Here is a 133,219-nt window from a genome sequence, read left to right on the forward strand (position 1 = left end):
CAGCCCTTCCAGCTGAGTCTGTTCCTCCTCGTCATGGCCCCTGCCCCAGTGGAAGGCTCAGGGTGATGGGGGCGAGGCTGTATCACCCTGTGTCCCCACTGCTGCAGTCCTGAGAGTGGAGCTAGCCAGTAGCCTAGGACAGGGTCCCCTTTTGGGTAGCCAGCCTGGGGGAAACAAGCTGTACTCAGGAACAGTCCCTGCCCTGGGCACCAGGGGTCCATGGTCTGGCCTGCACCCAGCCAAATCCCTGTGGAAGAGGCAGACTTCCTGTTGACTCTGGCCTCGAATAGCACCCTAAGATCCCTGAGAGAGTTTAGGACCCCTCCAGGCTAGGGTACAGGTGTCTGTAGCAAGAGCACTGATTGTTGGGGGTGCTCTCACGGGGGCAGCTGCAGCAAGGACTGGAGAAAATGAATTGTCAGGGTGGGAGCTGAGAGGGGTTGGGGGTGTCTTTCAGGGTCTCAGAGGCAGGCTGGGCCATTGCCACCCTCTAGAAGGCAGACACCGAGTAGGGGAGCCAGCAGAAAGGAGAGGGTATGCCCTGGTTCCAGCTCCCACTGGGCCTCCTTTGGGTGGGGGGAAGGCAGCCTCAGGACTGTGGGTGTAGGAAGACTGTGCAAGGGGCGGGTTGGAGAGAAGTTGAGGTGACGTGAACTAGAGAAGGAATGGGGGGACACGGGGAGAGAAGAGTGGGAGGAACTGCCCCTCTGTGGTGTCAGGACGGGTCCAAGACTTGGCCACCCATGGGTGGTGCGGCCATGGCAGGGGGACAGGGGCACAGCAGGTGCTCGGGCTGGGGACAGAGGAGCGCGTTCTGGGTGTCAAGGACAAGGTCTGCCCAGCTTAGCATGGAGCCAGCAGAGCAGGCGGGGTGTGGGCCGCCCGGCCCCTCCTTCCTCCCTCACCCCCCCTTATCCTTCCATCTAGGCCAGTCCCTGCTCCTTCCGGCAGCAAACATGAGCTTTGCAGAAACTTGTCCTGGGATTAAAGCTTAAACCATCTTCTCGGGATAGGGGGGCAGGGAGGCCAGTCAGTCAAACCACATGTGGAGGGAACAGGCCTCTCTCTTCACCCCAAGTGAGAGCTCCTGGGGGGGCTGAGGGGTCCCCAGCCAAGTTTGAGGGTACCAAGCAGCACCCCAGTCATCTGATCAGGCTCCTATCCTCTCTCCTCGGTGCCCACTGCCAACTTTCTGCTCTCTGAGGAGTCAGGGGGGGCCTTTAATTTTTTTTTTTTGTTTGGAGGGGCCGTTATGGCACACCCAGCAGTGCTCAGGGGCTATTCCTGGGTTTATGTTCAGGGGCCATGTGGGGCCAGGGATCAAACTAGGATCAGTCACATGCAGGGCAAATGCCTTAACCTCTGTATCATTTCTCTGGTTCTTCTTTAAAACCTTAAATCACGGGTTCGATTCCCAGCATCCCATATGGTCCCCCGAGCACCGCCAGGAGTAACTCCTGAGTGCAGAGCCAGGAGTAAACCCTGAGCATCACCGGGTGACCCAAAAAGAAAACCAAACCAAACAAAACAAAAACCTTAAATCATACTATGCCATGTCTTACTGTCCTTAGGTCAGTTCTAGTTTTTCCTCAATCAGAGGCTGTGCCCCAATGTTCAAGGGGGCCATAATCCAGAATCTCCTGACAAGGCTGCCTAGGCCTATTCTCCTTAAGTTCTCAGTATTCCCTTCTATTAAATGGGTCCATGAGGGATGGTAAGGCAGCTGTATGTAGCGAGTACCATGCCCTTAGTTTTGCTTTTGAACCACACCTAGTGGTGTCCAGGGCCTTCTCCTAGGTCTGGTTAGGGGGTGACTTGTGGCAGTGCTCAGGAGACCATGTGAAGCTAGAGCTTGAACCTGGTACTGCTACGTGTAAAGTCTGTGCTCAGTTGGCTAAATCATCTCTCTGAGTTTATTTGTTGGTGGGCCACATCTGGTGGTGCTCAGGGCTTACTCCTGTCTCTGCACTCAGAGATCACTGCTGGCAGTGCTCAGGAGACCATATATGATGGAACCCAGGTTGGGCATGTGCAAGGCAAGCGCCCTACCCGTTCATTGTATTATCATCCCAGCCCCCAAGGCACAGAGTCTGAACTCTGGCAGAATACGCCTGCTGAGGGTCAGCAGGCATTTACCCTGCACAGCTGGGGGGTGGCCCTAGAGACACTCAAAGAAAGTCCTGGGTTTGAGGACAACTAGGGCCAAGGCAGCTGCTCTGTCCAATGACTTACGGAGGTCAAATCCGGGCAAGAGTGTGCCTAGATTAGGTCCCACAGCCCTGCCCACCCCAGCTCCCAGAGAAAAGCGGCTCACACCCTGTATGAAATTGCCTCAAGAGCACCAGATTGCCAGGGCAGACCCCCTGCCTGCATCAGTTCCACTACCTGATGCTCTAAGGGTCGTGGGTGCCTGGAAGGTGCTTTTGTCCCTGGCCAGGGAAGCCGCTGCCCAAGCCCCAGAGGCCTCGCACCCACTCAGTGCATCCAGGCCCCTCTCTGCCTCACAGAGGACGCAGACCCAGGCCTTAGCTCTCTGCTGTGCAGTTAGAGAAAGTCCTCCTCCAGCCTTTCCTCGGGGCCGACCTGGAGCCACGCAGGGAAGCAGGCCAGGACACGGGGTGCCCGCTCTGCCTGGGCCGTCCTGCTTCCGGCAGGGGACTGCCTTCATCTGGGCTCACTTCCCTGCCTGGAGTGAGGGGCCCGGGAGGCCATGGCGAGGTTGTCACGGAAGGGACATTCCCCAGTCATTTGGAACTAAGTAAGTCCAGATCCCAGCTTGCTGCCTGGCTCCACGACCCTCCTCGGGCCCCCGCCCCCAGGACTGCGGCCACACCACATGGAGGGAGTGTGTGCAGCAGATGTGGGCCTGGGAGGCCGCCAGCAGCCTCGCCGGCCGGAGCCGGCACAGTCAGCTCTGTCGGCGCTGCCCAGGTCGCCCCAGTTCTGAGGTACTCCCCTGACTGAGGGGGCCTGGGACTGACTCCCACGGGTGACGGCTTGGCTGGAGTCTCACAGCCTTTCCAGACAAGGCTCAGCCGACCGTGGGTCCCTCTGCTCCATCCAGGTCACTGCCTCCGTCCAGCTCTCAAGTAGAGGGAGCCACCAGATGGGTCTCCATCACTGCTCTCACCTCAGCTCCAGGGGCATGTGAGCAGATGCCCCTGGTGGGGAGTGGAAAGCAGCTCCTGGGCCCCCATCAGAGGACAGAGAAGTCCAGGGACCGAGACTTCCTCCTGTTCAGTCTGTCAGTCCTAGAATGTGCCAGTCCCACAGACAAGATGCACATTCCTGGGCTAGAGTGATAGCGCAGCAGGCAGGGAGCTTGCCTTGCAATGGCCAATCCAGGTTCAATCTCCGACATCCCATGTGGTCCTCCAAGCTCCGCCGGGGGTAATTCCTGAGTACAGAGCCAGGAGGAACCTCTGAGCACCGCTGGGCATGCCCCTCACGCCTCTGCTGCTGCTGCCGCTACTGCTGCAAAAAAATGAATGTTCCTGCCCTCTCGGAGTTGATGATCAAGCAAGGTGGGAAATGAACAATAAACAAGCATAAAAATAAGCAAGGAGGGGGGAAGGCTGGAGTGATAGCACAGCGGGTAGGGTGTTTGCCAGGAGTAACCCCTGTGCATCGCTGGGTGTGACCCAAAAAGCAAAAAAAATAAAGAAAGAAAGAAAAAAGAAAAAAAGCAACGGGCCAGAGATAGTACAAAGGATAAAGTACTTGCTTTGCACATGGCCAAGCTGGGTTCAAGTCTCAGCACCACATATGTTCCCCTGTGCCCTGCCAGGAGTGATCCCTGATCTCAGAGCCAGAAATAAAACCTGAGCACATCTGAACGTGACCCAAAAACCAAAATAATAATAATAATAGTAATGGCCAGGGAGATAGTTCAAGGGCTAGTGCATATGCTTTGCATGGTGGAGGCCAGATCTGCCCCACTGAACCCTATTGGACATGACCCCCAGTGCCTAGCTGGGAATAGTCTGCCCTCCAGCTAACAGGTGTCCCCAGAAAAAATAAGCCAAAAAAAAAATGAATGATGTAGTATGTTGGGAGAATAAGACATAACTGGAGGGACCAGGGAGATGGCTAATAGGGCTGGAGCACATACATGTTTGTATGTAGAATCCCCAGGCTCAGTCCTTGGCATTACATGGTCCCTTAAACACTACCAGGGAATGACCTCTTCAGCAGTGCCGGGTACCTCCCAAGAGCAGGGGGAAAGAGGGCAGAGGGGAAGTTTGGAATGCTGGGTGGTCAGCTATTACTGAGAAGGTCATACCTAGGCAATGGCCTGAAGGAGGGGAGAGAGAAGCTATGTAGGTATTTAGGGGAAGGGTATCCAGGCAAAGGGAATGGTCATTGCAAAGGCCCTGAGGCGATATGTCTGGCGTGGGAGCGAGGTTGAGGAGGATATGGGAGGATGTGCAAGCAAATGGACAGGAGTCAGAGACATGGAAGGAGACTGGGGGAGCAATGGCCACGAAAGTCATGGCTTTGACTGAATAGGGGCCTCAGAGACCGAGCAAGAAAGAGACATTACCTGGCTCCCCTTTCATTTATTTTTTTGTTTTGTTTTTGGGTCACACTTGGCGATGCTCAGGGATCACTCCTAGTGGTGCTCGGGATGCTGGGGACCGAACCGGGGAGGCCACATGCAAGGCAAAAGCCCTGCCTGCTATACTATCACTCTGGCTTCTGGCTTCCCTTTTACAGTGTATCCCAATCCTGGTTGATTATTAGCAAGAACAGAAGATGGAAGCACCTGTGCTTGTCAGGGGTGAACAGGGTCACCTATAGAGATGGGGGCTGGGTGATGGCTGCAGACCCTCTAACCAGAAATTTGAAAGGGTCACCTGCTCTTTTGCCCATTGTGACCACAAAGCTGTAAGCAGTACTGGTGACCAGACAGAGTTGGGTGAGAGAACAGCCCGACTCTAAGACTTTTCGACCCAAGAAACTGGAAGGATGGAGCTGCTCCAATTGAGTAGGTCAAGGCCAAGGAGTTGCTGGGGTCAGGGTGAGGGGATCCCAGAGAGGGCTTAAGACTAAGAATCATTTCCACACAGATCCTGTCTTCACCCATTGTTAGGCTTGGCTCCCCACCCCTACCTCGGTGGCAGGGGTGGCCCAAGCATGGCTGAGCTGGCATGGACCCCTGACGAAACTCAGAAACTTGGGAGGCCTCTTGGGAAGAGATTTGAGCCAGCTCTCGGGCTAAGACCTGGGCTCCCCTGCAAGACCTGGGCAGGCATAAGTGGCTGAAGAATGGCTTTCTGGCCTCTTGTCTAAACAGGATATGCTCAGGCTGGCCGACGGTCATGGGTCACTTGGAAGTCAGCCAAACTAGGGCCCACTCGACCCTTACCTCCCTCACACTACCACCACCACTACCCCCACCCACACACACTAAACACAGGGGATGAGGTGGTGTGATGGTGTGAAACAACACAAGGATCTCAGAGCCCCCTGTCCCCTCTCTGTTCACCCTAACATGAGAAACACTTGCCAATGGGCCTCGGTGGGACCCAGTAGGAAAAGAAACTAAAGGGCCTGGTCCCAGACAGGATCTAGTGTCTGGATGAAGAGCAGAACCCGTAGGGGCTCATGGAAACTTCTCCTCTAGCCATTAGGATTGGCTCACTGGGAGGTACTATTCCCTAGAGGCTCAAAAGATCTAGAAGGAAATAGAAAGGGCATCAGGCACCAGGGAAGAGCCTGTGCACAGAGGCAGAGATGAATGAGGACCGAGCTCCTGCAAAGCTTGGGGAGGTGGCGGGGTGTGCGGCTGCCCCGTGCTGGGAGAGGGACAGAGCTGCTGGGTGAGGGCGCTGCAAAGGAACGGCAGGGCTCACGCTGGTGTTGGATTCTGGGAAGAGCATTCCTGGTCTAGGGGACAACAGGCCTGGAGGCAGTTTTGGGGATCTGCCAGGGAGGTGGGCTGTTCCAGCTTTTGATCGGCTCAGAGCCAGACCCTGAGGCTGGTCGGGCAGGAAGAGGTTGAGCTAAACCCCATCCTAAGCTTGGGCTTTGGGGTAACTGCTCACTTTTGCCCACCCCTACTTGGTGCTGCCTGAGCTGTCACCCTCCCAGCCCACCTCCTCGCCCCCCTTGCCAAGCTCCCCCCTCTCTGGGATCCAGTTCCGGGTGGGTGGGGGCTGGGCTGGAGAGCAGGCAGCGCCTGGGGCAGGGGAGATGAGAAAACCAGAAAGTGGGGAAACCTGAGCCAGCAACGCTGAGGCTGGGCTGGCCCAGGCTTGCTCTGCCTGTGAGGCCCGGGAAACCGGTCCCCCAGGAGACTGCCTGAGCCCCGCGGCTTGCTGCCTTAGTCCCCACCTTCATCAGGGGGCATGGCGGGGCTCGGCTCTCAAAATCCCATAGGATGCAGAGGTCAGAAGAGCAGTGTCTCAAAGTTATCTTTTGAGCTGGCATCCCTCTCTCAGCCTGATCACTGGACAGAGGTGAAGCGGTGGACAGCTAGAGAGTGACAGAGAGCAGGGTTTTGGGGCCACACTGCTGTCCCTCACACCCCCCACGCACAGCCTGCAAGAGCCAGAGGGAAAGAAACATCAAGAGCACTGCCAGAGACAGGCTGGCCCGGTGTGGGGCTGGGGCTGCTTCCAGCATATTCATCCAGGGTCTTGGCCAGGACACAGGGGGCCCCTCCTTCCTGACTATCACCGTATGTTGGACTTTGGGGTCTCTCTGAAGCTCTGAAAGATGGAGCCACGCACCCAGGCACCAGCCCAAGATTTCACTGTCAGGATGTCACTCAAGGGCTTGTCTTTTAGGTGCTCAGAACCCCTCTGGGAACGGAGATGAGGCTGCCTGGGGAGGGCACCCAGAGGCAGGGTCTGTGGGGGAAACAGACCTGGGTCTGACCATTCTTTCCCCAGGGTGCTTTGCACCAAGGAGGCAGCAGGCCATCTGGAGCAGAGGCTGCCTGAGACCCAGCAGGGATGGAGCCCCATGGCATTTTGGGGACAGGGAGGGCACACCAGCTGAGCTCACACAGGGCTTCCTCCTGGCTCTGCGCTCAGGGAGTACTTCTGGCAAGGCTTGGGTGGGCAGGTGTTGGGGTAACCATACTTGGTGCTGGGAGTCGACAGCCATACAATGTGCAAGGCAAGCCCCCTACCTATTGCTCCAGCCCCGGACTTCGTGTCTTTGCAGGGGAAGATGGAAGACTCAGGGCCGCCAGGAGTACTGGGGGCTGGTAGACAGGCCAGAGGAGCCTGGAAATAGAGTAGGCCTGGGAGCCAGCTCTCTGGGCTCTTGGCTGCGTTCCCTGTTGCATCTAGCACTATGGGGATTTACTCTCTTATTCATTCAATAAAGATTTACTGAGCTCCGTAAGCATCCCGTGAGCCTCCTGCACTTCTAGCCAGTGCCCAGCACCCCCTGTCTGGGGTGCCCACTCTCAGCTCCACGTGGACACTGTGGCCTGGCCCTTCCCTCTGACTCTTCTACAGAAGGGATGCTGGTCTGGACGTGACAGTTCTCAGCTCACCGCTCACTCTCCTCTTCCCCCTCCGTGCAATGGGGACAGAGGGTGTGCGTCTTTGCACGATTGTGAAATGCCTGGTAGTGACTAATCATCAATCCTGCGGCTATGCCAGGCACCCGACCCAGCATCCAGGACATCTAGGAATGACCCTAGTTTCAAGGGGGTTAGTTATTTTTGTTTGGTTTTGGTTTCTTCAAATTTGATGGGGGAGACATAGTGGTGCTCATGGACTACTCCTGACTCAGTGCTCAGCGGTCTCTCATGTACTGAGAATTGTAACTGGCAGTAGCTGGGGACCTTACACAGTAGCAGGGATGGGTCTAGGACTCGTGCATGAAAAGTATGTGCTCCTCACCAAATTAGATGGAAACATAACATAGGAGCTAAGTGAGAGCAGTAAACACAACATTAACATAGAAGGCTCAACTAGCAACAACAATTTAGGAACCCTCAGACAAGGACTTCATGAATTCATAGTGAGATATAACAATTTTCACAAATTTTCTTTTACTGAAGTACTTTTCAATACCTTCATTAGCCATTTAGCTGTAACAAGCAATATAAAATAAATTATTTTGTGCCTACTAAGAGGGAAAGATTGAGGGGTGGCTGGGGCAGGAGCAATAGCACAGCAGGTAGGGCATTTGCCTTGCATGCAGCCAACCCGGGTTCGAATCCCAACATCTCATATAGTCCCCTGAGCACTGCTAGGAGTAATTCCTGAGCGCAGAGCCAGGAGTAACCCCTGTGCATCACCGTATGTGACCCAAAAAGCAAAAAAATAAAAGTGGGGATGGTTGGGAAAATGGAGACAATGGTGGAAGGTAGGTTACACTGGTGTTGGGATTGGTGTTGGTATATTGAATGCCTGTAACAAATGCATCATAAACAACCTTGTAAACTATGGTTTTTAAGTAAAGAATAAAAAAATGACAAAAAAATTAGGTCTATAGGATTTTATAAACTAAGAAAGAAAGAATGTGCTTCTGCCCTTTGAGTCATCTCCCTGGTCATCAAAGGGTCTTTGGACTCCTGAAATTGAACGCAAAATTGAGGGAAGTCAGGCATTATTTTTCTCAGTAATTATACCTAATAACATGTATGATGCCTCGAAATTCTCAGCCCAAGGCTGGAGAGATGGTACAGGTGCTAAGTGCTTTGCCTACATCTCACCTCAATACAATTCCAAGCAATGACCCCCAAACACAGAACCAAGAGTAGCTCCTAGACTCCAACACTTCTTGTTGTAATCCCCTGACCCTGTCTAACCCCCAAATCTACAAAATTCTCAGTTTTCTGAGATCTAGGCTTGGGTGCACTATGAATTATTGCTGTGATGACAATAGCTTTAATTCTATTGATTATTCAGCCTCCTCAAATTGTTTAGAACAGAACTGGCATTTTGCTGGGTGTAGTCAGGCTCTGCTCTGATTCTCTTCCCCTTCCCTGTCTCCTTCCCCCATCCTCTGACAGGGAAGAAAAGACAGAGGGCCTCTGGGGGCTGGGCCTATTCCATGTGTCTTCGTGGAGCTCTATGGGCAAATCGATGGAGCGTCTTTCCTACCCAACCCAGCACCCAGGCAAGCCCTGAAAGTTCTGCTTTAGTGACCGTCTGGGTTATGGGGTTTGAGGTAGTGACAGAGGCGGCTGAGTTATGAGGAGACTGTAGGTCTCGGGTAGAGTGGTGGAAAGGCAGATACTGGAGCCTTCGTGATATTGGTCTACCATGCGCTGGTGATGACAGGAAGCTCAGGAGTGATGTAGTACAGAGGAGGGGGGTGGAGAGGGAGGATTTTCCCTATTTCAAGTGAGTTGTGATGGAGAGGAGCTGTCACTCCAGGCTGATGGCTCTTCACTGCAAATGCCTAGTTTTTGCTTGGCCACTGTGCTCCACATGAGTCAGGACACAGGATCCCCAACATGCTTACATCGAAGAAACCACCCACTAGTTGGCCAGCCCACTGACAGATGACTGGGGAGGTGCAATTCTGTTAGCCAGGAAGAGGGGAGGGAGAGAAGGAAGAAAGGAAAGAGGAGGGGGCTGGAGAGATAGTACAGCAAACAGGGTGTTTGCCTTGCCCACAGCTGACCTGGGTTTGATCCCGGCACCCCATATGGTCCCTGAGCACTGCCAGGAGTACTTTCTAAGTGCAGAGCCAGGAGTAACACATGGGGTGTGGCTGAAACCACTCCTCACCCCCCAAAAAAAGAAGGGAGAGAGAAAGGAAGAGGAAGAAAAGGAGGAGAGGGGGTTGGGAAAGAGTGGTGGAAAAAGGAGGAAGAAAGGAAGATAGGGAGACAGAGGAGTAAGAGAGGGAGGACAGGAAGGGAGAGGGGAAAGAGAGAGAGGGAAGAGGGAGATGAGATAGGAGAGAAGAGCAGGAAGGGGAGGGGTTGGTGGGGGGAGAGAAAAGAGCCAAGTCCTTTGGGACCTCAGAGGAATGCTGGAGTGGGGGGCAGGGCCAAGAGATCCTGACTGGCCAGCGGGGGCCTTGGGGATTGGGTTGAGTGGCAGGTGCCTTCGTGGGGTCAAGGTGGACGTTTAACTCAGTTGCTTTGCTCTGGGCTCATAAGAGGCCATTTAGTAAATGTCTCTTTTAGAAGCAGAGGCCAGCCTATTGGTTTCTCTGAGGTATGGAGCTACAGTCGGTGGCTCTCTGGGGATGCTGGCTTGAAATAAGGCTGGCGGTTGAGGAGATCACGGGAAGTTGATTGGCTGGACAGAATGGTGAGGCTGGGCTGCGGAGACCTGGCTTGGGTTGGAGGCAGCGGACAGGTCCAGCGGTGCCGGCCGTCCCAGGGGCTGCACCGCCACCTGCTGAGCGGCTAGGGCAGTCCTGGATCCCGCGCTGCGGGGTTCACGCGCGGGGCCAGGCGCCTCCAGCAGCGCGTGAAAGGAGGGACACGACAGGGGGTGCGCAGGTGAGCGCAGGCTCGTTGCTCCCCGGCGCGCCTGCCCTTCCCGCCAGGGAGTTGAGTGCCCGGGTAAACACCAGGCGCGGTGTGCGCGGTGTATCCACGGAGAGACAAAGCCGGGGCGGGGCGGGGGCGCCGCCCGCAACGCCGGGCGGGGGCGCAGGGTGCAGAGTAGCCTCCCCCGGCGCGGGCTGTCCCACAGCCCGGGAGCCCCGCGCCCCGCGCCGTGGACAGGTGGAGCGAGGGCGGGGCGGTGGCCGAGCGGGTCCCGCCCCGGGGGTGGGGCCGGGCGGGGCGGGCGGGGCGGGGCCGCGCTATGCAAATGTCGCCCACGGGCGGCCAATTGCGGGCGCTCCCCGCGCGGCTCCCAGCGCCCCGTCCCGCCGGCGGCCGCGAGACCCGAGCGATCGAGCGAGCGGGCGGCCGCGGTCCGGCGAGTCCGAGCGCAGCGCCGCGCCGCGCAGGGCCAGGGCGCGCCTGGAGGAGCGGCACAGCCCCGCGCGGCCGCCCGGCCCGCTCCAGCAGGCAGCCGAGCTCCGCGCCATCGGGCCGAGGCGAGCGCAGCTCTCGGGAGCCGAGCGCGCGCCGTCGCCCGCACCGCGCGCCGGGGAATGCGCCCTCGGCGCGCCGGCCAGGGGGCGCCCGCAGCCCACCCGGGGGGAGGCGGCCCCAAGCGCCCCTGAACCTTCCCATGGCCCGGGCGAGGGCCCGGGGCCTCGGCTGCTAACGCGCTCGAAGCCCGCGGAACCGGGGAAGCCGGGGCCGCGGCGCCCACCCCGGCTCAGGCGCAGCGGCGAGAGGGCGCGGGCAGGGCCATGGCCCCGGGGGGCCGCTAGCGCGGGTCGGCCCGACCCGGAGCCGCCGTGCAGTCGCCGCCGCCCGGGCGCCCAGGCCCCGTCGCCGCGGAAGAGGTGAGTGCGGCGGGAACCGGGCGCGAGCGGGCCGGCGGCCGGGCCACCCCGCGATCCCTCGGGGAAGACCCGCGGCACTGCAACTCTGCGGAAGTGTCGGGGGCGCGGGGAGCCGGGGGGCTGCTCGCGGACGCAGAGGCCAGCGCACCGGAGTGGGCACTGTACCTGTTCCAGCGGCTCCGGGGCGACACGCGGGCTTGACTGTCTGATGTGACCTGCGTGGTCAGCAGTGTGCAAAGCAACTTTTTCCCTTAAGGGTTTGAGTGGGTGTTTCCAGACACCCCCCACCCCACGTTCCGAAGCTGGAGCTCCGGTCCGTCTTCTCACGCAGCGCTCTCTCCCACTAACGCCTCGGGCAGCACTCTTCCCAGGGGTAGGTGCGCCTGCTCTGCCTCAGTGTCCCTCCACGTGGAGGCTCTCCTAGATCAACAGGGCTGGAAGATTGCAATGTTGCAGTCCCCCCCGCCCCCCTGCTCCCCACTCTGTGCTAGCCCCCCTGGCTCCAGGGCCAGCTTAGGACTGCTTCTCCAGCAGGGTGCCTTGTTTGGGTTAGGGGCCCAGCCTACGTGGGGTGGACCGTGAGCTGGCACCGACCTGGGGCAGGCTGGGGCTCCGTGGGTGGTGCTGGCAGGGATCCTCAGGGCTTGATGAGCTCCCCTAGAGCAGGAAGGACCCAGGAGTGTCAAGGTGGCTCAGGAATGAGGCCGGGCTGGCAGGAGGGGTCAGCCCGAGCTCCGGAGGAGCCACAGAGGGCTGGCTGGCTGAATAACTTCTCTAATTCTTGACATAACTGTGCTGCTCATACCAGTCCAGGAACACCAGGGAGAGGGAGGTGAGCTGAGCTGAGGCACTCCTGAGTCCTCCAGGAGCTGAGCCAGGGATTGGGGGGGGGGAGCTCCCTCCTCCCGAATTAACCCTGCTGGTCTCCGCAGCCCCTCTCCTGTGCACAGAGGGAAAACTGCACAGGGGAGGTGGAGCAGCGGGCCCTGCTGGGGGCTCTGACCCCTGCAGGGAGGTGGGATGGAGTGGGACCTTTCCCCAGTCTGCACAGGGAGTGTGCCTGGAGCAGTGTGCTGTGAGGGGTGTGGGGGAACGAAGGGGGGTGCACGGGGGGGGGGGCCCACCGCCCACCCTGTGCTTCCTTCTGTACCTTCCTTCCCCTTCCTTCCGAGGAGCCAGGCCCAGCAGTGCGGGGTGCTGGTGGTGGGAGAGAGGGCCCCAGCCCTGCCCTAGTGGGCAGACCTTGAAGGGGAGAATGGAGCCAAGCCCAAGTGACCTTGACTGGGAAACCCCCACCACAAAAGGGAGGTTTTCAATCCCAGCTCTGCGTCCTGGTCCATGGGGTGTTCGGGGAGGGGGGCAGCCAGGAGCGAGGAAGGAGCGGGTGGGGGGGTACGGAGTTGGGGGCATCAGTGGGGGGTCTGGGTAGGGACTGAATGCCTCTCCATCATCTCTTTCTCATCCCTTTCCGGGCTCCCCCAGCGCCTGCCCCTGCCTCGCAGCCTTCCTCCTAGCCTTGCAGGCTGTCCTCCCGCCACCCCAGCCCCCCACTCCAAGCCTAAAAGGTCTGGATCAGGCTGGACAATCGGACCACCTAGCCCCCTGCTCCGTGCCCAGGTGCCGCCAGACCCCCTCCGCTGGCCGCCCCTTCCCTGTACCCCTTGCCAGCCCCAGCTCCTCGTTTCTTTGTTCCAGCGACTCTCCTCCGTCCCTCCCTTTCTCCTCCCTCTCTCCTCCCTCCCGCCTGCCTCCCTCCCTTGCTCCCTCCCGGCAGCCTTCTTTCCTCCTCCTCTCCTTCCTGGTGGGCTCCCAGGTGGCGGTGGCAGTAGCAGAGGCTGTTCCTTCTCTGTCCACCCACCGGGACTCTGCTCCACTGGGGGTTTCTTTGGGACTGGGGCTGAGTAGAAGGCATTTAGGGCCTGGCAGAGGGGAAGTGAGTTTAGAAACATCTTTCTCTCCCCCTTTCCTCCTCTTCCTTATCCCTCTCTCCATCCACCTCCTTGCTGCTAAAGAGGGGGGCTGAACTTGGGCATGAGGCTCCAACTGACTTGAACATCATCCCCCCCATCACCCCTCCAGAGGGCCAGAGCATAGTGGGCGGTCTCTGCAGGGGACTGTGGGACAAAGCCCTGCTACTCTCCTGGACACCTTGGAATACTCGGGTGTTGTGGCTGGTGACTCCGACCGGTCACCCTGCAGATGGATGCAGGAGAAATGAGGTCACAGGGAGGAGAAATGGGGAGGTGAGTCAGTCTGAGCCCCCTGACACGCAGCATCACGGCTCTCCAGGGGACCTACCTGGGTGGCGTCTTACCCTCCCCAAGCCAGGACCCTGTCACCCTACTTCCTGGAGCCCCACCCCACACACACATGCAGGTCAAGTTCTTGAGCAAACACATGCTCTGAGGGTGTGTGTGCGGGCCTGCGAGTGTGGACGTGTGTGGAGTCACCACTGTCAGTGGGGCCTTCCTGGTGCACCTCAGGGTGCCGAGGGTGCGGGGAGCATTAATCAGCCAGCATTAGCTTTGTGCCCCACCAGACTGAGGGGAGCGCTGGTTCTGTGTGTCCCCTCCCCCTGCCAGGCTCCCCAGGAGGGAGCGTCTTCGGCGGGGGATCTTGAAGGAACCAGAGATGGATCAGGCACAGAGAGTGTTCCCAGCATGGGGAGCTGCACCCCATCAGGAACCCCTGGGTGGGGGTGTGGCCTCAGGGGGTGAGGGGACCCGGGCTTGGCCTCGGCGTGTGTCAGCCACAGCAAGGGACTAGCCCCAAACAGTACCCCTCACCCCCTCCCGAGGAGGCTCCTCAGCTGGCCTGCCTCTCCATCCTGGGGAAAAGGGGGTGATTAGGGGATATCATCGTTCCTGAGGCCCCCACCCTCCTGATGTTGTTGGGGGGGGAGTTGGCGCCAGGTTTTGCCGGGAGGGAGCAATATGTTCTGACAACTGGTGCTGGGCTGCGTTTACCCAACAGCCAGCCTGCCTGGGGAGACAATATTTGAAAAACATAGCACTGAAAGTTGGACCTGCCGTGGAGGTGCGTGGGATTTCTGCTGGGGCCACTGCGGCTGCCTCAGCCCCTGCCCGTGCCCCCTGGCCCTCCTCACTCCCCTTCTTCGCCCTCTAGAGGCGGAGAATGGCAGCTTGTCCGGGCAGGAAGTCCTGCCATTTGTCTTACTTGGATCCTTCCTGCTTTGATTTCCGGAAAAGCTTTCCTTTACACTCCTTTCTTTGCTGTCTCTAGTCTGCCCTGGGCTGTCTGTGCATGTCGTACTCATCCACTACTCTCTTCCATGCCCTGCACCCCAGTCTGACGACTGGGGTTCCCCTGTTTGTGGAGGGGAAGTTTGACGAAAGCAGACAGGCTTGGGCCCATCTCTCCCTCCCTTGTCATGAGGGAAGGAAGGAACAGTCCCCAGACCGTGCGGGGAGGTGCAGAGGGACGTGCCTGCTGAGGCCTGGAGGAGGGCACTAGTTCACCTGCTTGCGCTGCGCTCCCGAGACTCAGGGTGCTGCGGACAGAGAAGGAGTGAGCCTCCAGGGCTCCTGCGAGCTGCGGGAACCTCTGGCTGCTGGCTCTTCAGGCCCATGGATTGCACCTCCCAGCCCCAGGCAGGCATGGGAAAGTGTATGAGGCCCGTCCATGGGGCATTCTTAACCCCAGGCTGAGGATGGGAGCAAGAGATACCCAGCCTGCCTTCAGCACCGGGGGTCCAGAGCAGGGGCGGCAGGAAGGCAGGATGGCCTCTTCCGCTTCACACTGGAATCTTGGTTTCCTCTCCCAGGTGTCCAGACAGCGGATCCTGCCCTCTGGGCCCCAGGCCCCTGCCACAATGCCTGCTGCTGGCCTCCTCCTCTGGGCTTCCCTGCTGACCGGAGCCTGGCCAGCCACCTCCCTCCAGGATCACCTCCTGGCCACACCTCGTGTACGGCTCTCATTCAAAGGTAAGTGACTGCTTTCTTGCCTGCTTTCTTTTTTTTTGCTTTCTGGGTCACACCCGGTGATGCACAGGGGTTACTCCTAGCTCTGCACTCAGGAATTACTCCTGGCAGTGCTCAGAGGACCATATGGGATGCTGGGAATCAAACCTGGGTTGGCTGCGTGCAAGGCAAACACCCTACCCACTGTGCTATCACTCCAGCCTCTCCCCCTCCCCCCGCGTCATTTTCTGTTCACAGCATTTGGGCCTGTAGTCCAGGAGAGAGAAGAGAGGTCAGGCAGAGAGCGGGACAGATAACTCTTGCAGGCACTTGGACAGGCTTGGCTGTTGGGCGAGGAGGGAGGGACAAGAGAGGCTGGGAAAGGCTGAAGTTGAGACTGACGAGCTCCACGGCACACCCCCGACTCTGGGCCTTCTAGAGTTCGAGCAGGGGTCTGGGCCTGGGAATCTCGGGACCTAAGTGCTTTGTGTGGCCTCTGGGAGACTGAGGGGTGTGAAGGCCCTTCCTGCTCTGGGTCTGCTCCTGCCACAGTGCCAGGGTGCAGGTACAGGGCAGGCACAGGTGCCACAGGAAGCTGCAGGAGTAAGGTCTGCTTTGGGGGTAAATCGTAGGGAGGGGTTAGTATCTCTTGATGTGAGGGGCTGGGGGGATTGGGGAGTGAGCTGCTGGTTTTGAGTGGGGGGAGAGTGAGAGTATGTGTGTGTGTCTCTGTCTGTGTCCCACTTTAATATGAGAACTTTGCAAGCTTTGTGAGAGGCCTGAACTCACCAGTGAGCTTACTGCCTTGGAAGTCACCAGAGGGTGTTAGTAATGGGTTGGGGACCTGAACACTGAGGAACTAGCCCCCTCATACTGTCATCTTGACCCTAACCCACACAGGACACACCCAGGTATATGGGTGGCTAGAGAGAGAGAGAGAGAGAGAGAGAGAGAGAGAGAGAGAGCAGGCGTGTGCCCTTGCATAAGGAAGAGTCGACCCCCTGGCTGGGGTGAGGCACAGCTGTGGGTCCTGTGCCGTGGGGAAGGAGGGGGGAGGCGGGAGGTGCAGGGCTGCTGCGTGCTCAGCCTAACCTCTGCTGGCCAGAGTTTACTTTGTCCAGCCGCCTGCCTTGGGTGGAGTGGGCTCTGCCCTGACTGGCCAGATTTCCGGGCACACACATTGGGGTGGAAGACTGTGCTGACCTTCCTTTCCTCAGGCTTGGCTGAGGCCCAGACTCCCCCCCAGCCCCTGTTCTCATGACCCCTGGCAGAGCCCCTCTCCTGGCCTCATCTCACCTCCGAGCTTGATGGAAGTCAGGGCTGGGTTTCTGAGCCTGTGTCTGGAAGGAGTCCTGGACAGGGCCTGCTATGGCCAGTTTGTGTTGTAAAAGCTCACCCTGCCCTTTAGCTGGAGTTATTTATTGTGCCGATGCCCCTGCCCTTCGCTGCTGGGACTCCTCAGAGGAGCCAATTAAATCTTGAAGGGGCTGGTCCTTCCTCTTACACTGTCCACGGTGCCCCCCGCCTGCCCCAGACCTGGAGCCCAGTCATTCCCTCTGGGAGTTATTTTTGTCAGCGCCCTGGGTATCCATGAGGGGAAGTGGGAGGGATGAGGTGTGAGTGCGGAGGTCCTTTGAAGCCTCAGACCTCCAGGGCTTTGTTCCCTTTTCCAGAGTGAGAAACCGAGGCTGGGGCCCACGCAGAGCCAAGGTCAGGTAGGAGGCAGAGGAGAGGCCAGAAATAGAGCCCAGAGTCCCGGGCCGGTGTGTGCCCGACGCCCACGGCAGTCAGGTTGATTCCTCTTGAGCTCAGAAGCCGACACCCACCGTGACTAAAAACCCAGCTTGCTGGCAGGCAGCCCGTGGCGCTAATGGGTGCGGCCACCAAGCTCTGCCTGTGCCCGCACCCCAGCGGGTCACCCTGTTCGCACTGACCTTTTCTGTTTCCCACTTGATCTCATCGCCTCATTTTTACACTGCAATTTCCCTTTAGTTTAGCAGGTTCTTGAGAACCTGTGGGGCCCTCCCGTGGGGGCTCTGCACCAAGTAGGATGGACTGAGTGTTCCTAGTCACACTGGCTAAAAGACTGACAACCCTGGAGCCAGGGAGATGCTCTAAAAGGCAGCTGACCCGGGTTTGGTCCCCAGCATCCCATATGGTCCTCCGAGGAAGACTGCCAGGAGTGATCTCTGAGTGCAGCCAGGAAGAACTCTGAGCATTGCCAGGTATGGCCCCAAAACACACAAACAAAACCCCAAACCACCCGAGATAGCTCAGTAGTCTGGAGTCGGAGGCCCACGTTCAATCCTCGGCACCAGTGTTTCCTGGGGTACTGCCAGGAGTGACCACCAAGCCACCAAGTGCCAGGTATGCTCCCCTTCAAAAGAAACAACAAAAAACAACCAATGGACTCCCAGCTGACCAGTGCCAGCACTTAGTACTATGTCCCAGGCCCTGAGTGTGTTCCTCTGCTGGGTGGTCTCAGTCAGGTCGGTGGAAGTGACCCTGGGTGAGGAGTGGACATGAGACCAGACTAGGTCCCACAGCCCAGGGACTGAAGGAAGGGGCATCTCCGTTGGTGCACACGAGGGCCTCCCTGAAGATTGCTTTCTGCTAATACTGGGGTCCCTGGGCGCGTGCCTTAATTTCTTCGTCTGTGCCGTGGATGACTGTAGCAGCTGACCCTTCAGTTCTCAGAACTTAGCCTCCCCTGCCCCAGGTCAAGCTGCTGTTGGGAGGTGCTAGTTCCTGTCTGATTGGGCTAGAGGGTCTGGCCTGAGGGGCCACGCTGCCCAGGGCAGATAAAGGAACAAAGGCAGGAACTGGGCCAGGCCTGGGCTTGCTGCCTGCCCATCCGCCTGGGCACCCCAGCCAGGCATAAAGCCAACAGGGGTAAGGGAAAAGGTGCCAGGGGTTCCTCGGACCCTTCCCTGAGCTTCTATCAGCAGCTCACCAGGATTAAGCAGAGGTGAGGGGCCAGGTGAGGAAGCTTTTCTGGAGTGGTGGCATGGAGTGGTGGGGCATTTTTTCAGGGCTGGCTCCAGAGCCCATAGATTCTTCTTTCTGTTTTCTTTTTTTTTTTTTTTTTTGGTGGGGGCATACTTGGCAGTGTCCTGGGGTTACTCCTGTCTCCGCACTCAGGAATTACTCCTGGTGGTGCTTGGGTGACCATATGGGATTGAACCTGGGTCGGCCTCATGCAAGACGAGCCCCTGACCGGCTGTACTATCACTTCAGCCCCATGAGCCTTGAGGCTAGATTCTTGAGGTAGGGAGCCTGTGCCCTTTCCTTACCTGACCTGGAGCTGCCTCAGCCCCAGGCACTGGCCAGGTCTGGAAGGAAAACTTTGCCCCACCCCCAGAAGCCCTAAGCTCTGGGGCATCCCCTCTGGCTGCAGCAGGCAGGGTCTGAGGACCTCGCCAAGTCCTTTGTTCTGTTCGCTGGGGGAATGTTTACTTTTTCCCAGGAAGCCGCCCCCACTATATACACTGCTGCCTGGACCGACTCTGGCCGTGACCTGGGGGACGGAGGCCTTGAGAGGTGTAGGGTGAGAGAACGGATCTTGTGATGACATGAGGTGACTGGGCTCCTGGGGAGATGGGGCAGGTCACCTTGCCAGGAGAGACCAGTGAAGATGAAGTGGCAGATGTTGGGGCCAGAGAGCTAGCTAGTATAGCAGTTTGGGCATTTGCCTTGCAGGCGACTGACCCAGGTTCCATCCTCCGCGTCCTATGTGATGCCCCCGAGGAGTGATTCCCAGATGCAGAACCCTGAGCATCGCCGCATGTGGCCCAAAAATGAAAATGGCAGACGTGCCTGTGAGGAAGCCAAGCAGTGGCCCCTCTGGGTCCTGAGATGGGTTCTCCCTTAGATTCCTAGGGAGGCGGGGGCGGGGGGAGGGCAGACCTGAGGGCCCCGGACACCCAGGAGCAGCCTGGTCCAAGACTTGGAAATGCGGGCATGGGGCTGGGCGAGGCTTCCAGAACACTGTGTGCCAGCCTTCCCGGACTCATGGCCCAGGGGATGCCTGGCCGGCGCCGGGCTGCCTGCTTGGGCCCTCCTGTCTGCTGAAGCAGAAGCTCTAGGGATGGGTGTCCATGTAGCCCCTGGCCAGTGCCCCCGCCCTGCCACTGCGCAGGCTCCAGAGAGGAAAGGGCTGCCTGCTTGTTTCCCCCTCTCTGACTTCAGCCTCTTGCTCAGTGGGGACCTTGCTCTGCAGGACCAGGGTGAATGGGCCAGTGCTGGTCACTGCTCCCCACCCACACTCGGCCCAGCCTCTGAGCATCGGACCTAGTGGCCAGCATTCCCGCTGGCAGGTAGCGCCGAAGAACCCAAGTCCTGGGTCTCTGGGTTAGGAACTCATAAGATTGGAGGTTTAGGGGGGCCTCAGTCTGAGTCCCCTGAAGGGGGACTGCGGGTAAATGTGGGTGGGGGTGGGAATGTCACTGGCAGGCTCCACTTCTCGGAGTCAGGGTGGGGGAGGTAGAGGGCCCCCTGGCCCCCCGATGTACTGGCCCGCTTGGAGCTTCAGACTGCAGAGGAGGGAGGAGGGGAGCAAGTGGGTGGGTCCCTGGAGCTTAGAGACAGGGTGGGCAGGGTCAGGTGGGGTTGGAAGCAAACCGAGGAGGGTGGGGTATTCCAGGCCAAGGCAGGAAGACCTAAGTGTGAACTTGAGCCCAGATGCCTACATTTGGGAGCTCGGTTTTCCTGGAAATGGGGAACTACCTCCCTCCTGACAGGGACTTGGATGTGGCCAGTGGGAGGGCCTGGGACAGGGTGTCCCTTCATCCGCTCACCAGGAAGCAGTTCCGCTGAGAACCTGCCTGAGGCCCAGCCAGGTCCAGCTGAGCTGTGAAGGGGACCGCCACCGACGGCCTCAGCAGCGCAGGCCTTGTCTCGGCTCCCTGGCACCATGCCCGCCCCTCCCTCCCTGGCTCCAGCTTCCCTTGGCACTGAGCGAGGAGCTGGTGCATGCTCAAGGAGTAAATCATGTTCCTTGGCAGCCCCCGCTGCTTCGTAATCGTAAAGAATTTAAAGAGAAACCGCCAGATAAAAACCTTACCCCAGCCCTTACGGGCATCTCACCCCATGGCCAGGGGGTAGGGTCCTGGGAGTGGGCCCCTGGCTGTCTACCCGTGTGGAACACTGGAGGGTGGGGGCAGAGGGGTATGCAGAGCTGTGGGTACCTGGCTCCTGCTGGGAAGAGACCTCCTGCTCCTCCCTAGGGCGGTGAGGGGCTTGCCATTTGGCAAAGGCAGGGGTGGCAAGGCTGGTCCTGTGGGCCGACAAAGTCCTGGGTATCTTCCCTTTGCAGGTGAGCCTTGTTGGCCCCAGGTTCCTGCCACCGTACGGGGGTAGCAGCATCTTCCCCCACCCGCCCCCGGCCTTGCTTGCAATCTGACCAGGGTCAGTCTTGGGCAGTGAGCCCCTGTCCGCCTGGGCTGTAAAACGGGTCAGAGGGGCGCTGACCTTATTGGGCAGTGGGAGGGTTCACTTTGTGGCCTGGCCCCTGTGAAGGACATCTGGACAGGGGGTCAAGGGGCTGGACAGGTGAGGTAAACTCTGGGCAAAGGGTTTGGTTTGTGTTGTTTTGGGGAGGTCCACACCAGCTGTTGCCAGAGGCTACTCCTCGGTCAGTGCTCGGAGATATGTGTGGTGCTCTGGGGACCATCTGTGGTTCCAGCGATCAAACCCGATTTGTTCCTGGACAAAGTGTTTGAAAAGGACTGGAGGAGGGACCCTGAGCCCCACAGGTAGAGTTGAGTCAGGAGGAGGATTTGACCATAGGCATCCAGTTGGCCTCTTGGAGGAGGCTGCGTTTCAAGTGATGGAGGGGAGAGGCAGGCCAGAGGAGGTGTACAGTGAGAGGGCAGGAGGGATTCGGACAGTACAGTGGGTAAGGTGTGTGTGCCCGGCATGCAGCTGACCCTGGTTCAAACCTGACCCCACCAGGAGTGAGGTTTGAGCACTGCTGGTGGAGCCCCAAACCAGATAAAGCAAGCAAGGGAGGATCCAGAGAGATGACTGTACAGTGGACAGGGCACTTGCCTTGCACACAGCTGACCTGGGCTTGATCCCTAGCGTCCGTGTGGTCCCCTGAGCACCGCTAGTAGTGATTTCTGAGTGCAGAGCCAGGTGTAAACTCTGAGCACTGCCAGGCGTGACTCCAAAACAAAAGAAGAGGGCATGAGTTTTCTGCTAGCGTGTGGCATTTGTATTTTCTTTTTGTAGTTTGAACTGTTTGGTAGGGGGCACACCTGGAGGTGCAAGCGGGGGCTACTCCTGGCTTGCTCCTGGTGGTGCTTAGCGGGGAATCCCATGATGCTAAGGATCAAGTCCAGCTTGCCTTCCCCAAGCATGCACTCCAGCCCTTGGAGCCATCTCCCTGGCCTTTATGTGCTTTTCCTCACAGCCAAAGTACCAAATACATTATTGTAGTTGTCAGCGATAGAGGTGCATTGGGGGAGGGGGCCTTGAGGAGAGCTCTCTGTGCACCCCAGAAGAGCTCCCCAGTCTGGCCTGGCCCTGGTTAGCACAGTGGCCTTTCCTCCAGCATTGGTCTGACGTCCTCGAGTAGTGCCCAGCCCAGGGCTGCTCACTTGGGCATCTCCATGACTGGGCCGAGAGCATATGCTTGCCAGGCCTGGCCCAGTGCTGGCCTGGGAATCCGAGCCCTGCCTCTAGGGAGCCCTTGGAGCTTTGGAAAAGCAGAAAAGATTCCTGCTGCATTTTTCTTAGAAATAGCAAGGGGGCCCTTGCCAGAGGCCTGGACGCCAGAAGGCTCCAGTCTAAATCCCCAGCTCTGCTCACGTGGGTGCCGTGGAGCTTGGCAGCCCTGCAGCCCCCTTGTCCCCGCACCCACCGGGGTGGCTGAGCAGCCCTGGGGAGAGGGTGGAGGCCTCTGGAGCTCCAGCCTCTGACCCCGGGCCCCCACACAGCCGGGCGCAGGGCCTGGGAGGGCTGGTGCAGAAGAGGCGGAGAGGTTCTTGAGCCTGCAGCTTCTTACCCGGGCTGCAGGCGCATGCATGCCCGCTCTCTGGAACCTCTCTCAGGGTAGGGGACGGCCCACAGTGGGGACCAGGAAGGCCTATGAGGTGTGAGGCCCAGGTCCCCCTCCCCCATTTTTTTTCCTTCCTTCCTTCCTTCCCCCTTGCCTCCACCCCGCCCATCACCTCCTTCCTACTGGGATGTGTTCTTTCCTTTGCGGCCCACATGCCCAGCCAAGAGTCCTGCTTCTTCCCCCTGGGGGCTGGCGCTGGCCCTTCAGCCCCTCCCTGCAAAGGGCAGGTCCCTGTACTGCCCGTGAGTCAGCTCCTTGGTGATCTGGTTCATCCTGGGGGCACACACCTCAGTTTCCAGAGCAATGGCCAGGACCAGGGGGCCTCATGCTGGGGGAGCAGCCCCCCATGTCATGTGGATGGCACCCTGGGGGCCCTAACCCGTCTTGTCCCCACTCCTGGCTACTGAATCCTGACTCGGCCTTACCACATCCCCTAGGCTGCTGACCCAGAGCACACCTGTGTGCAGAGTGCCTCAGTTTCCCCACCAGAATATAGGAGGGAGCTATAAGATTCTACACCTCCCAAAATCTTTGGGTGGGTACGTGCGGGGCCTGCAGGGACTCTGGGGGTCTGAGGAGCATTGCAGAGGTGGGGGCTGGGCCCAGGGCAGGGGGAGGGTCCCGACACCCACCGGCCTGTCGGTCTCCTCCTGGCCTGTCTGTCTGGGTGATTTATCGGAGTAAATGAGCCGTGGAGAGTTTGTTGTCTTTTGCAGTCACAGGGAGGAGGAGGTGGTGGAGGAAGGAGTGAGGGGTTTCCGGGCCATGTCTGGAATGTGGGAGGAGGGGGCCCCCAGCCTGCGGAGCCAGAGGCCTTGGATGGCCATTTCACTCTCCCCACCTGAGAAACGGAGCTGGGCTGCCTGTGCCGCCGGCCAGTCCTCGCGCATTCCTGCTGAGCCGCCGCCTCCTGACCCGACTGCCCTTCCTCCCTCGTCCGGACAGGCTGGAGTCCGCCGAGGCCCGGCTGCTCAGTGCCCGAAGAGGCTGGGGGACCGGCTGGGCCCCTGAGCCTCCACCCCAGACCAAAAATGATCCTGCCCCATGGGTAGTGGAGGGAGCCCCCTTTCTGCAGGGGAAAAATGGTCAAAAGTCACTGGACATCACCAGGGTGCCTGTGTGTGTTTTGGGGGGAGCTGGGCAGTGACCTCCCTGCCTGGCTTTTGGCTTTTCCTGGGTCCAGGATGAACTGTGGCCCCAGCCTGTCCTCTCCTGGGCGGAGCAGGTGGGCACTGGGGCGGAACGGGCGTGGGAACAGATGCAGGGCCCGAGGGCCCCAGCCCCCAGCCCTCAACCCCCAACCCCCGAAATGGGAGGGAGGCCCACAGCCGAGCCCTGGCCCAGCTGGCGGCTCAGACCCTGCCCGGCCTGGTGTTTACTGAACAGCTGGGATGTTTACAGTAGCCCTTAAGAAGAGGCCCTTGTTTCAGAGGATTTCCCATCGTGAGGGTCCCCTGGGGACTCTCCTGACCTCACCACCTCCCTGTGCTCTCAGCGTAGGCATATTGGGGTGCGGCTGTCCTCTCCCTCATGGGCCCGGGCCAGCATCACCGCTCCTGCCCCTCCACCCTCCTCTGGCCCTGGGTCTCTGTTCCCTGGAGGAGCAGGCACCCTCAGGAAGTCGCTGCTCTCTGTGGTGAAATACGGTAACTGGGACCCCAGTTCAGACATTTAAATTAAATTCAATCAGAGCAGTTATTGAATATAAACACGCAGAGTCATTTACATGTTAATTATGTTGAATGGACTAGGAGGCCATAATTAGTTGCTAATTGGGTGAGAGCTGCTGTAATTGGTTTTGTTGGCAAGACCTGGCTCACCTGCCGAGGGGAGTCGGGGGATAGCTCCTGGGGAGGCTCTGGAGTCCCCCATCTAGAGGGCCTGACCCAGGGCTGTGATTGGAGGAGACAGATTGAGGGGTTCACAGCCAGAGGAACCTGGCCCCGACCTCCAGGGCTGAGGCAGCTTCAGCCCAAGGCTGAGGCAGCTTCAGCCCAAGGCTGAGCCCTGGGTCTGGCTTCCAGGGCTTCCCGCCAGCCTAGGAGAGCCAGGGGGAAAGGACTGGGAGAGTCGGGCGGATCGGCAGTGACTGCGCCCCTGCCCAACCCCAGGGAGGGTTGGTGGCAGCACAAGGTCGGCAGCATCCTGGCCTGTCTCTGCAGACCACGGCGAGGGATGTGGGTTTTGGCACTGAGGTGCATGTGAGGTTGGGTGCTGCAGGAGGAAAGGTGTCTGCAGAGGCCGGGGGCTACCCTGCCCCCAGCTCAGTCCAGTTGGGGCTTCAGGGCTGTGGCCAGGGCCTGCGGCCTTCCGGCTGGCCGCTCATTAAAAGAGGATTAGGCCAGGAGCCAGGGGGCCAGCCCAGTCCCCGGGCCTGCCTCTGGGGCCTCTTGCAGCTTTGGGGGAGAGAAGGGTCTGGAGCCACCCCTTCCCAAAGCACCTGGGAGTGCTGGAGGCTGCTGCTCCTGCTCTTGCCGCTGGCTGGTAGCCTTTTCCCTCAGTTTCCCTCTTAAAGGCAGGACCTTCATCTTCTTGGCAGATGAGTCTCTGACAAAGACCCTGGCCAGCAGCACATCCACTCTCCCCCAGCTTCATTTCTCTTCAGCTCAGGCATTAGGGCTGCACCAGCCTGCAGAGGTCAGGGATCGAGGGTCAGGGGGTCAGGGTTAGGCTATAGGAACCTGTCTGTCACAGTGCAGTACCAGCACAGAGAGGGGAGTGACACTGTCAGTCAGGGCCCACGGCTTTGTGGGGCTGTAACCAAGGGGGTGGGGTACCCACCTCTGCTCCATGACCCCCCCCCCCCCGTTAGCAGCAGCCTCTGCCTGTCTGCTCATAGACCTGCTGTCCCAGTGGTGGGCAGCTGGGGTCAGGCCCAGCCCCTTAGGGTCTGTGGGAGGACAGTCGCAGACACGCCTCCTTGGCGCTGTCTCCCAGCCCCTAAGGTGAAGCGTCCTCAGCTGCTCCTCAGGAAGGAGGAAGGGAGGCCCAGGGCTCTGGCTCAGCATACAGAAATGGTTCCTACCTCTGAATTGTTCTCTGGGCCATTCTGGGCCAGGACCGTGAGTGTCTGACGGCCTTGGGGATGCAGAACGCCGGGAACGCTGCGGAAATGAGGTGTCTGATGCCAGAAAAGGCTCTTCCTTCCCCCTGACGGGAAAAGCCTTCCCGGATGTCACTCCACCCGACCCGTGTGCCCAGCTGGGTGAGGGAATGGGGGTGGACAGGCCTTCCCAGGAGCCACCACCCCCACACACCACCCTCCCAGCCCAAGGTCAAACCCCAGCTTGATCTTGGCACCCATAGAGCCAGGGGTGTGTCCCCAACCCCCCTCAGTGGTGTCACAGGGACAGGAAGGAGGCACTCCTGTCAGAGCAGAGCCTAAGGAAGAGTAGGGCACAGTGGGGACAGAGGCACAAGGCCAGGCTGTCCCCGGGCCGCATGCAGCTGCCACTCGGTCCCTTGGTCCTGGTCCCTGCTCTCCGGTGAAAGCTTGGAGGAGCGGCTGGCCGCTCAGGCTCCCTGCTCTGCCCGGGTTTCTGGGAGGAATGGTGACCCCCGGTTCCACTGCCTTGGGGGGACAGGATCTGTCTCAGTCCATGCGGAGGCCTGTGTGGACACCGTCTTCTTGAGTGAGAGGACCCTCTGGTAAGGGTGGGGGCGTGATGAGGCCAGAGCCTTACTCCCCATTCACCCTGGGAGCAGGACTCCCCCACACACCTCAGTTTCCCTTTCTGGAGGCCAGGATTGAATGACAGGTTTGGGGTTGGGTTCTGCTCCTATGTGCTGGGAGGGGCTAGGGGAGGGTTGGGCTGAGACAGATAGGGAGCCCTCTACTGTCCCCTGCTCCCCATCCCAGCACGAGGGATTTGGGCAGTGGGCTTGTGACTGAGGCTGGACATCTCCAAGGTGGTTACATCTAGGTATTGCCTCCGTGGGGCCACCCCCATCCTCCTTTCCAGGCAGCCCCAGTCCCAGGGTCCTGTGGTCGCCCAAAATCCCTGATAGCAGAATAGGACCCCCAACCCCGGGACATTAAATAGGAGGCCCCAAGTGATGTTTATATAAAACAATGGGACTCAGGAGCCAGGGTGCCCTAACTGGTGTCTCACTGTCCTGTCAGAGCAGAGACTGTGTCCCCGGTCTCCCCCCACCACACATGCCTCCTAGGGCTTCCCCTCTCCCACCAGTTTCCACAGTGACTGAAACATCCCATCCTGTGACACGCCAGCCATTGACGCCATATCCCGTGGCCGCCGGGAGGGGTCCCAAGGGTCCTGAGTCATCTGCCCTGTCAAGGGAGGTGAGTCCCCTTCCGGCCCAGCGCCTCCCAGCTGGTGGCCCCGCCACCTGGACAGGCTCTCTGGCCTCCACCTCTCCCAGCTGAAGGCCATGGGCCCAGGTGGGACTTGCCCACCCCCTGTGGCCTGTTACTGCTCTCCTGTGATTGGGTTTCCATGGAGGCCCTGCTAGTAACTGAGTGAGAGATCCCCAGGGACAATTGGGACCCTCCAGCTTGGGTGCCTGGGGGCACCAGGGTGGCAGAGGGGCAGGTTGTCCGATCCAGCTGCTCTCTTGCTCTGCCTGGGCTCTCTCCCGCCTCTGGCTGGAGCTTTGCACTCGGGGGATCTTGGCTGGGGCCTCAGAAACAGGAGCTGTGAAGGGGCAGGACTCGGTCTACACTGGGGACCTGGGTTTGGGCAGATTCAAAGGCTGGCTCCTATGTAGGACCCCAAGAGACACACGGTGCCTTGGTCTGGGTCCCTCCCTCCTTTCTGGAGCTCCCCAGGTGCCCCCTAGCCTAGGCCAACAGGATGGGGAAGGGCACCACCAAGGCCATGCCCCCAGCCAGGGTATAAATAACCCCTGGCGGGCTGTGCCGGCCTGTGCCGGCCTGGGGGCGCTCTGCTGGCAGCCCCACTTCCTCTCTGGCCACTTCCTGACCCTGGCGGTGGGGGGTGTTTACTTTCCTGTTGTCACTGTGGCTGGGTGGCCAGGCGGGGGACTCCGAGTGGCTGAACAACAGGTGCAGGACAGGTGCCCGGGCTGCCCTGCCCAGGACTTCAGAGGCGCCGCTGGACAGGCGGGCGCGGCCACAGCCAGGCAGGGATCGGCCCTTTTGATCCCGTGGCGTCCCTGCGTCCCAGCGCCCGACAAGGTCATCACCTGTATTCTCTTGTCGCCACAGTCAGGCCGGGCAGGGCTGGGCCCTTGAGCAGGGGCTCTGGGTCAGCTGCGGGTGTCCCCCAGAGCTCCTGTCCTGGGCTGCTCCCTGGCACAGCCCCTCCAGCTGCACCCCAGCCCCCGGCACAACAGGGCCAGGTTAGCAGGGCCAGACAGCTGCCTGAGCACGGGTGACCTTGATGAATGGGCTGGGCCACCTGCTGGTCCCCCTGGGAGGCAGCAGGGGGCCTCGGGGCCCAGCTGTCCTCCTCTGCAGACCTTCCCCCACCTGTGAAATGGATTCCCCGCTGCCACCTGCACGCCCCATGGCAAACACATCTGCCATGGCTCGTGGACCGTGTGCCGCATGCATGGTTGCCGCCGGCTGCCCAACTTCCCGTGCTGGGGGATGTTCTGCACCCTCCCCTCAGGCCTCTCCTGCTACCACTCTAAAATAGCTAGGAGATGGGGCTCACGGGGACCCCTCAGCTCTCCCAGTCCCAGAAGAGGGGTCCCAGGTTTCCTGGCATCCTGGGTGTATCCTTGATATATCATTGGCTGAGCCCCTTCCCGCTCTGCTTCCCCAGGGAGAAGGATGCTAGCAGCCCCTGCACTGGGAGGGGGAGGATCCGGGGGCTCTGGCTCACCCCACAGAGAAGCGGGGCCTTCAAGATGATCCCCAGGCCCCAGCCGGGACACTGTAGCCCACAGGGGTGGATGGGCGAGGGGATCATCCCTGGGACTGAGTGAGCCTGTGTGTTCAGAGTGGTCTGAGGGAGGCCAGAGAAACAGACAGTACAGTGGGGAGGGCACTTGCCATGCACACAGGCGACCCAGTTTCAATCCCCTGAGCCCCACTAGGAGTGATCCTTGAGCACAGAGCCAGGAGTAAGCCCTGGGCACCACCAGGTATGCCCCAGAGAAAACAAAAAAAATGTGTTGCTGGGTGGCCGGGGCGAGAGTACCGTGGGTAGGGTGTTTGCCTTGCACTCGGCCGGCCCAGTTTCTATCCCCAGCATCCCATATGATAACCTGAGCCCCACTAGGAGTGATCCCTGAGCACAGAGCCAGGAGTATCCCCTGAGTGCCACTGGATGTGGCCCAAAGCAAAAGAAAACAAAGTACTCTGAGGTTGCTGGAGAGGATAGTACAGTGGTTAGGGCCCTTGCCTTGCAGGTGCTGACCCAGGTTCAGTCCCCCATCCCCACCCTACCCTGGCACCCCATATGGTCCCCTGAGCCCCTCAGGAGTGATGCCTGAGTTCAGAGCCTGGAGTAAGCACTGAGCTCAGCTGGTGTGCACCCCCCTGCTATCTCCAAAGTGGCCTGAGGTTCCAGCAGAACCAGAATCTGTGGGGTCTGAGGGGAGCGCTGTGGCCCCCAGAGTCCTGTCTGACCCGTGTTAGCCAGGTGGACATCCTGTTGCGTGCCAGCTTTGCTGTTTCACAGTGGGCAGGTGGGGTGAGCACAGGACAACTGGGCTCTGAACCAGCTTGTGCAGGCTACCCCCCCTGCCCCACCCCAGACACTGAGCCCCCACCTTCTCGCTCATTAACCCTTTAAAGGCCACACCCGAGGCGTGGGAGCATTAACCCCCATCAGAGCACAGACTCTTTGATGCCAGCCTGCACCCACACCCTTGTCATGGGGACCCAGAGTCTGGTTGGGCTGCTGATGAATCAGGCCTTTAGAGTGGTGGGTGTGGGCCCTTCCCTGGCATGCCCGCCTGCCCCACTTTCTCCCCTCAACTTGTTTTTTTGTTTGTTTTTGAGGCGCACTTGCTGGTTCTTAAGGTTTACTTATCTCTGTGCCCAGGGATCACTCCTGGCAGGGCTTGGGGGAACACACAGGATGTTGGGGATCAGACTCAGGCTTGCTGTGTGCAAGGCAAGCACTTGACCCGCTGTACTGTCTCTCCAGCCCCCTGCCCCCAATTTGTTGAGGCCAGAAGAGGGAGCTGGGGGTCTGGGACAAGTGTGCTGGGGTTCCCGCCCCGTTCCAGGGTTTGGCGGGCTGGTCTCCCGGGCCCTCATGCCTCCTGCTCTCTGCCCGCAGAGCTCAAGGCCACGGGCACTGCCCACTTCTTCAACTTCCTGCTCAACACAACTGACTACCGCATCCTGCTCAAGGACGAGGACCACGACCGCATGTATGTGGGCAGCAAGGACTATGTGCTGTCGCTGGACCTGCACGACATCAACCGGGAGCCCCTCATTGTAAGTGCCCCTCATTGTGGGTGATGGGGGCCAAGGGACAGGGACGCTGTCCAGCAGATGCCCCCCCTGACTCCCCCATCCCCGGCAGATCCACTGGGCAGCCTCCCCGCAGCGCATTGAGGAGTGTGTGCTCTCGGGCAAGGACGGCAACGTGAGTGGGGGGCCAGGGGGTGGGAGTGAGGGGCCCCAAGGGGCCCCGAGGCACCTCTGCAGCTTTCCCTCTGACCTCAGGGTGAGTGCGGGAACTTCGTCAGGCTTATTCAGCCCTGGAACCGAACACACCTGTATGTGTGTGGGACTGGCGCCTACAACCCCATGTGCACCTACGTGAACCGCGGCCGTCGCGCACAGGTGAGCCTGACCGTCCCCACTGGTGGCTGCAACCTCAGGGCCAGTGGGAGCGTGGACCTGAGCCCCAGCCCTGAGACCAGGGGTGAGTGATTCCTTGTACCTCAACTCTGTCCCCCCCAACACACAGGGCTGATAACTGCCTTTCGCACAGGCTCTTAGCACTGTGCCAGGCACATAGTGAGTGCTCGCTCCATACGTGGCAACAGTTCTCGTGGCCATGCCTGTGGACCGCGCCCCTGCAGCCCAACGAGAGGGCCTGGCAGGGCCTCAGCGTCAGGAGGTTGGAGATGCTGGGGCCAACGTGGGCTGCGTGGTCTGGGGAAAGAGCTGCCCCTTCCCCAGCTCTGCCCTGCCCCCGCCTGCTTCTGCCTGCTTCCATTTCCATGTGGGCATGTGTACGAGCTGGTATGGCCTTGGAGGGCATGCATGAGTGTGACTGGGCCTGTGGGGCACCTGAGTGTGCAGGCGTGTGGCAGACTGTAGCATGTGTGTGTGTGTGTGTGTGTGTGTGTGTGTGTGTGCGCGCGCGCGCACGCACCCTTCTCCGCTCAGGGGTCCCAGGTGCCTGCACCTGTGTTCCCAGCATGTGTGGTGTGAGTGACTGGCAGCCCGAGCCCGCTCCCCCAGCCCCGGCCACCCCTGGCTCTAACCCCTGTTCCTCATCTTCTCAGGCCACGCCCTGGACCCAGACGCAGGCGGTCAGAGGCCGCGGCAGCAGAGCCACGGATGGCGCCCTCCGCCCGACGCCCACAGCCCCGCGCCAGGTGGGCTCCTCCCTCCGGGCCTGAACTGAGCTCGCTCTGGAGCCGGCCTTCCCACCAGGAACGCCCCCAGGCCAGCCTCCCCAGGGTCTTCCCCTCTCTCCCCCCCTCCTCCCGTGCAGCGCCCTCGGTCTGGACACGCGTGAGCCGCAGTGTGACCACTGCAGGCAGGAAATCCTGAAGGTCCAGGTGGGGAAGACGGGAGCTATGGGCAGAGCTGTGCTCAGCCCTGGGGACACTTGCGTGGGCATGCCTGAGGACCTGACGTGGACGGGGCCACACATTGCACACTGTCACCCCACCCCTTCCCTAGCAGTCTGAGGGGGTATCCATGCCCCTGATTCCCAAGGGTCATGATATCAGGGTATCCTTCCGTGTGTGGGGTGGGGGGGCAAAGCCATCTGTCCACCCATCATGACCTAGAACTGGGCTGGGGGGCTGGGGCTGGGCTGGGGCGGGCCGGGTCAGGGGCTGCCAGTGGGTGAATGACTGAGCAAGTGGTCACTTGAGCTTGTGTGTCCGGCACAGAGTGGTGCAAGTCGGCCTGCCCAAGTGTGTGCGCGAGTGCGTGTGCATGTGCCGGCGTGAGAGCGGTGCGTGCCATGTGCTGTGTGTGGAGGTGTGACACATCATCCCTGCCGCCCGCTGCCCCTGCCTGCTGCTGCTCCCCCAGCACCCGCCTCTGTTCCTGCGCCCTCAGCAGCCAGCCTCTTGCCGCTTTGGGGGGGATCTGGGCTAAGACCCTGCAAATCCTAACTCCCATGCGTCAATGGGGACACAGTTGAAGGGCAGGGCAAAGGCCACGGCCTTTTAGTCTGGCCCAAGGATCACAACTAAGGCACCATGCTGGGGACAAGTAACCTCCTAACCAGCAGTGACAGAGGCCAGGCCAGCAGCCTCTGCCCTGGGCCAGCCGGTGGCAGAGTGTATCTGCCCGAGGGCCAGTCTTCCAAGCCTGCTGGTGTGGAGGGTCCCCAGAGCAGAGCCACTTGCCACGTGGCGTCAGGAAGGCCCTCCCCGGGGGCCCACTGCCTGGCTCTGACGGGGAGACCCAGGGTGTGCCCTCTGGGAGCCTCTGAGCCTGCATCCCTGACGGTGCTGCGGCTGCGTCTGCCCTGCAGGAGTACATCTTCTACCTGGAGCCAGAGAGACTCGAGTCTGGGAAGGGCAAGTGTCCGTACGACCCCAAGCTGGACACGGCCTCAGCTCTCATCAGTGAGTCCCCCCCTTCCACCACCAGAATGTGTCTAATGCCCATGAAGGGGGCGGGGGGTCAGTGGTATGTGCCCCGGGGGAAGACCCTAAACATGGTGTCAGTGACCGCCCCCAGGTCAGGGGTGCAGAGACAGAGTGCTCTGAGTCCCCTCTACAGCCCCTGTTTAGGGGCTATCCCAAGACCCACATAGCCATCCTGCCACAGGCCAGAGGCCTTCAGCCACAGGCTGCCTCATGATCCTACGCTAGGGTAACCCGTTGGGTGCCCATGGCATGTCCCAGTCATCTGCGAGGCTGGCAGAGCCCACACACAGGTGCCGGCTGCAGGGAATGTGGCAACTTGGCCAGCGTCTGGGAGAACTGGGGTCCTGAGACCCAGGATTTCAGGAGCAGCTACTGCCCCTCCCAAGGTTGGGGAAGTCTGTACCGTCCCTGGCCCCCATCCTCTGCCTCTTTCCTGGCTGCCCAGCGCAGCCCAGGCAGTCCAAACCAGGGCCTGCCCCGCGGGTGACTAAGGGCCACTCCCGGCAGCTGACAGTGAAGCTTTGAGGTTTTTTGTGAGCCAGGGGTGAAATGCAACTATTGATGAAAACGAAATCACACACACAAGGAAATGAATTACTTTCCAATGAAGGTGAAAACTCAGAATTCGCCACTTCCTGATGGTTCTGCTGTAGTTGACCGTGACCCGCCTTCTTTCAGTCACTCATGTCTTGTGAGTGTCGGGGTGTGGCGCCCCTCGGGGCTGTTGGCGGCTGTACTCCACAGCCCCTGCTTGTAGCTTGACATCAGCTGCAGTGGGAGGTCCTGCACTATAGGATCGGGCCTTGGTGCTCTCAGAGCCGGTGCTGCCCATTCCGGCCCTCCCAGAGCTGGGAGACACAGAACCCTATCGTGGAGGCCATCTGGGCTCTGCCCTGACCCCCTACTGAACCACTGACCCCCGGCAGATGAGGAGCTGTATGCTGGCGTGTACATCGACTTCATGGGCACTGATGCAGCCATCTTCCGCACGCTGGGGAAGCAGACAGCCATGCGCACTGACCAGTACAACTCTCGGTGGCTCAATGGTGAGCGCAGTCAAGGCCCCTGATGGGGACAGCATGTCTGGGGTGTAGCAGTGCAGGGGCTGGGAGAGGGCTCAAGGGGCTGGAGCCCTGGGTTTATTGCCGGTCCCCCAGCACCCCTGGGTGTTTCCTTGCTGGTTGGCATTGCTGGGGTTGCCCTAGTGATTGCATCACCATGAACTGTCCAGCCCGCACAGCCAAGCCACACATCACCAACAGGAGTGGCCCCCAGACCTGAACTCCACTGGGGAGGCCCAGAAAGAAGCATTTGGGGTGGGGCCTTCTCCCCTGGGACTGGCTGGCGGGGGGGGGGGGGGGGTGCTCTAGCCTGGGGGAATGTTGGCATCAGGATGTTCCTGCACCTCGTGGGGGCCGGCTGGGAGAGGGGCCTGGGAGAGGGTGTGCCCAGCTGCCCCCTGTCCTCCTGCAGACCCTTCCTTCATCCATGCCGAGCTCATCCCTGACAGTGCCGAGCGCAATGACGACAAACTCTACTTTTTCTTCCGGGAGCGCTCCGCTGAGGCGCCTCAGAGCCCCGCCGTGTACGCCCGCATTGGGCGAATCTGCCTGGTAGGTGCCGCTGCAGCTGCCTCCCGCCCCGCCACTCCCCTCCGGTCCTGTTTCTACTGGCTTGCTCCGGCAGGGCCCAGTGTGGTGTGCAGGGCCCGCTGCCCTGACTGCCCGCCGTCTGCCCCCCAGAACGACGATGGCGGCCACTGCTGCCTGGTCAACAAGTGGAGCACGTTCCTGAAGGCGCGGCTCGTGTGCTCAGTGCCCGGGGAGGACGGCATCGAGACCCATTTCGATGAACTCCGTGAGTGCCCGGCGGGCGGGCGGGCGGCATGGAGGCGGGGCCACTGTGGAGGACCCTGTGCCAGGGAGATATCCTGGCCCACCTGGGCTCTGGCCAGCATCTTCTCCCTCTGTCCCCAGAGGACGTGTTTGTCCAGCAGACGCAGGACGTGAGGAATCCAGTCATCTATGCGGTCTTCACCTCCTCAGGGTGAGGCTGGGGCCGGGTCGGGGTTGTGGGGGGGGCAGAAGGGCTCTTCCTGGCACCAGAGCCCAGTCCAGTGGCAAGCTGGGGGGCCGCTGGGGGAGGGGGCTGGCCTGGGTCTGCCTCCCCTGTCCCCTGCTGTAGCAGCTCTGTCCGGTTCGCAGCTCCGTGTTCCGAGGTTCCGCCGTATGTGTCTACTCCATGGCTGACATCCGCATGGTCTTCAATGGGCCTTTTGCCCACAAAGAGGGCCCCAACTACCAGTGGATGCCCTTTTCAGGGAAGATGCCCTACCCACGGCCTGGCACGGTGAGGACCCCCGCCCCAAGCCCTCCACGCCTGCTCCAGCTCAGGCCTCCATCATCCATCACGGAACACTCGGATGCAGGGAGCTGGGCCATGCTCATGCAAAAGCCCATCCTGTGTCCTCCATAATGTTGGAATCGTAGCGGTGGGGGGCCAGGACATGGCTCAGTGGGAGAGCACTGCACTGGCCTTGCAGGCGTGAAGGGGCATTCAGTTGCCAGCATCGCCCAGTAAGACCCCCAAACCAAAACCAGAAATGCAAATTTTAGAAAGAATAACAATGTGGGGGTCAGAGAAATGGTACAATGGGGAGGGCACTTGCCTGTAGCTTACCCCCGGTTTGATCCCCGGCACCCCATATGGCCCCCCAGGCACTGCCAGGATGATCAAGGAACACTGTGGCAAAAATAAAAAACAGAAAACAAAAGCAAAACAGATAAAAAGAATTAAAATGTAGAAAGCAGGAAACCCACTGTGTACACAGCATAAGACCGTGAAGGTGTCTAATCAGAACCCTGTGGGTGCCCTAGCCAGCAATGGGGGCCAGGAATCCTGTTCTGGAGGTTTAGTCAGAAGCCCAGTGGGAGGGGCAGGCAAGAAGGCGTGGCCAGGAGAGGGATGCCACCTGACCCAGCACAGCGGGCTGGCATGATGCCCTGTGGTCAACAGGAGTTTGGCCGCATGCAGCAGAGGTCAGGAAGCAGCCGGCTGCCCCGTGGAGGGACGGGCAGGTTGCAAGGCTGCAGGGTGGGGAGCCAGCAAGAGTCCCAGACAGCGTTGGAGGGGGAGAGTGGCTAGTGGGTCCCAGGAACTCAGGCCTGCTGACTGCTGAGCACCAGGGCAGGAGCTAGAGCAGCAGCCAGGAGGAGGAGCGGGCGGGCTGGGGAGGACGGCGTTAGGGGATGGGAGCAGCAGCTCCGCCAGGTGTACCACAGGGTCATGGCACATGAGGCCAGGGAGGTAGCCGTGGGGGTCCTGGGCTGGACAGAGCCTGAAGGGGCTGGTCGGGGCTTCCCGGGTGACGGGGAGCAGGTTGAAGGAGTGGGGGCCGGTGGGACGGGGAAGCTGGCTGCGGGGCCTGACCTGCCACCTGCCCACAGTGCCCCGGAGGGACCTTCACGCCGTCCATGAAGTCCACCAAGGACTACCCTGACGAGGTGATCAACTTTATGCGCAGCCACCCCCTCATGTACCAGGCCGTGTACCCCCTGCAGCGGCGGCCCCTGGTGGTCCGCACGGGCGCACCCTACCGCCTCACCACCGTCGCCGTGGACCAGGTGGACGCAGCCGACGGGCGCTATGAGGTGCTTTTCCTGGGCACAGGTACCCGCTGCTGTTCCCGGCCCCTGTCCCGCGGGGCCCGCTGGGGGGAGAGCACAGATCACGGGGCCGGGCCCTCCCCTGCTAGGGGCCTCCAGGTGGGCCAGGGGCATCCTGCCACCCTCAACCTTGGCCAGGTGGCCGTGGACCTGGTTCTCCTCCCCGTCCTGGAGAATCTGTGTCTGGGCAGGAAAGGGAGGGTGGTTGTAGGCAGCTCCTGGGCCCACGAGTCCCAACACTGACACCCAGCAGCCTCCCCCCCAGGGGACACCCCTGCCGCCCTCCTCTCCGCAGTGCTCATGGCGAGAGTCTGGGTGGGACGGGAAGACTCTAGTAGTGACCCCCCAGCGGGGAGACACCACCTTCGGCCCAGAGTTCGCGGTCCATTGCCCTGGGGGTTTGGGTCCTGGCGGGGGAAGGGGCTGAGGCCGGTGCCCTTCCCCCGCATCCTCAGCCCCACTGAGGCCCTGCCCGGCCCGTTCCAGACCGCGGGACAGTTCAGAAGGTCATCGTGCTGCCCAAGGATGACCAGGAGATGGAGGAGCTCATGCTGGAAGAGGTGGAGGTGTTCAAGGTGGGTGTGTGTCCCCGCCCCCCTCAGTGCCAGAGCTCCCCATGGAGCTCAGGGCATGGCTGGGCAGGCGGGCCTGGGGTCCCAAGCTGATCTGTCTCCTAGGAACCAGCGCCGGTGAAGACCATGACCATCTCTTCCAAGAGGGTGAGTTTGGGCAGGATGGGCCCGGGGCAGGAATGGAGTCGGCCTCCGCTTGGGGGTCACAACTTTGACACAGGGATGGGGAAACTGAGGCAGGAAGGAAGGAGCAGGAAGGCAGCAGCAGGAAGGAAGGAGCTAGCTCCTCATGGGAGCTGGAGGGGCCAGAGTGATAGTATAGTGGGCAAGGCACTTCCTTTACATGTGGCTGGCCCGGGTTTGATCCCCAGCACCCCATATATCCCCCAAGCCACCAGGAGTGATCCCTGAGCACCGGGCTAGGAGTAAATCCAGAGTACCGCCGGGTGTGGCCCTCAAACAAACAGCAACAATAACAAAAAGGCAGCTGTTGGGGGCTGGTGACGGGAAGGGACCTGACCGACCACCACCTCCTCCTGCCCCTAGCAACAACTGTACGTGGCCTCGGCAGTGGGGGTCACGCACCTCAGCCTGCACCGCTGCCAGGCGTACGGGGCAGCCTGTGCCGACTGCTGCCTCGCCCGGGACCCCTACTGCGCCTGGGATGGCCAGGCCTGCTCGCGCTACACCGCATCCTCCAAGAGGTACTGCCCCAGGACCGCCCCCAGGGGCTGGTGGTGGATGGGGTCCCATTCCTGGGCTCTGTGGGGGCTGGGTCTTATGTGCAGGGTGGGTTTCTGGGGAGTTTGCCTTTAGAGGTGCTGTCCCCCCAGGCGGAGCCGTCGGCAGGACATTCGACACGGAAACCCCATCAGGCAGTGCCGCGGGTTCAACTCCAATGGTGAGTGTCTGTCTGGTCCCCACTCCTGGGTATTGCAGGGACCCCTTCTGGAGAGCGTCACCGGATCCGAGGGGGTGAGGGGCCTGGGTGTATGGTGACGGGGCTGTCCCCCACCTCCTCATCCCTTAGACACAACAGATGCCCAGGGCCATGGCCCTGCCTTCAGGGACAGGCAGTAGTCTGGGGGTCCCTCTCTGTGCGGCTCAGCGTCTGCCCGGAAGACGAGCCGCGTTTACATAGCCTTGTTCCACAGCCAACAAGAATGCCGTAGAGGCCGTGCAGTACGGCGTGGCGGGCAGCGCTGCCTTCCTCGAGTGCCAGCCCCGCTCACCCCAGGCCACCGTGAAGTGGCTGTTCCAGCGAGATGCCAGCGACCGTCGCCGAGAGGTGAGTTCCTGTGCCCCGGGAGCTTTGCTGTGGACACGGGAGAGGAGCCCGTGGGTGTGGAGCCTGGGGCCGGAGCCGGTCTGGGGCACAGCGCTCGCTCTAAGAAAACCCTTCCGAGTTCCCTGCCCGGCACAGAAGTCATCGGGCACGTCCAGTTATGTGGAAACTAAAATCCATGTGGAAGTCATGCTTTTTCTTACATGAAAATTGCTTCAGCCCGCTCTGCTCTATGGAGCCATCATGCAGGCGAGCGCCTGGGCATGGAAAATTCCATGGAGTAGCCCCCTCTTAGGAAATGCCTTCACGCCTCCCGCCTTCCAGGGGAATTCTCTGTGGGGACCCTCCAGGCATTCCGGCTAAATAGTTCCGGGAGCCTGTGTGCTCCCACTCTCACGCCGCGCAGAATCCCCTCCGAGCGTCCCGCCTGGAGCGCAAACGCGTGTCAGATGTTCTGTGGGAAGTTCATGTGGGTTTCTCGGGGTGTCTGGAAATTCCACACAGCTACCCCTCCCAGCAGTGGCCACAAAGGTGACTCGAGCTGGGCGCTGGTGGGGGCGGCCGCGTGGCACCGCAGCCCCTGAGCAGCCCCTGCTCCCCAGATCCGCGCCGAGGACCGCTTCCTGCGCACAGAGCAGGGCTTGCTGCTACGCGCCCTGCAGCTCGGGGACCGAGGTCTCTACTCCTGCACAGCCACCGAGAACAACTTCAAGCACGTGGTCACGCGGGTCCAGCTGCACGTCCTGGGCCGGGAGGCCGTCCATGCCGCCCTCTTCCCACCGCCGGCTGTGAGCGCCCCACCACCTCCAGGCGCGGGCCCCCCCACGCCTCCCTACCAGGAGCTGGCCCAGTTGCTGGCCCAGCCGGAAGTGGGCCTCATCCACCAGTACTGCCAGGGCTACTGGCGCCATGTGCCCCCCAGTCCCAGGGAGGCGCCAGGGGCTCCCCGGCCTCCCGAACTCCAGGACCCGAAAAAGCCCCGGAACCGCCGCCACCACCCGCCGGACACTTGAGGCCCAGCTGTGGGCGCCCCGCCACAGGCCAGCTGGGCCCATCCCTTTAATATAAAGATCTATATATATATATATAAATATATAAATATAAAAAATATCTATATTCTATACACACCCACCCCTGCAAAGACAGTATTTATTGGTGGGTTGTACGTAGCCCACCTCAGCGGCGGCAGCACCCACAGCTCAGACCCTTGCTGGCCTGATGGCAGGCGACAGCGGGTGGGACCGGGCCGGACCGAGCAGTCCCCGCACTCAGCTGGGAGTCAGCTTCTGGATCACCCTCACCCACCGGGATCTCCGGGACCTCCACAGGATCTACACGGGAGGGACGCGCGCCACCAGAGCAAGGCACAGACTGTCCCCTGTACCGGCGGCACGTGCACCCTGGGGTGCAAGGACTGCTTTGGAGGCGGGGCGGGGTGGGGTGCAGATGCTTCTGGAGAAAGGGCGCCTCCAGGATGCCGGGCCCTGCTGGGTGGGGTGGCCTCAATTGGGGCCCTCTACTAGGGGCAGGAGAGGAGCCCTGGGTGGGGAGGCAGCACCTCCACCCCCTTCCCTCCCTGCCTGGGCCAACAGGGCTGCCCCCCTCTACCTCCTCTTAGCTTTTTCTGGGCCACTGGGACTCGGGGCCAGAATAGCAGGGGGGCTGGTGAGGCAGGCTGAGGGGGAAAGGGGTCATGGTGGAGGTGTGGCTCCCCTTGGCCCACCGCTTCAGGCCATGGGTGTAAATAGCTCTGGGCCAGTCGGTAGAGGCTCCTGGTGGCCCTCCGCTGCCCACCCCGCAGCCCCCCTTGGGTTCCATCTTGTTAATAAACAGCCTCTGGGAATGGACTGGCTCTTCTCCTTGGCAGAGGGCGGATGCAGCCAGATTCTCTTCTTCTGGTGCTCCTTCGGCGGCCGGGCTCCTCTGCTCCTTTTGTGGTTTGCTCATTTATTTGCTTGACACTGTCTCACCTGACTTTGTCCAGCCTTGTCCTCAGCACCAGCGACTGAGAATTGGCAAGAAGAAGCCACTGTCATCGTGGTCCAACTGACCACCTCCCACTGACAAAACTGCCATCCTGCTTTCCCTTCCAGTCAGCTTTTGGGGAGGAGGGGCCGCAGCATAAGCAGAGGTGGGGTCACTGCACAAAGAAGTAGGGTCAGCCCTGGCAGGGTAAGGCTAAGAGCCAGAGGCTTGTGGGTCCCACTGGACAAGGGGAGGCAAATGGGGGACTGGGAATGGAGCACACCCGAGTTTTTAAAATGAGGTTCTCAGGGGCCAGAGAGATAAGCATAACAGGAGTGAACCCTGAATGCGGAGCCAAGAGTAACCCCTCATCATCGCCAGGGATGGCTCAAAAACAAGAAATGGAGCTGGAGAGAGTATACAGGAGCTAAGGTGCTGCCTTGCATGCAGCTTCCTCTGCTGCAACCCTGGTTCGATCCCTGGCACCACATATAGCCTCCTGAGGGCTGCCAGGTGCAGAGGCCCAAAATCAAACAAACCCAAATTAGGACTCCGGCACCATCCTAAATCCAAATGGTTTATAAAGAGCGGCAGAGTCCTGAACCACTGGCAGTGTGGGGCAGAGGGAGGGTCCTGAGGGTTGGCATGGGCGTACATGAGGCTGAGGGTGGTACAAATGGTCCAAGGCCCCTGGAAGGATTCCCCCTTACCCCAGGGTGGATGTGCAAGCCCCCATGAGGGAAGTGTTCACTTCCCACACGTCCTACTTAGGGACAGGGACAGAGGCAACGTTCAGTATCTGGGGCCCCCTTGTGGTCACTTGCAGCTGTGACATTGAAGTTGAAGCCAGTTGCCCAATTCTCCAGGAATCTGATGCCCTGGGAAGTGGGGGTCTCTGAGCCAGGGTGCGCCACATGAGTGACTTCGAACCAGCAGTAGGCCCTGTATCTGCCGAGCCCTGCTGAGCCCACACACCAGATCCTGCCACTGAGGCCAGAGTACCCTACAGACACTTCTCAACGCCGCAGAACAGCCGCAGGGCCCAGTCTCACTTCCCATGCCCCTGGGAGCACCAGGCTTGTTCTGGGCTCAGTTTCCCGGTTTGTCCCATCCCTGAACACCAGAAGCCCTGGCTGCCTTTTGGGGTAAAAGGCAGCACCATGTCCCCGTGTATGGAGCAGAAGCGTGTGTACGTGGGGATCACTCCCCTCGGTGGGTACTCAGGCATACGTGTGCACAGACATGTGCTCACACACACAGGCACACGTGCTCACACATACATGCATCAGGACACCATGCCAGTGCTGCAGAGCATGCAGCTGCAAAGGAAGAGCCGCACGAGAGCCTTCGCACATGCATGTGTGTGACTGTCCGGGCACACGGGCACTCGTGGACAGATGAATCGGGGCATTGCCTTGCTTGGTGCCAGTGATAGACACAGGTGGAGGCCCTGTCCCGGTCACGGCCCCCCCACAATCCCACGGCGCCCTGCTCCCTTCCACTGCGGCGAGGGGCGGGACTGTTGGGGCTCTCCTGGAGGCGCCCAGTCAGCAGTTGAGGGATTGGGGCCACAGCAGCCTGATTAGAAGGGCAGGGGGCTGAGCGGGATTCGCCTGTCCTTGTCTCCAATTGGCTCTGGGGCACCCCAGTCTCCAAATCCCACTAAGCAGCCCACCAGGGCCCGCACAGGTCTGTGCAGAGCTGGTTGCTTACTACTCTGGGGGCCAGAAGAGTGTGCGGGGGGGCCGAGACAGGGTGAATCTGGCTTTGGGGATCCTCTCCATTCAGCAGAGCCCACTGACCACACACTTTCCTCACCTGCGGCTGGGACCATGGGGGCTGGGGCCAGCGCTGAGGAGAAGCACTCCAGGGAGCTGGAAAAGAAGCTGAAAGAAGATGCCGAGAAGGACGCTCGAACCGTGAAACTGCTGCTTCTGGGTAGGGGCCTGGGCTCAGGCATGGCCAATGCCACCAGTTTGGCAGCTTGGGCACAGGCAGACAGGTGACCTTCTGTAAAGCAGAAGTGCTTTGGGGAGCCAGTGAATCTATTATAGGGCAGGAAACGGAGCAGAAGACCTGGTAGTCCCGGCCGGCAGTGTCATAGCTCCCCAAAGCTGGGGGGTCCGGCTGCAGAGAGGGGGTGTGAAACCTCGCTTCTGGGCAAGTGTGTGCAACACACATTCGTCCTGGCTTAACTGCCTTAACTTATGACTTTCCACGTGATGGGTCTGTGAAGTAAGGAGAAGGAAGCAGGGGTCTCCTTGGGAGCCCCTCTATGGGGCTGCGCTCTTGTGAAGAAGGTCACTGTTGTTCTGGGAGTGGATAGCTGAAAGACTACTCAGATGCGCAGACACTGGCCCTCAGGTGCCAGAACTTTACTGCTGGCAGATCTACGTGACTCTTAGGGGAGTGGAGGGTACTGAGGCCCATCAGGGAATAGGCCAGGGTGTCGTGGGTGGGGAGAAATGTGGGAGTGATCCAGAGTCTCCAGGCTACTGCCTCCCCCAAAGTGGGGGAATGAGCTGCTTTACGAGGCAGTACAGGGGATAGAGTGATAGTACATCACTTGCCTTGCACACAGCCGACCTGGATTTGATCTGCAGCACCCTATATGGTCCCCCGAGTCTGCCAGGAATGACCCCTGGGTGCGCTCCGGCTCCAGAGAGAGCGGGGACTGTACAGAGCTGGCGAGAGCTCTGTAGGCTGAGAAAGGCTGTGCATGCAGGAGACCCTGATTTATTCCTACATATGCATGGTCCCCCAAGCACTGAGCCAGGAGTAACCCCAGCACTGCCAGTGTGGCCCCATCCCTGCAGAGAGCCGGGGCTGGGGGGAAGGTGCTCTCCAGGGTCAGGATGTTAGAAGTGGCAAAGGGACCAGAACAGAGTACCACCAGGCAAGACAGAAAATCTAAGCCAGAAATTTCATTCACTGTGCCCATTACCCGGGTAAGGGCAGGTCAGAGGAGCTGCCAGTTCTGTCTTTCCCTCACCTGAAGACACTGATTCCCTCTGACCCTCTCTGGGAGACGCTCAGCGGGGCTGAGTAATCCCCAGCATGCAGTACCATTATTACACACAAGGTGGCGCTCCAGGGTCTGCTAATTTTGTTCTCCCATTAGCTTGCCTGAGGACCAGGGCATTGATTTCCCTCTGCAACCCTTTGACCATTCTGAGCGTTTACAAACGTGACTTTCTGCCCGGGTGTGGCACATTTCTTTGGGGGTTAGGGGGACAGAGTTGTGCCTGGGGCTGACCTGGTGCCCTGAGCCCACCTTGTGTGTGTGTGTGTGTGTGTGTGTGTGTGTGTGTGTGTGTGGTGGTGGTGGGGTGTCTGTTGGGTCAGTCAGTGGCTCTGAGGAGGGTCATTCTTTCCAGGTGCCGGCGAGTCGGGGAAAAGCACCATTGTCAAGCAGATGAAGTGAGTGTCCTGTCCATTTGAAGATCCCTGGGGAGAGGGTGCGCAGGGGACCCCTCGGTCTCACCAACTGGCCCACGAGGCTCTGACCTGGCTTGCCCCGGGCCTACAGAATTATCCACCAGGACGGGTACTCGCTGGAAGAGTGTCTGGAGTTCATCGCCATCATCTACGGCAACACCCTGCAGTCCATCCTGTCCATCGTGCGCGCCATGACCACCCTCAATATCCAGTATGGAGACTCTGCGCGCCAGGTGCCCGGGGAGCGGGGTTGAGAGTGGGGGGAGAGGGTGAGGAGGTCCTCTGGGTGGATGGGGGCGCTCGGGTCCACGTCCAGGATCAACAGCAACCCAGTCCCACCCCGACCCCCAGGACGACGCGCGGAAGCTGATGCACATGGCGGACACCATCGAGGAGGGCACGATGCCCAAGGAGATGTCAGACATCATCCAGCGGCTGTGGAAGGACTCGGGGATTCAGGCCTGCTTCGAACGCGCCTCGGAGTACCAGCTCAACGACTCGGCGGGCTAGTGAGCGCGGGGCGCGGGCGGGCGCGGGTCCGCCGCCTCCGCCCGCCCCACCCTCACCGCCGCGTCTCCGCAGCTACCTCTCGGACCTGGAGCGCCTGGTCACCCCCGGCTACGTACCCACGGAGCAGGACGTGCTGCGCTCGCGGGTCAAGACCACCGGCATCATTGAGACGCAGTTCTCCTTCAAGGACCTTCACTTCCGGTAGGGCCCATGCCCCTGCCGCTCCCCGGGGTCTCCGGACGCCTTCTCCCATCCCAGAAAGGGCTGGCCCCTCCAGGAGAGACCCCCCACCGGCAGCAGTAGGACCCGCGCCCAGCTCAGCGCCCCACGGGGGCCCCTGGGCGCTAGGACACGCTGCGCCATCTCCCATCCCAGAAGGGGCTGGCCCCCCTGCAGCAGTGGGTGACTGAGGGGAGGGGACTGCTCTAGACATGGACACAAGCTGCAGGGGTTCCGCAGCATGTTCGACGTGGGCGGGCAGCGTTCGGAGCGGAAGAAATGGATCCACTGCTTCGAGGGCGTGACCTGCATCATCTTCATCGCGGCGCTCAGCGCCTACGACATGGTGCTGGTGGAGGACGACGAAGTGGTGCGTGTTTGAGAGCAGAGGTGGGGGTTCGGGAAGCAGGGGTTCCGGAAAAAAAGAGGCGTCAGGGTACAGTGGGTCAGGCACTGGCCCTGCACACGGCTGGTCCCGGGTTCAATCCCCTGCATTCCATATAGTCCCCCACCACCGCCAGGAGTGATTCCTGAATGCAGAGATAGGAGTAGTTCCTTAGCATCGCCAGGTGCGACCCCCCCCCGAAAACATGGGGTGTGCAGGTGAAGGTCCTTCACCTTCCCGATGGGAACAATGAGAGAGGCCCCGGGTAGGTGCGCCCAAATGCCCGAAAGGTGGGCTTAGCACGTGGTGCCCGGCCCGGGTGTGAGCGCCGCCGCCCTCCTCTAGAACCGCATGCACGAGAGCCTGCACCTGTTCAACAGCATCTGCAACCACCGCTACTTTGCCACCACGTCCATCGTTCTCTTCCTCAACAAGAAGGATGTTTTCACCGAGAAGATCAAGAAGGCGCACCTCAACATCTGCTTCCCAGACTACGACGGTCAGAGCCCTGTCCGGCCGCCAGGCGGCGCCCTCGCCCTACGCTCGCGGCCTGCGCTGCTTGCCGCGCTGTCTGCAGGCTGGGGCAGCTGAATGAGAGCAGCTCCCCCTTCAACAGGCCCCAACACGTATGAAGACGCCGGCAACTACATCAAGGTGCAGTTCCTCGAACTCAACATGCGCCGCGACGTGAAGGAGATCTACTCCCACATGACGTGCGCGACCGACACGCAGAACGTCAAGTTTGTCTTCGATGCCGTCACTGATATCATCATCAAAGAGAACCTCAAAGACTGCGGCCTCTTCTGAGGTGGGGTGCTCCGGGTGGTGTGTTCCGGGTGGTGTCCCTTGATTCAGTACTCCGAGCAGCAGCCGAAGCTCCCAGCCACACACGGTCATTTGCTCTAGCTCTCGGTGTGGTCCTGTTCCCGCCACACCCCTGGGATGCTCAGGGGTTACTCCTGGCTCTGCATTCAGAAATCACTCCTGGTGGGGCTCAAGGGACCATATGGGATGCTGAGGATTGAAGCCAGGTCTGCTCATGCAAGGCGAACACCTTACTCCCTCTCCCACCACTGCCAATCTGTTTCTGACACCTGCCCTGAGCCACCCATGCTGCTTCCCGGCCCCTCTGGTCCCCACCTTCCCGCTCAAACATGCACCACTTATAGCCCTGCTCCCAAACTCCAAACCCTTCTCCTTTCAGGCCCTGCCCTGTTTCTCCCAACTGCCACCCTTCCTCCACCCCACACTTTTCCCCAAACTTCCCAGCCCCACCCAGCAATGCTCAGGTCTTACTACTGGCTCCATACTCAGGAATCACTCGTGGTGCTGCTTTGAGGGACCATATGAGATGCTGGGCTTTCAACCCAGATGGGCTGTGTTTAAAGCAAGCAGCAAGCGCCCTGCCCTCTGTATTATCTCTCTGGGCTCCAAGCCCCACCCATTTTGTGTGTGTGTGTGTGTGTGTGTGTGTGTGTGTGTGTGTGTGTGCCACTCCCAATGGTGCTCCGGGATTCTGTGCCCAAGAGTGATATCTTGATACCCGTTCTGATGTCACTGCTGACTCGGTTCCCTTTTCTCTTCACAGGCACCTGAACTCCTGTGCGTCTCTCATCCTGAGGCCCTGTAGTCTTAGTTGACTTACAGCCCAGCCCCCATCAGCACCCCCAGACTCCTGGGCGCCAGCCTGTGGCCCCAGAAGCTACTGACCCACAGCCCTGAGCTCCGCTAGTGTTGAGGCCCTCTCCTTCTCCTCAGTGCCCCCCCCCACACACCCGGGTGCTGCCCTTCACGCCTTCACGGCCTGGCAGCACCGGCCTCCAGAAGCCACCCCAGCCAGCCCCGACCAGGAGCGGGCAGGACCCAGGGCAGTGAGCGCGGTGACTCAGCAGGCCACTGACCAGTCTCCTGTGGCTCCCCGCCCCAGGAGGCCGTGGCTCACCTGCGGGTCTGGGCTCAGCAAACAGCCCTCCCTCTCCGAGTCTCATGAAGGGCAGGGGGCAGGCTGCTGGCCGTCAGTCCATTCCAACCTTGCCACCTCCATGTGACAAGTCAGACACCTGCCAACCCAGTAGCAGTGACTGTCCCTCTCAGGACGTCAGGCGTCCAAAGTCCAAGCCAGCTCTGGCCTCCTAGCTCCTCCATAGACGAATTAATGAGGGGGCAGGCCCAGAAGCCCCGCTGCTGGGAGAGGACTCAGATTGGCCTCTTCCCCTCACACCAGGCTCAGAGTAGCCCCTGGGCCCATCCCCCACAAGCTCATCCTGGCGTCCTTGGACACCAGATCCCTGCCAGCTCCAGCCACCCACCCGTGGTGTGTCAGGCCGGCCAGCCAGGGGAACGGTGTGTGAGGGAGGGTGCTGTTGGCACCTGCCATGGCCAATGGTCAAACTATCCTGAGGGGTGGCTGGGGGCAGAGTCCGGCTCCATCGATCAGCCTCAGGCAGAATTTGGGACAGGATGGAAATCCAGGTTGTGCCCAGCGGGATGCAGCCCAGGTGAGGTCACATGTCAGCCCAGTGACACTCTGCTCCCGGCCATCAGCTTCTTCTCACCTTTACCACTCAGAGCCCATCCCCTGGCAGGACCTGAGGGCTCTCCCTGCAGCGCCAGGACAAAGGCCCCTGTCCCGCTATCGCTGCTCCTCCCTTTCTCATCAAGCACCGAGTCTCGGCTGATGCCAGCGGGCTGCCGCCTCTTCCACACCGAGGACGAGGAGCTTCCGCCGGCCGGGCTGGGCCGGGCATGGCTCACACTCCCTCAGCTAGAGGCACAGACTCAGCAATAAAACTCTGCGTCAAGCCCAAGCTGACCTTTCTTGGGGGCTCGGGGAAGCTTTAATTAGCACGAGTCATGGGCATTTAGTGCCCAGCGTTGTGTTGGATATGAGTGATGAGATGGTTCCTTCCCAGAAGAAGCATCTGTGCCCGTCCCATGGCGGGGGGCTCTCTTGGGGGCATGGAACTCACATGTGTCTCAGAAGGTAGTTTGCAGTGGAAGGTCGACATTTGCAGGGATGGCCAAGGATCAAGACAGAGGTTTGAGATGCAGTGTCTTTCTGGCAGGGACAGGAGGTGCTTAAGGCCCAGGAACGTGGGTTTGGAGGCCACAGGTGGGCCAAAGGGCAAGGAAGGCACACAGTGGGTGGGAGGCAGTGGGCAGGAGCCAGCCTGAGGGCTTGGGCTTCTTCTGAAGATGACAGTGCTCAGAGCCCCGAAAACTGGGGCATCGTTGCAGGGCTGCGATTAGGGTGAGATGATCATCTCAGGTGCCAGTTAGGTGGAGTCAAAAAAGTCATCATGATGGATAAATGCAGTATTTTTAAAATTCACAGTTTGGGGGGGAAATATCACGAGTAAATAAAACAATTTCTATGAAGAATTTAGTGGAAAAAAATTAAGTAAAGACAAAATCCAAGGGAATCCTTGTTTTACCAAGTGTCTTGGTAAAATGTTCACTCAAATGAAAATGGAAAAATGTTCACTCCTGTTTTTCCCTCCCTCCCATATTGGGCGGTGCTCAGGGCTTACTCCTGGCTCTGTGCTCAGGGATCACTGCTGGCAGGCTCAAGGGACCGTATGCGGTACCTGGGATCAAATCTGGGTCAGCCTCATGCAAGGGGAGAACCTTAACCCTCTGTTCCATTTCATATGTGCATTTTTTATTTTGTTTGGTTTTGGCTTTGGGGCAACACCCAGTGGTGCTCAGAACTTACTCCTGGCTCTGCACTCAGAGATCATTTCCGGTGGGGCTCAGGGAGCCACATGGGGTTCTGGGGATTGAACTGGACTGACCACATGCTAGGCAAACATCCTACCTGCTGTACTATTGCCTCTGGCCCTACAGAGGTAATTTGTGGGAGGGGGGCAGGGGGTGGGGATAGTTTAGGCCACACTTGGTGATGCTCAGGGGTTACTCCTGGCTCTGCACACAAGAGTCACTCCTGGCAGTACTCAGGGGACCATATGGGATGCCAGGGATTGAATTCAGGTCAGCTGCATACCAAGCAAGCTCCTTACCTGCTGTGCTATCTCTCCAGCCCCAACTTTTGGGTGTTTCTGAGCTATGTTTGACTGTGCTCAAGGACTATTTTAGGCTCAGAGCTCAAGTGTTGCTCAGAGGAACATGTGATGATGCTGGGGATCAAACCCAAGTGTTCCCCATGCAAAGTATGTACTGAGCCTGTAGAGCTATTTTTTAGCTTTTTTACCTTTTGATGTGGAGGGAAGGGGGTTTGGGCCACACTCAGCTGTATTCAGGGACCCTTCCTGGCAGTGCTAAGGCAAGGCAAGCGCCCCACCTGCTGTACTATCACTCCAGCCCTACAATTAACTTTTTTTTAACAGAATATTAAGGTAGTTGAAAAAGTCAAAAGTAGGTATATGAAAACTCATGACATCATTTTAAACTTAACTCCTTTTCAAATACCTAAAACAGATTTTTTTCATTTTCTCTTCCTAGCTTTGATAGAAACACAAATCATCATTTTCAAAATTCTGGAAAAATGAATCCGTAGCATTTTGTGTAAAAGACATGCAGAGAAGGGCCTGTGTGAGGCGGGGTCTGAGCGTGGGGGCATCTCTGAGGAAGGTCATGGGCATCCATTCTCCATGGGAGGTGTCCTGACTCTGTGAAGCTGCCACAGGCCTCTGATGGCCTCAGGTAACGGGGAGGGGGGGCACAGAATTTTTCATACTAGTGGCCCCTTGGGGGGTTTGCAAGATAGAGGGTTGGGCTGGGCGGAGGGCACATCCTCAGAATCCAGTGGGGGGAGTGCTGAGCTTGGGGGCCAGAGAAGGAGCGTCTGGGAGCTCATGTGGGCAGCTGCTCTGGGGTTGCCCAGAGGCCTCAGTGGATTCAGGGCCCGCACTGGGGTGGTTCTTGACAGGCCTGGCCGAGGTGGGGTTACTTGTGTCTATTCAGAACTCTACCTGGGCAGTTTGTGGGAACAAGGCAGCTCCTGCCCCCCTTCCTGGATGAGGGTCGTGCCCCCCACCCCATACGGAGGGAGGCCCACCGTGCACATCTCAGAGCAGGCTCTGGGGCTCGGGGATGACATTACTGCAGGCTGTGCACAACTACACGGCCTGGGCCCCAGCTGCCCCGTTCGTGGGGAGCATGTGCGGGCTACTGAGTGCCCAGCCCCACCCCATACGCAGGCATAATTACACCCTGAGAAGCAGGTGCCACGGGCGCCCCATCTGATTCACAGCCCAGGGCAGAGGATCAGAGAGAGCTGGACCTGAGCTGACGCCCTGGCTTGGAGGGGCATTCACTGGGGGCACCTCTAGCCGCTGCCACCCCTAACTGACTATAACTTCAAGGTGCCCCTGAGGGCCCTCATGGCCGGCCCTCCGCTCTAGCTCTGGCGGGACTAACCTGGCCGGCCACTGAGCAGAGATTAGACAAGGCCAGCAGCCAGTTAATGCTGCTGACGTCAGGGCCTGGCCGGGTGGCCACCAGGGGCTCGGGCCCTCCCCCCAGGCAGGAGTATGGCCCATGTGACCCGGCTCATTAAGCCGCTTCAGTGGCCAGAGACGCGGGGAGCCAGATCCCGGGAGCTGGAGCGGGAGGGGGAGGTGGCGGGGGCAGTCCTTGGCCAAGGGATCACTAGCTCTCAGGGCCCCTCTGTCCCGTGCACCTTGACTCATCCTGGCCCTATTCCTGTGTGTTCTCACAGAGAAGCCCCCCCATGCACCATGCTGAGTGCAGTGGGGCTCCCTCCGGGGTTGGTGGGGGAGGACCCCTCTAGACTGTCCCCCGTGCTGCACACAGCCTTCCCACTGCAGACTCACCCCACCTCACGCCAGAGCCCCTCTCCCCTTCCCAAGCGGACACGTGTCTTCCTTCCCCTTGGCCAAGCCCAGCCCACAGGTCACTTCTCCCCAGGCTCTTCCTGAGTCACACCCTACTGCCTGGCAGGGCCTTTCAGTCTAGACATCCAGAAAGCCCTGGAGACCTCAGGGGTGTCCTGAGATAGAATGACAAGGGGACCAGCGGCTGCATGAGGGAGCAGCGGCCCAGCAGGGTTCTGAGGGTGAGTTTGGGTATTGCAGGATGGGGGAAGGAAGAGTTTCTGAGAAGGTGGGACTCAGAGGAGAACCAGATGGGCGAGGGCAGTGGGGCAAAGGTGGCATGTTCTGTGGGTAGCAGGAGCATATGTTTGTGCACATGTATTTATGCGTGTGCATGTGTGTGGCTAATCTATGTGGCCAAGTGGAGGGAGGCACCAGCAAGAAGAAATGGAGAACCCGGTGTGTGAGGCTGTGGGCAGGTGGCGAGGGGCGCAAAGACCCTGGCTCTGGGCTTGGGGGTCTAGGCTGGAGGTGAACAGCCCTGTGAGGGTCTTAGCACCATGGGGCTGGCGTGTCAGGGGTGAAGGGGACATGTGAGCCAGGCACCCTGCTAGAGCATGGAATAACTGAGAGAGGGACCAGAGCGAAAGTACAGTGGAAGGGCGCTTCCCTTGCAAGCTGCCATCCTGGGTCTGATCCCCAGCATCCCCTAGGTCCCATGAGACCACCAGAAGTAATTCCTGAGTGCCAGGGGTAACCCCTGAGCATCACTGAGTGTAGTCCAACAAAACAAAACAAAACGAAACAAATGATGTGACTGAAATGGAGCCTGAGAGCAAAGAGAGAGCGGGACCCTCCAGGCCAACTCCCATGCCTGGAAGTCTCTAGGCTCAGGTCCCGGTTTCCAGAGATGAGGGGAGGGGGCAGGCTGGAGGCTGAGATAAAGCTCCTTGCACCCCCACTCCCAGCAGCTGCCCTGGGCTCAGCTGCAGGAGTGACATCCCCTCCGGCCACAGGGAGAAGACACGGGGCGGTTGTTATAGCCCCAGCCCCTGCCAGCTGTCCGGCCACCGCAGTCCGGGTTGGGAGATTGGGCAGGTGGCGGGAAAGGCCTGGGAGCTGTGTTTGTTCTGGCCCTGGCCCAGGCCTAGCATCAACAAACCCCAACCCCCCCCCCCCCCCGCCCGCCAGCCTGGGACCCTGCATCCCGCTGCCTGGGACCTCCCACAGCCACCCAGCCCAGCCAACCCCTGCTCCCTCCAGTCTGGACTGAAGACCCTACATGAAGACATGTTGGGTGACCTTGAAGCCAGGCCAGGCCCCTTGGGAACGACCGGTGGGAACACCCCGCCCTTTGCAAACGGCTCCAGTGAGCTGTGGGATGTTCACACTGCCGTGGTGCTGAGCACCCCTCCCCTCCGGGCAGCACCCCTCCCATCTGACAGTGCCCACAGCCAGTCCTCAAGGCCCTTTGGAGAGTGGGAGTCTGAGACCCCTCAAGACCTGGGTAAACTACTCTGGGGCCACACCGGGCCAGGGCCTAGAGGAAAAGCTGATCCCTTCCTCCTTTCCAACCATCCATGGGGCACCCAGGGGTGCTTAGAGGTTTGGGGGACTGTCACCACCCTTTGGCTTTTCTCTTTTATTTTCTTTTGCTTTTTGGGTCAAACCCAGCGATGCACAGGAGTTACTCCTGGTTCTGTGCTCAGGAATTACTCCTGGCGGTGCTTGGGGGACCATATGGGATGCTGGGGACCGAACCCACGTCGGCCGCGTGCAAGGCAAACGCCCTCTCCACTGTACTATACCTCCAGCCCGGCTTTTCTCTTTAGTCTTCAGCTGAGTGTCCTGTCCTTGCTTCACAGTTTACCCTTCCCCCACCCCTCACAGGTAAGGGAAAAGAACCATTTACTGGTAACATAAAGGGAAACTGAGGCATGCTGGGCCTCCGCTGTGGTGGAGCAGTGAGTCAACAGAAGGGAATCCCAACTCCCAGGCAGGGGAGGGTTAGGTGGGGCTCTGAGGTCAGTCCCCCCAGAACAGGGCAGGGGGGAACTGGGAGACAAGACCCAGAGACACAATGTGGTGGAGGAGCAGAGGCCAAGGGATTAATCGGATCAGTAGCTGAGAGGCAGGAGGCAGAGCTGTTCTGGGAACCCCCGCCCCCAGGCCTTTGCAGGGTCAAGGCCTGCCTGTGCTCCCTTCTGGCTGGGTCTAGGGAACCTTAACTTCCCACCACTCTCCTCTTCCAACAAGGCCTTGGAAGGGAAACCTGCAGGGGTGGACTTGGAATCCTCAGTCAAGCACCGGGTCCCCTTAAAAACCTCTCCCCAGGGACCAAGTCCGGGCGGGTGGGTCCCTGACACAAGGCCAGCTGCAGAGAGAGGCTCCTTGGAAGTCAAGAAAGGGGACCTGAACGGGAACTCTCAGGCAAGTCCCCCTCTTGCCCTCACTTCCCACCCCTCTGTTTCAGCCCTAGAATCTTCTCTTGGGGTGGGGGACTCAGGGATGAGAACCCCCCCTCCAGCCCGCTGGATCTGCCCAAGGACCGCACGTTGAGCCAGAGAGAGAGCGTCCCCGCCCAAAGCGCCCTTCGCTCAGGTTAAGCTTTGCCCGGTCCCACTCCTCGGAGCTGAAGACCTCCTCTTCCTCCTCCTCCTCCTCCTCCTCCTCCTCCTCTTCCCCCAGGCTTCAAGCCGATGCGGGTGGTGCGGGGTGTGAAGCGGGTACCCAGAGATCTCAGACTGGGCTTTAGACCTCAGCGCCCACCAGACCCCCACGGAGCCCGTGCCGCAGCACCGGCCTCCTCCCGGGGGACCCCTCTGCGCCCGCTGCCCCTCTGCCGGCTGCCGGGTGTCCCCCGCCTCCCGGGGACCAGCCCCTCCTCCCGCGGGCCGCCGGGGATTGGCGGGCGGGGGGCGGGCCGGGGGCGGGGCCGGGCGCCCTTCATCCCCCGCCGCTGCGCTCGGCTGCAGGCAGAGCTGACGGCCCCGGCGGAGCGGAGCGCCCGAGTCCCCATCCAAGGCCAGGTACAGCTGCGGGCGCGAGCCCCCCGTGCGCCCTCCCGTCGGCAGCGGGCTCTGGGCAGCTCCCCGCGCCCCGCAGCCTCAGGCAGGAGCCCCAGTTTCCCCACAAGCCAGAGCCACGCGCGCTGGGTGTCTGGGAACGCGACAGGCGGCACAACTTGAGCTGGGGGCCGGGAGAGACATCTGGTCTCCTGGCGGCGGTGGCGGTGGTGGTGTGGGAGGTGTCTCACGGCAGGAGGTGGAGGGGCAGCAGAAGGCCTGGGCACGCGAGGCTGCGGCCACAGGACACTTTGCTGGTCCCCGATGTGCTCCCCGAGGCAGGTCCTGGGGGTCCGGCTGCAGAGGGTCCTTACGCGGAGGTTCGGAGGGACCGGGAGCGCTAGTCCTGGAGCGCTGCCCCGACGGGCGCATGACGGGCAATCGGTGCGCTGGCACGCCCGGAATCCGGGTATATTTATCCCAACTCGGGGCAGGGGCTTGGGGGCACAGGGCCCGGATGCCCCAGCGCCCGCGGGGTTCTGGTGGGTCCTTGCGCCCATGTTCGTGGCAGCGGCGCCGTGGGCACGATGGTCCCCGGCTCGCCGGGCTCCCGGGGCTGCGGGCGCGGCTCCGCGTGCGCCTCTCGCTGGCCCGCGTGGGGGCAGCGCGGACCCCGGGCACGCGCCGAGGGAGTGGAAGCCACTCGGTTTCCAGGAGCCCGCCCCCGCCTGACTGGCCCCTTCCATTGGCCGCGACGACTGCGTGCGTTTGTTTACACCAGGGGAGGGGGAGGCGAGGGGCGGTGCCTATGCCAATCTGCCCCTCCCCCGCGGTGACCTGAGCCCAGGTACAGCTCCAGGAGAGGGCTGAGGGACATGAAGGCCACGGTGCCTGCGCCGTGGGGGACATCTCCACCCAGATCCATCCGCCCTTGGGCCCGCCAGGCCTGCCCTTTCCATGCCGGCCTTGGGCCACTGCTGACCCAGGAAGAGGGACCACTCCACACCACACACATGTCCTCTGGAACATGGTTCGCGCTGTGGGCTCAGAACCTCAGAGCTTTCTAGGGCTTCAGCCGGGAGTATGGAAAGCTAGCCAGATTCAGAGAGTTCCGTTCGGAGAGCGCGGTGAGGGTTCTGAGGCACTGCTGCTTCCTGCAGGGAGCCGGCAAGTGGCGGCATGGGGGTGCGGGTGGCATGGGGGTGCGGGCGGCCCGGCCCGACCCTCGACCCTCGCTGGTGACCCTAGATGAGACTGAGAATCCTCCCTCCTAGGGGAGGGCGGGCCGGAAGGCGGCGGTCCTAGGGAGCTTGGGGCTCCGTGTCTAGGTGTCTCAGACCTGCTTTCTGCACAGGCCCCGGAGCCTCTTCCTTACTGGCTACCCAGCCCCACTCTAATGAGTGCTGGTTCTTGGGGCCCAGGCCCCTCCCCCACTCCGCCCAGCCCAGGCCTGTAGGTGACCGGTCCATACCAGTTGGTGACTCCTGTCCTAGGCAGGGTCTTGGGCACATGGAGAAGCAAAGGAGCAGTCAGCTGGTGGCACATGGCCTCTGGGCTAGGGGCAGGAAGGGCTCTGAGCTGCAAGGAGCACCCCCCTGGAATCTGGGCTGGTTGTGAGCCTGGACACGCAGTGTAAGGGGAAAACATGTTTTAGGGCAGCTGGGAGCTGCAGGGGAGGTAGAGTTTTGGAGTTTTGGTTTTCCAGTGCACAGAAAGCAGGGGTGGGGGCAGCGATGTGGATTAGGGGTAGAGCATTTGACTTGCATGTGGAGCCTTGGGTTCGATCCTTAGCACTACACACACACGCGCGCGCGTGCGCACACACACACACAAGCAAACTGGGGCCATGTTTGTCCCTATGCTACAGTAGGACAAGGGTCCCCCAGGGCCTCAGGCAGCCCCTACAGGGCACAGGTCCACTAGAGCCTGGGCGGGGTCTGCGTAGGGTCCAAACACACCCCATGAACGTTCGCCTAGCACCTGCGCTGTCCAGGATGTACTCTGTCTGGCGGGCAGGGGGTAGGCCTTTGACTCTAGATAAGAGGACAGATGGGGGGAGGGGGCTCTGGAGGACCAGGTGAGGCTTCTGGGGGCTCAAGGGAAGGGCCAGCTGCCGGGGCAGGAGGGGCTTTCCGGCCAGCGGCCTGGGGTGGCTTGGCTTTGAATTTCCGCTCTGCAGGCCACGTCCTGTACACAGCCTCTCAGCCGGCACGTCTGCACTGGCGCCTGGCGCTGAGGACAGGGCTCAGCCCAGCGGCCACCAGCTCCATCTGCCTTTCCCGTCCTTTAGTAGACACGTGCTGGGGCCAGGGGCCCTACCCTCTACACGTCCCAGCTCCTGATGAAGGAGCCAGACCTGCCAAAGGGAGCCTGGAAATGCCGGGGCAGTCTTCTTGAGGTCCTCCCCTAGAGCCTGCCTGGCCACCCCTCAGGTCCCCTGGCTCACTGGCCCCTCACCTGGGCCTCTGGCTCCCTCTCCCCTGCTCCTCTGGGACTCTGTCAGATGTGGCCTCTCTTGCCTCCTCTTGCCTCTCTCTGTGTGGCTGCTGATGATGGGTGGAGTGTCTTCCTCCCTCTCTCTTTCTCTCTCTCTCTCCCTCTCTCTCTCTCTCTCTCTCTCTCTCTCTCTCTCTCTCTCTCTCCCTCTCTCTCTCTCTCTCTCTCTCTCTCTCTCTCTCTGGGTATTTTCCTTTGCCCTGCTCTCTCCCTCGGCATCTCTCCCTGTGCCTCTGTCAGTCTGCCTGGATTAGTCTGCCTGCACGAGCGTGTTTGCTCTCCCTGTCTATCTCCCCTCCCTCTGCTTCTTCCTGGTGTGGGATGGCGCCTGCCTCTCAGGCTGACCTCTTTAGCCCGTCCCCCCCCCACCTGCCCCCGCCATCGGGGTCTCCGAAGAGTCCTGAGTTGCCCTAGGCCCCTGCTCCAGCTCTCTTTGGGGCCAGAAGTCCGGCTGTCCAAATATTTGGCCGCCTCCAGGGGATTCCGGGTCAGCAGGGAGGAGAATGGACTGGCTGGCTCGGGGTCTCCCCTGCCCCTGGGGGGCCACAGACACGTGATGTCCTGTCCTTCGCCTCAGCTGGGCCTTGGGCCGCACGTCCCTCTCAGCAGGCTGGCAAACGAGGGAGGAGACTGCGGCTGGCTCTGGCCCAGCCCCGAGCCCAGGTCCCAGCTGCAGCCTCCCCTGGGGCAGCTGAGCGAGGAGGGTCCGGGACGGCTGTAAGGAGAGGCTGAGGTGGCTGGGCTGGACCTAGCTTTAAGCATCTGCCGGGTGTCTAGAAAATGTACCCCCGACAGGACAGGAAAGTCTACTTTCCGGCCACCGCTGGGCCCTTCAGATCCTCCTAGACGCTTCCGCATGCCCAGAACACAGACGCCAGGGAGCTGAGGATGAGGCCTGGTGGAGTCCACACAAGCTTGGATCCCTGGGACGGGACAGTCAGGGCAAGAGGAAGGGGTGTTTCAGTCCTCCGCTTTCCTCTCTCTTTTTTATTTTTGGGCAATTCTTGGGGCTTACTCCTCCTGGCTCCCTGGCTCTGAGTTCAAAGATCACTCCCGGCAGTGTGTGGGGGACCCTATGTGGTGCTGGGGCTCAAACCGAGTCAGGCTCGTGCAAGGCAAGCTCCCTACCCGCTGGTCCGAACTACCCCCTCTCATACATCGGCCCCTATCCCCTGACCACTGCCAGCTGCTCCTGTGGCCATGCCCATGGGGGCTGCCACTCAGCTCCGCTCCAAATCCCATGTCCCCGTGGACAGCCTGACCCAACAGGGCTGAGGGGTGCAGGCCCAGAGGGGCACCTTGTCTTAGCCAAGGAAGAGAGCAGTGAGGAGGGAGGAGCTGGGCCCTTGAGCCACCAGGTTCTGCAGCTGGCCACTCCCCCTGCACTTGAGACCTGGACTTCAGTGAGGGTGTCAGGTACCAGGAGCTGGGGAGCCGTGGCAGCAAGCTCCTGCATGGGGTTGGGGTCTGTGCCTCCACTGTGCGTGAGGCTGTAGGGTGGGGAGAGGGACAGTATAGCCGTCACCGGCGTACTCTGCAGGTACAGCCAAGTCCTTGAGCAGAGGAGCGCAGAGAGTGGAGCTCAGAGCCCCAGAGGTTCCAAGGACCTCGATCCCGGGCCGAGGGACATGCGTCCCACAGTGGCTGACGCAAGCAGCTGCCCCACCGCGGCCTGGATTCCCAGGCCTGGGAATCTTTAATTAGCCAAACTCGACACCTGCCGAGGTGTGCCTGCCGAATTCTCACCCCGTGATGTCTGCGTGGGCGGGCGTTACCTGCGCCCGGCTTCCTGCCCGCTCCTGCCCCTGCCCTTATCTCCCAGCAGAGTAAATAGGCCTGGGGCAGCGGCCTGGTCATCCATTGATTGCCCCAGCCCGTGTGGCACCCAAGGCAGATGTCATCCTGATGGCTTGGCCAAGGTCGCAGTGCTCTTTCCACCTCAACCCCTGACCTCTCTCTCTGGGAGTCCCGGGCCTGTTCTGGGGCATAGACCTCAGGGAGGCTCCTAGCTCCATCCCCATCTTCCATGCATGCCTGGGACGCAGGTCTGCGAGAGGGGGAGTTCTTTGCCCAGGTCACAAAACAGGCAGGACCAGGCCCGGCCTCAGACTCAGTGTGTTCACTCTGGGCTTTCCTAGGGCCATAGCTATTACGTCACTGGGCTCCCGGACTCCCCAATGCACAGGAGCTCCACGGGAGGTAGGCCTGAGGGAGGTCAACTGTCAAAAACGAGCTTCTCGAGGGTCAGAGAGCAAGTTCAACTGGCTGAGTGCGTGCCATGCATACCGGAGGCCCGGATCCTACCCTCAGTGCCACATGGCACCTGAGCTCTGCCAGGAGTGACCCCAGCACAGAACCAGAAATAACCCCTAAGCACCATGAGTGTGCCCCCTCAAAAAAAAAAAAAAAGGGTCTCCTAGGTGTTGGAGAGATGGTTCAGAGAAGTGGAGTTCATACTTGCATGATGTATGTGTGGCACCACATGGTCACCTGAGCACCATCAGGTCCCCTCCCCCAAAAGGAGGGGGCGGAGCTGGAGCAATGCTATAGCAGGTAGGCATTGGCCTGGCACACAGCCAACCCAGGTTCCACCCCAGCATGCCATATGGTCCCCTGAGACCCACCAGAAGTGATTCTTGAATGTAGAGCCAGGAGTAGCCACTGAGCATTGCCAGGTGTGTTCTAAAAGCAAAAAAGTAGGGGAGGGGGTGGCAGAGGAGGACAGCGTCTAGGCTCAGAGAATACCCTGAGGTCCCACAGTTGGTCTCCCTGACCCTCATCCCCCTCCCTGTGCCAGACTGAAGGCCGGAGTCTGACCTGGCAGCCTTCAAGGATCTCTGCGGGCCTGAAACCTTCATCCCACCCTTTGCAGTGCCTCTGCCCATGGCCCTCTCTTCTGTTCCCACACCCTGAAGATTCCTGCTAAGAACTTTAGGGTTGACTCCATCTGCGTCCCCTCCAGGAAGCTTTCCTTGGTGCGACTCTCTCACTCCTTGTTTGCGTCCTGGGACTACGAGGCTCCCGTGGCAGAAGCTTTCGGGTGTGGAGAGGGCATGTGTGTTTGGCGTTTTGTCACTAGAGACTGAAGGTCTCAGGTCAGCTGGAGCCCCAGCAGGAACTGGTGGTGACTAATAGATCTGAGGGTGCAGGCCCGGGTCTTGCTGGGGGCCCAGGGACTCTGGAGCCAGGACTTTGGACACCTTGGTCAAGGCACCATGACTGTGGTCTCCCTGGAGGTGGCGTGGCTGCTAGGGAAGCTGTTAGGGTCGGGAAGGGTGCTTTGTCTGGCTGCCAATTCAGCACACTCTAAGGGCCTGTCCCAGCCTGCCCAGGGCTGGAGACCCGGCAAGAGCAAGGCAGCGAGTGCCAGGGGACCCGCCGAGTGACTCTGGCGATGAGGTGCTTGCACCCCCACAGTCCACTGAGACCCTTGGAGGGGGCACTGAGGCATGGCTCGGGCACACACATGAGAACAGGCTAGTCCTGAGGAGGCGAGAGGGAGCTGGTCTCACGTTGGCGGCTCCGAGTGGGCAGGATGGAGGAGGGCAGAGTTCCTAGGCTAGCCCCGGAGGAAGAACAGGCAGGTTGAGGGGCTGCAGGCATGCCAGGGATGGGATCCCCAGGATCCAGGTGCCTGGGGGTGCACTCTTGTGGTCACTGCCGTCAGGACACCAGGCTCCTGGGCACATGGGGAGTTATGCAGAGAAGTGACCATCCGTTTCCAGGCAGGGGGGTTCTGGTGCTTCAGGCCCGGGCTCTGACTGATCACCGGCCAGCGCAGCCCCTTTCTGGTCTCCCCCGGCCTCAGCGAGCCTTGGCTTGGTGGCCTTCAGAGTCCTCATAGATGCGCTACCGGGGACAGGAAAGGGCTGGTGCATGGTCTAGACACCAGGCAGGGTTGGGGTGAAGAGAGGGGCGGAGGAGTGGAACGGTGAGTTCAGGGGCAGGTCCCTCTCTAGCCACCAAGGTCCCAGCTCCTCGCTGGAGGCTCTATGAAGTGGAGAGAGGGTGGGGGGAAAGTGGGGTGGGGGGAGAGGGCTACTCAGAGTCCACTCCTGAGAGTCAGCACCTCAGGGCCAGGGCTCCCCCAGCAGAGAAGGAGGCGCTTGAGGGAGAACAGAGCCCTGAGCGAGGCTTGTGTGGCCCAGAAAGCTGGGCCCCGGGACACCAATTTCCTGGAAGGCCCCCGAGGGCCCTTCGCAGCCGGGTGGGAAGGGTCCAGGTGTCAGCCACCAGCACCGCCTCGGGCCTCCTGGGGGGGGGCGGCCGTGCGCCTGCCGATCCCAGCGCCAGCGCTCAGCCTACAGAGGGCTCTTTGTTCCAAGTGCCAGCAGTGCCCGCCGGGCGGCTGGGAATGGGGCCCACAGCCCTCACCCTCTCCCGAGGCCTCCAGCCGTCGGGCAGTGCCATTCTAGGTTGGCTAGGAGGCCCCTGGCACACAGGGCGAGCACAGGAAACTGTCTCCCAGTGTTAATATCAGGGATGGGGAGTTGGTCCAGGGCCTCCCTGCAGAGTGGGGCCTAGAGACTGGGCCCAGCATCCCGGGGCCTGGCCACTGGCCCTGAACTCGGGTCATCCTGCTAACAATTCTCTCTCCACAGCAGGGAAACCGCGGTGCCCCCGGGGCCTTCACTGGCTGGTATGAGGGGCTATACTGTTCTGAGCGGGGTGTCTCACTGGGACGTCCTGGAGAACTCAAGAGTCTGGGACCCGTGTCCCCAAAGCCAGGATGGGGACTGGGTTCTGAGAGTTAGGCAGAGGGCAGGGCGCTCTGGGCTTATGCCTGGCCTCACTTTCAGCATCACAGGCCCCACCCCAGCACCCTGGGTGTGACCCAAGAGGCTCCTGCTCACCTCCCAGTGGGCGCGGGTGGTTCCCAGCACCCCATGAGGCCAAGCTGGGTAGGATTGTCTGGGAGTGCCCCCGAGCCCCCTCAACTCTGCCCAGGAAGCGCTTTTTTCTCCACATACACACAGACGCCCACAAGACAGGTCCCAAGGAGGGGGCAACAGGCTGACGCCCACGTGTCTCCACAGCGCCCCGCGTGTGCTCCAGCTGACACTGTTGGGGGGCCTGGGAATAACTGGGGCGGGGCTGCCCCTCCTCAGGCTTGTGTCAGCGTGTGGCCGCTGCTCCTGGGATCGGGTCCCTGAGCCATGGAGGCGCCTCTGCAGACCGAGATGGTGGAGCTGGTGCCCAACGGCAAGCACTCGGAGGGGCTACTCCGGGTCAGCAGCCCCTCAGCAGGAAGCCAGAGGTGAGCAGGAGGGCGTGGGCAGCTGGGCTGGGGGCAGGGACGGGTGTGTGCGAGCGACACAGCTGAGAGCTTTGCCCGGCCGTGCCCGCAGGGTGGAGGGCCCCCGGCGCAGCTGCGTGGAAGGCGAAGGCTTCCTGCAGAAAGGCCCCAGCAAGGAGCCGCAGTTCACTGACGTGAGCCGGGGCAGCGAGGGAGGATCGGGGGCACCCACGGGAGCTTGGGTGCAGTCACGAGGTGCTCCAGGGCTGCGGTGGGAGGCTGAGGGGTGGAGATGGGGGGTCCTTGGCCCCTTGCTGACTCTCCTCCCCCGTGCCCGCAGTTTGAGGGGAAGACGTCATTCGGGATGTCGGTGTTCAACCTCAGCAATGCCATCATGGGTAGTGGCATCCTGGGGCTCGCCTATGCCATGGCCAACACGGGCATCATCCTCTTCCTGTGAGTGCCTGCTGTGACCCCAAGGGCTTTGATGGGACACCAAACATGATCTCCCGTGCTCTGCCACTTTCCTGGCCTGCTACGCAGCTGACAGCATGGGCACTTGTCCTCAGCCCAAATCACAGCTGAAAACACCCACCATGGCCAGACAAACAGGCCTCACTTCCCATGGACCGTGGGGGGGTTGCAGCCTGGGGCCAGCCTGACAGCTCCAGACCTGTGCTTCCACCATGTCCCCCACGTGTCCCCGCCAGGATTGTGCCCTGCCACCTCCTATCCCAAGAGCTCCAGGGACCCTTCTGCTCCTAGCCTGTCTGGGGCCTGCTGAGCCCACACGTGCCCTGTTAGGGAAACAAACACCCCGTCACAGACTCCCAGAGCCCATCACCCCCTGCCTGTCGGGGGGCCCAGCGGCCTGTCTCGTCCACCTCCCAGGTTCCTGCTGACGGCTGTCGCCCTGCTCTCCAGCTACTCCATCCACCTGCTACTCAAGTCCTCAGGGATCGTGGGTGAGCCTCAGACCGGCCTGTAGCAGGGGTGGGGGGCCTGGGGGGCAGTCCTGACTCCCGTCCTGGCAGGCATCCGTGCCTACGAGCAGCTGGGCTACCGTGCCTTCGGGACCCCGGGAAAGCTGGCAGCGGCCCTCGCTATCACACTGCAGAACATTGGAGGTGAGGCGAGCAGCAGGGGCCGGTGGGGGCCCCCGGGCTGACTGCTTCAGCTGACCCCACCCTGGCCCACCCCTCTTCCCACTCAGCCATGTCCAGCTACCTGTACATCATCAAGTCTGAGCTTCCCCTGGTCATACAGACCTTCCTGAACCTGGAGGAGCAAACCTCGTGAGCCTCAGGGTCTAGGGGAGTGGGGAAGGGTGGGAGACCCCTCCGTGTCCACCCAGGAGATGGTTGGGTGGAGCAGGCAGAGCTGCTGGGAGGGACCCCAGTGGGCGATGGCTGGCGGGGCCAGCAGAGTGACCAGCAGAGCTAATGAGAGTGGAGCACCCCCAAGAAGGACAGCAGAGGCAGGGTGGGGCGGGCCTGAGGAAGTGGGGTGCAGCCTGTGAAGCTGGGAGATCCAACACCCCTCGGCACTGCTCCCCATTAAGCCCCAGGCTGCCCATTTGCCCATCACATTAGCCAGACCAGTGGTACCACCATGTTTGGGGTGGGGGTGGAGAAGACAATTGGGCACTGCTCTGGCACAAGACCCAGGAGCAGGGTTAATGCTGAGCTGCAGAAGGTGGGGAACAGGCAGGATTTGGGGGGTCCCCAGGCCTCTGGGCCTTCCCCAGAATGCCAGCCTCATCCTGTAGTCCCCACCCCCACCCTGGGGCACCACAGGGCATCTGGCCTGTTTGGTAAGTCCCTGAGACCCCCATGGAGAAGAGTCCACCCCCAGAGGCAGGTTTTCAATCCCATCCACCTCCATGTACCCCTCAGGGTCACTTCCTGGGGGGTCAGCACCCCCACCACACATATCCACCATCCCAGTGGTGACTGTGGGATCTGCTGAGCATGCGCACCCCATGCCCTGGGTGCCCTTGGCAGATGGGGACAGAGACCAGTGTGACCTCCATGGGGTGTGGAGGTGGAAACAACCCTGGTACTTGTGAGTGGTGGTGACAGCCCCTCCTGTTCCAGGGATTGGTACATGAACGGGAACTACCTGGTGATCCTGGTCTCTGTCACCATCATCCTCCCTCTGGCTCTCATGCGGCAACTCGGTGAGCACGGCGAGACGGGGCCAGGGTCCTAGAGGGAAGTGTGGGAGGGACCCCTGGCCTCACGATGCTCCCCACTTTGCAGGCTACCTAGGCTACTCCAGCGGCTTCTCCCTCAGCTGCATGGTGTTCTTTCTCATTGCAGTGAGTCACCTTGGGGCTGCTCAAGTGGGGGACAGGTGTCCCTCGGGACATGTTCCACTGGAGGGGGGGTCTCCCTGGGCAGCCTGGGTAGGTGAGTAGCCCCCTCAGGCCCTGATCTAGACATGGCTTCAGCCTCACCCCACACCTCCCGTGCAGCCTGGCTGGCCCTGAAACCATCGTCCTCCTCTCCACGAAACAGGTCATTTACAAAAAGTTCCAAGTGCCCTGCCCGCTGCCCCTGCATGCCACCAACATCACTGGCAACTTCAGCCTCACGGACAGCACCGAGGAAGAGGCAGCGTCTCGGCTGCATGGAGCTGAGGCCACCGCCTCCTGCAGCCCCCGATACTTCATGCTCAACACACAGGTTCCCACCCACAGGGTTGGGGCTGGGGGGGCTGGAGCCCAGGAGGGCTGTGGGAGCTGCCCTGACATGCTCCCTCGTTTCCCCAGACGGCGTATACCATCCCCATCATGGCCTTTGCCTTCGTCTGCCACCCAGAGGTGCTGCCCATCTACACTGAGCTCAAGGAGTAGGTGGCCGTGGAGAGTGGGCAGAGCTGCCTCGAGATGAAAGTGGCCCTGACTGTGGGAGTGGGAACCCCAGGGAACCCAGAGGCAGCTCAGAACATGGAAGCACATGTCTGGCATATGGAGGCCCAGACCCATGTGGTACCCCCAGCATGGCAGTGTCCCTGGTGACCCCCAGTATCACCATCAGTCAGGCCAGCTGTTTCCAGGGTGGGCCCCTAAACCTCCTGAGCACTGCTTGGGAACATCCCCCCAACCCTCCCTGAAAAAAAAACAAATTTCCTAACAATCTCCTGGATTGCTATGAGGAGGGATTGGGAGTGAGAGCGAGGCTCCCTCAGCTGCCAAGGGTGGGGGACTATGGGGGTCTCCCACCCAGGTTGTGACCCAGATTGGCACTATCCCCTCCCCCAGCCCCTCCAAGGGGAAGATGCAGCAAATCTCGAACCTCTCCATCGCTGTCATGTACGTCATGTACTTCCTGGCTGCCCTCTTTGGCTACCTCACCTTCTATGGTACGGCTGGATGTGGGAGGAGGTGGGGCAGAGGCCAGGCTGTCGGGGTGACAGCCCCTGGGGCTCCCAGGGGCCCTGCACGGGGGTGCCTGCCAAGGGTGCTCAGTGCTGGGGCAGGCCGGGCTGCCTCTGACCCCCTCCCTGCCCGTGCAGACGGGGTGGAGTCGGAGCTCCTGCACACCTACAGCAAGGTGGACCCCTTTGACGTGCTGATCCTGTGTGTGCGTGTGGCCGTGCTGACAGCTGTCACGCTCACCGTGCCCATCGTTCTGTTTCCGGTGAGCCCATAGGCCAGTGCCCAGAGCCTGGGGGCGGGGGGACGGTCAGGCCTCACTGCTCACTCCCCCCGCCCGTGGCCTGCAGGTGCGCCGAGCCATCCAGCAGATGCTCTTCCCTAACCGGGACTTCAGCTGGCTGCGGCATGTGATCATCGCCACCGGCCTGCTGACTGGCATCAACCTACTGGTCATCTTCGCCCCCAACATCCTGGGCATCTTTGGGGTCATCGGTAAGGGCCTGATGCTGTTGTGTGTGGAGGAAGGGGTACCACCCCAGAAACTCTTCTGATGGCAGAGTCTGTTCTGCTAACAAATGGGAAAAATTGATTAGGCTCCAGAATCTGGCAGTGATAGGTTTGGTATTCTGGCCTCTGTCCCATCTTGATCAGGGCTCTGAGCTGGAAGACCAGACAACTCAAAGACATCTCTGGGGGCCCCCAACTCAGGAGACTGACTCCCCAACTCAACTCTGCAGAAACCAACAACCAACCTTGTTACTGAGTATCATGAGTCAAATGATCATAATTCGAGATGTCTGAAGCCTGAGTCAAAATAATTTAAGCAGAAAGGAATACATGGGCTTAAAGAATGGAGAGGCCTGCGGGAAGAGTTCTATCCAGGAATCCATTAGCATCAATAGCTATCCAGGAGTCCAATAGCTCTGTCCCCATCTCTTGTCTGCCTTTCCGCCTTTCTTTCCTCTTTGCCAACTTCACTCGCTGACTGATTCTCTCATTCCAACAGCACTAGATTCCCATCCTGGTTGACAGAAAATAAGGGGATGGGCAGGTAAATGCTCTAGAATTGGGCAGTGCACTCAATGGAATAGAAAGATGAGTTGGTCCCCCAATAAAGATCGTTTGACCTTAGTGGGAGAGAAAGCACAAAGGTTAAGGCACCTGCCTTGTATGTGGCTGACCCAAGATCCATCCCTGACACCAGATAGGGTCCCCCAAACACTTGTGCCCTGTACACAAGCCAGGAGGAAGACCTCAGCCCCTCCAAGTATGCCTCCCACCAAAACACAAAAACATCAGTGACCCTTTGCTAAGACACGCACCTCCTCTGTTGCAGGTGCCACATCAGCCCCATGCCTCATCTTCATCTTTCCTGCCAGCTTCTACTTCCGCATTGTGCCCACTGAGAAGGAACCTGCAAAGTCCACCCCCAAGATCCTGGTGCGAGGGGCCTGGAGGTCAGTGGGAGGCATGGCGGCCTAGGGGCTACCCTGGCCTCAAGGTTTGACCTTGATTTTTGCCCCTGCAGGCCCTGTGCTTTGCTGTGTTTGGCCTCTTGCTGATGACCATGAGCTTGAGTTTCATCATCATTGACTGGGCCTCAGGAACTAGCCGGCAAGGAGGAAGCCACTAGGACGGCCCCTTCTGTTCTACCTACTGGTCCTCGAGCCCCTGCATCCAGGGGCCAAGGGGGTGGGGAGACATGGTCAGCACCACGGCGCCCGACCCGGCCCACGTCCTCTCTGTGGAAGCTTTTGTTAGGGAATCAGGACCAAGGCCTTTGGGCCATGACCCTGCTGGGCTCCTTGGATGCAGGGGCTTCCCGAGCCGGGAGCAGGGTGGGCCTGCAGCCCCACTCCCATCCTTTTGCCTCAGACACCGCCCCCCCAACTCCTGTCCTTCTGCCCAGCTGCATGCACTGAGGTCCAGCAGTGGCCTCTGGGGGTGGGAGGCAGCTGTGTCTCCTGCTGGGGCATGCAGAGCTGCAGCACGGTCTGCCCTGAACCCCTGCCCGTGCCCTCCCCGTCTGCTTCCCCTCTCTGTCCCCTCAGCCCCTTTCAGCCCTCAGATACTCTTGGCCCTGCCCCCATCTCCACCCCCCCGGGAGCCGACTGGATACCTGGAATGAACAGGTTCTTCTGTTCATTCAGGAGCGATAGTACAGCGGGTAGGGCGTTTGCCTTGCACTCGGCCCACCCGGGTTCAATTCCCACCGTCCCATATGGTCCCCCGAGCACCGCCAGGAGTAATTCCTGAGTGCAGAGCCAGGAGTAACCCCTGAGCATCGCCGGGTGTGATCCAAAAAGCAAAAAAAAAAAAAAAAGAGCAGGTTCTTCTGAAGGGGAGGCTGATGTGGGCACCCCCAAGGGAATCTGCCTTGCTCCCTCCACCAGTCCTGGGGAGGCTGGGCCTCCACCACCCTCAACCCTGGGCCACAGCTCACATTCCACTACCAGGGAAAAAAGAGTGTCTCTGCCCTGGGGGTGCCTAAGACCCCAGGGACCAGGCTGAGGTGAGGGAGGAGAGACTGGTGACCCCCTTTTATAAATATGATACGTCAGACCAGCTGTGTTTTATCTTCTCCATCTCCATGGTCCCTGGGCTCCTGACAAGCAGAGGGGGGAGGGAGGCTGTGGCTGGTGATGGTGCCCCTCCCCCCTCTCTCCCGGGCATGAGGTAGGAACAGAGTCCCCACCCCGCTGGCCCCTGCCTCCCAAACCAGCTAGTGGCAATGTCAGATCCAGCTTTGGGCCTGAGCCAGGCCTAACACAGACCTGCTTTCTCACGGGGTGAGGTGGGGAAGAATTAATGAGGCTCCAGGAAATGGGACAGAGCGAGGCCTCCGGAAGGAGGCAACGTGAGGTGCATCCCCAGCAGCTGCAGGGAGGGTCTGAGCTGGGGGCAGCCGAGCCCCCCTGAAGCCTGTGCGGGGGCCCCCCTGCCCTCCTGGGGCTGCCATGTCAACCCGCTGTCAATGCCTCAAGCCTGGGAACAAAAGTCCAGGGATCCTGGGCCCTTCGGGCTGATCTTTTTATCGCTAGTAAAAGGCACTCTGAATAAAGGTGGGTGCAGTCCTGACAGGGGACCCTGCGTGTTGAATGGGGGCATCGGAGGCAGGGCGGGGACTGCCAGGGTGCTGGGCAGCCCCAGGTGCCCTGGGCTGGGTGGAACTGGGAAGCTGCCCATTGCCCGGGGCAGACCTGAACCAGCTGGGGCCCAGCGGGATGGAGCTGCCCAGGCGTTGGCACCAAAGCCTCATTAGGAGAGACCCCGCACAGGCGAGGCTGCTGGGGGAAAGGGCAGCAAGAAAAATCCAGTTTGAACTTGCAAGGAAGCGGCCGGCTTGGGAAACCCCTGAAGAAAGAACTTCCTCAAGCTGGTGGCTGTGAGGCCCAGGGCAGTGCCAGCTCGTCAGAGGGGGGCTTCCTGAGTCTGGTTCTCATCAACCCCAGGCGCCTGACTCCAGCCTGGGGACTCACCCAAGAGTCCTGTGGTCCCAGAAAAGGAACTGGACACTGGCCTGGAGGTGGTCACAGCCCAGTGTGTCTTGGCACAACCTCTGGGAGGTCTCTGGGTCTTCATAAGATGAACCCATAGCCCTGCCGAGACCCAGGCTCCTGTGAGCATACAGTGGCCAAGGACAGGGGCCACCTGTGGATAGGACCTAAGGATCTTTTCTCACACTCATCCAGGGTGGCTGCATTGAGTTGTGGAGAGCCCAGGACTGGTTTCGGCGCAGGGGAGACGTGCTGATGCTAGTTCTGTCAGCTGTGTCCATGCACAGAGACGAGGTGGAAGATAGTCTCTGAGTCTTTCTGTCTTTCTATCCCTTCTCTGTCTGCCCAGCAAGGTCTTGGGGGTGAGGAGGAAGATGATGTGGCCACTACACCAAATCCAAAAGCCAAGTGCCCAAGGGATTGAGCGCCTGTCAATGTCTGGCCACTCGGCCTCCATAAGATGCTATTGGTCATCACTAAATAGTTCTGCAGTGTTTTTTAATGGTTTGGGGGCCAGATCTGGGGTGCTCTGATGCTACTCCCAACTTGGTGCTCAGGCAGTGTTTAGGGGAACTATGTGGTGCTGGGGGTCAGACCCAGGCATCCTGCCTGCAAACATAGGCTCCAGCCCTTTGAGCCATCTCCACTTTGATCTGGTCTGTTTTGTTTCGTTGGGTTTGGGATCCCATCCTCTGTGCATAGACTCTGCTCGGGGATCATATGCAGTTCCAGGTTTTGAACCTGGATCAGCTCTGTGCAAGGCAAGCAGCTTACTCATTGTACTATCTTTCTGATCCCCATTTTTGTATGTTTTGAATAATTTCTCATTTTTTTCTGTCTCTCTTTTGGGGGGAATTTTGGGGGCTGTTCCCGGCCACATGGGGCTGCTCTCAGCTCTGTGCTCTGGGGTTGCTCTTGGCAGTCCTCAGGGATCAGAACTGGGGCTCATAGTATTCAAGGAAAATGTGTCAGCCTTGGACTATCTCTCTAGCCCCATTTAAAATTAAAAATAGGGGTACTGGAGCAATCGTACAATGAATAGGGCATTTACCATGCCCATGTTCAACCCAGATTCGATTCCCAGCATCCCATATGGTCCCCCAAGTACCGTCAGGAGTAATTCCCGAGTGCAAAGCCAGGAGTAACCCCTGTGCATCGCCCAGTGTGACCCAAAAAAGAAAAAAAATTGAAAATATGGGCGGAAGTGAAAGTATGATGGGTAGGAACTTGCTTTGCATTCTGCTTACTTGGGTTCAGCCCTGGCATCCCATATAATCCCCTGAGCTTTCCAGGAGTGATCCCTGAATGTACAGCCAGGAGCATCACCAAAAACCTTAAATTCAATTAAAAATTTTAAAACACTGCTCTGGCTAGATCAGGGATCAAGGCGCTGGCCTTGAGCACAGCTGACCCTGATTCAATCCCCAGGACCACTTATGGTTCCTGAGCAGCCAGCAAGACTAAGCCCTAAACATCACTGATGTGGCCCCTCTAAGAGAAAAAAAAATTCTGTGTGAGCCAAAGAGATAGTACAGAGAGTCAGGTGTTTGCTTTGTATCCTGCTGATCCCAGTTCAAATTTTATAGCACCATGCATGGTCCCCCAAGCACTGAACAAAGAGCCAGGAATAGCCCCTGAATAATAATGGATATGACCTTCAACACCACCCCTACACACATACACACACCAAAAAACCTGTTCTAAAGAGCTAAGGAAGTGGTACAGCACTTGCCTTCCATATAAATGTAAGGCCCTGGGTTTGATCCTTATCACAGCACCCCATGGTGCCAACACACACACACACACACACACACACACACACACACACACATGCAGACCACAACCCTAGTGGCAAGGAGTAGTCCCAGGTCCCCCTAGCACCACAGCAGGCTATTGGCCCCATTTATGGCTGCACAATAAAATAAAAAGCTGCTCTAAAAAAATGGTTTTTATTTCTGCTTGGAACAATGACAAAGATAGAACAGCCAGAAATTCCAGCTCACAGAACCTTTCTAGATTTCTTTCCACTGCTTTTCCTATGACTGACTGTTGAAAAAAAATTTTGTATATAATACACACACACACACACACAAACACACCAGGAAAAGAGACCAAGACCCATGCTCACACTCACCTTCAACTAAAAGGGGATTCATTCATCACTCAACAAGAATTTACTGCAGACTGGAGAGATCATACAATAGGGAAGGTACTTGTCTTACCCAAATTTGATTCCTGGTACCCCATATAGTCCCCTGAGCCCAGCCAGTAGTAAAGTTGGAGCAGAGCCAGAAGTAAGCCCTGAGCACAGACAGGTGTGGCTACCCCAAAAGATTAAAAAAAAAAAAAAGTAGCTTTTATTGACACTTCAGGAAGAGATAGTACAGGGGGTATTTTTTTTTTTCTTTTTGGATCACACCGGCACTACTCAAGGGTTACTCCTGGCTCTGCACTCAGGAATTACTCCTGGCGGTGCTCAGGGGACCATATGGGATACTGGGAATCGAACCCAGGTCGGCAAATGCCCTGCCCTTCTTTGCTATCACTCCAGCCCCCACATAGTACAGGTTTCAAGGCACTTTTTCTTGGGGCGTTTTTGGTTGTTGTTCATTTGTTTGCTTTGGTTTTGGTTTGGGGGCTATACATAGTGGTGCTCAGAGCTTTCTCCAGGCTCTGTGCTCAGGGATCTCTCCTGGCAAGACTCGGGGGCCTATATGGGGTGCTGGGAATCTAATCTGTGTTTACCCTGTGCAAGGCAAGCACCTTTCCTATGGACTATCTCTCCAGTCCCTAAAGGGCCATGACATATGGCCCTCTGAGCACTGCCAGAAGTCATTCCTAAGCACAAAGCCAGCAGCAGCTCCTGAGTACCATCACCACCAGTTTGACTCTAAGTGCCCCCCTACACACAAAAAAAGATTTCATACTTTAGTGAACAAAGTGAAGACCATTCTCATCTAGAGTTTATTTATTTATTTATTTATTTATTTATTTATTTATTTTGCTTTTGGGGTCATACCCGGCAGTGCTCAGAGCTTACTCCTGGCTCTGCACTCAAAAATTACACCTGCCATTGCTTAGGGGACAATATGAGATGCCGGGATCAAACCCAGGTCAGTTGCGTGCAAGGCAAACGCCCTACTTGCTGTACTATGGCTTCAGCCCCTAGAGCTTATTTTCTGAGTGGAAGACTAAGTTCAGGCCCCAAAACAAGACGCAGTCAGCAAGTTCCACCCTTTGCTACAAGATGTTCAGCGTCATAGGAGAAAGCATAACAAGGGGCCCTGGAATGCAGCTCTGCAGAATGTGAGGGCCAGACCTTGATGCTGAGTACCACCAAAAACTAAAAAGAAAGGCAAAGTACGAGTCATAGGAACAGGGGCTCAGGAGGTGGGTGGCGTGGGCCTCCCTGAGAGAGGCATCAGGGATAGTTCTGGGAACTGGAGGAGGAAGCCATGATATGCCTACAGGGAGTACTACAGGCAGAGGGATCCGGTCCAGGCAAAGCAGAAGGACAGGAAGTGGCCCGCAGAGGTAGCTTGTGGCCAGAGAGGGAAGAAGGGGCGAGTGGTACAAAGAGCAGATTTTAGCTCCCCACAAATCTTGGCATTTTCTCTGGGAAAGATGAGAAAGTCGATGTTGGGTTCTCAGCAAAAGGACAGGCAAGGTCTGATTTGCAGCAACTAAGCCTGATTGATTTATTGATTGCTTCATTGATTTTAGTTTTTGGTGCCATATTCAATAGTGCTCAAGGGCTACTCTTGGCTCTGTGTTCTGACGCTCTCCTGGCAATGGTCAAAGGGCCATACGGGATGCCTGGAGTTAAACAGTGGTTAGCTGTGTGTGAAGCAAGTGCATTAACCCTTCTTCTATCTCTGCCCCTATTGATTTGTTATTTATTTATTTTGGACTGGGGGCCTTACCCAGCAGTGATCAGTGGCCACTCTCAGCTCAGAGTTTGGGAGTGGCTCGCAGTGGTGCTTAGGGGACCAGGAGGTGCTGGGGATCAAACCTGGGCCTCCTGCATGCAAAGTATGTGAGCAGTCCATAGAGTCTCTCCAACCCTGTAACTAAGATTGAAACAGATTATTCTAGCTGCTGAATTGATACTAAGAACTGGGGAGGGTGATGAAGAATCAAGGGTGACATAGACTTGAAAATACTATTGTTCCACATCAGAAGGTTCAGCTCAGATAATGGAACAGTCAGAGACACCCTGGGCTGGTCCTAAGGGTAAAGAAGGGAGGGTGCCCTTCATGAAGACTGGGATGCATAGACGCTGAAGGGGAGAGGACAAGGCCAGGAAAGAGTTCGGAGTACAGGAGGCCTGTGTTAACCTCTCTGAGCACTGCCAGTTGTTAGTGCAGTATCTCCCCGAGCTCTGCCAGCTATGGTCCTTGAGATGCCCAGGGGACAATATAGGATGCTGGAGATCCAACCCAGGTTTGCCACATATGAGGAAAGAGCCTTACTCTGTGTTCTCCTTCCCTCTACTCCTCCTTTTCAGTAGGGAATTCCCTGGGGGAGGAATAGTACAGCGAGTACAGTTTGACTTATGGGACCTCATAAGGTTGGCCGCCAAGCACCGCTGGACTCAAGCAGCACTACTGGCTGACCAACACTGTTCCCAGGGATCAAAGCATTATGGGAAGCCCCTGATTTTTGGGGGGACCACACCCCACAGAGGTTACTCCTGGCTCTTCCCTCAAGGGTCATTCCTGGTGGGGCTTTGGGGAACTTGGGCATCTCAAGGAGTGATTCATAAGTCAGAGCCAGAAGTAAACCCTGAGCATCATCAGGTGTGCCACCCACCCAAAACAGGAGGTGCAAAGAGACAAGACAGAAGGTAAGGTGCTTGCCTAGCAGAGGGCTGACCCTAGTTTGATCCTACACCACTGATGGTCCCCTGAGCTCTGCTTGTGGTTTCTCCTGAGCAGAAATAGGCCATGAGTACTCACTAGGTATGACTCAAACTACCACAAGCCCCCCAAGTGATTATTATTTTAATTTAATTTTCATTTTATTATTGTTTTGTATGATTTTGTTTGGGAGCCACTTCTAACTGTACTCAGGGCTTTCTCCTAACTCTGTGCTCAGGAAACCATATGCAATGCAGGGTATCATAACTGGATCTGCCATGTGAAAATCAAGCACCTTGACCACTGTACTAAATCTCAGCCCCAAAAGTGTTTTTAATTTTAAAAAAGGGGAGCTGTACTGATAGTACAGAGGCTAAGGTGCTTGCCCTGCACTCAGCTAACTCTGGCTTAATCCTTGGCACTAAATTTGGTCTCCCAAGGCTCATCAGGAGTGATCCCTGAGCACAGAGCCTGGAGTAAACCCCAAACACAGCTGGGAGTGGTCCCAAAACCAAAAAGAGAAAGGGGCATAGGGGCTGGAGTGATAGTCTAGTGGGTAAGGCGTTTGCCTTGCACACGGCCAACCCAGATTCAATCCCCAGCATCCCATATGGTCCCCGAAAAATGCTAAGAGTAATTCAGGACGGAGAAATAGTACTGGAAGTAAGAGGTAAGGCATTTGCTTTGCATGCATCTGATCCTAGTTTGATCTCTGGCACCATATATGGTCCCCCAGGCACCACCAGGGTAACTCCTGACCTTAGTGCTAGGAATAAGCTCCCAAGTCAGAGTCAGGAACAGGCCCCAAACCACCAACAACAACAACAATAGAGAACACAGCTCAGTGGACTGAACACACTCTGAGTGCAGGAGGCCGGGGTTTACTACTTCACACTGTATAACCCACTGGCCACTTCCATAGTGACCCCAAACACTGGGCTAGGAGTAGTCCAGGTGTGACCCAAAAACAAAAATGAAGGGAGGGCCCAGAGGACTAGCACAGGGACTTTAAGCATCTGCCTTGCAAGTATATGGTCATGAGTCCAAGTCCCTTGTGTGTCACATGCACCACCAAGTATGAATCTAGCAGCTCTACTGTCTATGATCCCAGCATTGCAAATTTCTGCCAAACCACAGCCAGGTACATGTGTGTGTGTGTGAGTGAGAGAGAGAGAGAGAGAGCACAAGAGAGAGAGAGCACCACACAAAGGGCTGCAGCTGCTGTGGTGTGACCCCTGGTGAATATAGCAGACTGTCACAAGCATCATGATCAGAATTTGTGCACCCCAACTAAGCAACTAAGACTGCAACCCCAGTGAGCATGCATGCAAGCACCACAACTAAAGGACCACAGCACATATGTGAGCACCATGACCTGATGTGTGAATGCTAATGAGCACTGTAGCCAGGTGTGTATGTGTGTGTGTGTGTGTGTGTGTGAGAGAGAGAGAGAGAGAGAGAGAGAGAGAGACCCTCCAGTCATCATCAGCACAACATCAACAATGAAGGAGAGAGAGGAGGGAGGGAGGAAGGGGAGAGAAAAAAAAAACAGGCCAAAGCAAAGAGGCCAAGCATGCTGCTGTGGAGAGTCGAGTTCATAGATAGGCTAGTCCTGGGTCTGGGAGGTCTTGTAAAGGGATGGGTCTCAGATCCTAGTGAGGTGGGAAAAGAGGGAAGGACGGCCCTGAACAATGCTTGTTAGGAGGCAGAGATAACAAAGAACAAGCAAAGAAGCAGTGAGGAGAGGCTGAAGCAATAGCACAGAGGATAGGGCATTTGCCTTGCATGCGGCCAACCTGGGTTCAAATCCCAGCATCTCATATGGTCCCCTGAGCACCGCCAGGAGTAATTCCTGAATGCAAAGCTAGGAGTAACCCCTGTGTATCACCAGGTGTGACCCAAAAAGCAAAAAAAAAAAAAAAAAAAAAAAGCAGTGAGGAGCAGTCAGGAAGCAAAGAAGGATACTGAAGGCTCCCTCCGTGGGGACTGTTCTGTCAAGGGAAGGGGCAAGCAGAGAGAGCGGAGGTAGAGGGGCAGGAACTGGAGAAAACAAAAGCAGCCAACTTGTGTGACTGAGAGGAGCTGCCACAGAGGGTGCTTAGAAAGGGAAGGGTAGGGGGGCTGGAGCGATAGCACAGCGGGTAGGGCGTTTGCCTTGCACTCGGCCGACCCGGGTTCGATTCCCAGCATCCCATATGGTCCCCTGAGCACCGCCAGGAGTAATTCCTGAGTGCAGAGCCAGGAGTGACCCCTGTGCATTGCCGGGTGTGACCCAAAAAGAAAAAAAAAAAAAGGGAAGGGTAGAGAGACTTGGAAGGGGCCAGAGTGACAGTACAGCGGGAAAGGCATTTGCCTTGCATGCAACAACCCAGGTTTGATCCCTGGCATCTCATATGGTCCTCCAAGCACCGCCAGGAGTAATTCCTGAGTGCAGAGCCAGGAGTATCCCCTGAGAATCGCTGAATGTGACACCTCACACACACACACACACAAAAAGACTGGGAAGCAGAAGTGGTTGAGGGGAAGCAACCAGAAGAAGCTGGTAAGATGGTAATTTAAAGGCAGTAGAAGACTTTCAGGTCAGGCCCTAAGTTCAAAACCAATAGCTAAAGAGGGCTGTTGGCATCTGAGAAGACAGGGTGGTCCCTGCCTGGGTGGGCAGAGAGCAGGTAATTAGTTAGGAACATTCTGGGTCCAAGACGCAGCCAGACTCAGCCCTGACTCATCCAGACATCTTTCCTGACCTCCTTGTCAACTCATTCAGCAACTAACTTGCAAATAAGTAGGAGCAGTATTAACTAACTAACTCCAAGGGGCCCAAGTAGTGCTTGGGGTACCAAATGTGGGGTTCAGGGAATAAGTCCGGTGCTTGCAACGCTGGGAATGGCCTAAGAGGGGAAATAAAAAGGGGGGGGGGGAAAGGAAAATATAACTGGGAAAGTCTGAAAGAGGGAGCCGGAGCGATAGTACAGTGGGCAAGGCATTAGTCTTGCACAAGGCCGACCCGGGTTCTATCTTAGGCATCCCATATGTTCCTCGAACACCGCCAGGAGTGATTCCTGATTGCAGAGCCAGGAATAACCCCCGAGCATCGCCAGGTGTGGCCCAAAATGTCAAAAAAAGAAAAAAGTCTGAAGGAACAAAACTGCCTTGCAACAAACGCAGAGTTGCCATGCCAGGCACAGTGGGGCCTGGACCGGATTAGACAGAGACCTAATCTTCCGCACCCCCGCCCCGCACCCCAGCTCTGTAGTAGAAGGCGGCCTCTGCTGCTCCCTGGCGGTCAGTCGCGGAGCCTGGGCTGCACGTTGCTAACCAGGTGGCCTGAGAGTCAGACAGGGCTGTACAGAAGGATCCTACGCCTCCAGACTCGGAGACCCAGAAAGACGTGTTGTAGGGCGCAAAAGGAGGCAGGAGAGAAGAGGCGTGGGGAGGGGTAGGGGCCTCCGCGCTGGACATCCTGGGTAGGTGAAGGACAGGGGTATCACCGCATTGGGTCAGCTGAGTCTGTGGAGTCGGGCTTGGGGGTCTCCGCACTACGCCGACCTTAGAGAGGTAACGGGAGCAGAGGAAAAGACCCAGCTTTGACTAAGCGTGTTGGGGTCCCTCCGAGTATTACTCGGTCCCTTTGCTTATTCTGCCCATGACTTTATGGTTAAACTCAGCTAGGTACCCCCGGCGCTAGCTGGGCGCAGGCGACACAAGGAGCTGTGCCACCTTCAGCAAAGCAGGGGAAATACCCACAGGGATAATCGCCCCAATAAGCGCCTAATCCCCACGGTGAGGTGAGGAGGTGGAGGCGAGAGCGTCCTGAAACGGACGGTATAAAGACACAGAGACCCGAGAATGCTAAAGGCGGGTGTCAAGGGACACCGGGACGTTGGGAGGATGGACCGAGGGTTGCATAGGGACGGTCTGGCAAGGGCCCTAGGGTGCCACGGAGTTCTCCGAACAAGGACATCCGAGTGGCTGCTGCCCTGTAAAGAGAGGCCGCTTGGCGGAACTGACGGTCAAGGCTGGACACCCAGCGAGTGGGCTGGCAAGGCCCATTGCAGGTAATCTCAAGAGGGCTGAAGGAGCAGAAACTGAGAAGGTGGGAGTGCAGGACCTCCTCGGCTCCCGCGCTGCGCCTGCCGCCCGCCAGGAGGCGCTGCTGCCCTGCGGAGCTGCCTGGATCCCCGGTGCCACTGAAATTCCGCGTTCTTGCCTAGAGCGGGCCCGGAAGGGGCGGGGGCTGCGTTCGGGCTGCTTCCGGCTTCTCTGTGGCTAGCGGCGGTGGGAGGCTGGCCGCGGTGGGCGGGGCGTGTGGCAGCGCGTCTAGGGCTGGAGGGGGCCCTCGGGAGCTGGGAGGAGGAGGTGGGGGGCTGCAGTGGGCTGGAGTCCTGCGGGCGGGAGAGTGAGGAGAGGGAGGCCGAAAGCGTTAGGACTGACCCTAGTCTGTGAGGATTTAGCACCTCAGGAAATCCTGAACCTTTCCACCTTGTGAATTTTTTTTCCTTGTTTGTCTTTTGTCTTGGGGTCACACGTGGGATGCTCAGCGTTTACTCCTGGCCCGGGACTCAGGAACCACTCCTGGTGGTCCTTGGGGGACCATATATGAGCTGGGGTTCGAATCCGTGTTGGCCGAGTGCAAGGCAAGCGTCCCCTCCCTGGCCCTCCCCCTTGTAAATTGCAGTCCTGGCGTTCCTGGGGAGATTGGCACTGGCCCGGACCCCAGCAGAGCTAGGAAGGCTTCGGAGAAATGGGAAGGGAACTCCAGGTGGAGAGGTACGCAAAGGTTGGGAAGCAGGTATGGGAGAGCAGTAAACCCCTTTAAACAGATTTCCTCGATTTGGTGTTCTTGTGGAGAAGAGGCCAAGCCTGTGGAGAAAGCTGAAAGGGGACCTTATGAGCCCTAAACAGCAGTGGGAAAGAAGCTCAGCTCATATCCCCAGGGAATTCCCTATTCCAGGGGGACATGGGACTTACCCACTTTCCCTCCATCACCCTCATTGCCTCCATCTCTTTGGTGCCCCCCCTTTCCCTCCCTGCTTCTCTTATGTCCACAGGGCCATACTTTCACAGCAGCAAGAGGGAACTTTATAGAAGCAGATCAGAGTCCTGGATGTGACTTGGTAGTAGAGCACATGTTCTGTGTATGTGAGGCCCCAGGTATGAGCCTCAACACAACAAAAACTATAACAAAGACCAGGGAGGTGGCTCAAAAGCTGAAGAGCATGCTTTGCATGTGGGAGACCCAGGTTCTATCCTCAGGACCCAGAGCAGCCCCTGAGCATTGCCAGGTGTAGCCCCCAAACAAAACAGAAGGGGCAGAGAAGACAGTACAGGGATTAAGGCACATGCCTTGCCCATGGTTGACCCCAGTTTTATTCACAGAGTATGGTCTGCCAAGAACTGCCAGGAGTGATCCCTGAAAATAGCCTGGAATGAGCCCTGAGTACTGCTGGGTGTGGCCCCCAAACAAACAAAAGCCATAAAGTAAAATACATCACCCTGATTTTAAAATCCTCTGGTTGCTTCCATCACATGTAAATAAATTTTATTTAGATTTTTGGATCACACCTGGGAGTGCTCGGGGACTACTGCCAGAAATGATCCCTGAGTGCAGAGGAAAAAGTAAGCACAGCGTGCAGCTGGGTTTGGCAAAAAAGTTGAAAACAAAACATTTAGGGCTAGAGGGGCTGGAGAGATAGCACAGCGGGTAGGGCGTTTGCCTTGCACGCGGCCGACCCGGGTTCGAATCCCAGCATCCCTTATGGTCCCCTGAGCACTGCCAGGAGTAATTTTCCTGAGTGTAAAACCAGGAGTAACCCCTGTGCATCGCCGGGTGTGACCCAAAAAGCAAAAAAAAAAAAAATCATTTAGGGCTAGAGAGATAGCACAGTGGGTAAGACACTTGCTTTGAATGCAGTGGACCCGGGTTTGATCCCTGGCACCTTGTATGGTCCCCCAAGCCCTCCCAGGAGTGATTCCTGAGTGTAGAGCAGGAGTAAGTCTTGAGCACCTCTGTGTATGGCCCAAAAAACAAACAAAACACTAATTTGAACTCCTTCCTACCCTCATCTCTAGACTGGGAGGTCACATGCTCATAACCTTACCCATGCTAGGCAGGACACACCATGTTGATCCTCACCGTGGCCTTTGCACCATCTGATCACATCTCAGGAACATTTCTCTAGCGGCCTGAAGCTGACCCCAGCCAGGCTGTTTGTTTCCTCTCTAATTGGTTTGGCCATAGCATTTTCTTTCTGCAGTCTGTTCCCTGCTCTCAGGGCCCAGCAACCAGCACACCTCCCGGAGCAAGTCTTCTTGCTTCTCTCCCCCTTTCCTCACAGTCTCTGTCCATAGATTTCCAAGTGTAGGAAACCCCCAGCCCAGGATGCTGGCCTTGGAGGCACCCATGGACTGCCTGCTATTGCATCACCTTCATTAAGGCTGTTTTTGCTCCTTCATTAAATTAATTCCAGGAAGCAGTGCTAATAAGGGCCCTAACGAGTCGCGAGAGAGGCTCCCACCCAGCTTTTGGACAGCATGACAGGGAAGCCAGGCAGCAACTGAGCAGACCAGCGGCTCCCGGGGCTTGAGCTGATTATCATTCCCTGAGACCCCTGGAGGACCCTGGTTTCCTGGGGGAGGTGGTCTCTAGAGACTATATGTGGCAGACAGCCTGTGAGTTCTTCAGGGATAGCAGGGGGCCCACTGCTCAGGCCTGGGCCCCAAAGCCCTGAGGGCTCCCTGAATCCCTGCCAAGGCACTAAGGCACAGGACAATGAGGCCCTAGTCATCAAAGCAACACCCTGAGTGCAGCCCCAGGTAGATTTTTTTTTATTTGAGGTCATACCCAGAGATTCTCAGGGTTTACACCTGGCTCTGCACTCAGTAATTACTCCTGGTGATGATTGGGGGACCATGGGGATGCCGGGGATCAAACCCAGGTTTGCCATGTGCAAAGTAAGTGCTCTCCCCACTGTACTATTGCTCCAGCCCCTCATGCTGTGCATTTCCCTGCCACTGTGAGTTCATTTCCTGTTGCCTGTCTTGGGCGTGTGATGTGCTCCTGGAGCTCACAGCCCGCAGAGGTCTCCCTTGCCTTAGGCTTTCAGTGCTGTGATTCACAGCAACGTCACAGAAGCTGGACTGAACAAATGACTTCTCCCTCCTTTTTTTTTTTTTTTTTTGCTTTTTGGGTCACACCCAGCAATGCACAGGGGTCACTCCTGGCTCTGTACTCAGGAATTACTCCTGGCAGTGCTCAGGGGACCATATGGGATGCTGGGAATTGAACCCAGGTCAGCCGTGTGCAAGGCAAACGCCCTACCCACTGTGCTATGGCTCCAGCCCCTCCCTCCATTCTTCTCCTCACATCCGTAGAGCCCCTCACCTGTCCAGCAACTTTTGGCCAGGATTATGGTTTCCCCAAGTGTCTCCAAAGAAGGTGGATGACAAGGCATCCAGGGCTTGGGGTGTGGGATTGTTCCTCCTGGAGGGAGGAGGGAAGAGAAACTTGGAAAAATGGGTTCTGGAAGGAAGGGGCAGAGAGGGCAAGGTTGGGGACTGCAATCTCAATGACTGAGAGGCTGAGAAGCAGAAAGGGGGAAGTCTGGGCTTGGAGCAGGAGGCGGAGCCTGGCTCAGAGCTGAAGGGAGGGGGAGGAACCAGGCTTTGCTCTTGACCACTGAGATTTATAAGCAGAAACTGCCTAGGCTCCAGGGTACCAGGCTGGGATTGGTGCCTAGAAAGCCTTGCCAGGGATTCCCTGCCACAGGAGAACCACAGAGATGGGGTGGTCAGGACCTTGCATCTGGCATCTGGGTATCTCCGAGGGGCACTGCCTGTTCCTGGACTCTGGGCAGGGCCAGACATACCAACCCTGAAACTGTCTTTAGGGAAGTACTGGCAGCTTCTGCTTCCTGGAGCCTGTGGGCGGGGGTGTCACAAGCAGCACCTCTCTGAGAGTTCCCAGTTCCTCACCCTGCTCATTCCAGTGCAAGGAATGTCTGAGGGAACTCAGGCAACTGGGAGCTGCTGTGTGGCCTGTGTCCAGCGCTCTGTCTCTCTCTGATCCTGAGGTTACCACTTCTCCATTAGAGTGGGGTGTGGTCCTTAGTTCTGCTGGTGGCATTTCACTGTCCTTCAGGGCCTAATTCAGGTGGTACTGGCACCTGTGCACAGGATACGTCATGTCTCCTGTGGGGTCCAGCTAGGTACCACCCCGTCCCTCAGAACATCTCTTCCGAGGAGTCCTGGAGCCTGAGGGGAGGAGGAGGGATACAGGCTGCCTGTGATGTCCCCCACTAGGTGACCAAACATGGGTGTGTCCTAGCTCCTGCCTCGCTTACCTGAACTGCAAGTCAAGGGGGTTTTTCAGCTCTGTCTCCTGATTTTTTTTTTTCTTTTCGTGTCACACCCAGCGATACACAGGGGTTACTCCTGGCTCTGCACTCAGCAATTACTCCTGGTGGTGCTGGGGGACCATATGGGATGCTGGGAGTCAAACCCGGGTCGGCCGCGTGCAAGGCAAATGCCCTACCCGCTGTGCTATCACTCCAGCCCCTGTCTCCTGATTTTCTGCCAGGTCTGACCCAACACCTTCCCATGCCTACTCTCTATGCCCTCTCCCTGATCACTCTTCCTGGGTGCTCTTGTTCCTTAGTGCTCCCCATGGCCCCCCTTCCTCCTCAGAGGCTCCCTGACCTCTTCCCCAGGTCTCTCACCAAGAGTTTCTTCCCTTTCCACACATACGACTGTGACAAATATCTCTGGGTATCTCCGAGGGGCACTGCCTGTTCCTGGACTCTGGGCAGGGGTAGCTGTTGGATTTGTTGTTTACGTCTCTTCTCTGCCTGCTCCAGGATGAGGGAAGGATGGGGTAGACTTTGTGTGATTTATTTATCCGTTCATCTAGTTTGACAAATATTTACTTGCCACTCTCAGGGACAGTGTTGCAAGGAGTGTGGAAAGAACCCTAGATAAGATAGACTTACCACCAGCATAGTGGTCTCTGGCAGGGGAGAAGGAGGACCCAGAATGAGGGTAATCTGTCAGGGAATGTAGGGAGGAGGGAAGGGGAGTTGGGGGAGGGCAGGGGTTAAGGAAATGCTAGGGGGTGGGAGAGCAAAACCAATCAGATGGCTTCAGTGCTGGTGTGTAGTGAGTGATGAGAGATGAGGTGGGGTCAGTCCTTCTGGACCCTACAGAAACAAGTGTTACAACAACTAACCTCGACTGAGGGATTCCAAGAACATGAATGTGGGACTAGAGCGATAGTACAGCGGGTAGGGCATTTGCCTTGCACGCAGCCGACCTGGGTTCGATTCCCAGCATTCCATATGGTACCCTGAGCACCGCCAGCAGTAATTACTGAGTGCAGAGCCAGGAGTAACCCCTGACCATTGCTAGGTGTGACCCAAAAAGAAAAAAAAAAAAGAAGAACATGAATGTTCTGAGCACCTTACCTGCTTGCTCTCTTAGCCCTGATGACCTCAGCCAGTGTGCTGGGTCCATATTGCTCTTGGGCCTATTTCACTGAAGAGAAAACTGAGGATGGGGGGAGGGCCAGAGGCATCTCTGGATGCAGCCCTGGAATCTTCCAGCATCACATCCTCACTCCCTTGCATTGAACCTCTGGAGCAGCAATCTGGTTGACCAAGTATTGCAGATGGGGCCCCTGGGATTCCTGAACACTGTTTGAGAGGTCTTTCCATCCCCTGCCCACAAGAAAAGGAAAAGGACTGAGGCATAGAGGGCTGGCCAGAGAGATAAAACTATGAGACACAAACTATGTGCTTAATGGGCTGAGCATGTAGTTTGCAAGTAGGAGGCCTAGATTCAATCCCCAGCACCACATGATGGTTTCCTGAGCACTCAGCCTGAAGTAGCCCCTTTGGGCCAAAATAGCACTGCACTATAGCACTGTCATCCACTTGTTCATTGATTTGCTCGAGCGGGCACCAGTAACATTTCCATTGTGAGACTTGTTACTATTTTTGGCATATCGAATACGCCACGGGTAGCTTGCAAGGCTCTGCCATGCGGGCGGGATACTCTCGGTAGCTTGCTGGGCTCTCCGAGAGGGATGGAGGAATCGAATCCAGGTCGGCCACATGCAAGGCAAATGCCCTACCCGCTGTGCTATCGCTCCAATCCAAAATATGGCCCAAAAATCAAAAAGAAAAGAAAATGGAGGACAGGGAATTTCTGGTTCTTATCCAAAGTAATATGCAAAAAACTGGTTTGCAAATTGCTCCCCAGAGTCCTCCTTGCTGTCAACCACTACTAATGCCCCTGCCTCCAGCACAGTTCAAAGCAGTGTGTGTGGGCTTTATCCTCAGGGCACTGGGGAGCCATAAAGGGTTTGTGAACATAAGAATAATGTGATGTTTTCTATCTTATTTTTTTCATGAGAGCTACTCCCATGGGTACTTGGGCTGATGACACCTTGAGGTACTCACTGGGTGTAGCCCCCTGCCCACCAGTACTAAAAGAGCACCAGGGCAGGGCAGGGCCATACCTGGAAGTACTCCAGGGACCATGTGGTGCCAAGGATGGAGAGACCTCATCCCCAATTCCCATGAGTGATGTGATATCTTTTAGTAGGACCCCCTTGGCTACCATGTACAAGATTTATTTTATTTTATTTTTGCCTTTTAGGTCACACCCAGCGATGCTCAGGGGTTACTCCTGGCTCTGCACTCAGGAATTACTCCTGGGGGTGCTTGGGGAACCATATGGGATATCTGGGATAGACCTGGGTCGGCCGCTTGCAAGGCAAATGCCCTCCCTACTGTACTGCTACTCTGGCCCCAAGCTTTATTTTATTTTTACGATATGGATAGTAAAACAAAATTATACATATATATTTGGGGGGGCACACCTGGCTGTGCTCAGGCCTTACTCCTGACTCTATACTCAGAGATCACTCCTGGCAGTGCACAGGGAACCGTAAGAGGTGACAGGGATAAAACTAAGCTAGACACATGCAAGGCAAGCACTCTGCCTGCTGTACGGTCTCTCTGGCCCCAGAGGATTAACATTTGACAAGGAAAGGATGACCAGGAAGAATTCTAGGGGAGCAGGCCACTGGGGATGCACCAAGCATCCAGGGGAGACTTCAGGGAAGTGGTGGACATGGGCTGGCAACAGGGACAGACACAGTGGGTAATAACAATGCAGCTCTCAGCCCCTGTGGTGGGAAGGCATGTGACTGGGGTAGCAAACAGATGCCTTGACATAGCCCTGCGGACCCCCATGGAGACAGAGGGAAATGGAGAGGGAGCAGCAGGAGAGGTGGAAAAGGAGGTTGCTGGACTCTGCAGAAAAAAAAAAAACCACTAACCTGGGGCTGGGACAATAGTACAGGGACTAGTAGGGCATTTGCCCTACAGGCAGCCAACTGGGACTCGATCCTGGGCATCCCATATGGCCTGAGCACCTGAGTAATTCCTGAGTGCAGAGCCAGGAGTAAACCCTGAACATAGCCAGGTGTGGCCCAAAAAGCAAAAAAGAAAAGTAAAAAACAAAACAAAACAAAAACAAAAACAGGGAACTGAGAGGGTGTGGTTAACAGGTGGAGAGAATCACAGGACTTGGCCTGACTGAGAGAGTCTCAGTGGCCCCACCATGCCCTGCCTCCACGGACTGAGATATGCATTGTGCCCACCTCTAGCGAGCTGGCCTCAGAGGGGCTGACAGGTTCTCCCTGTTGCCCGGCAACTGCAAGAGCTGTTGGCTGTTGCTAGGAGCAGGCTGGGGAGGCCCGAGGAGGGAGGATGGGCTCTCGGGCTGGGGGCGGGGCTGGCGGGGCTGCCGGGGGAAGGGGCCCGCCTCGGGTTTGTAGTCCGTGCTTGGATTGGTCTGTCCTTTTCACAATATGTTCTGTAGATTAGAGGCGGCGGCGGGTCTATGTGTGGATTGCATATATAAGCGTCTGACCCTGGGTGGGTTCTATGTGATTTCACCATATTTTTGCCGCGTGCATGGAGCCTGACTAAGCGTTGGCTCCAGACAGGAGGGAACCCTGGAGAAACCTTTGCAGGACTTGCAGGCCAATGGCTCCCCAAAACGGGAGACATTCAGATAGGGCTATGCTCACACTGCAGGGAGAGCTGCGAGCCTGAGACGCTGAAACTAGATATGCAGTAAGGAGGGAGTGTGGACAGACAGGCGATGGGGAGGGACAAGAATTGACGGCCAGGCATTGGTAGCCAACCTTTCTGGCTTTGTGGACCTTCCCTGTCTTTGGGTTAGACCTCCTCGGCTTCTGGATTTGGGGTTTCACAGGCCACCTTCCTGGGTCACCCTGGGAAAAGTCTTTAAATGTCCACTAAGGTTGGGACTCCTAGTGGAGAACAGGATAGGAGTGAGATAATTTTCTAGAGAAACTCTGCTGTTTCCACCCACCCTTGGCCCAGTCATGGGGTTGCACCCGTTGTCCAGTTGGGACAGGAGGTAAGATTGTAGCCACTTATATTTCGTCCTGGCTGGTCAGGTCCAGGCTGAAGTCCGGGATAGCTACTTGCAGGAAGATATCCCCGAGTAAGATGGATACGCCTTGAATGATTAGACAAGGCAAGGGAGACAACCCTGGGGGCAAAGGTGATCTGTTTGTCGTATTATTACAGAGAAGAAGGCAACGCCGGCTTCAGACGGAGAAAAAAGACCCAGGACTCCAAGGATCCCGAAACAAGTTTATTGGGTTCATTAACTTTAGTTAGGAGACGAAGACACGCCTCCTTCACCTAGGTCGCCCAACTCGCGGGCAGCCCAAGCTAGGAGGGCTGGTTCCTGCTCAGCCCGCGAGATGCCCCCATCCCCACCCTCGGACTACGAGATCCCGCCAGGCCTCGGCCCCCGGCTCTTCGCACCCAATCAGAGCCGGGCTCCGACGGAGACCCGCCCCGAGCCCCTGCCCTCCTCCTGGCTCCGCCTCCAGCCCGGCCGAGTTGGGCGGTGCCTGACTGCGCCCTCACTCCGCCTCCCAGCCAATCACGAGCCAGAGCTCGCCCAGGCCCCCGCCCAGGCCCCGCCCCTGCCCAGTCCCGGGCTCGTTTCGCTCCGGCCCCACCCCCGGCCCGCCCAGCCGTCGGTGCGCGGCTGCCTAGAAGGCGCCGCCCGGTAGACGCTCGGAACTGCCGACCCGAGAGCTGCTCGTGGAGGGTCGGCGGCGGGAGCTGAGTGGGTCGGGCGGGGCCGAGCCGGGCCGGGGGCCGTGTCCGGGCCGGCGGACGGCGGGATGGGCTGCACCGTGAGCGCCGAGGACAAGGCGGCGGCCGAGCGCTCCAAGATGATCGACAAGAACCTGCGGGAAGACGGCGAGAAGGCGGCGCGGGAGGTGAAGTTGCTGCTGTTGGGTGAGGCCGCACCCTGCGCCGGGGACCCCCAAGGCCCTGGCCCGCACCCTCAGACAAGGGTTTCGAACTGCCCAACTCCCTCTGGGCCATCACTCCTAGCCTGGCCAGGATCCTAAATAATGGTTGGAAACTCTGGGTTGGCTTAGGTCTCTGAGACCCCCCCCCCACACACACACACACGCACACGCACACACCCCAACATATCCCAGACCTAGCTAAACCCAGTCTCCTCGGCCTCACGGCATCTGACCTGCAGACCAACCTCACAGGCCCAAGAGCTCCTACCTGGTTCTTCCATCATTCCCTAGCCCTCCCCCCAACCCCCAGCCCCACTCACCCTCCAACGTCAGCCACCACCTGTTTCCTCCATTCCTATTGGGCAGAACGATCTGCCTCGCCCCCACCCATTCCCTCTTCTCTCCTCTGTGCCCCATCCCTAACTAGACCTTACATCCCACACCTGTGCACCCTGACCTCAGGGACTTCTTGGTGGGAAACCTCCACCCTCCAGCTGGAACCTGTGGGCCTTTCAGAGCCGCCCGCCTCCTGCTTCTAGCCCACCAGGCCTCGCCCCACAGACCCCTGCACCCCCTCCGACACTCTGCCCTTCCCAGCCTCCCCACCCCCTCCTGTGCGGCACTGGATGGCTGGGCTGGGAGGAGGGGTCCAGGGGCTGCGCTGAGATGCCACTGGTGTTGCCGGGGGAGGGGGCAAGGTCTCAAAGCTTCCCAGGGAGCTCCTGCTGGCTAAACGCTTCCCAGTTTCTCAGCCAGGTCCAGACCCAAGGGAGGGACATCTGGGGAGCAGGAGGGAGTGTGGAGGAGTTGGGGTTGTAGCGCCTCCAAGGCCGGGGAAGATGGTGGCTGCTCCAGGGTGGGGGGAAGTGGAAGTGGTAAGCCGACATATTGCTGCCCGGCGGGCAAGCCAAGGAAATCTGCTGACGGGGGCCGGGCTTCCAGCACCCCTTCTGGACCCAGAGGCCTGGGGGGAGTGAGTTGGCCAGAGATCTGGTCGGATTGGATCTTGCAGTTCTGGCAGGGGATGTGATGGACCAGCTGGGTGAGGAGCTGGGGTGGGCAGCAGAGGTGGACTTTTACAAAGACTGTGGGTCCCCGCACCCTCCCACTGGGAGCAGGTGTGGTGCTGGGTGGCCGCCTGATTTGAGGGGGTTTCAGAGTTGGGGGAGGGGGGAGGGAGGCTGGACAGTGTATGTGGGGGGTGTGGTCCCTCAGCCCCACAGCTGCTGTGGGGTCCACAGACTGGGAAAGTGGGGCTTTTCCTGCTGAGCCCAGAGCCCAGGGCCAGTTTTACCTTCCCTCCCAGGCCCATCTGTTGACTGCCCCCCCCACCCCGGGGCCTGGCCTCGGGGACACAGCCCCGGAGGTTTCAAAATGGCATCCGCTCCTCTGCCGCTGCGGGAGGAAGAGAAGGGGCGGGAAGGGGCGGCGGCCCAGCCTCCTGGGCTGTTTTGCGTTGGGCGCTTGCCTCTTCCTGTCTCAGCTGCGAGTGCGGCAGCGGCTGTGAGTGGGTGTCGCCGCAGTGAAATGCCCGTGGCTGCCACCCGCTGGGCCTGGGGAGGGTGCTTCCGCTGGGCCACCTCCCAGTGCTCGGCCTGGGGTCTCCAGCCAGCTCCTCCCCAGACTTGAGTGCAGTTAGTATGGTAGACATGAGGGTGACAGGACGAGGGCTGAGCTGGGGCACCTAGGGACACAGGGCCCCCGGCCTGTTCTGGATTCCCACCCCAGCCCTCCAGGCCTGCCCACTGGAGTCTGGGCTCAGCTTCAGGACTTGGGCAACCCCCTCCCATGCCTGGCTGGCAGGTCCCTCTGGGCCCAGGGGACCTTCTCAGCATCCTGCCCCCCCCCGCCCCGCCCCACTTGGTGTCCTCTGTAAAATGGGCTTCCTGGGTTGGGGCCAGAGAGTGCCTAGGAGGCTCCTGCAGGGAGTGGGGTTGGGGGGTGGGTAAGTCCCACCGGCAGGGGGAGAGAGCCCTGCCCACCAGTCTCTCCAGAGCCAGGTCTTAGGAAGTGATGGGAGGCCAGAGCAGGTTCACCTGCCGGGCGCCTGTCCCACGTAGCGGATAGGACTCTTTCCAGGCAGCGGGACTCAGGCTGGGCAGGTGCCAGCCTTCCCTCTCAGCCAGAACCACGCCTGCTGCCCCGCCCGCATACTGGCTCCTTCCCTGCTTCCGTTGCCAGCCAGCCAGTGGCGGCGGGCGGGGACAGTCACTGTCACTGGGGCAGAGGCAGATGGGGGTGAGGGAGGTTTTCCCTGTGATTTGGGGGCAGGGACAGAGTAGCTGATACCATGGGGGCTATGGGGATACTCGGCGCCCTGACCCAGTTCAGTGGACAAGCCAGTCATCCCCAGGTGGAACCTGGGACTTGGGCTGGGTACTTAGGAGAATGGAAGCCCAAGTGTGAGCTGGGGGTAGCTCCAATTTGGGATGGGCTTCTGTGAGCATCCTGCGAAGGAAGGAGAGGTGAGGTGGCTTCCACCCTTCAGCTGGCTCTGCGCACACTCTCCGGCGCTCTTGCCATGGGCTTTGGAGTTGCCATTCCCTCGGCGTGCGCTCTTCCTGCTTCCATCTCACTCACTCCTGCCTGATAACAATCAGGTTCAAGACTCTGCTCAGGGGTCACCACCCAGGAAACTTCCTGGACACAACCCTCTCCACCCCCACTAGGCTGGCGAAGCCCCCTCTTCTGCCTTCTGACTCCAGTTCCAGAGACACATGTCCCGGGCTGCAGAGACAGGCTGCAGACAGGGGCTGTGCTGTGCCCAGTTCATTTCTGAGCTTTCCGTGCTGGCACCTGATGGGTCCACCCTTTTCCATGTGTTGAGTGAACAGAACCTCCTGTGAACTTGGATCTTGGCAGTGGGTGGATGGTCGAATAAGGTGGGTCAGCACGAACGCTGCACACAGCCTGGTAGAAGGTGGAGGTGGTCAGGCTCTATCCAGTTCGGGGTTTGGGCAGATACTGATACTGGGAGAGGTTCTTCAGGCTGTTTCCTCCTGGTCTCATCATGGAGCACTGGCATCTTAGCCCGTTTCGTAAGGAACTTCTGAGGGTCTGCAGCCTGTTTCCATCTCCACAGCCAGTCGGGCCTTTGCATTTGCTTTCTTCCCTGAGAGCAGGCTGTCTGGGGCCAGCCACAGGTCCAGCCTGAGTCCTCTACTGCTCTACCAAGGCCTGTCCAGCCCAAGTGGCTAGACTGCCCCACAGCCACGGACCTCAGCCCAAAACAGTGCTGCAGGCATTCCTGGCCTGGCCAGTGGAGAGTGGACATGCCAGGGTTCAATTTTGGTTTGCCCAAAGAGAAGGAGCGAGTTTGTGGTCTTTGTCTAACTTTGTCTCTAGCAAAGGCCCCGAGATACCGTAGGTGCCTATTAAGCGTGTATGGTATGGAAGGAATGAAACAATTGGGAACCACCAAAAAACAGGAATAAGCCATTCTGGGACGCCTGTTTGGGCCCTGGCCCAGCAGGAGGGAATGGGAAGGGCTGGCCTGGGACCCTGGCTGGGGAAAGGGGGGAGTAGTGGTGCCCGGAGAAAGGGGAGGGGAGACGGGAAAGGTTCCTCTTGATGGCTTTGAAAAATTCACAGGCCCTGGGGACTGGAGACTAACCCAGCAAGGGCACTGGGGTCGGAAGGCCTTGGGGGGTGTTTCCTGGCAGCGGGGAGAAGGGATCCCACAGGCCTGGCTTCAAAGCCCCACTCCACCCAGAGCTTCCTGACTGGGGCCGTTGCCGGCAGCCACAGGTGTGAGGCTCGGACACCCCAGCAGAGGCTTGAGAAAGGCTGCCTGGCCCCTGTGCGCGGGCACCGGGGAATCCCTCCCTTGCCCTCAGCTGCTCAAAGGAAGGTGGGAGGTCCCAGTGCCAGCTGGAGCGACTGACTGTCGGGGGACTAACATCCCAACCTCTGGGGGGTCTCGGGGTGGGAATGTTGTGGACCCTGGGCACCAGGTGGGCTGGTTGCCCATCAGCCTCCTCCCTCCTGGCTCTTCCCAGCCCTCCAAGGGGCTGGAGCTCATTAGCACTTGAATGGGGGGCGGGGCAGTAGGGTGGGGGACTTGCTTCTTCCCACCCCTCCCCCCAGGCCGGGCCTGGCTTTGTCTTCCCGGCTGCGGCCCCGGCCCCGAGGAGCTCCCACGCCTGTGTGAGGGCTGTGGGTCGGTTGCAGCCTTTTCTGACCCCCTCAGTCTGCATCCTGCTTGTGCCCCACATTGATGCAACTGAGTTAAGAAACGCTCCTGCTGAGGCAGGAGCAAGCCCGGGCCTTCATAGGCCTCTTCCTGCGGGGTGTAACTCCCACGCGGGGTACTCGTGCGAGGAAGGGCCACCCCAGTACCGGTGAGGGTAGAGAGCAAAGCAGGTGCCATGGACAGAGGGGACCGGAAGCCTGGCCAGCTGGGGAGCATGGGTTTGGGTGGTTGTAACCTCGGCTGCCAGATGGGCCGGGCAGTGTATCAGTCATTGGGCCTGGGCACAGGATTCTGCCCAGCACCAGCAAGTGGCCGCCCAGCCAGTAGCAGCAGGTAGTGCCAGGGTGGGGGAGGCTGATAGACCCGGTGAGGTCCCCAGGCCTCGCACAGGGTGAGCACTTGGCAGCACGGTGCAGTTGAACAAGGCAGGGCGCGCTTCGGTTCTGAACGCCTTGTACTGGAGCTCAGTCTCTGGATGTATCTTTTGGTCGCTATCTCTAAAAACCACCCATTCTTAATTCTATTTTGTTTTGTTTTGTAGCCATGGCCCAAACCCAAGGCCTCACACAAGCCAAGCACGTGCTCTACCACTGAGTTATTTCCTGAGCCTCATTATTTATTTCTTTCTCCTTTTGGGGCCACTCTCAGTGCTAAGAGGACCATGTGGTACCAGGGATGAATCCAAGGCTCCAGCACACAAAGCAAGTGCTCCAGCCCTTCAGGCTGTCTCCTCAGCCCTGGAGCCACATTCTTGGGGAGAGGGGTGGAAGGGGGGTTGGGACCCCACCTGACAGTCTCAAGGGCTGCTCCTAGGTCTGTACTCAGGGATCACTCCTGGTGGTGCTTGGGAGACCCTATACAGTATTAGGGATTGAACCAGGATCAGCTGCTTGCAAGGAAAGTTCCTTTAACTCGTGCTATCTCTCTGGTCCCTGAACCCTGTCCTTTTGACACGAGGAAGGGGGGAGGAGGTTTGTCCATAAAAGTTCTAAGTTATTAGCCACTGAGCCCCACCACACCCCAGCCTGGGCCAGAGCCTCATGTGACTGTCGCCCTGAGCCCCATGGGACCTGCTGAGGGTCAGGATGGGCAGATGAGAGCCTCTGGTGGCATCGGCCTATTTTCCCAGGATCTCGGGGCAGGAAGTTCAGCCCAGAATCTGTCAGTGATGGGAAAGGGTCACCGACACAGGCCCTGTCTGCCTTGCAGGGCAGAGGACGAGGCCTGGGGCAGGGACCCCAGGGACCCATGCTAACAGGTAGCCCCTCCTGCCACCACCAGTGCAGGGTGGGGGCTCCCTCTACCCAACCCCACCGAGCTCCCTCTAGCCTAACATTCTCGTTCTTACTAATCCCCAACCTCACTCTCAGCCATGCTGCTTCTGGGACAGGCCGGTTTTGGAAGAAGAACTGAGCATTTGCGGAGCCGACTGGCCCTGCGATGCTGGCCCTCCTGAGTGCACTGCCCGGGGTTCCACAGCCAGTGCCCAGAGCCCGAGTGGCTGGAGGTGGGGTTGGCTAAGGCTGGTTCGAGACTCAGCTGACTGGATGGTGGGGGGCTGCGGGCAACTCCATCCTCTCAGAGTGCACGGGGGTGGTAGTGGGCGCCAGGGAGGAGGGGCCGTGAAGTCTGCGTGGCAGGGCTGGGCCCCTCGGGGAAGTGGTGTCCACACCAGAGGAAAAGGAGGAAGCAGCTGGAGGAGGAGGAGCCCAAAAGAGGAAGAGAACAGAGGGCCACTCCTGCTCTGCCCGGGGTGGCGGCTGTGAACCCTGTACAGAAGCATCTAGAAGGTGAAACTCACCTGCGCAGGCTTATCTGCATAACCCCAGGGCCCACCTTATTGACCAGTAGCTGTCCCAGTAGCTGGGTGCCCTGCCCCAGACACCCCTGGCCCTAGGCCCTGGAGAAGGTGGCAGCTTTGAGGAGGATTTCAGCCCCTCCTTTGTCCACAGGAAGTGGCGGCTGGGAGAGGGACGCCAGGGGGCGGGCCTGCAGGAAAGCAGAGGCTGCTCCTGTGTTCCCCAGCGGCCATTGCCCTCCAAAGCCGGAAGGCCGCGGCGGCAGGCGGAGATGAATGCCCGGAAATGGAGCAGCAGCCCCAGGATTAGCTCACTGGGTTTTCCCTGCTCAGGGATGATCAGAGGGGGCCTCGGCCCAGCCTTCATGTTCCCCTGCTACTACCTGTGGACCTGGGGCTGGCCTTAGTTTCCCCTCTGGGGAGAGCAGTAACTGTCGGGCAGAGAGATAGCTCAACAGTCTGAGTGCACGAAGCGCTGGTTCTGCCCCCGGCATTCCGGCACTGCTTGGTTCCCCGAGCACTGCCAGGTGTGGCCCCAAACAGCATCTGTTTCCAGTTGAGGGGGGCTGGATTCTCATGACTGCTCCTTTGAGGCTGGAACTGATGAGGAAACTGAGGCTGAATCCCTGATGTGACTTATCCAGTAGGTGGGAACACCAAGATGTGACCCAGATGGTGGCTCAGAGCTCTCACCCAACTGCTGGGGTTCCTAGGTGGGTCAGGGCTGGAAGGGCGCTGTCTGCTCTGGAATGGGGATCCACATCTCTGCAGCTCTGGAATGGGGATCCACATCTCTGCAGGCGACCTCATGCTGTTCCAGGCAGCCACCCCTGCTTGTGCCCTCCTCCCCATCCCTCTCAGGTCGGGGTCAGGCCACTTATCTTCCCCGGCTCTACACTTGTTCCATCAAGGACTGAGCCGGGCAGGTCCAGACTGCAGTGGGTGCAGGCGCCGTGTGTGTGTCTGAGGGTGTCTGCAGCAGGCTGGATGGACCTCCGAGTCTTAGTCTAGTGGCCCTGTTCCCCGTAGAGGTTCCCGATGCTCTGTGTGGTCAGGCCGGGGTGGAGGGGTACATGAATCGTCAAGGACAAGAGATCAGAGATAACGCAGCCAGCTCCAGGTTGTGAGTCAGGCCCACAGCAGCCTGTGTAGGTGGTGGCCCCTTGCGCCTCTCGGGAACCCCCTTCCCAACTTTGTGCCCTTTTTCCTCTCGGTAACCAGTGCTGGCATCTGCCTGTAATGCCCTGATTCCCAGTATGAGCCAGTGTAGGCACAAACGAATGACCAGCCGGGCTGGATTTCCCAGTTCGGGGAATTTGAGAGAGGCCAGGCAGGGCCAGCCTTGGCTCGGTGCATTTCACAGACTGGATCCACCCGAAGGAATCAGAAATGGGGTTGAGGGGTTATTCAGAGTCTTCGAAAGCAGCCAAGGAATTCTTAAATGAAGGGACGTCCATGAAGAGGATATGACTAGTGGCCTGGTTCTTGGGGCGACCTGGCTTGTGGCAGGTGACTCCCATGGAGGGCGGGACTTGCGCCTGAGAAGCCAACAGTTTGCCCAGCTCAGCGCCCGTCCCCTCTGGGCGGGTCTTCCTGGTGCGGGCAGAGCTGCCTGTCTGCCTGCTGGCACAGAAGCCCTCTCTGGCACAGGGCTGATTTGGCAGCAGCAGGCAGGTCCTGGTGGCCAGTGCTGCTTCCCTGTGGGTCATCACGAGCCTTTGAAGGTGCCAGAGCTGCCCTACCGAGGGGCAGGGCCTGGCGGAGGGAAGGTGGCCCGGTGCAGGCCAGGCCCCAGGTGTGTGGGCGTCTCAGGGTCCATCTGGGACCTCCGGTCTGCCACAGAGAGGCTTCGTGCAGGGAGCACCTGGAGGAAGGAAGAGCCGCCACCGGGGCGGGGCTCGGAGGGTCTTTGTGTGGCCTCCCCCTCCCTCGTGTTCCATTGTTCATTTGTGTGCCGCCTCTTCCCAGGCCCCAGACTTCCCAGGCTCTGTGGGGTAAGGGGTGAGGGTCCAGCCCCTCCCCCAGCTGCTGGAACCTAGGCCTCTTTACAAAAGCAAATGCACCCCGCTGTGGTCGGGCTCCCCCCACCCCCAACTGTGTCTGGCTACTGGGCTCCCCCTGGTGGCAGATCTGGGGCCCAGAGGCCCAAGGGAGGAGCAGCCCGTTTGGGCCCTCACCCGCAACCACTGACTGGTCTGCCACGTGGCACCTTCCTGGGGTGGGCTTCCCCTGGCTCATCCCCACCTTCTCCCCGGTACCCCCCTAGAGCAGGCGGGATCAGTGGCAGGGCGGGCCTGGTGCTGTGGGTCTGAGCCGGGCTACCGCCCAAGTCGGCCCGGGCTCCCCACCGCTCTGCTTCTCATCAGCAGGCTGGGCCCGCCACGTCGGCTGGCTGCTCTCCCTGGCCCCACGTGTACGGGGGAGCCCACCAGCTCCGGAATCTTCGCCCAGGCGGCAGTGTCTGCAGCGATGCTCGTGGGCAGGAGGCCAGCCCGGGTTGTGCGGGGCACTGGGTGTGTGGAAGGGTGTTGGGGCCCAACTCCCACAGAAGAGTGAGCGGTTCCATCTTGGGACCCAGGGCCCGAAGTTCCGGCACGGCTGTGCCTCCTTTCAGTCAGACTGAGCCAGCGCTGGTCTCTCCCCATCTCCGTGCTGCGCCTGCAACCTCTGCCGCGCCTCCCAGGGAGAGGAGCACAGCAGGCTTCAAGGGCATGGTGGGCTGCAGGAAATGAGGGGGGGCTATTCTCCAGGGCATCCAAAGGAACAGTACTGACTCTGCTCAGCATGTGCCCTGCCCTGCAGGAAGAACTTGCTGTTGACTCCTCGGCCCCTCCCTGGAGGAGACAAGGGGGTGTCCTGTTTCACAGATGAGGGGCCAGGCGGGGGCCAGGCAGCAGGGCTGCAGCACCTGGAATACTCAGGAAGGATCAGAGTCAGCACCGGGTTTGGGATGCTTGGGGCGGCTCAAGGCTTAGTTGCCTTGGCGAGGAGAAACTGAGGCCCCACAGAAAGCCGTGTCCCCCGGATGGAGAGCCCAATATGGACAGACGGCAGTGAGGGGGGCTGCTCAGGCAGGCGGTGCCCTACTGCCCCCCTCCTGGGCCGTGCCGAGCCCCCGGGAGCAGGAGCAGATGTCTTGGTGCCGAGCAGCCACCTGCTAACCGGGGCGCACCCTGGCACACCATCGCCTGCCGGAGCCCACAGCTGCTCCCCAGATGACAGAGGCTCTTCCCCAGCGGGAGGCGGTGTGAGCTGTGGGAGCCTCTGTGGGTCCCTTTGGTCTCCCTCAGCTGGAGAGGGCGGGCAGGAGAGTCGAGCCACCAGTCCCCAACTCAGCGTCTTGGCACTGATCCCGAGCCCAGGTGCAGGGGCGGGGGGGCCAAGTGTGGTGAACTCAAGCCAAGCAGCGTGGAGGAAAGGGGGCTCTCTGCAGAGATGCAGAGGGAGGCCAAGCCCCCCGGTCCCCACTGCGTTCCTGCAGGTGCAGTACTAGTCTCCCTCAGCCTCTGGCCCCTGCCCTGTTCTCGGTGCCCCTCGGCATGCCCTGACTTCCTGCCTGGCCACTAACACCACACCCTTGGCTGCCCCTCACACCTTCCCGCCTGAGTCATAGCCACTGGCAGGACAGAGGGACAGCTCCAAGTGCAGGAATGGGGTCTGTGCCCTTGATTTGTCCGTCTGTCCAGTGGGAGTATTTCCGCGGGGTGCCCTCTGGACAGAGCATGGCCCAGAGTGAGGGGCACCCCATCGCCTGCCCGCCTCATGTCTGCCGCATGTGCTGCTATTCTACTGGGGAAGTGAGATGCAGAGGGTGTCATCATCTCCATGGCTGGGTAGGGCTACCAAGGGGCTTTCGCAACCTACCAAGAAAGTGATCGGTGGAGCCTGAGTGATAGTACAGTGGGTAGAGCCCCTGCCTGGCATGCGGCCGACCTGGGTTCCATCCGTGGGCATCCCATATGGTCCTCCAAACCTGCTAGGAATGATTGGATAAACCTTGAGTGCAGAGCCAGGAGTTACCCCTGAGCATCACTGTGAGCGCCCCAAACCCCTCCCCACCCAAACTTAAAAGTAATTGACCAGCCGGACAGAGATATCAACCCTTTGGGTGGACAGGGGTCCCAGAGTCATGCTAGAGGGTGTGACCCTTTTCCTAAACCTCAGGTCCTGAGTGTCAGGAAAGCCATCAGTGGAGTTTCAGCCCCCCATCCTGAATGCCAGTCAGCTCCCTCATCCACCAGCAAATACACAATCTTTTTGGTTTGGGTCTTTTTGGGTTTTGTTTCTTTGGGGGAGCCATACCCAGCAGTGCTCCGGGCTTACTCCTGACTCTGCGGAGGGATCATTCCTGGCACAGCTCAGGGGACCAAATGTGGTGGCAGGGATCAAACTCAGATTGGCTGCATGTAAAGCAAGTGCCTTAACCCCTGCACTACCCCTCCTTCGCATCCTCAGCCTCTGTCCTTCTGGTACCTCCTGTGATAGAAGCTGGGGCCTGGGCGGACAGACACCACAGGTCCTGTGGTCACTGCAGCCTTGGGGCGAGCCTAGCTAATGCTGCTTCCCTGCACTACGGCCGTCTCCAGGAATGTGTTTTAGTAGCTGTGACCTTTCAAGGCCCTCTCCTCATGACCCCACTCTGAGGTGAAGGTGTTAGGGGGGATGCCAGGGATGCCCTGGGCTCAACTCCTGGCTCACCCACCACCCTCCGCAGCCTGCCCAGTGGCGGCCCACCCCACCCCTCTGAGGGCCACAGCTATGCCTCAGGGGAAATGTATCTCCCAGGGAGCTGTGGGCCTGCGGGGTGTGGGGTTGCCAGGTCAGGTCTGCCTCTACTTGTTGTACACTGCATGTGCTGGAGGGCCTCCGGGGCCTGAGTGGATAGTGGCCTCTGTCCTCGCTGTCAGGTGGGGGCCGGAGTGATGGCAGAGCATGTGGCCTCCGCCGACGGCTTGATTCCTGCTGCTCGCATTGGTGAGGCTTAAGGCTCTGAGGTGCTCATGACTGACCCTGAGGGGTGTGGGGGCCAGTCTGCCCAAAGCTGCTCTTCCCCTGCCCCAATCTGCCATGGTGATGGGGGCTTGGGACACGTAAGTGGCCAGGGCAGGGGTGCCCAGCCCAGAGAGACGCCTCGAGACGGTGCAGGTGTGACTGGGGCATTCTGGGCTGAGGCTGTGGACAAGCTGGGCCTGGGGGCCCATCGCCCTGCCGCTGGGGCCAGGAGCCGCTCAGGAAAGGGGGGGTTACCGCCCCGTCTCACAGACACTTGGAAATGCAGCTTGCGGAGTTGATTGCAGGACATCTGCCTCTCTGTCTGGGGTGGAACCAAGGAATCTGCTTTTTCATAGGGATCACTCCCAGTACTGCTGGAAGCCTTGGTGACTCCTGGCGTGCCAGGGGCAGAGCATGTGGTGTGGGGGGGTCAAACTCAGGCTTCACACCTCTGCCCTGAGCCATACCTCCCTGATCCTGGGAATCTGCTGCTGGTTTTTCTTTTTTTTCTTTTCTTCCTTTTACTGCTTTTTTTTTTCTTGTTGTTGTTTTAGGCCAAACCCAGTAATGCTCAGCAGTTACTCCTGACTGTGCTCTCAGGGATCACTCCTGGTGGTGCTTAGGATCAAACCGGTTTGGTTTGGGTTGGCCATGTGCAGTACAAGCACCTCCCCCATTGTACTATCTCTCCAGCCCCAGCTTTTTTTTTTTCCCCTTCTAATTTTTTTGGTGTCTTTCAAATAGCACCCAGAAGGTTTCGGGGTCACTCCCCTGTGATACTCAGTCAGGTGTGCACATGGGTCCATGCTTGGGCTGGCCAGTGCAGCACTGTTTGGAACCAGTGGTGCTGGGGACGTGCCGGGATAGGGGTGGAGCCTGGGTCATGTGCATGCAGGATGTGTGCCTAATCCCTGAGCAATTCCTGGCCCTTAAAAAAAAAAAATAGGGGCTGGAATGATAGCACAGCGGGTAGGGCATTTGCCTTGCACGTGGCCGACCCGAGTTCGATCCCCAGCATCCCATATGGTCTCCCGAGCATCACTAGGCGTAATTCCTGAGTGCAGAGCCAGGAGTATCCCCTGTGCATCATGGGGTGTGACCCAAAAAGCAAAATAAATAAATAAATAATAGTGATGTCCAGGAGAGCGCTCAGGCTGGATCATGTGCACAAAGGAGCCCGCATTCAGTCCCATGCCCCCACCTGGGGGTGGCCCTCAAGAACTGCTGGGGGTGGCCCTTCCAAATTATTTGTATATTTATTCCCTCTCCCGCCCTCATCACGGATGTGGTGGTGGGGCTCAGCACACGCCCGACGTGGCCGTCCGCTGAAGCTCACCCATCAGGCTGCGTGGCCGGTACATGTACTCCCCATGCAGGGTACACTGAGCCTCTGAGTGTACTCAGCACTAAGATGTGAGCCATGGCTGTGGGGGCTGCACCTCTGTGTTCCTCACACATTGGACTGTGGTAGAAGCGGCTTGTGGTGCCAGGGATCTCAGGCAGGTGCCAGCACCTTGCTTGGCACATGTGGGGCACCCGGGTTTGGAACTCCTGACCACATGCTGCAGGGCAGGTACTCTCAGCCTGGGTGCTGCTCCTCCAGGCCTGGGAATGTGCTTGTCGGCACCACTCAGAGCATCATCTCATGTTGAACCACACTTGGACAAGATTGGGAGCCTAGGCACTGCGGGCCTGCTCGTCCGGGCCCCTGCCCTTCTGAACCCTGGCTGGAATCATGGACCTTGAATTTTCTGTATCCAGTCTCCCCAGTCCTAAAGTGGGAACAGAGGCAGTGCCTGTTTTGGGGGTGCCTGGACAATCACAGGAGGGCATGTGGGCACCCAGGAGGAAGGCAGGTGGGGCTCTCAGGCCAGAGAAGCTTCTGCGACAGCGGAGGGCCTGTGCTGGCCCTGCGGGTAGAGCAGGACTCGGCTGCAGCCCTGCCTCATCGTGGCCATGGGGAGAGGGCTGTGCTGGCCCACAGCGGTGAGCGGACTCACAGGCTGCCTCCTGCGGGGCGGCCTGCAAGTCTCCAGCCAGGGCAGTGGGGTGTGCAGAACGCGAAGGCCAGGGAAGACCCCCCCAAGGGGCAGCATGGCACCCTGGCAGCTGCGCCCCACCGGCCCGACCTTCATGGCTCTGCTGCCTAACCACCTCCGTGTTGCCACCAGGAGGCCATGGGGAGGGGTCTTGGGTCTCCAGGGTTCCCTGGACCAGCCTTCCCATGACCGCCTCCGCCCTCTGTTCCAGGTGCTGGGGAGTCGGGGAAGAGCACCATTGTCAAGCAGATGAAGTAAGTGTTGTGGGGATGAGGCAGCTCCAATTTGGCCACCTCCCTTTTCCACCCCCTTCCTATGGGCCTGCACTGCCCCAGGCTGAGCCCTTTCCAGAGGTGCCTCGGGTCTCCATGGGCCGGGCCGGTTGTCTGCCTCTTTTGGGAGGTCCCTGCAGGTACCAGCATCCCCAAGCAGTAGGGCAAGACCCCTGTACCCTGTGGCCCCTAACCCTTGACCCCTGGTGACTAGGATCATCCACGAGGATGGCTACTCCGAAGAGGAATGCCGGCAGTACCGGGCGGTCGTCTACAGCAACACCATCCAGTCCATCATGGCCATTGTCAAAGCCATGGGCAATCTTCAGATTGACTTTGCCGACTCCTCCCGCGCGGTACGTGACCCCTCCCTCCAGTCTGGGCCCTTTCCCCGATGCGTGCATGTCCACCTATCTAATGGGTCCCCCATTCTGCTGTGTCCAGGACGATGCCAGGCAGCTGTTTGCGCTGTCGTGCACGGCCGAGGAGCAGGGCTTGCTCCCAGAGGACCTGTCCGGCGTCATACGGAGGCTCTGGGCTGACCATGGCGTGCAAGCGTGCTTTGGCCGCTCTCGGGAGTACCAGCTCAATGACTCTGCCGCCTAGTGAGTGCTGTGAGGGCCAGGCCGGGCGGGACGGGACGGGTCCCGGCCTAGAGAGCACCTTCCCTGCAGGCCATCCTGGACACTGTCATTCTCTGCAGCAGTGATGAGCTGAGCAGACGATTCCCCGGGGGTCAGGGCCTGGGTGTGGGCAGGGATGGGGTTCCACAAAGGGGCACAGCATACTCCGGATGCTGGGGTTGCAGAGAGGGCTGTGGCCTGCTGAGCAGGGGGCGAGGTGGTGGGTGCGGGCACAGATGTGTGTGGGCTGAGCCTCGACGCAGCTGGAGAATCATAAGCTGCCCAGCCCACTGGGTTCAGCTCCAAATAACCCGCAAGTGCCAGGCCTACAGTGCAGTGCTGAGCACCCTTGGGTGATAGGACCAGACTAGAGGGTGATGCTCGTGGCTGCCTGCAGAACTGTGTGCAACTCCACAGGCCTGGGGCCACCGGGAGGCCTGCACCCTCCTTTGCATGCCCCCTCGGCCCCTCGCGCCCATGCCTGCCCAGGAATGTGGGTCTTGCCTAGTCCTGGTTCCCAAGCCCCACCGCAGATGCACGGACAGCTTCCCCACTCTCCTTGCAGCAGCCCCCCGGAGGAGTGAGAGCATTGCAGCCAAATAACCCAGGGAAAGCTGGGGGAGCGCCAGGCCTGGCCTCAGCACTGCCCCTCCCAGAGGTCAGGGAAGTTTGTGCCAGCAGAGCTTGTCAGGCCCAGTGCCCGGCGTGCCTACGCTCCAGGCTCCTCCCACTCCCACACGGGGGGGGCTTCTGCTGTGTGCCGAGCACTGTCCACTGGTGAACAGACTCGGCCGTGGACATAGGCCACACTCACCTGCATGGTCTCACTGCAATAAGATCACTCAGGGTAGGGGATGGAGAGCCCCCCAACCCGGGGACAGGGATCCTTCCAGTGCCCAAAACTTCTGTAGGGCAGCAATGAGCCCCGCCACCAGGAAAGAGGAGGGGCTATGGGGAGCCCATGGCGGGGCCTGCTGTAGGGGTGGGCCTCGGTCTGCAGGTCACAGCACATGCGTCACGCTCCCGCATGGCCCTTCCTGTTTTTCTGTTCTGTCCCTGTGTCTCTGAGGTCATTTCCCTCTGGCCCAACTACTGGTGGGAGCCAAGGGCTGGCCCAGTGGCCCTCCCCAGGAACGAAACAGCGCACTGGACAGTGGCTCAGGACCTGCCCACAGTGCCAGGGCAGCAGGGAAACTGAGGCAGGGGCAGGGCTGGTCCCAGGGCCTGGCAAGGTAGCCCAGATACTGATTACAGGGACTGGTAATGAGGAGCCCCTGGGACTTCTGCCAGCAGGTGTCCCTGCCTTCCCTCTGAGGAGCCTGAATTTTAGTACACGCTGGGCAGAGGGCCCACTGCGCCTGCAGGCCTCGACCCATCCTGCCCCTGCCGGCATCGAGGGACCTGAGGGATGCAGAGGGCTCTCTGCAGCAGCGGAGCCGTAATTGGACCTGTTAGCATTGCAGTCCATGTCGTAGTCCCCCTCCCTCGCCCATGCTGCTGCAGCTGTGACCCCAGAGGTCAGGGTTTCTCTCCTGAGCAAGGGCTAATGCAGGCGGGGCCTGGCCTGAGGAGTGAGGGGACAGGAGGGAAAGGGGCCCTCCTGATATGGCCCTGGCTCATATCAGGAGGCCCCTGCTGGCACGTATGACACCCCACTCTGTCCCCAGCTACCTGAACGACCTGGAGCGAATCGCGCAGAGCGACTACATCCCCACACAGCAGGACGTGCTGCGGACTCGCGTGAAGACCACGGGCATCGTGGAAACACACTTCACCTTCAAGGATCTCCACTTCAAGTGAGGACGCGTCCGGGTGGAGGCAGCGCCCACCGAGAGGGCTGGAGGGGGGACTGTGTGGGCCCCCTCACTGAGCCCCCTCGAGGCTGGTGTTGCACAAGTCCTGGAGGACTGCTCCTCCGAGTGGCCTGACCTCAGTGGGCTGTGCAGTGGGGCAGGGCGGGGTCCTGTCTCGAAACCCCCGTCTCTGGAGCTCAGGGGCCCCTGTGTCCACAGGATGTTTGATGTGGGCGGGCAGAGGTCCGAGCGGAAGAAGTGGATCCATTGCTTTGAGGGGGTCACCGCCATCATCTTCTGCGTAGCCCTGAGCGCCTACGACCTGGTGCTCGCTGAGGATGAGGAGATGGTGAGTGGCCAAGAGGCTGAGGCTAGGGGTGGGGGTGCTGGTGCCGGCTGGCGTTGACCAGGCTGCGTTGCTTATTCTCCCCATCACACCTAGAATCGAATGCATGAGAGCATGAAGCTGTTTGACAGCATCTGCAACAATAAGTGGTTCACAGACACGTCCATCATCCTCTTCCTCAACAAGAAGGACCTGTTCGAGGAGAAGATCACACACAGCCCCCTGACCATCTGCTTCCCCGAGTACACTGGTGAGGCGCTGGGGCCTGGGGGAGCCGGCCATGACTCGGTGGCCCATGGGCGCCCCCTGCTGGGCAGAAGGGTAACCCTGAGACTGGGTCCCTCCTGGTGCTGCAGGCGCCTGCCTGCTCGGCTGGTCTGGCCATTCCTGCACTCTCTGCCCACAGGGGCCCACCTGTCCCGCAGCCTCACTCTCTGTCTCCCACAGGGGCCAGCAAGTATGAGGAGGCCGCCAGTTACATCCAGAGTAAGTTTGAGGACCTGAACAAGCGCAAAGACACCAAGGAGATCTACACGCACTTCACGTGTGCCACCGACACCAAGAACGTGCAGTTCGTGTTTGATGCCGTCACTGACGTCATCATCAAGAACAACCTGAAGGACTGTGGCCTCTTCTGAGGGGCGGTGGGGCCTGGCAGGATGGTGAGCCCAAAGCGGGGTATGGTCCGAAGCGGGGTGGGGCCTGGCAGTGGGCATTGAGCTCAGGCACCCATTTAGGTTAGAGGACGGTGGGATTCTGGGGACACGGAGAGGGCAGCATGGCGGGATGGCACTGGCAGGCTCCGTTCTGCCCAGGCAGTAGATGTGCCAGGCCAGGTCCTGGGTCTGCACTTGGGCCATCCTGTCCGGCCTTGGAGAAAGCCCATCCCTGTCCCTCTGTTCCTCCATATCCTCCTCCTCCTCCCACTCGCCCCTTCTCTTTTCTCGCTCTTCCCTTTCTGCCCCTCCTCTCCCCTGCTCACCAGCTATTGGCCTGAGGAGGCCATGAGTCCCCCCACCACCTGGGGGGTGTGGATTGAAGAAATCTCATCATCCTTGGGGAGGTGGGGGGACTCTGCCAGGGCCACCAACCCCCTGACTTAACCAGCTCCTGGCGCCCGCCTCTGGGTCACAGCTCCTAGGAGGCCATGGTGGCTGTCTAGGGCGGCTGGAGGACAGATGCCCCAGATTCTCTTCACCCACATCCTGACTCATCCCTGTCCCCCCTCCCCCTCCAGGGCCACCGCCGACTCTGCTCCCCCCAGCCCCTGAGGAAGACGGGACCAAGAGGACCACGCTCCCCGCCTGTGCCCTGGCCGCTTTTCCCCTTCCTTCCTCTGTTATTGGTCCCCCTGCCCCTCTTTCAGCTGCAGAGGCCCAGGGAGGGGTTGCCACAGGTCCCCCTATCTGAAGCTCACCTCATCCCGGGTGCTGGGAATGACTGCGGTCCCGTCCCGGTGTTCGCCATTGTTGTGTTTGGCGATGGGAAAGGGACACATGAGCTGAGTCTCCCAAGGCCTGTCTCTGCAGGGCCACCCACTTCTCCAGCCTGGGACCCAACCCCTGGTTTCGCCTAACACCAGCCCCTGACCAGCCCAAGTCCAAATGTTTACAGGGGCCTCCTCCCCACCCACCCTTCCAGCCGCTCGGAGGCCCCAAAGGTAAAAGCACAAGAGCCCTGAGAAACCTACTGTCTGGTTACTTGCTCACTCTGTTCTCATAGCTTTTTAAAAAAAAGGAAAGGAAAGAAAAAAAAAAAAACTCAGACCAAGGGAAAGGAAACATAGACTAAGAGAAAAGAAACTCAGACCAAGAGAAAGCGAACTTAGACCAAGAGAAAAGACTCAGACCAAGAAAACTTTTTAGACAAAAACTATTTAAACCTTGGAAACCTGATCATTTGTTGTCCCTTCCAGTGATTCCGTGCCTTGAATGTGTCTGCGTGTTTACACCCGTCCCCTCGCTGGCTGCCCTCTGTGTGGGGTGACACCCTCCCCGCCCTCCACAGAGTCGGGTTCCAAGGGCTGTTCCAGACAACTGCCAATGTCACTGAGGGTCCCGTCCCAGTGCGCCCCCGGGCCCTGACTCCATTAACCTAAATGTAGCTCCTTAGCGCTAACCTAGGAACCACCGCTGCCTGCTGAGGGGCCCCGCCCCACCCGCCCTTGCGCAAGGCCCGGATCCTTCGGCGTTGAACACTTCCTTGCTTTTTTTCACATGTTTTATGGAATTGTTCACCTGGTTTGAAATAATAAAATGTAGAAAGAAATCTCTGCATTCTTCTTCCCCAGGGGCAGAGACCTAAGTCTAGGGGTGCCAGAGTGCCCCTAATCCTCATGAGGGCACAGAAGTTTGGGGTGATGTGTGTGGCTCTCCCAGTAATACTCGGTCCTGTTCTTGGTGCCCAGTATTTCTTCTTTGACTACTCTTTGTTTTGGGCCTACATGCAGAGATGCTCAGGGATCACTCCTGGCAGGGCTCAGGGACCATATGGGATGCTGGGGATTGAACCTGTGTCAGGTGCAAAATAAGGCAAGCACCCTACCCGCTGTACTGTCTCTGGTTCCAGACCAGTCTAACCTCCTGGTTCCTGGGCCTCTCCAGCACCTGAAGTCTGAGGCCAGGTGGCCTTCCTCTACACACAGGAGGGGTGTCAGGAGAGGCCGGTGCAGAGGAGACTGACTTCTCTCCTCCCAGCCCAGAGCCTCTTGCACACGTCCCCCCTTTCCTGCCCACGCCCACCCCCACCACCACACACACTCCCTTCCTAGTACAGGATGCATCCCAAAGGCCCGTCCAAAACTCAGCCCCCATCATAGGCCTTTTTTTTTTTTTACTTTTGCTGTTTAGGTCACACCCGACGATGCACAGGGGTTACTCCTGGCTCTACATTCAGGAATTACTCCTCGCAGTGCTCGGGGGACCATATGGGATGCTGGGAACTGAACCCAGGTCAGCTGCGTGCAAGGCAAATGCCCTACCCACTGTGCTATCACTCCAACCCCCAGCCAGCCCCCATAGGTTTGACCAAGCAGAAAGTAGGGGGTGTTCTTCAGACGATCTCATGCAGGGAGCTCGCACTCACACAGTCTGTTCCAGAGGCCTGCAAACCTGAGCTCAGCAGGGGCAGGCCCGCCTGGAGGAGGCCTCAAGTGAGGAGCGCCCTGGGATTGGTTGCACAAGGACGGCTGTGAATGCAGAGGCTTCCCCGGGCCTTGGGGAAGGGTGCACATACACTGAAGCTGGTGGCCGGGGCCTGAGCCCCAGGCCCGGGAACTGTGGGCCAGGCACGTGCAGAACCCAAGGCAAGGAGTCGGCGGGGCGGGGCCGGGCGCCTCCGTCTCTGGCCGCCAGGGGGCGCCGCAGCCCTCGCTCGGCCCCGCCGCGCTGGTCACGGAGGCTGACGTCAGCGGGTCCGGCGCAGGCCGCGGGGCACAAAGACAGCTTTGTGGGGCGGCGGCGGGCGCGACCGGACAAAGCGGCCGGGGCCGGGGTCGGCGCCGCGGAGGCGGGGAGGGCGCGCGGTTAGGAGAGGAGGAGGGAGCCGGGGACCGGGGCTCCACCCCCGCACACCTGCCGTCCCCGCGCTGGCAGCAGATGAGAGGCCGCGGCCGCCCCGTCGGAAGGAGATCACCGCCGCAGCCTCCGTCCCCGCCCCAGTCCGCGGGCCCTTCCTGCTCTCCCTCGGGGCCGGGCAGCAGGCCGGCGCGGGGAGGACCGGATCCGGTGCCCAGCCCAGGATCTCTGCCTCCTTCCTTCCTTCCGCGCTTAGGCCTGGGCCCGCTGAGCCCCAGATTCGCGGGTGGGGCGGGAGCTCCGGGGCCCTGATGCCCACCCGGCAGGAAGAGACACCGGAGATGGTGCCTCCCCTCCCAGAGGGAGTCTTGCACAGAGGGGCCATTGAGGGGTTGCATTGTCCCCTGACACACCCAGTGTCTGCGGGAGCTCAGCGGGCAGGGTTCTCTGGTGGCAGCTGGGGAATGAGGGGGAGCCTGACTACCCAGGGGGCTTCACTGGGTTCAGGTGGCTGGGCCCCCACCTGCCTGGTCCTACTCCCCTGCCCCAAATGCGGGGCATAAGGCTCCATTGTCCCAGCACCAGTGGGGGTGGCCCTCAATTGTCCTTGTCTCTGGCAGTTGGGAAATTCCCAGGCATTTTCAAGTAGCAGGCAACAGGGGGGATCCCCAGGTGTCCTGCACCCCAACTGGAGGGACTCCATGGTGTTGTCTCCTGGGACTCTCCCATTGCCGGGAGCTGTCCAGGCCTGGAGCCCAGCCACCCCTGAGTCTCTGGGTGCTGGGTGCCAAGGATTTAGCGCTGGCTCCCCAAACCTCTCCCAACCAGAGAAGCGCCCCCTTCCTCCCCCCACCCCAACAGCACAGCTGTGAGGCCCATGAGCCTCAGGCAATGAGGCCCAGGCTTGGCTCTAGACCAAGGCTGTGGGTCCCAGAGCAGGGGGCTGAGTCCCACCCAGAGGCGACCGCCGCCGTGAGGCTGGTCCACGCCACTCAGATTCAAGGAGGCTCCTGGGGTGGTGGCAGCTTTGGTATTTTTAACCCATCTGGGGGTGGGAGAAACAGCTGGGGAGAGACAAGGGCTGAGAGTCAAGCCCAAAGAGGGAGGGGGTGGGGAGGAGCAGGCAGCCACTTCTAGCTGCCAGGGGGGTGGGCCACAGCCAGCTGCAGCGTGGAGAGCCCTGGAACCTCTGAGGCTCCAGGGGCCCTGCCAGGTCCTGGAAGAAACTTTCTCTGTTGGGGTACAGCAGGTAGGGCACTTGCGTTGCACGTGGCCGACCTGGGTTCCATCCCTGACACCCCATATGGTTCCCCAAATCCTTCGGGAGTGATTCCTGAGTGCAGAGCCAGGAGTAACCCCTGAGCTTCGGCGGGTGTGGTCCAAAAAACAAACAGAAAGAAACTTTCCCTGTAGGCAGGGCTGCTCATCCTGATGTGGGAGACCCCAGAGCCCTGCTGCTCCTGCCCATGACCAGCCTCTAGCCTGACCAGCCATATCCTGCTGGCCCTGGGAAAGGGGAGGGGCAGAGACAACACTGCAGTTTCTGGTGGAGTTTTGGGGACCAGATGTACTCCCAATTATAACCCCCCCATCCTTGCCTTTTGTCCCAAAGAGCTAGAAGCGGGGCTGGAAGATAACACAGCGGATAGGGTGTTTGCCTTGCTCCCGGCCTATCCGGGTTTGATTCCCTGCATCCCATATGGTCTCCCGAGCACCCCCAGGAGTGATTCCTGAGTGCAGAACCAGGAGTAACCCCTGAACATCACCGGGTGTGACCCAAAAAGCAAAAAAACAAACAAACAAACAAATAAACCCACAAAGAGCTGGAAAGAAAAATGCTCCTGGGGGATAATTCAGTGCTGGAACTGGCTGTATGCTCGGTTCTACCCCCATTAGGGTCCCCCAGCGCTGAAGGGAGTGACCGTCCTCAGTACTGCTGGGTGTGGTCCCCAAAACAAGCCAAACTAAAAGATCCTGAGGTCCTCCTTCCTGCTGTGGGCTGCTTGTCCCCTCAGCAATGGCCACCACCCTGCTTTAGACACCCAAAAGGTTTCGGGCCCATCATGTACCCAGCAGGGCCTTGAGCCGTCTGTGCTAAGAAGCAAGTCCGGTCCATGTCCACGCCGCTCGGCAACTCAGGTAGCCCTGGCAGGGTCGCACCAGTGTCCAAGGGGACAGTCCCCACCCATTCTTCTCCCTGCCTCAGGCACAGACCCCTGTGAGCTTGTTCAGGAGGAGACCACCACCCCACTGCTTTCTGAAGATGTGGGGGCCCCTTTCCGTCCACCCCTCCTAGGGTCCCATCTAGGTCAGCTGTCTCAGGTCCGGAAGGCTCTCACCAGTACCCCTGTTCCTGCCCTCTCTCACGGGGACCCCAAGTCCTAGGAAAGGATGGGATCCTAGAGGAAGTGTGACTGGCAAATGGGGGGAGAGACTAAGGGAAGGAACAGTTCCAAGTCCTGGGGAATGAAGGAAGAGCGATGCCTCCCACAAGGGGTGCCGCAGGCACAGAGAGGAGAGGTGGGATGCGGGGCCAGTCGAGCGGCTTCTCCAGGCAGGCCACAGGACTGTCTTTAGCTCCCTAAGCGATTATGGGGGGAGGCTCAGGGGACTTGGAGCCCACTCCCAGCAATACTGGGCCGCCAGCTCAATAGCAGGCCTGAGGATGCAGTGCTGCTCGGGCTCTGCGGTGCCAGGGACCACCGGGCCACCCCAGTGGTGCTCAAGAGGCCCTGGGTGCCTGCAGGGAGCTATGGCATGTGCCCCCTTTCCTGTCTTAGACCTGAGAGGAAGGCCTCCGCCAGTGTTGGGTATGGACTTAGGCTGAGGTAAGGCCTGGGAGTACAGAGGTTTGCTTTGTATGCAGCCCACCCCTGTTTGATCCTCGGCATCCCTTATGTTCCCCCAAGCACTGTTAGGAGTGATGCCTGAGTGCAGAGGTAGGAGTAACCCCTGAGCACTGCCAGGTGTGGCCCTTTCCCCCCACCAGCAGCATAAAAGGGCTGAGGCATTCCCAGAGCCTGGGGAGGCTCAGGTCTTTGGTTTGGGTTTTGTTTGGGGGCCACACCCAGCAGGGCACATGGTTTACTCCCGGCTCTGAGCACAGCGGGTAGGGCGTGTGTCTTGCATGCAGCCGACCCGGGATTCCTCTGTCCCTCTGAGAGCCCGGCAAATTACCGAGAGTATCCCGCCCTCACGGCAGAGCCTGGCAAGCTACCCGTGGTGTATTCGATATGCCAAAAACAGTAACAAGTCTCACAAAGGAGACATTACTGGTGCCCGCTCAAGCAAATCGATGAACAACGGGTTGACGATGACAGTGCTACAGTGCTACAGTGCTGAGCTCAGGAATCAGTCTGAGGGATGCTGGGGGAACCAGATGGTGTCCAGGATCGAACCCTGGTTGGTCATGTGCAAGGCAAACGCCCTACCCATTGTGCTGTCTCTGGGGAGGTTCAGGCTGAGGCTGAGGAAGTCACGGACTGGAGGACTGGAGGGCTGGGGCCAGAGTCAGGTGCCGGCTGCCCTGGCCCCTGGGAGGCCCCAGTGCCCAGTGCTGACGTGGCAACTCGTGAGCACACCTGCTTACCCGCATCCTGCCAGTCCCAGCTCAAGGAAGGATCAGAGAGGCACAGCTGGTGAGGGCCTGAGCCACTGGCAGGATTCCCCCTTCCCCAGCCACCTCCAAAGCGGGTGATCTGGAAGGGGAGGGGGCAGGGGGCTGTGGCATTATGTTAATGTATGTTAATGAGCACCGAGCGCTACTGGAGTTGACTTCCCTGCATTCCTGCCACCCCCCTCCCCCAGGCTTCAGAGAAGAAGGGGAGAGGGAAGCCCCACCTCCAGCCCCCTCCTTTCCCCACTCCCCGCCCGCCCCTGCTGGGCAATGAAGAAAACAGAAGTGAGTGCCGAGCTGTGATGTGGCTGTGGGGGGGCTCCCCATCCCAGAGGGGCTGACCTCAGTCCGGGAGGAATGTGCGGGAGGCGGAGGGCAGGGGCGGGGCCGTGGGGGGTAGGGCCGCTGTTAGAGGCCCAGGGTTCCCCGCCGCCCCTCCCTCAGCCCCTCCACCTCACTGACATGGCCCACGGAAGGGAAGGGAAGCAGCAAGGAGGGGAGGAGCTGATCTTTTCACAAAGGTGGGCCAGGGGTCCCCCGAGCAGGAAGACCAGGCTGGGGGCGGGGGAGGAAGGGCTCTGACCACTCCTTCCTGGGGACCCCTGGGTTTGGTGGCGGATGTGTGGTCAGGACCTTTGGGTGTCCGTGAGCCTCCAGGGCCCATTTGCCACTGCCCCCACCCCGCCATACACCAGGGGAGAACATCCTAGGCCCCAGGTAGCCCACAGGTGCCAGGAGCATGTGGTTTTGGTGCCACTTGCCTTGATGGCTAAAGCAGGTGTGAGTGGGCACCTGGAGGGCTCACTTGGCACCCCTGCCAGGACAGTCTGAGGCGGCAGGGGCAGGCTGGCTTGGAGCGGGGTGGCTAGGCAGGTGCTGGGGCTTGGCACGGGGAGGCAGTCATTTCCAGAAAGAAAAGCCAAGGCCTTGGCAGGTGACTCCAGGACACTCACCCCAGGCGGCTTTTGCCCAGGGCTTCCTGGGCAGGGGTGCAGACCTAGGAACCAGGGTGCCCCGGGCAGAGTGGGTGCAGGAGTAGGGACCAACTAACTGTTTCCTTCGGTCTGTCCCACTGTGTTGAGAGCCACCCCAGGCTGCCGGGTACCTGGTGTGACCCGCAACCAGTGGCTGCTCTGCTGGCTCCACACCCCCTCCCACCCCCGCCTGGCTTTGGCCGTGGCCCTGGCATGCACTTGGACCTGGGGCAGGTCCTTTGGCGGGGGTGGGGGTGCGTCTCGGGGTGTCAGACAGATGGTGGAGGTCCTGGCCCACTTCCCAGGAGGGATTCTGGGTTGGCTCCGGGAAGAGGCGGGCTGGGACCTGGGGCCCGAGGAAGAGAAGGCAGGGGCAGGTAGGGGGCTCAGGGCTGGGGGTGCTCAGAGGCATTTGCTGATCTTGGCCGCTTGGGTGGAAAATTGTAAACAGCCAAAGAATTTTGTTTGCTCACGCATGGAGTCAGGGGGGAAGCTGCCCAGGTCCAGCATCAAGAGCAAGAGGGGCTGTGTCCCCCTTCCTCCACCCTGCCCCCCACCCTTTGCCTGCCAGCCCAGCCGGAACTCCACTTGCAGAGGCTCAGAAGTGAGACACTGGGCACGGGGCCTGGCATCACATCTTTGCTCGCAGCGCCCACACAGCCCTTGGGCCCGGGGAATGCAGGAAGATACTGCAGGGGGGAGGGGAGGCATTAGGGAGGAGAAGCCCATCCTCACCCTCTCGGGCCTTTGGGCCATAGTGGCCCCCCAGCCCGACACCACGGGGACCCCCTTGCTGTGCGAATCAGGTGGGGTTCCCAGACCCAGACCAGGACCCAGAGCCTCCCAACAGATAAGGGTAGTTTGGGGACCCCCAGGGTCTCCCACCGTCAGGGAGAAACAGGGTCAAGGAGGTAGGTAGCCAAGAAAGCCTTCCCCCGCGGGTCTCTGGAGGCGCCCACACCCCTCACTGTGGAAGGGGGAGCTGCTGGGTGAGCGCCCCGCCTGCCCGGCCTCCTCTCTGCCCGCCCCCGTGATGGTATCTCGAAGCCCTGCCAACCAGGTGGCAGAAACCCCGCAGGGGCCCAAGTGCTGAGGACGGGGCTGGGGCCCCTCAGAGTCCTGCCCTCTGTCTCTGCTGCGCGGGAGGTGAAGGTCTTGTTACCCCCTCAAGCTCCCCATTTGTGGAGGGACAGGTGAGTCTCTGGGGAGGGGGTGCCCCCAGCCCAGCTGCTCCCTCTGCAAGAGGCACTTGGGGCTGGAGGAGGGGGAGTTGTCCCCTGCTTCTTCCTCCTTTGCCTGAAGTGGCCACTCGCCCACTTCTGGGCTGCTCAGGGGGTGCCCTCAGTCCCTAGACAGGAGGGGACATCCCTCTGCACCCCTCCCTCATGGCTGCTCCACTCTGGTCCAGCCACCACCTCCAGCCGGTCCCCGCTGGGTCACCAGATCCACCCGCCCCATAAACTTGACGGCATGCAGGGCGGTGGCTGGCTCAGTGGGGGCGGGGGCTGCTCCTTAAAGGCGCCATTTGAGGGTGTCCTCTGTCCTATGCCCCCAGCTGTCAGGGGCCCAGAGGGGTGGGGTAGGGAGCGCTTGGTGTGAGTGGAGGACCACGGCAAGTGTCAGCAGAGGGACCGAGGGAGGTGACCTGGGAGGGGCCGGGAAGGCGGGGGTCTGCAGACTGGGGTCTATGCCCCGCTCCCGCTCCCGCCTGAGCCCGGGGCTCCACTCAGCACGGCCACATTCCTGCTATGCCTCACTTGGTCTCAGCCAGGACCTGCCTGGCACCTGCCCTCTAGCTCCTTCCTGGCACTGCAGCACCCCTGCCCCTTCTGAAGGGTGGAAGAAAGGGCACTGGAGGGAGGGGCTCAGGGAAGGGGAAACTGGAGAGCGAGGGCTAGGGACATGGTGGGGAGGGGAGGCGGCACCCTGCGTGAGGGGCGTGAGGGGCGGCCTCAGATCTTTGCTTCTCCCCACTTGGTGCCTCTCAGATTCCTCTGAAGTCAGAGCTCAGAGAATTTGTGTGTGACCTTAGGGCCACCATCTGGGGTGGGGAGCGAGCGAGGTCAAGCGTGACGCTGGGCTGCTAAATCAGGTTACAGGGGCAGCCCCTGGTGGCCGGCCAGAGGTTTCTGCCCAGCCCAGGGGTCTCCGGGGCTCCTGGCCGGTACTTCTCTCCCTCTGAGAAGAGGTTTCAGGGCTGCCCCCAGCCAAGGCAGCGTCTGCCAATGCACAGTGTGTGCTCACCTGCACGCTCAGAGGGACACACAGGCGCTGGTGTGTGCATGCATGTAGCATGTCTCAAAGCACACCCGCCACACAGGCATGCACAGTCTGCACTCGATGCCAGTGCCACGTGGTCTCCCACACACACAACACTGCATCCTGCGTGCACAAAGCCACCCCAGCAGCCTTGCAGGCACAAGTGCCCACACCACTGGCTGCAGGCCTGTGTCATTCCCTCTCACTGGCCAGTTTGTTTTGCTCCTGCCCTGGCCGCCACGGGCATGACTGAGTCATTCTGCCCCCTCGTGCACAGGGAGACCCAGTCCAGTCCTCCACTATCCCCAGTCCAGTCCCAGGCTAGCCCGAAGCAGAGCACATAGTTTATGAATTAATGTCTATGCCGGGAGGGCGGGTACTGGGGAGGGTGACGTGGTGGGGCGGGTGCTTGGCAGTGTGGGGGTGACCCCGAGGGAGGCTGTGCCCAGCGTGGGTGTGTCTGTGATTGTGGCCAGGCTGGGCACCCTCTGAGGGAGGGGAGGACTCGGAAGCTGAATGCGACCCCCAGCTTCTTTCCCCTAGGGGCTGTAATCTGATCCCTGGGGACTCCCCCCAGCTTCCCCGCCCGCCCTCGCCCTCACTGCAGCTCCTTCTCTTCCAGATCCTGGGGCAGAGTCCAGGGCGGCTCCTGGCTCCTCCACACATGCCCGCTGAACCCTGAGTGCCCTGAGTCGCAGGGATGGGGCGGGCGGAGGCCGCCGCCATGATCCAGGGCCTGGCCCTGCTTGGGGCAGCAGTGCTGGGGGGTGCCACCCCCAGCTCCCCACGCCTTCGACTCTCCTTCCGAGGTAGGTGAGCTTTGCAGGTGAGAGGACGAGGGGCAGGGCGGGAAGGGGACACAGTTTGCTATGGCCCTGTGAGTGGAAGAGTGCGTGTGCCAAGGGGCCTGGATTGGGCTGCATTGGGGGTCCCAGGCCACCACCTCCAGTTAACCCTGCCCTGGCTGCCTTCGCCTCCAGCTTCTCTGCCCACATTTCCCTCATGCTTTCCCAGGAAGACCCCTCCTGTCCCCATGGCAACAGATTGTGCCTCTGTCCTGTTCCCTCCCCCATCAGGCCACGCCCCTGCAGCGGAGCAAGGGGCAAGCTGCAGCGCAGGGGGTGTGTGTGGAGGGGGCCCACCAGCAGCACCCCCTTTGAGGACCGGGTGACTATATAGTGACCTCACTCTGAGACTCTCAGCCTGACGGGGGGGGGCGCTAGGGGAGCTCCCTGTTCCTGCACTGGCCAGTCTCCCTCTGGAACCTGGGCACCCACAATCCTGGCCTCCCAGGGTGCCCACCTGGAGGTCCTGCCTGTCCCAGCACGCCAAGCTCCACCTGCTTCCCCCAGGGATGCAGGGAGGGGGCTGCACACACAGGGGGAGCCTGTCTCCCTGAGCATGAACTCACACATGTGAGTTCGCGTGTGGGGGGCCAGCTTGGCACACACCTGCGCCTGTGCGAGTCCCAGCAGGGGGGGCTTAGGGAAACTTCCAGAACGAGGAGGACCTGTGTCCCTTCAGCGGCATTCCCGCCCCCCCCCCACCCAACACACCTTGCAGAGCTTCAGACCCGCCATGGGCTGCGGACATTCAAGCTGGAGCGAACCTGCTGCTATGACGCTTTGCTAGTGGACGAGGAGCGTGGACGGCTGTTCGTGGGCGCCGAGAACCATGTGGCCTCCCTCAACCTGGACAACATCAGCAAGCGGGCCAAAAAGGTACCCCAGCACGCCCCTGGACCTCACTCCAGTCGGCCTGGGGAGACCCAGGGGAGAGCACCCCGAGGGTCTGACCCGTGTCTTCCCCACCCCCAGCTGGCCTGGCCGGCTCCAGTGGAATGGCGAGAAGAGTGCAACTGGGCGGGCAAGGACATTGGGGTGAGTGTGGGCTGCCGGGTGGGCGGGGATGGGGTGCCCCTCACTCTCTGGGGGGCAGTGCTGAGACAGAGGCCTGTCTGTTCTGCCAGGATGGCAGCCGCTGAGGGCTAAAGGTAGTGAGTCAGAGTGGGGGCTCACGGGTTTCTTCTCAGGGCTCTGGGTCATGGGGGCGGGGCTGCTTTCCTTACCCCCTTTCTGGGGAGAGGTGACCTGGGCTTGTGACCCAGGGGCATGGACTGGTGACGGGAAAGGGAAGGGCTGGGGTGCTGCCGCTGGGGTTCACGGGCCCTGCCCCCCGCCTCAGACGGAGTGCATGAACTTTGTGAAGCTGCTACATGCCTACAATCGCACCCACCTGCTGGCCTGTGGCACAGGCGCCTTCCACCCCACCTGCGCCTTCGTGGAAGTGGGCCACCGGCTGGAGGTAAGGCCAGTCCAGGCAGGGAAGGAGGTTGGGTGTCTGAGGCCAGGCCCGGGAGGAACTGTCACCCCCCTCCCCCCAGGACCCTGTGCTGCGGCTGGACCTCCGAAGGTTGGAGGACGGCAAGGGGAAGAGCCCTTATGACCCCAGCCATAGGGCTGCCTCCGTGCTGGTGGGTGAGTCTGGAGGCTGGGCCCCTCAGGGGCCCCACAAACTCACAGTGTCCCTCCTGAGCGCCCTGGATCTCCACAGTACCCCCTCCCGCCGCATCCTACACCCCACACCCTGAGCCTTGCACTTGGCCTCACAGCCCTTCCCTGTCTACAGGGGAAGAGCTGTACTCAGGGGTGGCAGCGGACCTCATGGGCCGGGACTTCACCATCTTCCGCAGCCTGGGCCGCCGCCCTGGTCTTCGAACAGAGCCACACGACTCTCGATGGCTAAATGGTGAGAGGCTGGTGGGGCGGTGGGCAGGTGCTGAGGAGGGCCCCTGAAAGAAAGGTACATACACACACACACCACACACACACACACACACACACACACACACACACACACACGCACACACACACACGCGCACACACACACACACACACACACACACACACGCACACACACACGCTGGGGACCTAGAGCCTAGAACAAATTCACAATAAGATCAATTCCAATGACCAGGAGGCCAATGAGAGAGTAGTGAGGAACGGGGAAGGGGGACCAAGGGCTTGGTGAGAGGGTTGGGGATAGAAAGGCAGGTGTGAGGTAATTCCCAAAGCCCAGCAGGATTGAGGGAAGACCGAATTAGTGTAAAGGTCCTCAGGCAGGAAGAAGCCCAGGAACAGATTTCTGAAGGGAATAAGAATGGGGAGCTGCACTGGCAGGGGCCACTCTGAGTGCTGAGACCAGCAGTGTTTGAGGCTGGAGGCAGTGTTTGAGGACATATGTTTCCTGCTAGAGAAGAAGATTCAGGAGGTCAGGTACAACTCCATAAGGATAGGAAGATAGCTCAGTGGTAGTGTTTGCTTTGCAAATAGGAGCCCCTCAGTTCAGTCACCCACATCAAGAACCAATCCATGGCAAGAATGATGGAATAGAGATTAAGGTGCTCACCTGGTATTCAGTGGACCCTGCTTAGTTCCTCACTACATATAGTCCCTGGTCCCCTGAGCATGCCGCCTCCCCCCAAAAAAGGAGTGAATGCATATTTTGGAATTAGACATTCACGTTCACCTTACAGTTAATTTCTGTCTAAAATGGAGGGGGTCCAGATTCAATTCTGGTATAGCATGGTCCCCTGAGCACCATGGAGAACAATCCCTGAGCACCAAGTGTGCCCCCAAAATCATAAAAAACAAAATAAACAACAACAGACACCCAGTCTCCCTCCTTTTCCTTTTTGTTTTTTGGGCCAGTCTTGGCTGTACTCAAGGTTTTGCTCCTGGCTCTGTGTTAAGGGACCACTCCTGATAGTGCTCAGGGAAACATATGGGGTGCAGGGATCTAGCCCAGGTCAGTCGTATCCCAGGCAAGCGCCTTAACCACTGTACCATCTTTCTTAGCCCATTGGCCTCAGAAAATGTAAGGAATGAGGTCAGCGGCCTGCCTTCAGCCTGGGTCCCCCTAACCTCAATGGCCTGCATGCTCAGGTAGCTACAGTCTCTGCTGCCCTCTCGTGGCTGCTTTGAGACTCACAATCCCTGAGTCTCTGGATTGTGTTGGCAGATGGTCAGATGACTCCACCCTGTCACGCACTTCGACCAGCTGCGTGAGCACGGAGGGGAGGACGAGACTGGAGGGCTGGCGGGGGTGCCCAGTGCAGAGGCAGGTCATTTGTACCCCACTATAGTCAGAGCTCTAACAGAAGGGGAAGCAAAGCATGGATCTTGGGATAGGGTGGTAGACCCTGACTCCAAGCCCTCTGCCATATACGGCCAGAGCCAAAATTCATCAAGGTGTTTTGGATCCCGGAGAATGAGAACCCAGATGATGACAAGATCTACTTCTTCTTTCGGGAGTTGGCAGTGGAGGCCTCCCCAGCGCTGGGACGCCGGTCTGTGTCTCGTGTCGGCCAGATCTGCCGGGTGAGGAGACTCCGGGGCACATCCACCGCCCCACCCCTAGCCCTTTGCCTGCCTGCCCTGCCTGTAATCTCATCTGATTGACCCCACAGAATGATGTGGGCGGCCAGCGCAGCCTGGTCAACAAGTGGACCACGTTTCTGAAGGCGCGACTGGTGTGCTCAGTGCCCGGCGTGGAGGGTGACACGCACTTCGACCAGCTGCGTGAGCACGGAGGGGAGGGCGAGACTGGAGGGCTGGAGGGGGTGCCCAGTGCAGAGGCTGGGACACTGGGGGCCCCGGAGGGCTGTGTGTCGGCTCTTATCCAGGCCCCTTCCCCACAGAGGATGTGTTCCTGCTGGCCTCCCGGGACCGCTGGAGCCCGCTGCTCTACGCCATTTTCTCCACCTCCAGGTGAGGGAATGTGTGGGAGCGGGGGAGCAGGCTGGCTCCCCTGGGACCCTCACTCCACTCCTGTCTCCGTCTGCAGTGACGTCTTCCAGGGCTCGGCAGTGTGCGTGTACAGCATGAATGATGTGCGCCGGGCCTTCCTCGGACCTTTTGCACACAAAGAGGGGCCCTTGCACCAGTGGGTGTCCTACCAGGGCCGGGTCCCTTACCCCCGGCCTGGTATGGTGCGTAGCCTTGTCCCCCCGCCCCACTACCCTCTACAGAGTCTGGGGTGGAGAACTCGGCCCGGGGTGACGTGCTTTGTTTTCCGGTGGGGAAAATCACTCTCTTCAGACAGGGCTCCTCCGGGGGAGGTTTGTGTGCCCCCACTCAGATCCCCCAGGGCAAGGCTGGGCCTCCCACTCGAGCCCCTGGGTAAGGTCTGTCCTGCGCAACCCACATGTGCACACACTCCTGGTTCCTGGAGGTCTTTTCTGGGGGGCTGTCCCTTGAGCCCCCATGCCCACATCCCTGGCATATCTCCTTTCCTCCCCACCCCCCAGTGCCCCAGCAAAACGTTTGGCACCTTCAGCTCCACCAAGGACTTTCCTGATGATGTCATCCAGTTTGCCCGCAACCACCCCCTTATGTATAACTCTGTCCTGCCCGTGGGGGGACGGCCTCTCTTTTTACAAGTGGGCGCCGGGTACACTTTCACTCAAATCACTGCTGACCGGGTGGCAGCTGCCGATGGACACTACGACGTCCTCTTCATTGGCACCGGTGAGTCCGCTCATGACCCATACATGTCCAGTCTTGGACCTGTTATTAGGAAGCTCCCGGCACCCCCGTTCAGACTTATTCCCATGGTTTTCCTCAGCTTTGCCCCCTCCCAGCTGGATATCTCCCTAGTGGATCCACCTACCTGCCGCCCCCTTCCCTTCCTTTTGTTGGGGTAACCCAGGATTGCACATTGGTTGTGGTGTGCCAGAAATCACACATGTGGCTGTGGCCCTGAGGCTCCCAATAGCAGTGCTACCAGGATCAGACCCCTGGCCGTATGCCTGGAAAGCTGCTGCTGTGAACAAACCCGAACCGCCCCTCAACCACATGCTTTTTTTGGGGATACCAGGAATCAAACCCAGGGTCTCATTGATTGGAGGGGTGTGCTCCACCATGGGGCCATGTCTCAGCCCCTCGGCTCATAATCTTTAGAGACCCAACCATGCTGAGGATGGAGACCCCAGAGGTGAGAAGCCCCCACCCTGAGTGGGAACTCGGGGCCACCCATCCCTTCTCACCCCTGCAGACGTGGGCACAGTGCTGAAGGTGATCTCTGTGCCCAAGGGCGGGAGACCCAGTGCAGAGGGGCTGCTTCTGGAGGAGCTGCAGGTTTTTGAGGTGAGGCCTCTTCTCTGTTCCCTAGCACCTGGGGTGCTCCCACCCTCCTGAGTCCAGACTTTAGCAAGCCTTCTTTCCTTTCAGGATTCATCTGCTGTCACCAGTATGCAAATCTCCTCCAAGAGGGTAAGTGACCAGGAGCTTTGGGGGTGGAGTGGATCCAGCATATTCTGGAACACCCTAGCCCCCACTCCCAGCCGTCTATTCATAGTTCCAGCCCCGGATTGGAATTCAGGCTCTGCCAAAGACTGTGATCCAAGACCCCAGTATTCCCATGGGTTAACTCTCTGACCAATGGGCGCCCACCCCCACTCCCTGCCCCTTAGCACCAGCTGTACGTAGCCTCGAGGAGCGGGGTGGCCCAGATCCCGCTGTACCGCTGCGCTGCTCATGGCCGCGCCTGCGCCGAGTGCTGCCTGGCACGGGACCCCTACTGCGCCTGGGACGGCGCCGCGTGTACACGCTTCCATCCGAGCGCCAAGAGGTGGGCAGGGGTGGGGCAGGCTGCGGGTAGGGTGGGGGAAGCTAAGGCTCTTTGGCCGCCCGGGCGAAAAGAAGGCCTCTTGGCTCCAGAGGGCTCCACTGTTACCTATCCCCAGGCGATTCCGGAGACAAGACATCAGAAACGGAGACCCCAGCACGCTGTGCTCCGGGGGTGAGTGCCCCACCTGTTCCCCCACCCCACCCCAATCCTCTGGACCCCATCTGATCTTCCTCTGGTCCCCAGACTCGTCCCGTCCGGTGCTGCTGGAGCGGAAGGTGTTTGGCGTGGAGGGCGGCAGCGTCTTCCTGGAGTGTGAGCCCCGTTCACTGCAGGCACGCCTAGAGTGGACCGTCCAGCGCGCAGGGGAGCAGACCGGCACCCAGGTGGGCCCCCCGCCCCTACATCCGGAGAGGTCCTGCCCTGACTAACGGTATCTAGATGGGTCCAGCCCTAACTCTGGACTCTGCCCCATCACATCGCCTTCGGTCCCTAACTCCCCCGGAATGAGGTTGCGTGTGCCGCCTGCCCCGCCCCACAACGAGGGAGCCCGCCCTAACCCCGCCCTCCCCACTTCCCAGGGCTCCCCTCCCGGTTGGGGTTCCCTCTGAAGACACCTTGGCCCTTGACGCCCCTGCCTCCGCTGCCCGGCCCGCAGGTGGCGGCGGAGGACCGCGCTGAGCGCACCCCGGCAGGGCTGCTGCTGCGCCGGCTGCGGCGCGGGGACTCGGGCGCGTACCTGTGCGCCGCGGTGGAGCAGGGCTTCTCGCAGCCGCTGCGCCGCCTGGCGCTGCACGTGCTGAGCGCGGCGCAGGCCGACAGGCTGGCACGGAGCGAGGACGCCGCGCCCGCCGCGCCGCCGGGCCCCAAGCTCTGGTACCGGGACTTCCTGCAGCTGGTGGAGCCGGGCGGCGGCGGCGCGAACTCCCTGCGGATGTGCCGGTCGCCTCCCGCGCCGCGCCCCCCGCCTCCTGAGGCGCCCCCCGAAGCGCCCCCAGAAGCGTCCCCCGAGGCGCGGAGGAAAGGCCGCAACCGGCGGACGCACGCCCCGGAGCCGCGAGCTGAGCGGGGGCCGCGCAGCGCCGCGCACTGGTGACGCGGCCATTCCCACGCCAGGGACTGGGCAGGAGACGACAGGGGAGAAGGGGCGGACAGACCCTGGGAGACTGACCGCTAGGGGCCAGGCACACGGTGGTCCCCGGCGACAGAGACACCGACGACAGGCCCTGGCCGAGGGGCAGCCGCTCCGGCTTATTTATTAACAGAGGATAACCCTTGAATGTAGCCCCAGGAGGGGCGGCCCAAGCCAGGCACAGGGCAGAGAAGCAGAGCTCCCGGGAACGACAGGGCAGGGAGGTGCCAAGGGCGCCCCCCAAGGACGAACCTCCTTCCCCTGGCAAAGAGCAGAAGCTGTGAAGAGGCTGGGCGGGCGGGCGGGGTGGGCCAACTGTACTAACGCAATAAACTGTTCCCTGCACTGCAATGGCCACAGCAGACAACTGCTGCTCCGAGGTCTTGCCGTGTGGCCTGGGGCACTTTCCTAGCAGTCTTGAGACCTCGGTTTCTTGTGTCTGCGATGCTGCGGATGAGACTAACGGTGGCTGGTTTCTATGCGAGCGAGCAGATTCTGCAGGGCCTTTGGGCATGCGCATGTGCACAGTGTGTTCTGAGTAATCCAGTTTGTGGGCTAATGCTGTGAAGAAAATAAAACTGGGTGCTGTGGAAAACGACGTGCAGAGGCCTCACTGGTGACATAAATGATAAGCTGTGAGCCGTGGAACTATCTGGACGCAGGTTCCAGGAAGGAAGCGTCATGGCCGAGGACCCAGGACCCTGAAATGGGCACATGCTTGCCATGTTAGTTGAACAACAAGGGGGCCACAGTGTTTTGGTGTCCTGGTGCGCTTGGGATGTTCTAGGAGGTACAGCCCTCTCCTCACCCTGTCTTATTTGTCCAGTTTGTTAGGAGGGGCACAGGGGTCAACAGCAGAGTGTGGACCCTTAGCTGGAGCATGTCTCCCCTTCAGGGGTAACTGGTGCCAGGAAGCCCACAGAAGGCCCTGGGTTCAATTCTCAGCACTGCAGAAATGAATTAAAAACCTGGCGCTGATGAGGCTGGAGCGATAGCACAGCGGGTAGGGCGTTTGCCTTGCACACAGCTGACCCAGGTTCGATTCCCAGCATCCCATATGGTCCCCTGAGCAACGCCAGGGGTAATTCCTGAGCGCAGAGCCAGAAGTAACCTCTGCATTGCCGGGTGTGACCTAAAAGGCAAAAAAAAAAAAACAAAAAAAACCTGGGGCCGAAGTGGTAGTACAGCGGGCAGAGCATTAGCTCTGCAAGCAGCAGACCCAGGTTCAATCCCCTACACCACATGAGGTCCCCCGAGCCCTCCAGGACTCACTGAGCATAGCCTGAGCATCACCTGGTGTGACCCCCAAAACAAAAACAAAAGCACCTTGCACTGCTAGTACTGATTAATAGGTGTGAGAAAAGATTAGAGAGGGGCAACCTCCCCCCAGTTTACCATCATCATAATGGAAGTACCCATCCACTGACCTGCATGGGTGCCTGTGTTTCTGGGGCATCTCTGCCCGCCTGGCCCTGTGCAGTAGGTTTCTGTCACCCCCCAGTCCCTGGTACTAGCAGATCACAGTAGTGGGTTCTCAACTTCCCTTTGCTTGGAGAAGGAATGACCACCTGAGGATGTGGTGTGGGCACACGGCTTGCCTGTCCTGCCATGAACATTGCTGGAGGCTGTGCCTGAGGTGGCTTTTCCAGATGAAGACACCCATGCATATGTGGGGTTCCCCGGGTTTCCCCTGGACATACGCACTTTTGTCTGGGCTCCACCACTGGAGAATTAATCCAGGCCAGCCCCTGTGAGTCTCTGCCCCTTTCCATGGCTAAGGGCTGCCCCCTCTAAATATAGCCCAGTGTGCTGAGCTCAGGCCTAATTTTAGGCCCTGGCTGGGAGGTGGCCAGGCCTTCTGGGCTCAGAGAAGCCACTGCTGCCCCCATCCTGTCGTCCTACTGCTGAGCACTGTCATCGGCCTGAGTGCCCACAACCCACCATGCCTGAGGAGACCCAAGAAGGTAAGAGAGGCAGGGAGGGCAAGCCGGCCTTCCACACCGTGGACATGGAGAAAGCTGCCAGTATCCTGAAAGCTGCTGTCCTTCCTGGACCAGTCCGTCCCCGTGTCCCTCTGCCTGAGGAGGAGCCGAGCCCACATGGCCAGGCTGGATCCCTCCACACTCAGGCCCTACCTCCACCTAAGGGCGGCAGGGAGGGATTTGGGGGAGCAATGGGGAAGGGAGGTACTTTGGGTTGTGTCATTGTGTGTGTGAGCTGGGCGGTGACCCGGGCGGGCTGGTCCTGCGTTCAGGGAGGAAGCTGAGATTAGTTGTGGTCATGGTTTCAGGAAGCGTTTGGGTAAATGACCCTGATAAAGTGAACAGGCTTCTGGACATCTCCAACGTATACCCCAGTGCCCGCAACTGGCAAAAGTGTGTGTGTGTGTGTGTGTGTGTGTGTAGGGGGAGGGGGAAGTTTGGTTCGACATACTGGCTTAGCTTGTGCAGACTTCAGTGGTCATTCATCTAATTGCCCCAGTGGCTCCACCCTGCACCTCAACCCAGCAGCCTGCCTCACTAGGAGGGGCCTGTTCTGGGGGTGTGTGCACATGGGTTGATTTTGTTTTGGGGCCACACCTGGCTGTACACAGGACTTACTCTTGGCTTTGCACTCAGGTGTCACTCCTGACAGGACTTAGGGTACCCTATGGGGAACCAGGGATCAAACATGGGTCAGCTGCATGCAAGGCCAGCACTTTACCCACTGTATTATCTCTCTAGTCTTGTCCAAGGCTTGAAACCCAATCTAAACTCAGTTTAGAAAGTATGAGGTAAACTTGGACTGAAGCAATAGTATAGCGGGTATGGTGTTTGTCTCGCACGCTGTTGACCCGGGTTTGATTCTTTCGTCCCTCTTGGAGAGATCAGCAAGCTACCGAGAGTATCCTGCCCGCACAGCAGATGCTGGCAAGCTGCCCGTGGCGTATTCGATATGCCAAAGACAGTAATAACAAGTCTCACAATGGAGACGTTACTGGTGCCTGCTCGAGAAAATCGATGAACAGGATGACAGTGCTACAGTGCTACAGAGGTAAACTCGGCCACATGCAAAAAAAAAAAAAAAAAAAAAAAGGCAATTTAGGGCTGGAGCGATAGCACAGCGGATAGGGCATTTGCCTTGAATGCGGCCGACCCAGGTTCGATCCCCAGCATCCATATGGTCCCCTGAGCACCGCCAGGGGTGATTCCTGAGTGTAAAGCTAGGAGTGACCCCTGTGTATTGCCGGGTGTGACCCCAAAAAAAGGCAATTTAATGGAAGTCCCCAGCCACCACCCAGACAGATGGCAAGCAGGCAACCATTGCTTTTATTTACTTGTGCACGTCAAGAGCAAGTTTCAAGGAAATCATGAACATTGTCACTGTTCTGAAGGTGACAGACCCAGTGTGACCACTCTTGCCCCTCACAGGGGGCATTCCTTTAAAGCTTCCCACTTTGTTACCTAGTTCCTTCCTGTACATCAGGAGGTCTGACAGAGCTAAGATCTAAAAACTATATAAATAAAATTTAAAAAATATATAAAAGAAACATTTAGCACACATACTGCCCTAAACCATGTGCAGCTAGTGCCAATGCCAAGCACATGTGGCGTTCACACCTCCCCTCTTGAGATGTGTACTTTCATGTCTAATGCTGTAATGTGTTGTAGCATTCAAAGGTCTGGCACATATACTTTGCATGTGGGAGTCCCAGATTCAATCTCCAGCACTGTATGGTCTCCAGGGCACTCTCATGAGTGCCAGAGCACTTGCCTTGCAATTGTGAGGCCTGTATTTGATCCTCAGCATTGGGGTGGGGGGGTGAGGGGTGTGTATTGGCTAAGACTTTCGGGAGCCAGTGAGATAGTACAGTTAGTACAGTGGGCTAGAGCGCTTGCCTTGCACAAGGCTGACTTGGTTTCAATCTCTGGCATCCCACATGGTCTCCTGAGCACCTTCAGAGTGATCCCTGAGCATAGCCAGGTGTAGGTGAAAAAAAAAATTATCAGGAGTGGTGACACCTTCCCTACCCAGTGATGGACATCCTTAGTCTTGCTCCTAGGACTTATTAATTTCCAAAGGGAACTGAAAACTGCCTGCCCAGGCTCCCTTGAAGGCCTTCATGGGTGTGTGTGTGGCAGTTTGATAAGGAATGCAGGTCTCCTGCCTCGGTGTGGAGGCAAGCAGCGGGTTCACACAGGCCCGCTGAATCACGCTGATTCAGGTCACAGCAGTCAGATGGCGGGGAGCAGGGTGGAGCGCAGGCTTCTTCCTGGCCTGGAGGCTGACTCACAGAACAGGGATTGGACTGAATTTCTCCATGGCTCTCAGAAACACCCCTAGAAGTGAACACCTGAGTCCCTGAGGCTACGGGAGAGAAAGTGCAACATGGCAAAGTCAATGCACAGAAATTGATCTCTGCAGCCGGGGCTCAAGGGTCATTCCTGAGTAGGTTTTAGGGGATCAGGAGCCAAATGTCCCCTTGTCCCGCCCTCCTCTGAATCTCTGCTGCCAGGAATGAGAGGGTGACCTCCTCCAATTGAATCCTCCCCCTGCTGCTCCTACAGACACAGTGGCACCAACGCCAAGCCCAAGGAACAGGGTCCCGCTGGCCCCCAACCACGTACAGGAAGTGCGCCTGCACCCAGTGGAGTCCATCAGCGACCTCCACGGTGGAGGTGAGGCGGGGAGGAATGTGGGACACACATGGGCAGGGAGGGAAGGGGGTGCACCCACCACCCTTCTGACACCCAGTCCTCTGCCCACAGGTTCCTTGAGACCCTATTTGGCCGAGGAGACGCAGTCCTGGGACGAGCTGTTGGGCTTCCTGCCACCCTCGCTGTGTGCCCAGGCCGGCTGCAGCCCTCTGCAGGGCCGCTTGTGCTTCCTGTTGCTGCTGGCGCTGCTGGTGCTCACCTGCCTGGCACTTGCCATCCTGGCTGTCTACCTGAGTGGTAAGGCCGCCCTGAGCCATCGGAGCTGGTGGCGGGGAGCAGCTGCAGAGGCTATGGCGGGGAGGGTGTGGTGGGAATGGGGTGAGTCGGGGTGGCCGGCGTCTGACATCCCCTCCTGTTGGCAGTGCTACAGAGTGAGTCCCTCCGTGTCCTGGCACACACACTGCACACGCAGGAGGAGGTGCTGCTCAAGCTGCGGCTGGCCAGCCTCAGCCAGCTGCGCAGGCTCAACAACAGCGAGGCCCGGGCACCCAGCTGAGAGGCGGCCGCTCCTCGGGGGCGAGAGTGCAAATCAGGTGACCGCTGGCAGGTCTCTCCTCTCCCTGCCCCCGGCCATACCACTTCCTCGGCCAGGCCGTTGTCTGAGTGATCTGACCCCCACAGCTGCCCACTTCTGACCTCTGCAGGCCAGTGGGCAGTCAAGCTTTAGGGTGCCAAAGCCCCAGGAAGTGACCCAACCCCCTGGCTCCTCCTGTGGCCCGTCAGCACCCTCTGGCCTCCCCCAGACAGCAGGTCCCCAAGTCCAGAAATAGCTGTCCCCTCCCGGTCATCCAGGCGCTGCTGAGCCTCCCAGCAGGGGGTTAGAGCCGCTGCTCAAACATAGGCTGGGGTCACCACGGGGAGTCTGCCTTGAAGGGCATAGGTGACAGGGAGACTGAGGGAAGCCAGTGGGGTGGTCTGGGGTGGTGGACGTGGTGGGGGCAGGCAGGCAGAAGGAGCAAGGAGCTGGGACTCTTCAAAGCAGAGCACTCCGTTTAATGATCTCTAATAAGCTACAAATCAGCACATAAATTCATTCCAGTAGTCTCACCTCCCCAATATGGCATGTGTCCAAAACGCTGAAGCCCCAAGGAAATGATTCATCCCAGGGGAGAAGACCTGAGAAAGGAAAGGGAAAGTGCCCCACTGCCAGTGCCACGTCAATGGGAGGAGCAGGAAGGGGCCTTGCGGCTGAGTGCAGAGGCAAAGGGTCAGAGCCCCCATGAGCTGGCCTCTACCCCCCTGGTTTTTTGTTTTTGTTTTGTTATTAAAAATATAAAACAATTCACAGCAGAGACCAGCTGTGGCACTGTCTTCTGTTACGAATGCAGCTGAGGGCGCCGACAGTCTTGCGGGCCGCGCCTCACAGGACATCTGCCCGCTTGTCCCTCACACGGCTACGTGCCTTGGTCCTGGCTTTGAAGGCAGCGGCATTGTACAGGTGCTGGGGGTGGGGAAACGACAGTGACAACCTGGTGTGAGTGGGGAGGCTCCCCTCCACCCTTCCAACCTCCAGCCCCAGGAAACAAAGAGAGGGACAGGGCGTGCCAGGTGCTGACCTTCTCGAAGCGTGAGGCCTTGCAGGCTCTGAGAGCAGCGGGGTCCAGCACCAGCACGGGGCCCAGGCCGAAGATGTCCCGCAGGAGCTCATTGTTCTGTGGGCAGAGGTAGCTGAGCTCGGGCTGGCCAGAGGCAGCTACTGGCTACCCCCAGTCCCCCGTCTCGCCCACCACCCCACCTGCAGGTGATAATGCAAGCCAGAACCCAGCACGTCCTTGAAGGCGGCGTAGACCCGGCGCCGCGCCCAGCTGTCCACATAGAGCACCTCGAGCCCAAAACGGACCGTCTCTTCCTCACACTCGCCACCCTGCAGTGGGATGGAGGGGTGTCCACATGACCGGGCTTGGGGGCTGTGTCTGGGGGCAGGGGGGCACCCTCTAGGACAGAGACACTGCCCCCATGCACCTCCACAAAGTGTAGCACGGCGCGGAAGGTGGAGCGTTGCCGCCGACGGTCGGCCTTGGCCCGGAACTTGTTGCTGTCGGTGGCGAGAGTGCGCAGGGCCTCACAGAGTGTCTCCATGTCCTCATAAACGAAGTCCTCCTGCCGCGGAGGCAACAGCTCTCAGCACAAGGGAGCCTGCCACAGTGCCCACAAGCCAGGCTGGGGGCTACTTCTCGCCATGATAGCCGAAGTTTGCCGTGGCAGCCCCTGCCTCCAGCCCTGAGGGGTCAGTGGCTTCAGTAGTACCCCCCTTGCAGCCCCGCACACCTCCAGGTCCTGGGCGAGCTCAAAGAGGAGAGCGATGGTCTCGCCCGCAGCCATCCGCAGGGTCACGCTGTCGCTGGACAAGAGCAGGGTCAGCTGCGGCAGCTGCCTAGTGAGAGGGCAGGCTGGGCTGCAAGTCGGTCCTGAGATTCTTGACCCTCCCCAGGCCTTTCCCAGGGGGTAGCTGCCCCTACCTGTCCAGGATGTGGCTGATGTGGGTGCTGGGGCAGATGGTCAGTAGCAATGCCCAGGCCTGTAGGGCAGCACAGAGCAGACCATGCAGGCCGGCAGGGACCGCAGGGGCTGCTGGGCCACCTGCACCACAGGACCGGCTAAAGACACCTTCTAAGCATGTGAGGCAAGAAACCAGGTCCTAGAGGCACAGAAAGGGAGAAGAGTTCAGGTACCCGGTGAGGGCCCTGGGGCTCTACCATCTGCATCTAAAATAACTTACCTGGACATCAGCAGCGGCGACGTAACAGCCCAAGCCAAGAGCAGAAGCACACTGTTGGAGGAGGGCGGAGCCAGGCCATAGTCAGGGCGAGCACGGGCTCCCAGCCCCCCGGACTCCCGGGCTGGTGGGAATCCCCCGTCTATTTGGGACGAGGAGAGGGAACGGGTGTCGTGGGACAAGGGGTCACTTACATGGAGCCGGGCAGCGGGACTAGCTGTAGTGTCGCTGAGCACAGAGACCAGCAGGGGCTGCAGGCTACGGAATAACTCCTCGCCCTTGGGTCCAGGGCCCAGCTGCACACAGAGCAGGCCCAGCACAGCAGCCGCCCGTGCCTGCTCGTCGCCCTTCCCTGCAGGGATGCTTTGCAGTCAGCCCCGTCAGCAAGGGTCAGCACCCAGCCAGCTCAGGTCCCCCATGTGCCCCTGGGCCCAACCTTTCTTGAGGCACTTTTCCAAGGCATCGGCCAGTGTAAAGCTGCGCTCCAGCAAGAAGTCAGGGAGGAGGCGGGATGCCAGGGCCAGGCGCAGGTTCTCAAGAGCACCTTGCCGGGTCTTGGCACTGGGGGGACGTAGAGGCAGTGGAGGGAAGGGTCATGGGGTCCAGCCCTACCCGAATCACATCTGGCATGGGCTGAGCAGAGACATGGGTGGAAGGGTGACATGGGTGGAAGGGTACCTCTTGTCTGTAAGGCAGTCCACATACTCCTTCAACTTCTCTTCAAAGTCTTCCTGCTGGCCCTGCTCATCTACAGCATCCCCGCCTGCAAGGCCAGCTGGTCAGTCTCGCTTCCAGCCCCAGTCCATTGAACCCTATGGGTCCCTGCCACACTCCCACCCTCTCTCACCAAGGTTGTCCTCCCCAGTGGTGCTCAGAAGGCTGGGGCAGTCACTGGTGGTGCTGCGGGCCTCGCTGGCGGCCTCATCTTCACTGGAACCTGAGTCAGCCTGCGTACTGCTCCGGGCACCTGAGAGGAAGCGGAGGCACTTGTTCTGCCTCCACTGTTTCTCAGCTTGTTTGTTTTGGGGCCACACCTGGTAGTGGTAGTGCTTAGGGTTTATTCCTGGCTCCTGGCGGGCTCCTCGGGGGACCACATGGGGTGCTGGGGATTGAACCCGGGTCATTCACATGCAAGGCAAGCACTCTACCAGTTGTATTATTTCTCCAGCCCCCTTTGTTTTTTGGCTACACCATGCGATGCTCAGAGTTCACTTCTGGCTCTGCACTCGGGGATCACTCCTAATGGGGCTCAGGGGACCATACAGGACGCTGGGGATTGAACCCAGGTCAGCCGTGTGCAGAGCAAGCACCTTACCCACTATACTATTGCTCCAGCCTGGCCTGCCTCCATTGCTGGGTTCCCTCACCGGGCCCACAAAATGCTGCAGCTCTCTTGACATGGAAACGCTGAGGCTGATGAGGGAAGCGCAGGGGTTGGTGCAAGGACAGCTAAGCCAGGAAGCAGGAGAAAGGGAATGTCAGACCCCGGTGCCAGGCCCAGCTTCTCTGAGACCAGAGCCTGCTCCTAGCCTCAGGTAGGCTTATGCCCCAGCCAGGAGTGAGGGCGAACCTGGGCAGATCCTGAGGGAGCGCAGTCACCACCCAGTAATGTTGGCTGCCTGCATTAGCAAGGGTAAGGGTCAGGGCTTAGATGAGAAAGTCAAAGCCAGGATCCAAATCTCAACTCCACATCTTAACAGGAGTATAAAGGTCATGTGAGTAGCCTTCGAGGCCTGGTTTTTCTTTCTTTCTTTTTTTTTTTTTTTTGAGGCCTGGTTTTTCACCTGCAGAAACACCTCTTTCAGGAAGGGCAAATGACTAAACAAGTAACTATCTTTCTATGGGGGGGCCAACAAGCTCACCCGCAATCCTGCCACTTGAGGCCAGAAGCTCCTAGTATCCCAGGGCGAAGTATCCCAGGCTTCAAGCTCCCAAGAACTCCCCTGGTTTATCCCAAGCCTAAGGTGTCCCCCCCACCCTCCACCAATTAACCTATTAGGGCGGTTGCCAGCCAGTGTCTAGCAGACACCCCAGCCTTGCAGAGTAAACACATGTGTTGACAGCAACGAGACAAGTTCCTGGTGGACTCTGATAAGCGAGTCTGGGGCCTACCGTGAGCTCCAGGGAATTCTTCCTGTCTAGAGCCACCAAGAACTGAACCCTGTGGTTTTCCGCCCCCCGCTTCTTTCTCATTGCCCAGGGCAGGCAAGGCCTCCCTTCAACTTCCTAGTCTAATCCAGGACAAGAACCAGGGCTCCAGGAATAAAACCAGGAAGCCACGGGTATAGAGCACAGCGCTGGGGCGGCTGCCTTACGTAAATGTGGGAGGTCGGCACCAGTGCCCACCACCCAATCCACTCTGTCCCCCCACTCCGGAGATTTAAGGAACACTGGGCTCAGGTGGCTGGCCTTCGATTCTGTTCAGCGGGCTGTCTCACCACAGAGGAAGAGTCTACAGAGCCAACGGGGAACGCGGGGAACGCGCGGCCGGAAGGTGTGTGTGGGTTGCACCGGCGCTGTGTGGCGGCGACCCTCCCTCCACCTGCAGACCTGGCGTGTGGTGCGCTCAAGTTGGGCGCGCACGTGGCCGCTGTCTGCTGGGGTCGGCGCGGGCAGCCAGCAGTGCTGCCGGGCGGGTCGAGGCAGGAGCCCGCAACCCAGGGCCCTGGGGACACCGACAAGCACCCACCACCCCTCCCCCCCGACAATGGGTCCCGGATCACTGCCCCGCAGCTCGCCCATGCCCCCGACTTACCCGCTCTGCGGTGCTGGCCGCCCTTGCGGGGCGCGCTGTTGCCCTTACGGGCGCGCGGCATGTCGGGACCCGGGCGCGGGGGCGCAGGGTCAGGGCCCGGGCGGCCGGGGGCTCCAGGTCGGCGACACGCCAGCCGCTGCGTCGAGCTGACACTTGGGCAGACGGTGGGAGCCACACTCCGAGCGCGCCACCATCTTCGCGAGGCGCCCCGCCCAGCCAGGCGTGCTTCAGCGCCCGGCCCTGTTAGACGGGTCGCCGGGAAGGCGAGTTCCGGTCGGTGCAGCGCGGCCCCGCGCGCACGTGACCGAGACTACGATTCCCGGGGGCCTGCGCGCGCAGTCGCCGCCGGCCCGCGAGGCTCGGGGCACCCTGGGGGCTGTAGTTTACTCCCGGGACCTGCAAGCCCGCGGCGCTCTAGCTGAACTATGCACCCACAATGCCCTGGGGCCCCCGCCCCCACCCCGCACCGCCGTCCCCCACGTGCACACAGACTGACCACCACGAGTTGGGAACTGGAAGCTGCCAGTCACTGCAGAACCAGCTTCTCTGGGCATTTTCTGTGTGTGTGTGTTGCAGGGGGTGGGGGAAGGGCTGACGGAGAAGAGAACGAGGCACTCGGTAGGTAGGAACGGGAGAGAGGATCAGCCAAACCTCAGGCAGTGAAAGAATAAGTGACTTTATGATGAAAGCAGAATACAGGCAACAGCTTGGCACTTTCACACCTCAGCTAAGAATCTTGGGACCCACCTGCCCCTGAACACTTTCCTATGATCTTTTTATGGATTCACAGAGGTGTAGGCATGTGGCAAGCCTAACTGGAAGCCACTCTCTTCCCTGAAGCTGTTTCCTGGTCTGAAGGTTCTAAAAGGGCCTAAAGGTTTTCCCCCACCCACCCTGTCCCGTTCCCCCAGGGATCCCATGGCAAGTGGGATGTGTGCATGGGGAGATGTACTGTAAGCTGAAAAGGCCAAGAATGAGCCCTCCCTTCCAGGACTGGAAAATGGTAGCAGGGACAGGAGGCATAGGGGCAGGTGACTCCTGCCTTTAGGATTCCTCTTTAAACCCGGGTTCAGACCCTTGATCCTGGCAGGTAGGGCCATCCCAGCCCTTGTAACAGTGGCAGACGAAGGATGTCCAAGCTTGAGGGCTGCCATCTGGCAGCACATGCAGAAAGGCTTCCAGTTGGTTTGGTTCTCGCCTGACACAGCGCCCATGCCCAAAGCATAGCTGGTGACTGCAGGCCATGGCTGCACTGGTCACGTTGATCACGTAGGGACCAAGGGTGTCCACCAGGTATTCAGAGAGAGTCCAGCATTCCTCCTAAAGAGAGGGGAAGGATGCATCAGTGCACCCGCTACTCAGTCCTACTGTGGTTTCTCTCCATCAGACCCCAGAATGGGTCATGGCAGGCAGGAGAAGGCAATAATCACCTGAGAACTGGAGACGTTCATGTCCCCCCAGAGCACCACGCCGGCTGCCCCTAGTGCTGCACTCACACCCATGGTCTGCACAAGGTCATCCTGGAGGTAGAGAACGGCTAAGCCAGGGTGGAGCTGGCCAGGCCACCTCCACCTTCAAGAAAAGTTCCCATGGGCCAGAGTGGTAGTACAGTGGATAAGGTGCTAGTCTTGCACAGACAAGGGGTTCCATCCCGAGTACCCCATATGGCCCTCTCGAGCCTGCCAGGAGTGATCCCAAAGCACAAAGCCAGGAGTTGCCCCAAAACAAATTTTTTATAAAAGACTTTCCCAGGACTGAAGAAATAGTACAACAGGTAGGGTGCTTGCCTTTGCATACAGCTGACCCAGGTTCGATCCAGTATTCACTATGACCTCCTAAGCACCACCAGGAACAATTCCTGAGTGCAGAGCCAGGAGTAACTCCTGAGCACTGCTGGGTATGGCTCCAAAACAAAAACAGCTCATTGATAGCCTGCTGATTGCACTTGAGAGCAGGACTTGTTGGTGTCAAGCCTCCAAATGGCTTCTTTGGGTCTCTCCACTTAAATCTTTCACCTCACACCAGGGCTGCTCAAAGGCTGAACCTTGCCTTCCTCATGAATATGTCCAGGGTAGACAAACCTCCTCCTCCAGTGCTCCATGCTAGGGCCACCCTCCTCAGAACTAAATCAGTCTTTTTCCCAAAAACCCCACCGGGCAATGTCCTCTCCTCAGACCATCTTAGGACAGGGCCACCCTTTCCCATGCAGACACCCCTAGACCTCACCCTTTACTCACCCGGGTGAGGAACTTTTCAGAGTCTCGGTGTGTGAGGCGGGAATAGGCAAAAACAGGCAGGGGGTGTGTGTGTCCAATAAAGGCCACACGGAAGGCCTCCTCCAGACGGTGTCGAACAAATGCCTGGTAGTGGGTAGGTGGCAGACCGGCTGGGAGGTAGATGCTGGGAAAGAGAGCCGTGGAGGCAGTCCAGAGCCACTGCAACTGGCTGTTGCGGTCGATGGTTTGGGGGTGGCACTCGCCTGAGTAACCGAAATCCTCCTTGTTCCAGGCATTGCCGCAAGCTGGGAAGCCATAGAAGCCCCAGTGTCCTTGGGGCTTCAGTGCCTTGCCCAGCCACAGGGTGATCTCCATCAGTGACTGTGCCGCCTTCTCAAAGCTTGTTTTGGCCTTAAGCATCAGCTCCTTGGAGTCTAACTGGGGATATAACTTGTGTATCCATGCCAGCGAGGCCTCTTGATAAACTTGACGGTGGCCCCAGTTTCCATCCCAGAGTGGATACCACTGCTCCCAGTCCAGCACTGCCAGGCCAAAAAAACCAGGTTTCAGCCTGTGCTGAATCTGGGCACTGGCTTTGGAAAGGTGGTGGTCCAGGGCCACAGCTTGGGGGATGCCCCCATGGTGAACTTTGCCCTCGGGTCCTATGTAGGGATACAGACCGAACTGGTTCTTGTAGAAGATGGTGATGTTCTGACCATGGAAGTTCTGTTTATGGTTGGCTATGATGCCCAGAGAATCTAGCGGCAGCTGCACCCCATACTGGGTGTTACAAGATGCTGAGGGAACGTTCCACAGCACTATGAAGGGCCGTTCAAGAACCTGCAGCATCGACAGACCACACCCTAGGCACAGGCCCAGTCGCAGGACCAGGCCTAGCTGCATGGTCACGCCACAGGACCAGAGACCTGCAGGAGAGAG

At 59.5% G+C, this 133,219-nt stretch overlaps 9 protein-coding genes across 20 annotated transcripts in view; 6 read left to right on the top strand and 3 right to left on the bottom strand.

Annotated features, from left to right (window-relative positions):
- Positions 1–10,327: 10,327 nt before the first annotated feature.
- SEMA3F (semaphorin 3F) lies at positions 10,328–39,408 on the top strand. Of its 3 annotated transcripts, none has more exons than XM_055135186.1 (19): positions 10,328–10,429; positions 15,119–15,278; positions 29,532–29,692; positions 29,781–29,843; positions 29,924–30,043; positions 30,715–30,807; positions 31,926–32,019; positions 32,970–33,089; positions 33,517–33,656; positions 33,786–33,900; positions 34,020–34,089; positions 34,248–34,392; positions 35,490–35,712; positions 36,195–36,283; positions 36,386–36,427; positions 36,827–36,984; positions 37,114–37,181; positions 37,435–37,568; positions 38,168–39,408. In XM_055135186.1, the coding sequence occupies exons 2-19, from the start codon at positions 15,167–15,169 to the stop codon at positions 38,576–38,578; spliced, it is 2,358 nt and encodes a 785-aa protein (XP_054991161.1). In that variant the 5' UTR covers positions 10,328–10,429; positions 15,119–15,166; the 3' UTR covers positions 38,579–39,408. The 3 variants fall into 3 exon arrangements, with proteins under 3 accessions (XP_054991161.1, XP_004615287.1, XP_054991162.1); XM_004615230.2 differs by lacking the exon at positions 10,328–10,429 and adding an exon at positions 11,118–11,334; XM_055135187.1 differs by lacking the exons at positions 10,328–10,429; positions 30,715–30,807 and adding an exon at positions 11,138–11,334.
- A 1,954-nt stretch (positions 39,409–41,362) lies between these two features.
- Positions 41,363–45,788, top strand: GNAT1 (G protein subunit alpha transducin 1). Its single transcript, XM_004615229.2, has 9 exons — positions 41,363–41,468; positions 42,908–42,950; positions 43,060–43,201; positions 43,320–43,477; positions 43,551–43,679; positions 43,938–44,067; positions 44,428–44,581; positions 44,699–44,890; positions 45,671–45,788. Exons 1-8 carry the CDS (start codon positions 41,363–41,365, stop codon positions 44,887–44,889), a joined length of 1,053 nt encoding a protein of 350 aa, XP_004615286.1. The 3' UTR covers position 44,890; positions 45,671–45,788.
- A 6,994-nt stretch (positions 45,789–52,782) lies between these two features.
- SLC38A3 (solute carrier family 38 member 3) lies at positions 52,783–67,074 on the top strand. Its single transcript, XM_055136522.1, has 16 exons — positions 52,783–52,906; positions 60,487–60,635; positions 60,727–60,808; positions 60,955–61,070; positions 61,506–61,579; positions 61,649–61,741; positions 61,828–61,909; positions 62,711–62,793; positions 62,876–62,934; positions 63,134–63,301; positions 63,388–63,467; positions 63,880–63,980; positions 64,134–64,258; positions 64,344–64,488; positions 65,333–65,436; positions 65,525–67,074. The coding sequence occupies exons 2-16, from the start codon at positions 60,535–60,537 to the stop codon at positions 65,627–65,629; spliced, it is 1,518 nt and encodes a 505-aa protein (XP_054992497.1). The 5' UTR covers positions 52,783–52,906; positions 60,487–60,534; the 3' UTR covers positions 65,630–67,074.
- Positions 67,075–85,448: 18,374 nt separating this feature from the next.
- GNAI2 (G protein subunit alpha i2) lies at positions 85,449–104,041 on the top strand. Its single transcript, XM_004615227.2, has 9 exons — positions 85,449–85,701; positions 98,951–98,993; positions 99,226–99,367; positions 99,456–99,616; positions 101,302–101,430; positions 101,647–101,776; positions 101,870–102,023; positions 102,221–102,435; positions 103,011–104,041. Exons 1-8 carry the CDS (start codon positions 85,584–85,586, stop codon positions 102,409–102,411), a joined length of 1,068 nt encoding a protein of 355 aa, XP_004615284.1. The 5' UTR covers positions 85,449–85,583; the 3' UTR covers positions 102,412–102,435; positions 103,011–104,041.
- A 5,353-nt stretch (positions 104,042–109,394) lies between these two features.
- On the top strand, positions 109,395–120,494 carry SEMA3B (semaphorin 3B). Of its 2 annotated transcripts, none has more exons than XM_012934212.2 (18): positions 109,395–109,425; positions 112,760–112,946; positions 113,701–113,858; positions 113,955–114,017; positions 114,322–114,441; positions 114,521–114,614; positions 114,766–114,885; positions 116,371–116,516; positions 116,606–116,717; positions 116,837–116,906; positions 116,983–117,127; positions 117,446–117,665; positions 118,192–118,283; positions 118,368–118,409; positions 118,610–118,767; positions 118,883–118,938; positions 119,011–119,150; positions 119,423–120,494. In XM_012934212.2, the coding sequence occupies exons 2-18, from the start codon at positions 112,838–112,840 to the stop codon at positions 119,858–119,860; spliced, it is 2,283 nt and encodes a 760-aa protein (XP_012789666.1). In that variant the 5' UTR covers positions 109,395–109,425; positions 112,760–112,837; the 3' UTR covers positions 119,861–120,494. The 2 variants fall into 2 exon arrangements, with proteins under 2 accessions (XP_012789666.1, XP_054991330.1); XM_055135355.1 differs by lacking the exon at positions 109,395–109,425 and adding an exon at positions 110,970–111,071.
- A 1,306-nt stretch (positions 120,495–121,800) lies between these two features.
- On the top strand, positions 121,801–125,411 carry LSMEM2 (leucine rich single-pass membrane protein 2). Of its 2 annotated transcripts, XM_004615224.2 has the most exons (4): positions 121,801–121,860; positions 124,444–124,554; positions 124,645–124,830; positions 124,956–125,411. In XM_004615224.2, exons 1-4 carry the CDS (start codon positions 121,839–121,841, stop codon positions 125,087–125,089), a joined length of 453 nt encoding a protein of 150 aa, XP_004615281.1. In that variant the 5' UTR covers positions 121,801–121,838; the 3' UTR covers positions 125,090–125,411. The 2 variants fall into 2 exon arrangements, with proteins under 2 accessions (XP_004615281.1, XP_054991768.1); XM_055135793.1 differs by having other exon boundaries at positions 124,444–124,830.
- A 152-nt stretch (positions 125,412–125,563) lies between these two features.
- On the bottom strand, positions 125,564–130,498 carry IFRD2 (interferon related developmental regulator 2). Of its 4 annotated transcripts, none has more exons than XM_055135785.1 (13): positions 130,065–130,494; positions 128,625–128,758; positions 128,157–128,276; positions 127,988–128,072; positions 127,746–127,870; positions 127,504–127,661; positions 127,313–127,363; positions 127,053–127,231; positions 126,862–126,967; positions 126,556–126,693; positions 126,329–126,457; positions 126,150–126,245; positions 125,564–126,034 (listed from the first exon to the last, which is right to left on the bottom strand). In XM_055135785.1, the coding sequence occupies exons 2-13, from the start codon at positions 128,707–128,709 to the stop codon at positions 125,954–125,956; spliced, it is 1,353 nt and encodes a 450-aa protein (XP_054991760.1). In that variant the 5' UTR covers positions 128,710–128,758; positions 130,065–130,494; the 3' UTR covers positions 125,564–125,953. The 4 variants fall into 4 exon arrangements, with proteins under 4 accessions (XP_054991760.1, XP_054991761.1, XP_054991762.1 ...); XM_055135786.1 differs by having other exon boundaries at positions 128,625–128,722; positions 130,065–130,080; XM_055135787.1 differs by lacking the exon at positions 126,329–126,457 and having other exon boundaries at positions 130,065–130,498.
- Positions 130,499–130,716: 218 nt separating this feature from the next.
- The window catches only part of HYAL3 (hyaluronidase 3), a 6,646-nt gene continuing 4,143 nt past the window's right edge, over positions 130,717–133,219 (bottom strand). For 2 of the 3 annotated variants that reach the window (XM_012934199.2, XM_055135788.1), the window contains exons 2-4: positions 132,302–133,206; positions 131,495–131,584; positions 130,717–131,384 (exon numbers count right to left, since the gene is read on the bottom strand). In XM_012934199.2, coding sequence (XP_012789653.1) covers positions 131,109–131,384; positions 131,495–131,584; positions 132,302–133,183 — 1,248 coding nt within the window. In that variant the 5' untranslated portion in view covers positions 133,184–133,206 and the 3' untranslated portion in view covers positions 130,717–131,108. The remainder of the gene's footprint in view (positions 131,385–131,494; positions 131,585–132,301; positions 133,207–133,219) is intronic. The other variant, XM_055135789.1, reaches the window with a different exon arrangement.
- Positions 133,197–133,219, bottom strand: part of NAA80 (N-alpha-acetyltransferase 80, NatH catalytic subunit) — a 4,196-nt gene continuing 4,173 nt past the window's right edge. For all 3 annotated transcript variants that reach the window (XM_004615119.2, XM_055135792.1, XM_055135790.1), the window contains exon 2: positions 133,197–133,219. This exon is cut by the window's right edge. The gene's annotated coding sequence lies outside the window, so the exon portion shown is untranslated.

Source organism: Sorex araneus, chromosome 4 (genome assembly GCF_027595985.1).
Source record: "Sorex araneus isolate mSorAra2 chromosome 4, mSorAra2.pri, whole genome shotgun sequence".
Classification (NCBI taxonomy): Eukaryota; Metazoa; Chordata; class Mammalia; order Eulipotyphla; family Soricidae; genus Sorex; species Sorex araneus.

What these genes read in the sequence shown, in the direction of transcription:
- LSMEM2 (XM_055135793.1), top strand. Translation starts at nt 121,839, where the DNA reads ATGCCTGAGGAGACCCAAGAAG. An exon ending in GCCTGAGGAGACCCAAGAAG is followed by an intron (nt 121,861 to 124,443) that starts GTAAGAGAGGCA and finishes CTGCTCCTACAG; the next exon opens with ACACAGTGGCACCAACGCCA. An exon ending in CCTGGCTGTCTACCTGAGTG is followed by an intron (nt 124,831 to 124,955) that starts GTAAGGCCGCCC and finishes TCCTGTTGGCAG; the next exon opens with TGCTACAGAGTGAGTCCCTC.
- SEMA3B (XM_012934212.2), top strand. Translation starts at nt 112,838, where the DNA reads ATGGGGCGGGCGGAGGCCGCCGCCATGATCCAGGGCCTGGCCCTGCTT. An exon ending in AGGAGCTGCAGGTTTTTGAG is followed by an intron (nt 118,284 to 118,367) that starts GTGAGGCCTCTT and finishes CTTTCCTTTCAG; the next exon opens with GATTCATCTGCTGTCACCAG. An exon ending in TGCAAATCTCCTCCAAGAGG is followed by an intron (nt 118,410 to 118,609) that starts GTAAGTGACCAG and finishes CCTGCCCCTTAG; the next exon opens with CACCAGCTGTACGTAGCCTC.
- SEMA3F (XM_055135186.1), top strand. Translation starts at nt 15,167, where the DNA reads ATGCCTGCTGCTGGCCTCCTCCTCTGGGCTTCCCTGCTGACCGGAGCC. An exon ending in ACCGCGGCCGTCGCGCACAG is followed by an intron (nt 30,044 to 30,714) that starts GTGAGCCTGACC and finishes TCATCTTCTCAG; the next exon opens with GCCACGCCCTGGACCCAGAC. An exon ending in CCAGCGACCGTCGCCGAGAG is followed by an intron (nt 37,569 to 38,167) that starts GTGAGTTCCTGT and finishes CCTGCTCCCCAG; the next exon opens with ATCCGCGCCGAGGACCGCTT.
- SLC38A3 (XM_055136522.1), top strand. Translation starts at nt 60,535, where the DNA reads ATGGAGGCGCCTCTGCAGACCGAGATGGTGGAGCTGGTGCCCAACGGC. An exon ending in AACCTGGAGGAGCAAACCTC is followed by an intron (nt 61,910 to 62,710) that starts GTGAGCCTCAGG and finishes CTCCTGTTCCAG; the next exon opens with GGATTGGTACATGAACGGGA. An exon ending in GGGCATCTTTGGGGTCATCG is followed by an intron (nt 64,489 to 65,332) that starts GTAAGGGCCTGA and finishes CCTCTGTTGCAG; the next exon opens with GTGCCACATCAGCCCCATGC.
- IFRD2 (XM_055135785.1), bottom strand. Translation starts at nt 128,709, where the DNA reads ATGTCAAGAGAGCTGCAGCATTTTGTGGGCCCGGTGAGGGAACCCAGC. An exon ending in GTCCCGCTGCCCGGCTCCAT is followed by an intron (nt 127,364 to 127,503) that starts GTAAGTGACCCC and finishes CTCCTCCAACAG; the next exon opens with TGTGCTTCTGCTCTTGGCTT. An exon ending in TCGCCGCTGCTGATGTCCAG is followed by an intron (nt 127,232 to 127,312) that starts GTAAGTTATTTT and finishes CTGTGCCTCTAG; the next exon opens with GACCTGGTTTCTTGCCTCAC.
- GNAI2 (XM_004615227.2), top strand. Translation starts at nt 85,584, where the DNA reads ATGGGCTGCACCGTGAGCGCCGAGGACAAGGCGGCGGCCGAGCGCTCC. An exon ending in CTCAATGACTCTGCCGCCTA is followed by an intron (nt 99,617 to 101,301) that starts GTGAGTGCTGTG and finishes CTCTGTCCCCAG; the next exon opens with CTACCTGAACGACCTGGAGC. An exon ending in TTCAAGGATCTCCACTTCAA is followed by an intron (nt 101,431 to 101,646) that starts GTGAGGACGCGT and finishes CTGTGTCCACAG; the next exon opens with GATGTTTGATGTGGGCGGGC.
- GNAT1 (XM_004615229.2), top strand. Translation starts at nt 41,363, where the DNA reads ATGGGGGCTGGGGCCAGCGCTGAGGAGAAGCACTCCAGGGAGCTGGAA. An exon ending in ATGGAGACTCTGCGCGCCAG is followed by an intron (nt 43,202 to 43,319) that starts GTGCCCGGGGAG and finishes CCCGACCCCCAG; the next exon opens with GACGACGCGCGGAAGCTGAT. An exon ending in TGGTGGAGGACGACGAAGTG is followed by an intron (nt 44,068 to 44,427) that starts GTGCGTGTTTGA and finishes GCCCTCCTCTAG; the next exon opens with AACCGCATGCACGAGAGCCT.